Source organism: Protomyctophum bolini, assembly GCF_963924005.1.
Source record: "Protomyctophum bolini genome assembly, chromosome: 12".
Classification (NCBI taxonomy): Eukaryota; Metazoa; Chordata; class Actinopteri; order Myctophiformes; family Myctophidae; genus Protomyctophum; species Protomyctophum bolini.
The window spans coordinates 37,103,830-37,229,595 of record NC_137873.1 but is presented as its reverse complement, the minus strand read 5'-3'; the positions used below and the strand labels follow the sequence as shown (position 1 = coordinate 37,229,595).

Sequence of the window (125,766 nt, the reverse complement as noted above, 5' to 3'; positions counted from 1 at the left end):
CCATGGGACATGATCAAAATAAGAACATTATAATAGTGTGTAAAAACAAAATCTATAATACGCCACGGACCAGGCCAAGTCTTGCCACAGACACATTTGTCCCTGTATGGATATATTTATGACCCCTGCCCATAACTGAGGGGGGATGAAATTTATAATAAATGAATAAAAAGTGGTTTCAACTGCAATTCATGTAGGGCTACAAGGCATTTTATGACATCTGTTTTATATGCTATTTTACAGACATGCAGCATACAAGGTCAGTAAAGCCAGGCCCAGCACAAGCAGCCCATCACAGCCTCCAATCGCCCAGTTCATGGACACCTACATCAGTACAGCTCCACTCATCCCCAGCAGAAAGCCATCACCAATGCTATACTGTCTGATCTAGTAATTGACTGTAACTTGCCCTTTTCAATTGTGGAACACCCCCGTTTTCGGCACTTCATGAAAATACTTGACAGCAAATACAACCCAGTGTGTCGCAGAACACTTACATCCAAAACAGAGGCCATTGCTGCAGAGAGACGTTCAAGATTGAAAACTAACTTAAGTAACACTGTCACTGTGGACATTTGGTCCGACCGGAGGATGAGGGGGTTCCTTGGTGTGACTGTGCACTACATTGAAAAGGATGAAGAGAGCCTAGAGCTGAAGTCCAACCTCTTGGCCTGCGACCGATTCAAAGGCTCACACACAGCCGAGAGAATCTGTGATCAGTTTGAGGCTATATGTGATGAGAACGACATAAAAGATAAAGTAGACTACATTATTAGTGATAATGCTGCTAACATGCGGAAAGCATTCACGGTGTGCTTCCCCACTGAACACGAAGATGAAGTATATGAAGATGATCATATTGATGACCCAGAGCTCTGGAATGAACTCTCCCTGGAAGATCAACAGACAGTAGATGCTGCTATGGCAAAAAAAACAGCGCTTGCAGTGTTTTGCGCACACTCTTCAGCTGGTGGTGGGAGACGGTTTAAAAGAAACTAAAGTGTCATCTCCTGCTCTCTCAAAGTTATCCAAACTGAGCTCAATGCTGCACACAAGCTCAACGTTCAGAGATGTGTTTAATGCTCAATTTGGAGAACAGAGAGGCATCCCTGCTGCTGTCAACACAAGATGGAACTCAACACTGAGGCAAGTGAAGGCGGTTCTCCATTATGAACATGCAAAGCTCTCTGATGTGGTAAACGATGCTGGGCACAAGGAGTTGTCGTTCACAACACGAGAGTGGAACCTGTTGAAAGAGTTAGTGGAAATCTTGAACCCATTTGGAGAAGCAACAGATTTGACACAGGGGGAGAAGGTAGTCACAATAAGTTCTGTCGTTCCTTCTGTCCTGTCCCTGAATCACCACCTTGAGAAGCTGAAGCCTAATGTCCGTTTCCAGAGCGGTCTGGTCAGAAGTCTCCAGGCATCCCTGAACAAAAGATTTCTTGGAATCTTCATCAATGTTAAAATGGCCAGAGCACAGGATGGAATCACTGCCCCCTTTGAAGATCCAATCTACCTTCAAGCAGCTGTCTTGGATCCAGCCTTTAGTCTGATGTGGGTGGAGCACCATGTGCTGGTCAGTCCTGAAGACAAGGCACTGGTTGAACAACAAGTGAAAGGTAATAATATTATTAATATTGTAACTAATTTCTTATAATTTGATGTAATTGACTGCAACAATACTATATTGTATAGTCATATATATCACTATTCACACTAACTCTATTCATACCAGTAAGACGCCTTAAAGGCGAGTAGAGACCGCAGGGCTGAGACCTTAAATCAAAGGCTACTTAATATCCAAATTCAACAGATAGTGCCTATATGAAGTGTCTTCAGTGTCTATATGAATACTCAAATGTGCTTTACATGGGGGGCATGAGAAAACAAATCAAACTACTTTATTAGGGGGGAAAACACTAAGAAAAAGTAAAACTAAGTAAAAAAAATATATAATCAAAAACTGTGGAATGAACTAGCTGGGGAGTGCATTTCATATGGGATTGGGAATTTGGGCAGACCATTGTCTGACCACGGACTTCTACGCTTGCTACAACCCCTACATGGGGTTGGGGCAGACCATTGTCTGACCAATCTACTGAAATCTAGAAACTGGTATTCTCTGAGTCTACAGCCTTCCTGGTGACATAGCATAGCTGCATGCCCTACTGTGTCTTAGAGGGAAATATTTCCATACTTATTTAGCATAATATGACATTATTATGGTTCTGAAAAGGAACAATATCATTCAGGGTGACCTGAGTCAAACCAGCTGGAGAACTGAAAACTATTCAACGTTTTTGTCTGTCTGTCTGTCTGTCTGTCTGTCTGTCTGTCTGGAACACAGTCAACAAATGGTTAAAATGCACTGACATGTTTTACATACCTGAGACAACACACACACACACACACACACGGCCACACGCCCTTGTTTCTGCCCCTCCCAGTCTCTTCAGCAGCTAGCTGTGAGACATCATGTATGACATCATTCTCACTATAATTAACCTTTTACCCTAATACATATTGCCTATACGAAATGAGCAGATCTACAAGATCACAACATTGTGAGCTCAGCAGATCTGCTGTAATAAATAGGTCTACTGACTGACTGACTATCTATAGCTCAGTTATGTTTAGAAAGCCACAATAATCATTTCTGGGAAAATATAATTAATAGGTTCTCCAGTCCACCATGTTGGTACCCACAGCTGTCGACGTCGTATGGACGTCTTTTTGCAACGGACTGAGTCTGCAGGTCGTATCACGTCGTATCGAAGACGTCGTATGGACGTCGTATGGACGTCTGGCTGGGACGGCCGGCGACCTGGACGTTCTGGGTTGGTTGGTGGTTACAGAGAGGTCTGTTTGACGTCGTATGGACGTCCCGTTGGTTATGCGCTCAGTGAGGCAGAGAGATGGAGTTTTCCATCTGAGAAATTACAATCCTTCTAAGTAAACAAATTAGGCAATTACATCTGAATAGCAAACCCCCTGAATAACACCCCCCCCCCCCCCCCCAACAACGATGATGATGATGACTACTGCTAATGACATATTAGCATGTGAGAAATTACAATCCTTCTAAGTAAACAAATTAGGCAATCAATATTAACATATCTATGACCAAGTTGCCAAACAAAGCAAGTTTGTACATTTAACAGCACGTACAACATTCCTGAGGCACAGGAAATAAACAGATGTTAATTCGGATCATCTGATGTGTCTGACTGACAAAGCAAGTTTGTACATTTTTACATCACTGTTATATCACTAAAAAGAGAATATAGCCTACATACTGAACTAAACCTGACTTAATGAACTGTTTTTACACTTAAAAGAAAATAGCTAATAGTAACTGACGAAGACAATTGACAAACCATACAGTAGCAAAGCTGAATACTGTACTATATTTTCAAAGTAGTCTATATCAATTCATCATTTCATTTGTATTCTTGTTTATTGCACATATTTTTATTTTTGACTTCTAACCATTTATACAATGTTTTTGTTATTACTCATTAAATGTTTCAATGAAATGAGTACAAAAGAATCTAAGATGGAAAACGACTTTATTTTTATTTTTCAAACTGCTGATGAAGTATTCAATCAGTCAAACTGTTTTTATATCAAATTGCCAATCCTTTGAGTGCAAAACCTTTTGAACCAATAATGGGATGTTTGTTATTGTATCTGTACTGTATCATTGTAACAATAACAAGCAAGGCTAATATTATTTGTATAACACATTTTCCTTTGGCAAACATGAAATGTACCTTTTAATCTATCAACTGTAAATATGAATCACCTATCTAAACCAAAGTATTTACATTGAATGAGAGGGAAACAAGCAACTTAGCAGAGCAGAGCGACTTACATTAAGCAAGAACAAAAAAGCATGGGAATACATCACATAAAAACTATATTATTCTGGGCAATAACTGCTTCTGTGTTGGTCTGTTTGTGGCTCAATGAGCAAGACTACTGTAGCAAATATAACTGCAGTGTACAGGACAACACATATACACTCACATATTGCATTTACAAAGTGCTATCAGGTTAATAAACCTACATTTCGTCCAGAATCTTAGCTCCCTGACTCCTGGTTGACCATTTGTACACATAGGTTATACCTTGATGGTAGATATTTAAAGTTCCACATTCCAGACATGATTGTCTGCCATTGGGAAATACAAGATCTACATTTCTTTACATTTGTTATGCAGTCACATTAAAGTGGGGAGGGGCTATGCTATGGGGTCGCATACAGAATGGCATTACCTGAATGACAGTCGTTCGCATACATGAGTATGTATAACGATAGTCGTTCAGTCAAAAGGGGTGGAGCTTACATTTTCTTTAAAAAGGTACATTACAGAGGCTTAAAATTACAAAAAGACTACAATTACAAAAGAATCTAAGATGGAAAACGACTTTATTTTTATTTTTCAAACTGCTGATGAAGTATTCAATCAGCCAAACTGTTTTTATATCAAATTGCCAATCCTTCGAGTGCAAAACCTTTTGAACCAATAATGGGATGTTTGTTATTGTATCTGTACTGTATCATTGTCACTCGGCTATTGGCACCCTAGACTTTGACAACCTATTTCTAAACGGTTCATCCTTGCGTCTAAAGTAGACAATTGTGCCAAACGTCATGAAATTCCTTCAAGGCGTTCCGTAGATATTTCTTTCACAATGTTGGAACAGACGGACGGACAGACAGACAACCGGAAACATAATGGCTCTGGTCTAGGCTACTGTCGGCAAAGGCATAAAACTATAACAAGTTTGCCTGTGATTAAGTAGCAAGTAAATTAATTACTCAGCGAGCACATTTTGCAGCCGATCTGGTACCCACAGCTGTCGACGTCGTATGGACGTCGTATGGACGTCTTTTTGCAACGGACTGAGTCTGCAGGCGTATATCCTGAGTTTGACTGTCACGTCGTATCGAAGACGTCGTATGGACGTCGTATGGACGTCTGGCTGGGACGGCCGGCGACCTGGACGTTCTGGGTTGGTTGGTGGTTACAGAGAGGTCTGTTTGACGTCGTATGGACGTCCCGTTGGTTATGCGCTCAGTGAGGCAGAGAGATGGAGATCTGTTGAAAAGATGTCACTGGCACTATTTTGGGAATTATTTCGGGCCTTTAGAGGGCAGCAACGGACCATCTTGGGGCTTCACTTTCGGGTCGAGTGGTCTTCCCCTTTTGCCGAGAAGGCTTCACTTTCTGGGGCGATTGGTCTTGGCGACTCGCCTCGGAAAGTGAAGACTTCTCTGCAAAAGGGGAAGTCCACTCGCCAAACGTGAAGTCCACTCGCCGAGGCGAGAAGTCCGGTATTCATTTCAATGAGGTGCACCTGCCCAAAAAGATAGTGCTTGAGCCTACCAAGCCGGAGCCTTTCAAGCTGCACATCGACGAACGAGGAGCGGTTAAGAACGATCGTTGGGAGCATATGGTAAAGGAGGAGCAGAAACGACAGGCAGAAGCGACAGTTTTCAAAGCACAGCCCAGCAAAGTTGTCCACAAAGAGCCCTTCCTGCCCAAGAAGGAAAGCCACTCTGTTCTTGGCATGAACACTTCCACAGTTCCAGAGGCCTTTGAGCTCGCCACAGAGCGCCGCGCCCGGGAACGGCAGGAGTTTGAGAAGGAGCTGAGCGAGAAAGAGACCCTCAGGGCCTGCATGGAAGAGAGGCAGCACCAAGAGCAAGAACAGCGAGAGAAGGACGAAGTTGCAAAAATGCGTCAGGACCAGGTTCATAAAGCTCGTCCAGTAAGACATTACAAACCTGTGGTGCTGAAGAAGTCGGATCTGCCTGTGACTGTGCCTGAGTCCCCACGTTTTTCCGTTTCCCGTGTCCGTTTATAAGCCAATTGGTAAATGTGATTCAGATGCATTCCTTTTTTTCCCCCCGCCTAGACATGTTTTGGTTTGTTGCAGTCTAATCTTTGCTTTTGGATGCATTGTATGCATGTTTAATACTTATTTGATACATTTTTGTCTCCACCAGGCTGAAGTCATGGGGGGAGAGTATGTTTTGTTTTTAATATATCATTTTGGGTTGTTGGTTTTCAACGTCTTAAACTTTTAAACTGTTTTGGTAATAAAATTTTACAAAAAAAAATAAAAAAAAAATGATGTTGTGGATTAATTTACTTTTAATGCGTGGCCCCAGTGCCCCCCCACAAAATGACCGGAACTTAATATTTCACAAAAACAGAGCAGAACTCCCACCACGGGACTCAATCGGGCAATCAATGAATACAGTTGCAACCACTATATTAATGGCAAGTATTTCATACAGCTAAAGTTTTAAAAAATCCCTTTAAAGTTCTTCTCTGTGAAACAACATTATAATGGTCAACAACACACTTGACTGTTTTTGACACTTTGACAGTCTTTCAGGATTTCTAAAACAAAATGTACACTCCAGAATTAGAAGAGGCCCAGTCCAGTGGCAAAGTCCTTGCTTTTTAGCGGACTCTCAAGTGGCCATCCATTCCAGACATAGAGAGAGAACACTGACTCCTACGTACATGCTACTCGTAGATGGAGTTGTACACTCTTTTTACTGTGACAGGAAGTTTGCCTGCATCCTTCAATTTCAGAACAACACACTCCAAAAAGGTCAGTGTCTTTTTCAGTCCTTTAGGGTACTGGATTCTGAGTCCCAGTGCCATTGAGATGTCCACACTCTCCTCTGTGATTACCTGGTCATCCATCGACAGCATAATGTGGTCATATTTCATGGGGTGACCCTCCCTGCAGCCTTTCAGCATCATCTTTGGTGTCTTTCAGTGCTGGTCTGAGCTAGGCCCTGGGGAGAGGGAATACCATTAACCATCAGACAAACACACACCCTCTGGCTAGTCTCCTGCAGAGCCACTGTGTCAAAAACAGAAACAACCATATGATAATATAAAAACTAATGCAATAATAAAATGTGGTTCAATTACATAGTGCTTCTCCCACTAGTGAACGGTTCATGGCTCACCTCAACTTCAAACGGAAACTCTGGTTTCTCCTTGAATAGTACAGGCAAGAGCAGAATTGCTGCTTCCGATTGGAGGCCTTAATAAAAAAATATACAATAAGTTATTATAATAATGTTATTTTCATAATCCTTTAAAATCACGAGAACAAATGTCAGTCAAGTAGTGAGTGAGTGATTCAGGGTGCTACTGCCATCAGTCAGTTTTTGTTACTTGATTCTGGCATTACCTTTTTTCTGCCATCGCAGCGAGCTTATTGAGGATTTGTTTGTCCACATCAATGTGATATCTCTCAGATCCCAAGCGAGCTTTAGAAGGCAAAGTAGAAGAAACATGTCTAAAATATAGTCATAACTCATGCAATTAAATAAGGAGACAATTGACACATTATTGTACTTACTATTTTGGATAGTCAGTCTGAGACATGGGAACTCAGAGAGCGTCTCTTATGTGCTGTGGTTGGACACAAAGTTTCTGCGGTACAATTTGATTCGTGTCAACCTTTCTTGAGGAGCTCTAGGTCTGGACGGACCTTCTCCGTTTCCTCTCTCATGACTCTCAAATGTTCTTTGAGAGTCATCTTCTCCTGTATCAATCTATAAATCAAACAAGTTCTACAGATTCAAGTAAATTGCATAACATTGTTGAAAAATACACACATTGGACCTTTAAATGTATCAGCATAAAGGTCCCAACGTTCATTCGGCACAGACTAGTTTTCAGCTAAAACAGATTTTTTACCATGGTGCTTGGATTAACCTCAGCTGTCGAGGTCGCTTCCTTCCAGTCCATTTTTCTGTTATTTGTGCCATTTCCTTGTTAGACACAAGTAGCTTCCTTTCTTTTTTTTTTTTATTGTGCAGTGAATCAAGCATGGCATCCTGTGAAACAAAGTTTTTCAAGTTGTTAAAGATGAATAGAAACACTAGAATGCATCCCTTACTAGAAAACCCTTACTAGAAAGTAGGGGAAAAGTGCCCCTATTCTGACACTCACTGAAAATAGCAGATCTACAAGCTCACAATGTGTTATGTAAACACATTTTCATACCAATACATCACTTTCATACCAATACAACAAGTTATACATAACATAAAATAAATAAATACATACTAGTAGATAAGTACTAGAGCAACTAACTTAACATTATATTACTCATGTTGGCTATTCAACATAATATCTGGTCTCAAGCCCAATTTTGCACCAGTGATTCCCATAGGAGATTTGTGGTATTAATTCAAAATTAATCAGGACATTTCACAAAGTTTCAAGGAAAATAGCTATAGCCTAGCCCAAATTTTTAGATTCTCGAATCTACAAACTCACAGCCTATTGCAATGCAATTGGCTTGCAATGCAATGTTATGAGCTTGAGGATTGGCCATTTTCGAATAGCCAAAGTATAACATAGTGGTCTAACAGATTCTTTGCTATTTTACCTGTACCCCGTCCCGGCCCAGGCCCCACTTTGAGAACCGCAATGCCCTACTATAGTCTACTTGGCAGCCCATGGAGCCCCATTGTGAACCCGGACATGTTGAGTACACCAAGGTTTTATGTTAGAAATGTTGAGTATGGGTCCCCAGCATGTAAATTAATAATGGGCCTGCCCTGATGTCGTTGGGCAACTGCACCCGAAGATAGTTAAAGCCTGTGTTTTTCCTAAATGGAAGGCTTATATTAAAAATCCATAAACAACCATTTCCACCGTCTTCAAAGCAACCACACCAAAACACGGTACAAAATAACCCCTCCTCCGCGGTTCCATGTGTTAAACTTATGGGACAAGTATAAGTATGCAAACAAATAGCAAATCACCTAAATAAAGTTTCCCCTGTGCTATTTAATAAACAGTTAAACACTCACCTCAAAAAACGCTGAATAAACTGCTGAAAGTGGGAGTCCATCAGGCATCAGTCCAAGACGTGACGCAGTTATATATTATTTCCTCTTCTGAAAAGTTCAAAGCTCGCGCTAAGGACAGTCGGTGTACGCTTGTCAAAAACGAACAGATCTACAAGCTCACTCCGCGTTGCGACGCGACGAGTTGTTAGCTTGTAGATCTTAACATGAAACCGTGACGTAGTGTCAACCAATAACAAACAAAGAGACCGTTTACGTCTTGCTTGAATCACGACAGTTTTCTGAGAAATTCTAGACCGAGGTGTATGTGTGCGCGCGCATGCGTGTGCGCGCGCGTATCACCCCATCTCCCATAAATTCCATCCATAGTAACACCAGCGCCTGTGTGTGTGTGTGTGTGTGTGTGTGTGTGTGTGTGTGTGTGTGTGTGTGTGTGTGTGTGTGTGTGTGTGTGTGTGTGTGTGTGTGTATCACTCCCATTGTAACAATAAGCAATATTTTATATATATATATATATATATATATATATATATATATATATATATATATATATATATATATATATATATATATATATAAATACACACACACACACACATAATATAGGCCTAATATAATTGAAGGTCGCAATTATATTATTATTATTATATGATTATCAAAGGTTAACTATAGAATCGTACATCACCCAAAATCCCATACATGGAAAACCCACATTGTGCCCAGGTCTCGTGACAGCATTATGACATCATCAGGGATGATAGTAAATCAGGGATTATATAGTAAATGCGACCTGCTATGGAGATCCTGATGTCATCAATATTAATATATGGATATATGTCAGAACCTGTTCTGACATTATGTTGATCGTTCCCCATCCGTCCTTCCTCTTCGATGTCTCCCTTTTATCTGATACCTGTCCATTTAAACTATAGACGGGCCTTCTCCAAAGTTATGAGTGCAGCCGGTGAAAACTAGAGTTCTAAACAGGCCTGAAAATGAAGTCCCGGCCCTACCTGTGCCCTCAATGCCTGTTCACTCAAGACACTGCCCCCGCTGCCACCCTCCAGATCTCCATATTTGGAGCTGACCTGTTCTAACATTCCATATGTTGATCTGACCTCATCAAACATGTACACTCAAGACACACTCCATATATGGCCAGTGCACACGACCTCGCCCTCAGGCGTCTTACTGGATTATATAGTTGCGACCGTAGGCCACAGAGCACCGTTGTATTTGTTCTACATTAAAAAAAAATGCTACATTTGTTTTAATGGGGATGATTTTTTTTATAAGCAAACACACTTATATTTCCAATAGGCTTGACTTGAATGATTTTGTTTAAAGGCTTTGGCTGTTGGAAAATAATCCTATAGGGTTCTGTTGAAACAGAACAGGTTCAAATGGAACTTCAGACAATCCTATTGGAGTTTCTGAAGTTCCAATATAATCCTATAGGGTGCTGTTGGAACTTTGGACATGGCTCCAGGTTCAATTGGAACTTCAGAAAATCCTACTGGAGTTTCTGCAGTTTCAATGGAATCCTATTGAAACTTTGAAAAATCCTGTTGGACTTTCCAAAGTTGGATATAACCCAATAAGATCCTATTGGCACTTTGGAAAATCCAATTGGATTTTATAAAGTGCTGACACAATCCTATAGGATAGTGTTGGATATGTGTAAAAATCCAATAGGATTCCTATAGGATTTCAAAATCCTGTAGGATCCTATTGGACATTTCGAAGATCCTATAGGACTTTTTGACTAGGGCAGAGGGAAGATTCTGGCGATGCTAGAACATCCAGTAAACTACCAAATAATCTCTCACCAACCTCCAGATATATCCAGAGGTGGGGACTTGGACTCGAGACTCGAGACTCGACTTGGACTCGAGTCCCGATTTTGATGACTTTAGACTTGCTTGATCAAATCAAAAATAGACTTGGACTTGCTTGGGACTTGAATGCCAAAGACTTGAGACTTGACTTGACTTGAAGTTTGAACACCAAGGACTTGAGACTTGACTTGACTTGAGCCCTCTTGACTTGAACATTTTCAAGTCACTTGGCTTACAGCAAGCCCAAATAATATTAAAATGTTTAAAAAGTGTAACGTTTCGGAGAAAAAAAAACGGCTTGTCAGCGTTGCCATGTATAGTGAGAGAAATAAGCAAACCGAACGAAAAAAAACAGGCCAAAAGCTTGTTATTTTTCTGGTCGGTTTGCTTATTTCTCTCACGATACATGGCAACGCTGACAACAAACTCACAGACCCATAAACGGCAACACAACAACAACAAAGAGACAGGAGGACAGCACATAAATCCCCGACATAGTATCAGTTCAATACAGGACACTTTTAATTTCTGTTAATAAAAGATAGTGCTTGAGCCTACCAAGCCGGAGCCTTTCAAGCTGCACATCGACGAACGAGGAGCGGTTAAGAACTTCCACGTGTTGCACTTGCACGGCACGTAAATAAACACATACCGGCTTCACTCCTGCCGTCGCTGCTGCTGGGTGGAAGAAAATGACGACTCCAGCAGTAATCTTTTGGTTTTAAAAATTACGTTGTTGAGGACAAGACACGAAAAGCAGTGTGCAAGACATGCGGTGCCAAAATCACCGATGGAATTGCAACCACCTCCAACTTCAATCGGCACTTGCTGAAGGTGCACAAAGAAATGTAAGTGGATCCAGATATAAGTAACCTAAGCTAATGTTCTACAAGTGGGAGGGAAAACATTATTGTAACTAGAGAGAGAGAGTCAGAGAGAAGACCTACTTCACATTAACATTACTGTGTGTGTGCTAAGTGCAAACTAATAACCAGTGGTGGAAACAAAGTAACTTTCCACGTGATACCAATACTTTTGTATTTTTACAAAAATAAAACGTTTTGAGAACCACTGTCCTAGTGGTCTCCTAACCATACATAGTGTCATACATATTCTGAGGAAAACCTGGAGACTGACATTTAGTAATTGCCATGGGACATGATCAAAATAAGAACATTATAATAGTGTGTAAAAACAAAATCTATAATACGCCACGGACCAGGCCAAGTCTTGCCACAGACACATTTGTCCCTGTATGGATATATTTATGACCCCTGCCCATAACTGAGGGGGGATGAAATTTATAATAAATGAATAAAAAGTGGTTTCAACTGCAATTCATGTAGGGCTACAAGGCATTTTATGACATCTGTTTTATATGCTATTTTACAGACATGCAGCATACAAGGTCAGTAAAGCCAGGCCCAGCACAAGCAGCCCATCACAGCCTCCAATCGCCCAGTTCATGGACACCTACATCAGTACAGCTCCACTCATCCCCAGCAGAAAGCCATCACCAATGCTATACTGTCTGATCTAGTAATTGACTGTAACTTGCCCTTTTCAATTGTGGAACACCCCCGTTTTCGGCACTTCATGAAAATACTTGACAGCAAATACAACCCAGTGTGTCGCAGAACACTTACATCCAAAACAGAGGCCATTGCTGCAGAGAGACGTTCAAGATTGAAAACTAACTTAAGTAACACTGTCACTGTGGACATTTGGTCCGACCGGAGGATGAGGGGGTTCCTTGGTGTGACTGTGCACTACATTGAAAAGGATGAAGAGAGCCTAGAGCTGAAGTCCAACCTCTTGGCCTGCGACCGATTCAAAGGCTCACACACAGCCGAGAGAATCTGTGATCAGTTTGAGGCTATATGTGATGAGAACGACATAAAAGATAAAGTAGACTACATTATTAGTGATAATGCTGCTAACATGCGGAAAGCATTCACGGTGTGCTTCCCCACTGAACACGAAGATGAAGTATATGAAGATGATCATATTGATGACCCAGAGCTCTGGAATGAACTCTCCCTGGAAGATCAACAGACAGTAGATGCTGCTATGGCAAAAAAAACAGCGCTTGCAGTGTTTTGCGCACACTCTTCAGCTGGTGGTGGGAGACGGTTTAAAAGAAACTAAAGTGTCATCTCCTGCTCTCTCAAAGTTATCCAAACTGAGCTCAATGCTGCACACAAGCTCAACGTTCAGAGATGTGTTTAATGCTCAATTTGGAGAACAGAGAGGCATCCCTGCTGCTGTCAACACAAGATGGAACTCAACACTGAGGCAAGTGAAGGCGGTTCTCCATTATGAACATGCAAAGCTCTCTGATGTGGTAAACGATGCTGGGCACAAGGAGTTGTCGTTCACAACACGAGAGTGGAACCTGTTGAAAGAGTTAGTGGAAATCTTGAACCCATTTGGAGAAGCAACAGATTTGACACAGGGGGAGAAGGTAGTCACAATAAGTTCTGTCGTTCCTTCTGTCCTGTCCCTGAATCACCACCTTGAGAAGCTGAAGCCTAATGTCCGTTTCCAGAGCGGTCTGGTCAGAAGTCTCCAGGCATCCCTGAACAAAAGATTTCTTGGAATCTTCATCAATGTTAAAATGGCCAGAGCACAGGATGGAATCACTGCCCCCTTTGAAGATCCAATCTACCTTCAAGCAGCTGTCTTGGATCCAGCCTTTAGTCTGATGTGGGTGGAGCACCATGTGCTGGTCAGTCCTGAAGACAAGGCACTGGTTGAACAACAAGTGAAAGGTAATAATATTATTAATATTGTAACTAATTTCTTATAATTTGATGTAATTGACTGCAACAATACTATATTGTATAGTCATATATATCACTATTCACACTAACTCTATTCATACCAGTAAGACGCCTTAAAGGCGAGTAGAGACCGCAGGGCTGAGACCTTAAATCAAAGGCTACTTAATATCCAAATTCAACAGATAGTGCCTATATGAAGTGTCTTCAGTGTCTATATGAATACTCAAATGTGCTTTACATGGGGGGCATGAGAAAACAAATCAAACTACTTTATTAGGGGGGAAAACACTAAGAAAAAGTAAAACTAAGTAAAAAAAATATATAATCAAAAACTGTGGAATGAACTAGCTGGGGAGTGCATTTCATATGGGATTGGGAATTTGGGCAGACCATTGTCTGACCACGGACTTCTACGCTTGCTACAACCCCTACATGGGGTTGGGGCAGACCATTGTCTGACCAATCTACTGAAATCTAGAAACTGGTATTCTCTGAGTCTACAGCCTTCCTGGTGACATAGCATAGCTGCATGCCCTACTGTGTCTTAGAGGGAAATATTTCCATACTTATTTAGCATAATATGACATTATTATGGTTCTGAAAAGGAACAATATCATTCAGGGTGACCTGAGTCAAACCAGCTGGAGAACTGAAAACTATTCAACGTTTTTGTCTGTCTGTCTGTCTGTCTGTCTGTCTGTCTGTCTGGAACACAGTCAACAAATGGTTAAAATGCACTGACATGTTTTACATACCTGAGACAACACACACACACACACACACACGGCCACACGCCCTTGTTTCTGCCCCTCCCAGTCTCTTCAGCAGCTAGCTGTGAGACATCATGTATGACATCATTCTCACTATAATTAACCTTTTACCCTAATACATATTGCCTATACGAAATGAGCAGATCTACAAGATCACAACATTGTGAGCTCAGCAGATCTGCTGTAATAAATAGGTCTACTGACTGACTGACTATCTATAGCTCAGTTATGTTTAGAAAGCCACAATAATCATTTCTGGGAAAATATAATTAATAGGTTCTCCAGTCCACCATGTTGGTACCCACAGCTGTCGACGTCGTATGGACGTCTTTTTGCAACGGACTGAGTCTGCAGGTCGTATCACGTCGTATCGAAGACGTCGTATGGACGTCGTATGGACGTCTGGCTGGGACGGCCGGCGACCTGGACGTTCTGGGTTGGTTGGTGGTTACAGAGAGGTCTGTTTGACGTCGTATGGACGTCCCGTTGGTTATGCGCTCAGTGAGGCAGAGAGATGGAGTTTTCCATCTGAGAAATTACAATCCTTCTAAGTAAACAAATTAGGCAATTACATCTGAATAGCAAACCCCCTGAATAACACCCCCCCCCCCCCCCAACAACGATGATGATGATGACTACTGCTAATGACATATTAGCATGTGAGAAATTACAATCCTTCTAAGTAAACAAATTAGGCAATCAATATTAACATATCTATGACCAAGTTGCCAAACAAAGCAAGTTTGTACATTTAACAGCACGTACAACATTCCTGAGGCACAGGAAATAAACAGATGTTAATTCGGATCATCTGATATGTGTCTGACTGACAAAGCAAGTTTGTACATTTTTACATCACTGTTATATCACTAAAAAGAGAATATAGCCTACATACTGAACTAAACCTGACTTAATGAACTGTTTTTACACTTAAAAGAAAATAGCTAATAGTAACTGACGAAGACAATTGACAAACCATACAGTAGCAAAGCTGAATACTGTACTATATTTTCAAAGTAGTCTATATCAATTCATCATTTCATTTGTATTCTTGTTTATTGCACATATTTTTATTTTTGACTTCTAACCATTTATACAATGTTTTTGTTATTACTCATTAAATGTTTCAATGAAATGAGTACAAAAGAATCTAAGATGGAAAACGACTTTATTTTTATTTTTCAAACTGCTGATGAAGTATTCAATCAGTCAAACTGTTTTTATATCAAATTGCCAATCCTTTGAGTGCAAAACCTTTTGAACCAATAATGGGATGTTTGTTATTGTATCTGTACTGTATCATTGTAACAATAACAAGCAAGGCTAATATTATTTGTATAACACATTTTCCTTTGGCAAACATGAAATGTACCTTTTAATCTATCAACTGTAAATATGAATCACCTATCTAAACCAAAGTATTTACATTGAATGAGAGGGAAACAAGCAACTTAGCAGAGCAGAGCGACTTACATTAAGCAAGAACAAAAAAGCATGGGAATACATCACATAAAAACTATATTATTCTGGGCAATAACTGCTTCTGTGTTGGTCTGTTTGTGGCTCAATGAGCAAGACTACTGTAGCAAATATAACTGCAGTGTACAGGACAACACATATACACTCACATATTGCATTTACAAAGTGCTATCAGGTTAATAAACCTACATTTCGTCCAGAATCTTAGCTCCCTGACTCCTGGTTGACCATTTGTACACATAGGTTATACCTTGATGGTAGATATTTAAAGTTCCACATTCCAGACATGATTGTCTGCCATTGGGAAATACAAGATCTACATTTCTTTACATTTGTTATGCAGTCACATTAAAGTGGGGAGGGGCTATGCTATGGGGTCGCATACAGAATGGCATTACCTGAATGACAGTCGTTCGCATACATGAGTATGTATAACGATAGTCGTTCAGTCAAAAGGGGTGGAGCTTACATTTTCTTTAAAAAGGTACATTACAGAGGCTTAAAATTACAAAAAGACTACAATTACAAAAGAATCTAAGATGGAAAACGACTTTATTTTTATTTTTCAAACTGCTGATGAAGTATTCAATCAGCCAAACTGTTTTTATATCAAATTGCCAATCCTTCGAGTGCAAAACCTTTTGAACCAATAATGGGATGTTTGTTATTGTATCTGTACTGTATCATTGTCACTCGGCTATTGGCACCCTAGACTTTGACAACCTATTTCTAAACGGTTCATCCTTGCGTCTAAAGTAGACAATTGTGCCAAACGTCATGAAATTCCTTCAAGGCGTTCCGTAGATATTTCTTTCACAATGTTGGAACAGACGGACGGACAGACAGACAACCGGAAACATAATGGCTCTGGTCTAGGCTACTGTCGGCAAAGGCATAAAACTATAACAAGTTTGCCTGTGATTAAGTAGCAAGTAAATTAATTACTCAGCGAGCACATTTTGCAGCCGATCTGGTACCCACAGCTGTCGACGTCGTATGGACGTCGTATGGACGTCTTTTTGCAACGGACTGAGTCTGCAGGCGTATATCCTGAGTTTGACTGTCACGTCGTATCGAAGACGTCGTATGGACGTCGTATGGACGTCTGGCTGGGACGGCCGGCGACCTGGACGTTCTGGGTTGGTTGGTGGTTACAGAGAGGTCTGTTTGACGTCGTATGGACGTCCCGTTGGTTATGCGCTCAGTGAGGCAGAGAGATGGAGATCTGTTGAAAAGATGTCACTGGCACTATTTTGGGAATTATTTCGGGCCTTTAGAGGGCAGCAACGGACCATCTTGGGGCTTCACTTTCGGGTCGAGTGGTCTTCCCCTTTTGCCGAGAAGGCTTCACTTTCTGGGGCGATTGGTCTTGGCGACTCGCCTCGGAAAGTGAAGACTTCTCTGCAAAAGGGGAAGTCCACTCGCCAAACGTGAAGTCCACTCGCCGAGGCGAGAAGTCCGGTATTCATTTCAATGAGGTGCACCTGCCCAAAAAGATAGTGCTTGAGCCTACCAAGCCGGAGCCTTTCAAGCTGCACATCGACGAACGAGGAGCGGTTAAGAACGATCGTTGGGAGCATATGGTAAAGGAGGAGCAGAAACGACAGGCAGAAGCGACAGTTTTCAAAGCACAGCCCAGCAAAGTTGTCCACAAAGAGCCCTTCCTGCCCAAGAAGGAAAGCCACTCTGTTCTTGGCATGAACACTTCCACAGTTCCAGAGGCCTTTGAGCTCGCCACAGAGCGCCGCGCCCGGGAACGGCAGGAGTTTGAGAAGGAGCTGAGCGAGAAAGAGACCCTCAGGGCCTGCATGGAAGAGAGGCAGCACCAAGAGCAAGAACAGCGAGAGAAGGACGAAGTTGCAAAAATGCGTCAGGACCAGGTTCATAAAGCTCGTCCAGTAAGACATTACAAACCTGTGGTGCTGAAGAAGTCGGATCTGCCTGTGACTGTGCCTGAGTCCCCACGTTTTTCCGTTTCCCGTGTCCGTTTATAAGCCAATTGGTAAATGTGATTCAGATGCATTCCTTTTTTTCCCCCCGCCTAGACATGTTTTGGTTTGTTGCAGTCTAATCTTTGCTTTTGGATGCATTGTATGCATGTTTAATACTTATTTGATACATTTTTGTCTCCACCAGGCTGAAGTCATGGGGGGAGAGTATGTTTTGTTTTTAATATATCATTTTGGGTTGTTGGTTTTCAACGTCTTAAACTTTTAAACTGTTTTGGTAATAAAATTTTACAAAAAAAAAAAAAAAAAAAAAATGATGTTGTGGATTAATTTACTTTTAATGCGTGGCCCCAGTGCCCCCCCACAAAATGACCGGAACTTAATATTTCACAAAAACAGAGCAGAACTCCCACCACGGGACTCAATCGGGCAATCAATGAATACAGTTGCAACCACTATATTAATGGCAAGTATTTCATACAGCTAAAGTTTTAAAAAATCCCTTTAAAGTTCTTCTCTGTGAAACAACATTATAATGGTCAACAACACACTTGACTGTTTTTGACACTTTGACAGTCTTTCAGGATTTCTAAAACAAAATGTACACTCCAGAATTAGAAGAGGCCCAGTCCAGTGGCAAAGTCCTTGCTTTTTAGCGGACTCTCAAGTGGCCATCCATTCCAGACATAGAGAGAGAACACTGACTCCTACGTACATGCTACTCGTAGATGGAGTTGTACACTCTTTTTACTGTGACAGGAAGTTTGCCTGCATCCTTCAATTTCAGAACAACACACTCCAAAAAGGTCAGTGTCTTTTTCAGTCCTTTAGGGTACTGGATTCTGAGTCCCAGTGCCATTGAGATGTCCACACTCTCCTCTGTGATTACCTGGTCATCCATCGACAGCATAATGTGGTCATATTTCATGGGGTGACCCTCCCTGCAGCCTTTCAGCATCATCTTTGGTGTCTTTCAGTGCTGGTCTGAGCTAGGCCCTGGGGAGAGGGAATACCATTAACCATCAGACAAACACACACCCTCTGGCTAGTCTCCTGCAGAGCCACTGTGTCAAAAACAGAAACAACCATATGATAATATAAAAACTAATGCAATAATAAAATGTGGTTCAATTACATAGTGCTTCTCCCACTAGTGAACGGTTCATGGCTCACCTCAACTTCAAACGGAAACTCTGGTTTCTCCTTGAATAGTACAGGCAAGAGCAGAATTGCTGCTTCCGATTGGAGGCCTTAATAAAAAAATATACAATAAGTTATTATAATAATGTTATTTTCATAATCCTTTAAAATCACGAGAACAAATGTCAGTCAAGTAGTGAGTGAGTGATTCAGGGTGCTACTGCCATCAGTCAGTTTTTGTTACTTGATTCTGGCATTACCTTTTTTCTGCCATCGCAGCGAGCTTATTGAGGATTTGTTTGTCCACATCAATGTGATATCTCTCAGATCCCAAGCGAGCTTTAGAAGGCAAAGTAGAAGAAACATGTCTAAAATATAGTCATAACTCATGCAATTAAATAAGGAGACAATTGACACATTATTGTACTTACTATTTTGGATAGTCAGTCTGAGACATGGGAACTCAGAGAGCGTCTCTTATGTGCTGTGGTTGGACACAAAGTTTCTGCGGTACAATTTGATTCGTGTCAACCTTTCTTGAGGAGCTCTAGGTCTGGACGGACCTTCTCCGTTTCCTCTCTCATGACTCTCAAATGTTCTTTGAGAGTCATCTTCTCCTGTATCAATCTATAAATCAAACAAGTTCTACAGATTCAAGTAAATTGCATAACATTGTTGAAAAATACACACATTGGACCTTTAAATGTATCAGCATAAAGGTCCCAACGTTCATTCGGCACAGACTAGTTTTCAGCTAAAACAGATTTTTTACCATGGTGCTTGGATTAACCTCAGCTGTCGAGGTCGCTTCCTTCCAGTCCATTTTTCTGTTATTTGTGCCATTTCCTTGTTAGACACAAGTAGCTTCCTTTCTTTTTTTTTTTTATTGTGCAGTGAATCAAGCATGGCATCCTGTGAAACAAAGTTTTTCAAGTTGTTAAAGATGAATAGAAACACTAGAATGCATCCCTTACTAGAAAACCCTTACTAGAAAGTAGGGGAAAAGTGCCCCTATTCTGACACTCACTGAAAATAGCAGATCTACAAGCTCACAATGTGTTATGTAAACACATTTTCATACCAATACATCACTTTCATACCAATACAACAAGTTATACATAACATAAAATAAATAAATACATACTAGTAGATAAGTACTAGAGCAACTAACTTAACATTATATTACTCATGTTGGCTATTCAACATAATATCTGGTCTCAAGCCCAATTTTGCACCAGTGATTCCCATAGGAGATTTGGTATTAATTCAAAATTAATCAGGACATTTCACAAAGTTTCAAGGAAAATAGCTATAGCCTAGCCCAAATTTTTAGATTCTCGAATCTACAAACTCACAGCCTATTGCAATGCAATTGGCTTGCAATGCAATGTTATGAGCTTGAGGATTGGCCATTTTCGAATAGCCAAAGTATAACATAGTGGTCTAACAGATTCTTTGCTATTTTACCTGTACCCCGTCCCGGCCCAGGCCCCACTTTGAGAACCGCAATGCCCTACTATAGTCTACTTGGCAGCCCATGGAGCCCCATTGTGAACCCGGACATGTTGAGTACACCAAGGTTTTATGTTAGAAATGTTGAGTATGGGTCCCCAGCATGTAAATTAATAATGGGCCTGCCCTGATATCGTTGGGCAACTGCACCCGAAGATAGTTAAAGCCTGTGTTTTTCCTAAATGGAAGGCTTATATTAAAAATCCATAAACAACCATTTCCACCGTCTTCAAAGCAACCACACCAAAACACGGTACAAAATAACCCCTCCTCCGCGGTTCCATGTGTTAAACTTATGGGACAAGTATAAGTATGCAAACAAATAGCAAATCACCTAAATAAAGTTTCCCCTGTGCTATTTAATAAACAGTTAAACACTCACCTCAAAAAACGCTGAATAAACTGCTGAAAGTGGGAGTCCATCAGGCATCAGTCCAAGACGTGACGCAGTTATATATTATTTCCTCTTCTGAAAAGTTCAAAGCTCGCGCTAAGGACAGTCGGTGTACGCTTGTCAAAAACGAACAGATCTACAAGCTCACTCCGCGTTGCGACGCGACGAGTTGTTAGCTTGTAGATCTTAACATGAAACCGTGACGTAGTGTCAACCAATAACAAACAAAGAGACCGTTTACGTCTTGCTTGAATCACGACAGTTTTCTGAGAAATTCTAGACCGAGGTGTATGTGTGCGCGCGCATGCGTGTGCGCGCGCGTATCACCCCATCTCCCATAAATTCCATCCATAGTAACACCAGCGCCTGTGTGTGTGTGTGTGTGTGTGTGTGTGTGTGTGTGTGTGTGTGTGTGTGTGTGTGTGTGTGTGTGTGTGTGTGTGTGTGTGTGTATCACTCCCATTGTAACAATAAGCAATATTTTATATATATATATATATATATATATATATATATATATATATATATATATATATATATATATATATATATATATATATATATATATATATATATATATAATACACACACACACACACATAATATAGGCCTAATATAATTGAAGGTCGCAATTATATTATTATTATTATATGATTATCAAAGGTTAACTATAGAATCGTACATCACCCAAAATCCCATACATGGAAAACCCACATTGTGCCCAGGTCTCGTGACAGCATTATGACATCATCAGGGATGATAGTAAATCAGGGATTATATAGTAAATGCGACCTGCTATGGAGATCCTGATGTCATCAATATTAATATATGGATATATGTCAGAACCTGTTCTGACATTATGTTGATCGTTCCCCATCCGTCCTTCCTCTTCGATGTCTCCCTTTTATCTGATACCTGTCCATTTAAACTATAGACGGGCCTTCTCCAAAGTTATGAGTGCAGCCGGTGAAAACTAGAGTTCTAAACAGGCCTGAAAATGAAGTCCCGGCCCTACCTGTGCCCTCAATGCCTGTTCACTCAAGACACTGCCCCCGCTGCCACCCTCCAGATCTCCATATTTGGAGCTGACCTGTTCTAACATTCCATATGTTGATCTGACCTCATCAAACATGTACACTCAAGACACACTCCATATATGGCCAGTGCACACGACCTCGCCCTCAGGCGTCTTACTGGATTATATAGTTGCGACCGTAGGCCACAGAGCACCGTTGTATTTGTTCTACATTAAAAAAAAATGCTACATTTGTTTTAATGGGGATGATTTTTTTTATAAGCAAACACACTTATATTTCCAATAGGCTTGACTTGAATGATTTTGTTTAAAGGCTTTGGCTGTTGGAAAATAATCCTATAGGGTTCTGTTGAAACAGAACAGGTTCAAATGGAACTTCAGACAATCCTATTGGAGTTTCTGAAGTTCCAATATAATCCTATAGGGTGCTGTTGGAACTTTGGACATGGCTCCAGGTTCAATTGGAACTTCAGAAAATCCTACTGGAGTTTCTGCAGTTTCAATGGAATCCTATTGAAACTTTGAAAAATCCTGTTGGACTTTCCAAAGTTGGATATAACCCAATAAGATCCTATTGGCACTTTGGAAAATCCAATTGGATTTTATAAAGTGCTGACACAATCCTATAGGATAGTGTTGGATATGTGTAAAAATCCAATAGGATTCCTATAGGATTTCAAAATCCTGTAGGATCCTATTGGACATTTCGAAGATCCTATAGGACTTTTTGACTAGGGCAGAGGGAAGATTCTGGCGATGCTAGAACATCCAGTAAACTACCAAATAATCTCTCACCAACCTCCAGATATATCCAGAGGTGGGGACTTGGACTCGAGACTCGAGACTCGACTTGGACTCGAGTCCCGATTTTGATGACTTTAGACTTGCTTGATCAAATCAAAAATAGACTTGGACTTGCTTGGGACTTGAATGCCAAAGACTTGAGACTTGACTTGACTTGAAGTTTGAACACCAAGGACTTGAGACTTGACTTGACTTGAGCCCTCTTGACTTGAACATTTTCAAGTCACTTGGCTTACAGCAAGCCCAAATAATATTAAAATGTTTAAAAAGTGTAACGTTTCGGAGAAAAAAAAACGGCTTGTCAGCGTTGCCATGTATAGTGAGAGAAATAAGCAAACCGAACAAAAAAAAACAGGCCAAAAGCTTGTTATTTTTCTGGTCGGTTTGCTTATTTCTCTCACGATACATGGCAACGCTGACAACAAACTCACAGACCCATAAACGGCAACACAACAACAACAAAGAGACAGGAGGACAGCACATAAATCCCCGACATAGTATCAGTTCAATACAGGACACTTTTAATTTCTGTTAATTTAAACTGCCGGTAACCGTAACCTTAATAATGTAGTAGCGCCGTGTACTAACGTGACGTCGCCTGTGTTCCAACTTCCACGTGTTGCACTTGCACGGCACGTAAATAAACACATACCGGCTTCACTCCTGCCGTCGCTGCTGCTGGGTGGAAGAAAATGACGACTCCAGCAGTAATCTTTTGGTTTTAAAAATTACGTTGTTGAGGACAAGACACGAAAAGCAGTGTGCAAGACATGCGGTGCCAAAATCACCGATGGAATTGCAACCACCTCCAACTTCAATCGGCACTTGCTGAAGGTGCACAAAGAAATGTAAGTGGATCCAGATATAAGTAACCTAAGCTAATGTTCTACAAGTGGGAGGGAAAACATTATTGTAACTAGAGAGAGAGAGTCAGAGAGAAGACCTACTTCACATTAACATTACTGTGTGTGTGCTAAGTGCAAACTAATAACCAGTGGTGGAAACAAAGTAACTTTCCACGTGATACCAATACTTTTGTATTTTTACAAAAATAAAACGTTTTGAGAACCACTGTCCTAGTGGTCTCCTAACCATACATAGTGTCATACATATTCTGAGGAAAACCTGGAGACTGACATTTAGTAATTGCCATGGGACATGATCAAAATAAGAACATTATAATAGTGTGTAAAAACAAAATCTATAATACGCCACGGACCAGGCCAAGTCTTGCCACAGACACATTTGTCCCTGTATGGATATATTTATGACCCCTGCCCATAACTGAGGGGGGATGAAATTTATAATAAATGAATAAAAAGTGGTTTCAACTGCAATTCATGTAGGGCTACAAGGCATTTTATGACATCTGTTTTATATGCTATTTTACAGACATGCAGCATACAAGGTCAGTAAAGCCAGGCCCAGCACAAGCAGCCCATCACAGCCTCCAATCGCCCAGTTCATGGACACCTACATCAGTACAGCTCCACTCATCCCCAGCAGAAAGCCATCACCAATGCTATACTGTCTGATCTAGTAATTGACTGTAACTTGCCCTTTTCAATTGTGGAACACCCCCGTTTTCGGCACTTCATGAAAATACTTGACAGCAAATACAACCCAGTGTGTCGCAGAACACTTACATCCAAAACAGAGGCCATTGCTGCAGAGAGACGTTCAAGATTGAAAACTAACTTAAGTAACACTGTCACTGTGGACATTTGGTCCGACCGGAGGATGAGGGGGTTCCTTGGTGTGACTGTGCACTACATTGAAAAGGATGAAGAGAGCCTAGAGCTGAAGTCCAACCTCTTGGCCTGCGACCGATTCAAAGGCTCACACACAGCCGAGAGAATCTGTGATCAGTTTGAGGCTATATGTGATGAGAACGACATAAAAGATAAAGTAGACTACATTATTAGTGATAATGCTGCTAACATGCGGAAAGCATTCACGGTGTGCTTCCCCACTGAACACGAAGATGAAGTATATGAAGATGATCATATTGATGACCCAGAGCTCTGGAATGAACTCTCCCTGGAAGATCAACAGACAGTAGATGCTGCTATGGCAAAAAAAACAGCGCTTGCAGTGTTTTGCGCACACTCTTCAGCTGGTGGTGGGAGACGGTTTAAAAGAAACTAAAGTGTCATCTCCTGCTCTCTCAAAGTTATCCAAACTGAGCTCAATGCTGCACACAAGCTCAACGTTCAGAGATGTGTTTAATGCTCAATTTGGAGAACAGAGAGGCATCCCTGCTGCTGTCAACACAAGATGGAACTCAACACTGAGGCAAGTGAAGGCGGTTCTCCATTATGAACATGCAAAGCTCTCTGATGTGGTAAACGATGCTGGGCACAAGGAGTTGTCGTTCACAACACGAGAGTGGAACCTGTTGAAAGAGTTAGTGGAAATCTTGAACCCATTTGGAGAAGCAACAGATTTGACACAGGGGGAGAAGGTAGTCACAATAAGTTCTGTCGTTCCTTCTGTCCTGTCCCTGAATCACCACCTTGAGAAGCTGAAGCCTAATGTCCGTTTCCAGAGCGGTCTGGTCAGAAGTCTCCAGGCATCCCTGAACAAAAGATTTCTTGGAATCTTCATCAATGTTAAAATGGCCAGAGCACAGGATGGAATCACTGCCCCCTTTGAAGATCCAATCTACCTTCAAGCAGCTGTCTTGGATCCAGCCTTTAGTCTGATGTGGGTGGAGCACCATGTGCTGGTCAGTCCTGAAGACAAGGCACTGGTTGAACAACAAGTGAAAGGTAATAATATTATTAATATTGTAACTAATTTCTTATAATTTGATGTAATTGACTGCAACAATACTATATTGTATAGTCATATATATCACTATTCACACTAACTCTATTCATACCAGTAAGACGCCTTAAAGGCGAGTAGAGACCGCAGGGCTGAGACCTTAAATCAAAGGCTACTTAATATCCAAATTCAACAGATAGTGCCTATATGAAGTGTCTTCAGTGTCTATATGAATACTCAAATGTGCTTTACATGGGGGGCATGAGAAAACAAATCAAACTACTTTATTAGGGGGGAAAACACTAAGAAAAAGTAAAACTAAGTAAAAAAAATATATAATCAAAAACTGTGGAATGAACTAGCTGGGGAGTGCATTTCATATGGGATTGGGAATTTGGGCAGACCATTGTCTGACCACGGACTTCTACGCTTGCTACAACCCCTACATGGGGTTGGGGCAGACCATTGTCTGACCAATCTACTGAAATCTAGAAACTGGTATTCTCTGAGTCTACAGCCTTCCTGGTGACATAGCATAGCTGCATGCCCTACTGTGTCTTAGAGGGAAATATTTCCATACTTATTTAGCATAATATGACATTATTATGGTTCTGAAAAGGAACAATATCATTCAGGGTGACCTGAGTCAAACCAGCTGGAGAACTGAAAACTATTCAACGTTTTTGTCTGTCTGTCTGTCTGTCTGTCTGTCTGTCTGTCTGTCTGGAACACAGTCAACAAATGGTTAAAATGCACTGACATGTTTTACATACCTGAGACAACACACACACACACACACACACGGCCACACGCCCTTGTTTCTGCCCCTCCCAGTCTCTTCAGCACCATCAGTTAAAGCAGGAAGACAGAGAAGAGTTGTAACTTTACCTGTACTTTAACAACAACACAGAACTACACACAACGAGCTCAACTCACCAGGTAAGTGGAGTGGAGTTTATACCTATATGGGGGCTCCATCTTGTGCCACCCTTATCCCTTATCCCTAAACTTATTTGCCATTTTTTTTTACTATTTTGAAAATCATTTTAAAATAGTCCAACTAGCCGATCTACATCTACATCATGTTGTGAGCTTGTAGATCAGGTATTTGAACTATTTTAAATGTTTGTTTTTTTTAATTAGTAAGAAATGGCAAATAAGTTTAGGGTTAAGGGGTGGCGCAAGATATAGCCCTATCTATAAAGTTGGCAGGCATGGCTGTCAACTTTCAGGAAATGGCAAGAGAGAGACTGATGTGTCATGATGCATTCGGCCATTTCTTTTTTTTGTTGCCATTTTTAATGTCGATTTGGCCTTTTTTTAATAGCCTATCGATTTACAGGAATACAGACATCCCACCCCAGAAAATTTATTTTTATATGCCACACATGATTAAGATAATACTGTATGTGGATATATATGAGCTATATATGACAAATATATTTCCTATGAATCCACATACATATGAACCTGAATATGGCATATATGCAACATATTCTGCATAGGCTATATTTGCCATATACAGTATAATATATTGGCATGTATACTGTTACTGTATATATTTCCTTTCCGTGTGGGTAGTGGGAAAACACCCCTATTTTAAGATCATTGGTTAAGGCCAAGTAGTAGTCTGACCAGTTTGCGCATGCATGCACGCGCACACACACACACACACACACACACACACACTGACACTCACACTCACACTCACACACGCCTCAGGGCGAGAACAGACACAGATAAAATGCATGTGCATACGCAGTTCATAATGTTATTATGATACATTGTAACGTGATAGGACCGTTCATAATGTGTTTTTATGAATATTGTAGCAACTGACAACTGCAGGTCTGCTGCCACTCTAGACCTTTGTTTGCTGCTGCCTTTGACTTACTTATCTTTATTCTTTCTCTTCTGCACTGTCGGTAACTGTAAATGCAGATGTGTACTTCTTATGTTTTATGCATCCTGGTTTTAATATTTGTATTGGTTTTTAAATTTTTTCACATACAGTTACTTACCTTTACAAAAGACATATTTCATCAAATAAAACTAAAACCCTTTTTCCTATCCTAGGTCTGTCCAATCAATGGGGCATTGGGCCTTTAGGAGGATCCGAGAGATTTCAGCAGGAAAATGATCTAATAATGGAGCCCACACCACCTGAAAGGAAGCGCCGTTGCCTCTATGCAGTCTCTCATGGGGTATAGCACACCGAATATCTCTCTATACCACATTTGTACAGTTGGAGGCTTATCCTTAATCCAGTTTATCAGACATGCATTTCCGGGCTGAATGTAGAAGTTTATCGAACACTTTGAATTGTATAAGGGTGTCAAATTAATTTATTTTGACGGGAGTCCCAGTAAGAAAGCTCCCTTTATTTTCACCTTGAAAATGTTGCTTAACTCACATGCCTCTTGGCCCCAGAACCTGGATATATACACTTACATTCCCAAAGGTTGTTTTATGCATCCTATATTATCGTTTTATTAATTGTGTTTTATGATGTTCTGTGTTCAGCACATTGAATTGAATGCCTTAATTGATGTTTGTGAAGTGTGCTCTACAGATAAAACGGACTTGCCTTACATACCTCAAATAGAAAAGAGCAGATCTACAAGCTGGCGTGAGCGTGTAGATCATGCTATAATATTTTTTTTTAACTAAATCTGATAATTTGATCAATCAACAACACAAATCTTGTATGGGGGGGTCCCTGGAACAACAGGGTTTCAGATGGGGGTCCCTGGAACAACAGGTGAGGCGATGGGGTTCCACATGCCAAATACACATTCATTTGGCGGTCCTTGACACAAATAAAATCTACACGGCATCGTCTGCTTGTGCTTATAACCATACCCCGCTTCTGTGGCCTACGCGGAAGTGCCTCTGTGGGCAGTTTTTTTTTGGGTCGATAAAGTCAAAACTTTCCCCGCGACGGAGGCCCGCCGTCTCAAGCGAACAAGAACGTGCCGAACGTTGCGACGTTTGATTGAGCCGACTCAGCGCCGTTTGAGTTGCGGCCCAATAGTGAATCATGTTCTGGCGAGAGCGGTTGCCCCGACTGCCACTCAAAGTGGCAACTGGACAATAACAGTGCGTCCTTGCTCAAGTGCACTGGCCAATCACGGCACGTCCTTGCACAAGTGCACTGGCCAGTCACGGCACGTCCTTTGCACAAGTGCACAGGCCAATTAGGGCACGTCCTTGCACAAGTGCACTGGCCAATCACGGCACGTCCTTTGCACAAGTGCACAGGCCAATCACGGCACGTCCTTGCACAAGTGCACAGGCCAATCAGGGCACGTCCTTGCACAAGTGGTATAGGGTTTGGGATGATGACGCGTCCTTGACATGAAAATGTTTGAGAACCACTGATCGATTATATAGACAGCTGTCTGTCTTGTAGAGCACATTTCAACAACAAGACAATTCAAATCGATAAGGCTTTATTTACAAAGAACATCAAGATAATTCCATTTCAACAAGGATTTCCACTGAACATCAAGCAAAGGAAATGGATTCATAACTATATAAAATGACATTAGATGCATAAAATAAAGTAAGTAAAAGTACTGTTACGGTAAAGAAGAGAAAAAACAAAATAACTCAATCCAACAGTGGCAAACAGAAAGGTGTTTAGTTGTGTTTTAAGAGAAATATAAGAGTGGTAAATGAATCTCCACTATTATTATGATATTTATTATCTATGAAGTAAATACTATTAACGACATAACCATGAGTTCATTTTCATGTCCTATACGTACTTGTTTCCTTTCCTTAAACCCTTTGTACTTTGTTGCCCGCGGGGTACAAATCTGTGGTTCTCAAACATCTTCATGTCAGGACCCCCAGATTGACATGGGGCTGCAGACCCCCATCTGAACATATGTTCTGCCAGGGACCCCATAAGAGAAGATTTGTGTTATTAAATAATAAAATTAAAAATCACACCCGTGTGGAGTAATAAGGGGCGCTTTTATCATCGTACATCATCATATATTTGCTCAGACACTATGACGTTAAAAATGTCCATTCATTGTCAATGGGAATTTAATGTTTGTACAGGACAAAGTTTATGCACACACACCAAATTAACATAGTTACTCAGTTTAATGTAATTATTATTCAACTTTAACTGTTGAACTGGAAGGTAAGCATTGTTACTCTGTTTAATTTAATTAATTCAGGTATACTCGAGAGGTTACACACTGCACTTATGTGGGTGTATACAGTGTTATGCAAGACTCATATACGCTGCATATATGCTGACGTGGCAATCAGCTGACCAAAATGGGCGGGGTATTTAAGCTCACCTAAGTTTGCGTTCATTCTGCGTCCCCTCTGGATATGCGTCCCTGGTTGTTGTTATGGGCTGTTCGTTCCCACCGCCACCCCAGCACCCCCGGTGGGCTCTGCTATTAGTTCTGTTGCCCATGGGGGGGTTGTTAACTTATTCTATATCTATCTCCCTACTCTTATTAATGTTTAATGATGGCTGCCTAATAGAGAGTATGCGTGGGACATCATGGCAAAAACTACTTTCTGGCCTTGACCTGGCATGGGCCTTGACCTGGCCCATGCATCCAAACAGAAAAGGCCTATCTGATTGTATTAAATGACGTTAAACGACGGTAAAATCACTTTGCCACTCACTTCATCCATGCTCATACTGTCTATATCGTGCTGAGCAAGGAGAAAAATGTAGCAGAGCCGAACGCCAAGATGAAACATTATATCCACACTTGTTCAATCTATTCCTGAGTTATCTGATTGAATGTATATATAAAGTGTAACCGAAACCAATATATTATTTCTCCTCCAGACGCCGGCCCCAGCCAGCCAAACGTAGCGACAGCGATGTCGACGCGACAGGAAGCCAAGACGCTGCTGTCCGTGAGGAAAGAGTTCATCAAACGAGTGTCGGTGGTCGTGATCAATGGTCTGCTGGACACACTGCTGGAGGAGAACGTCCTCAACGACAAAGAGATGGACATGATCAGAGCAGAGGAATGCAGAGAAGAGCAAGCACGACAATTCATCGACATGGTGCGAAAGAAAGGGAACGAGGCATCGTCGAAGATGATCGCTGCGTTTCATGAAGAGGATCCAACCCTTTTTGACTACCTGGATTTGAACAGACCTTGATTTGTCTTGGTTTAAACGTTTGATTGATTGACTGTCTTATTGACGAATCACGATAGAGGAACGAATGTACAAAGCAAAAGATTGCACAATCGTAGCCAAATGTTTTCAAAAACATTCTTGAGAGCAACGTTTAGCTGTAAATGACAGCTGTGTTTGCTTACATGGCTGTCATGTTGGAAACAGCATAAAATCCAAGCAGCGCAGCCAGGATGTTTTTTGAGGGGTGCTACCCCTCCAATGTCTGGCTTTCAGATATGATGCCATGTGGCAGCCAAGTCTATGGAGTCTGAGTGTCAAAAAACTACTTTCTGGCCTTGACAGCCCATTTATCCTAACAGAAAAGTTATATTCGATTGCATTAAATGACGATAAACTCACTTTGTCACAAATCTTGCCACTCGATTTGCCATTCACTTTATGCATGTGCATACCCTCTATTGTCTATGGCGAATCAGCTTGCCAACACTCAGTGTTGGGTATGGCTACATTCATTCAATGCAATCTCCAAGGTTACACTGACAACAGCAACAAGTGGGTTATAGCCATAGTGCGTTTGAGATTCAGCACCAAGGTGAGTGCCATGGCCTGCTTGTGTGTTTGTTTGTGTTTAATTAGTTGAATATAGTTAGCAGGCTAGTTTAGGGTCAGCCAGGAAATGATTAGGCTCATTGTGCGATCGATGTGTCTAATCAAATCAGTGGAATTATTACTTTGCTTTGGTTTCTCTTTGGATTTGAATTCTCTGTCTGTGTGTCAGTGTCCAGCTGTCCTTTCTCCCTTTCTTTTGTTTCTCAACCTGTGACTCTCACACTGCACATTTACAACTCTCTCTGCTTTATAGACATGAGTAGCAATTTCTTTTACTCAATCATGTCTATTTTAGTCTTAACAGAAAACGTACAGAAAGATTGTAACAACATATGGCGTCGTCACGCTTGTTTGTGAACATTACAAAAAATATATATTGGTAAAAGAAAAGAAAAAGGATGTGTCTAGAGAACTTGATGTAAGAGGAAATATTTACAGAATACAGGTGTACCTACTCATCATCATACCGGGATGGCAGGAGTTCTGAGATACAACCGAGAGTCTGACAACCAGCTGGTTCTAGATACCATTAATCCTGTGGTAACAACATTCTGTTTTAATTCCTAAATAGTTAAAAACATGATTTTTACTTTCATTCTTGTGAGTTCAGTTTCAGTCAATATGCTGAGCATGCTGTGTTTTCCAGCCACAGACTATGACAGCCTCTGTGTCTTCCGTGATAATATGCGAGTTCTGTGGAGAGAAGGCAAGGCCTTCATTGGACCTAATGTGGGGAGAGGAGCCTGAGGTAAAGTGAATACAGGTGTGCCTTGTGATTTTGACCATGTGGTGAGATGTTTGAAAACCTGTTGTTTGTCTATTTGTGTCTATATTTGCACGTCTCATTTTCTATAACTCTTTGTATTAGTTCTGCTGTCCCCAACACCAGCAGCTGTGTGAGCTGCTTGTTCATCAGATGCATCTGGCCCAGGAGAAATCTGACCTGAGAAATGATATTCCAACTCAACACACACCCACAGAACAGCAGGAACTGCTCTGCCAAAAACGGGAGATTATGCAATGCAGGTATATAGACATAAAGGATGGATTTATTAGATTATTAATCCAACCTCAAATGTAACATAATTTAAAGAGTTTGTAGGACGTTTCTAAATATATAGCCTACAGGTATTTACAATTTTGTTTCCTCAATATGTCCTTTGATGAATATTGTACACAGCTGTATAGTTTCATAATTGCATCCTATCCATTGCATTGAAATTAATATACATGTATTATATTTAAAATGGTAAATGAGTTTTGTTTGACTAAATAACTAGCGGCAGTGGCTAGATAGGACTATAGGAGGTATAGGCATGCAAATAAATATGAAAATTAAAGTTCAGAGAACAAAACAAATTGCAGCATCGATATACATGATTCTACGTCCTCTATACACTCTCAAGCCAGAGTGTGTCTGTCATGTGTCTGTCTCTAGATTTAATTAATAAGAAATAATTATTTGGAATGTCTTCTCATGACTGTAACTCAAGCAGGCTCAGGTTGAGATTGAAACCCTCTTCTCTCTTCACTTCACTTCACTACACATCTGTATGCCGGCAGTGGCAGTTCATGAGTTGTACAACAGAAATCTCTAATTTTTGCTTAGAAAACAGGAGCAAGACAGACTCTACATGGATAATACAGCCCACCCACCTTTTGTAGAAACGTGTGAGTATATACAGTAGTTATTTTACACTTAACCCACATTTGCATTTATGTCACACCTGAAATGCATTTAATGGCACACAAACTTCATCTGGGTGGCATTACAGCTACAGTTTATTCTGTGTCTGACTCTGTAAACATGGATATTGTTTGTGCCGAATATAAATATATATAATATACGACTCTGATTATAAAATGACCCCCCATTATTCAAGACTCATTTGTGGGAAAAGAACATTGAATGTCAAATAGTCTAGTCCCCGATTATAATACGACCCCGTTTTTTAGGATATTTCCATTGGGAGCACAATTCATTCAGCACAATAGATCTATACCCATACAATTGTAAAAGCTTAAACGTCGTTGTGTGACCTTGTCTTCTTTAAAAGTCAAAACACAGATAATTATACTGTATCTTGATGCGTTGACACTGTTGAGATAAGACCATATATTTTGTGTTTGCCACGTAGACATCACAGGGTCAAAGACTCTCAGCTACCAGCTCTCCACCTGCACTCCAGGAGACGGACGCTGGACTGTGACTCCGTCTAAGATCGACAAGAGCCAGGAAATAAAAACACAAGAGGCAGAGGTGATGATATGTTGTTGTGACCACAAGCACTTTGGCATCTCTTACCATAACCATAAGGTACAGTACACGTGATTACATCCATAACACATGACACCATTATTATACAATTAACCAGTCCTTATGGCCGTTATGTCTGATATTACTGTTGCTGGTATAGCTTCAATAGACAATAACTGTCCAAACCATTTGATCCATTCAGACGTGGCCTAAAATGTCTAATGAATCCCAACAGTTTTCTAAAAAAAAACAAAAAACATTGCAGCTATATGTTGCTTTATCAGTGATTCTTAAACTTTTTCATATCAAGGACCGCCAGAATCATATGTATTTATAGCCACCGAACATCATCTCAGACTGTTTCGTTCCAGGGACCCACAGAAGCAAAGATTTTAGTTCAAAATGTTCACTTTAAAAAATATGTATATTCATAGATTTGCACACATTTTCATGATTATCAAAAGCTCATAGTTAAATTCCCGGTAGTTAAAGTGGTTAAAACAATGCTAAAGTGAAATGCTCCCTGTCTCAATGGGTCGTTAAAAGACGTACTGTAAGTCCTCTAAATATTGTGCAATTCTGTGGCTCACAATCTTACTGTAACATCCATTGATTATGTCCCACATATTAAAACAACAAATGTAAATACAGCATCTGGTGGCTTAATCTGTTGCCTTTGCATTTACAGGGTGGAGCGGAATGTCTTCAGAAGTATTATTATAATGGATTGAAGTTTCGTACAGTGTTCCCCGATGGCTCTGCTCAGGTCTTGTATCCTTTTCAGTGGATGAACGAACATAATTGTGTGTGTGTGTGTGTGTGTGTGTGTGTGTGTGTGTGTGTGTGTGTGTGTGTGTGTGTGTGTGTTGTTCCCATCCTTATCTTCTTCTCATGGTAACAGCTACCCTTCTGGCCTACTGGCGGTGGTCATCGTGGTGACTGAAGGAACAGGGAGGGTCTGCATTGTGTACGATGACAGCCCTGAGCAACAGATAAGGGCTCTGTTCCTGTCTGACGGCAGAGCGACGTGTTACTACAGCCATGGTTCCATCTGGTAATAGTGGAGAATAATGTACTTTATAAGAAATTTAAAGCAAATCATACGTAATTAATCAAACGTGCCCCGATGTTATATACCCAGTATACAGTGTAATTTGAGTGTGGGACAAGGTTATTATAGTTTAGCATTTTCATAATTTTCATTTCTAATTTTACTTAGGCTTAGTTTAGTTTACTTTAATTGTAGGGGCGATTTTCAAAAAAGGTCAGGGAAAGAAAACGGTTACCCAAAATGCTAGGTTTATTCATGACATATTGAGATTCATATCATGACTGGTCATTTATTGAGTGTTTTATTTACCGGTATGTTGCAGGCTGAGCTTGGATAGTTCAGGCGGTCAGTGTTTGGATGGGCTTGGTGCCAGAACTCAGCATTGGAGCTGGAACATCCTGAGTCCAACTCCTACCCCCCTGCGGCCCGTCATCCTGTCCCTGAACAAATGCATAGGGATCCGGGTCCTGGGACGAGAGCAAGTGTTCATCTCCTTTCTTGCATGCAGCCAGCAGGCCAGGTTCAGTGTTGGCGCCTGTTGTGTGCAGGTAAGGTACCATATCGGACATCCTCTCACCCACACAATAACACAAGTATCACGTTCAGTGCAGTTGTTCAGTTTAACATGTACATGCAGTAAGCTAAATTATGAGTTTTAGAGGAGCGCTCGTCTGGCCTTTGGAATTACGTCATATGGCAGCCAAGTCTATGGACTTTTAATGTTTGTTAAGACAAAACAATGTTTGTCTTAAGACAAACATACTTTTAACAAACAGAGTGGCAGCCAATTCTATGGACTTTTAATGTTTGTTTAGGGTACTAAACGTTACGTACGTCCATGTGGCAGCCATGTTTATGGTCGGTTTACAGCAGTTAAACAAACATTGCCGTCACGTGACGTCATGTGGCAGCCACAAAGGTAAAAGAAATTACCTTTGTATAAATGCAAGTTAATTCCAATACCAGCATCTGTAATATGAGACATAAATCTCATTCATCTCATCAAGGGGGAATATAAAGGAAGCATGCCTGCTCCAGGAACGTCCTTAACTAAAGAAGAGCTGTTTGTATTGGCTGGGAGGATTAGGGTTCATTTGACCATTAAGCACCTCCACCAGTGCCTTGAGACACCCTCCAACCTGCGACCGTTGAAAGCCAGCCTCAACCCTCACCTTATTGCTGTTGTCCAAAGACTGCGAGAGGTGAGCAACGTGGTTCAGATGAGCAAGCGAGAAAGAGACTTCATCCATAGTTGCCTTCAGGACTGTCTAACCTGATCATTATTTTAAGACATATTGAAATCACTGGGTCACAAAGCCAAAATCATTTTAAAAAATCACACCCGTGTGAACTGAGTGGTGCAACTCCCCCACACGGGCATTGCTGTTCCTTGGAGGGGTATGCGCCACTCAAAAATGCAGACATGGGATTAAAGAGTACAAATGAAACAGGGCTGCTGATGTCATCTGTACTTACTTCCTTTTTAATGTGCCATACTAAAGATTCACCAAGACCAAGACCCACGTAAAGAAAGCGGCATGCTGTTGAATCACAGCTATTTATAGTGGGTAACATTGCCACCACTTTTAGCAATTAACCAATCTGTGGCCATTCTACCAACATAACTTCTGAATTCTGATGTAGTTATGTTGTCAGAGTATGAGTCAGTCCTGGATTCATCTTAAACCACAAAACTAGTACACCTCTTTTGTTACATCTGGTTATGTTTTTGTTAAATGCTGCTGGTATTACTTGATTTATGGGGTCTATATTTAGGACTTTTGACATATTCATAATGTAAATAAGTAAAGCTTTAGCAAGGTTACAAAGTGCTTCTTCATGAGATATCACATAAACCATATTTATAAACTGTAATATCAGGTCCAGGGGTGTCGGAGCGCAATTAAGAGCTTGTAAATGTCATCTTCTGGAACACAACTGAAAAGTCTTTGGACAATTAATTGGCAATTCTGATCTCATACCTACTTCTCACCTTGGAAAAAATAAATACAAACAAATTCAAAAACACCTTCACGGTCATAAAAAAAACATTAAAAAAAACACAAAGGTCTCCACCTCTGCAGTCATTTTCCTCTCCCATTACCAGTTCTCCAGTACAAACATCCGTTTTCTTGAGTCTTCTTCCATAACTGTCAATCTCTTGCATGGACCCAAAGCATTTCTACATTAATTCATGATGGAGATCAACCGGGAAGAAGAAGTTCTCTTCTCTTTTGCAGCCATATCTGCCCCTGGAACAGTTCACTTGGTAGTAGAGTCTCTCTATTCTCCTACATAATGCTGCTCAGTTTCCGGTGGACATCACTGAGCACATTCCTGTGCTCTGCTTTCTTTGCCATCTGAATGAAGGGAGCCTTACTTATGGGTGGCAATCTTCTAGTTTTTCCCCGTTGTTCTGTTCCATTTGCCTTAGATCTTGTTCTCTGCCCGTTGTCATGCATTTCCTTTCCTGATGCTATTGGTAGTCATGGCTTTGAGCTCCCACCTGATGTCATGTGGGAGTCCCGACTGCTCCAACCCGTACTGAATAATTGACAGCTTGCATAATGTCTTCAGAGTAGGACTTAAGTCTAAGATGTACAGATCGGAGACACTGGCGTCATATTCATCTTGATCTTCACATTCCCCTTGAATGGGTTTGTATCTGTATCCTTCAAAGAGGATGATACGATCTCCCACCGTGCAACAGCACAGCCTGGACAGCACAGATGATGGAGACAGAGGGTAACCCTTGGGCTCAATCTTCGTCCAGGAGAAGGTCTCCAAGTTGAATTTCCACATGTCGTTGAAAGTAAAGTTCAGACGAAAGTTAAGGCCGCCAAATATGTACAGTTCTCCATTGTAGGCAAAGGCTGAATGACACGCCCGTCCATCTGGAAGTAGTTCTGCAGAAGGCATGTTCAGCCAAAGGCCGGTCTCTGTGTCAAACACTCTGATTCTGTTGTTGGTGTTGCACTGGCCTTCGTATTGGCCTTCGAACAGCTCCACTTGACCCCCGAACACAAACATCTTGGTCCCGATGATGATGGCAGAGTGACATGACGAAGCAGGTGCCGGCAAGCCCCTGGTGGTAATCAGAGACCACACCATTGTGGTGGTGTCCAATGTGTGGATGTTATTGGTGTATCCAGCCAGGAGCTTGAATCCTCCGAAGATATACATGATCTTCCCCAAGACGCAGGCAGAGTGGCCGCACCTCGCCTCCGGGACAGTCCCTGAAATCTTGGGCTTGAACCATCTGTGGGTGTTGACGTCGGTGGGCGTCGACAACGCATAAAGCACGTTGCTGTACGTCGGCTCGGCGACGCCAGCGACGCGTGTAAGTAACGCTCCCCCCCAGATATAGATGATGTCTTCTATCAGCACCGCTGTGTGGCCATAGTGCATGGAGGTAACATCACACGACGGTTGCTCTCCGCCGGTTGTGACCGGTGGCAACTTGATCCACCGTAAAGACACTGTGTTGAAGATGTGCACATCGATGTGACCCATGTCGTACATGTACGTCTGCCCATACCATCTAATGGAGTACAGCCTGTGCCCCACTGCCACAGCAGCATGATAGTTCCTCTTCTGTCCTCCTTTGAGATGCACTGTCCAGCGCAACATCTCATTCACCGAATAGCTTCATGGGGTGTTACATACAGAATTGTGCATGCTACTACTTATATAGGTAAAGTATAAGCACAAACATTAGGCGAAGCTTGGCCAATCCGCAAAGCCGATGGGTTGAGTTGGCTAATCTGGGATCTCAATGACTGTTGAATATGAATCCCCATCGCAACAACAGCCCAGGCGTCTGGAAATCCCATGCCACCCTGCTATTTACCCTGTGTGTCTGTCTGTCTGACTGTCTGTGTGTACCACATTTGTGATGATTTGATTGGCTGAGCACGGAATGTGATGATGTATGATGATAAGAACGCCCCTCACTTTACACAAGTGTTTACTCCAGAATAAGTCCAAGTGTTTAAATGATGTGTACTGTGTGTGATCTAGTTTAGTTAACGTAATTTGTGTAATAAATACATATTTATTTAAAATCACAACCGTGTGAAGTGAGGGGCGCTCTTATGGTACACCATGTCGTACACTATGACATCATCAGACGCTATGACGTAAAAATGTCCATTCATTGTCATTGGGAATTTAATGTTCGTGTAGGACAAAGTTTGTGCACATACCGTATACACCCAAAGCTGGACATAGGAGGGACTAGCGCCCCTTGCACAAAATAATTGTCCTATAGTCCTGATGTAGACGATGTGACAGTAAACAAGTTGAAATTGAAATTGAATAATTTATGTGATTTTTCCAGAATGTAAGAAACTGGTAGGCCTATTAGAAATCCAGCCATGGCAAACATTAACACATTTGTTATGTTGTACATGCTGTGTAAGTAGAGGGATATACAGTAACCAAAAGATCATGATGACCTACAGAGGGAATATATCTGTATGAAACACTTTCTCTTTTTGAGAGACGTCTCCAATTACACTCATGTGAAGTGATGGGCGCTCTTATCACCATAGATCATCATACATCACATTCCGTGCTCAGCCAATCAAATCATCACATTCCGTGCACATACACACAAAGCTATGCATAGGAGGGGCTGGCTGGCCCCTCAAAAACAGAGTGGCAGCCATGAAGTCTACGGACTTTTAATGTTTATTTAGAGCACTAAACGTGATGTAGCAGCCAAGTCTATGTATTATATGCACAAATAGAATAATATTTCATAAGAAAGAGAGGCTGTCAGCCATTCAGCCACCTACTACTTTAGAAATGACCTAGCCTGGTAAACCTCTCCCCCTTGCCAGACAATTCTTTCATTCTGCCAAATGATTTCAAGAGGGAGTGCATGGTGTACCAGGCTAGCAATGACCTATCCGCTGGAGCTTTCCATTGAAGGTCCAATGTAGCCGGCTGCTTCAACTCATCAGCCAAATAGTTTTATGATTTATTTTAGTTTTTATGATTTAACATAGCTAAAGTTACACCTTGTAACTTCCGGTGCACTAGTGGGTTATAATAATAAGAGTGAATACACTGATAGGCCAAAACCTCACAAATATGATGATATGATCACTTTTGAAATGAGTTATTGATGATTCCTAGTGTTGTCACTTTACACCACACTATGCAAACAAGATTAGACAATGTCTCCCTGGCCTTAAAAAAAAAGAAGGAAAATATATTTTTTAACTTAAAACCGCTATGCTGTTCCGCTCAAAAATGTGTTCTTCTCCTTTTTGTGCAACGGTGTTGTATATTAAATGTGCTCTAGCCTATAAATACAATTTACTTGACTATAACATTCTCAGCAACTAGCTCTCTACCATTGAACTGTGTGACCTTATGACTCCTAAAGTGAGATTTATACTTCTTCTATATATCTACAAGCTCAGAACCTGTTGTGTTTGTGACTTGTTGTGAGCTTAGTTGTAGATCAGCTATTTCTGTATGATGGTACATTATTTATTTAGGCATAGGGCTGACAGATGTCAACCAGGAAATAATTAAGAGGCAGATAGGACGAGCACTTGTAATAATAATTATATAACCCATAAATGTAAACCAGTTATTATATGTTGAGCCTGGTTACTAAAGTTGCTAAGTAGGTGGCTTCAATATCTGTCAACAAACATATAAGTAGGTACTATAGATGACGCTGTTTAAAAGACTCAAGTTCCTCTGAATATAAGAAATTGAACTTCACAGCTTTATTCTGACTTTCCTTAGTTATGCTGCCATCATGTGGTGAGATTTGAGAAGACGACCTATTCACAAACCAAAATATCTTGAACTGAGTCAATCTCACTTTAACATCCCAATCCCATGATAGCAGAATCATGTATTCATAATCTAAAGCATTACACTTACAGGGTCCTTGAGGGAGTTCCAGGGGGGCCCCAGCTAAATGATAATCAGTTGGATCCCAAGGCTACTTAGTCACCAGATGGTTTTAAATGATAGCCGTTAAGTCAGCAAAAGATTATTAATCTGGTAAACTAGATTTAACCACACGGTCTATAATACAAGGTTCAGTAGGTTCTACCTAGACTGTGGGGTGTTGACAAAGATGGTCTGGCCCTTCTGATACATCTTTAAAGAAATAACCTTAACAGTTTTTCCTTCCTCACTGTCGCTTACTTGAATTGATAGACATTAATGAGTAAAGCTCATTCTAGAACACATTGAGTAAACCTCATAAGAGAACACAATGGCTGGGAGAAAGAAATAACACTTCAGTTAAATACTTACTATATTTTTTTATTAATCCTCTTAGCTTTGTTCAAGCTATGCAAAGTAAATATAAAAATTAGAATTCAGAAATCAAACTGAGGCAATTTTCAAATAATTTGATGGCGATGAGGTGGCATTTTCTACACGGAGCTAAGTTAAATTAATAACAAGAAACAGTTAAAACTATACAGAATTGCTCAATGGTAGAAATGACATGATTTTTTTTTTCCTCGTGGATCAAGTCTATAGTATATGACAAGTTTCAGACTATTTGTGTAGACATGGAATCTCTCCAAACGGAACCATTTCATATCCACAAGGTCACATCCCTGTAAGCCTAAACCGATTGTTTATTGCACCATTAATGAATGCTGCACGAGTAGTAATAATATTACAACAAAATGACCAGCGCAGTGGCCAAAGATCCCACTCTGGTATCGGGGGTGAGGAGTCTTAAAGGGACACGGTGAGGAGTGATGGGACATCCAGCATGCGCTAGCAGACCTCCTGCCTTCAGCGCAGACCTTCATAAAGATCACTTCACAGCCCGATGAGAAACCCACCTCAAACCTAGAGAACGGAAGCAAGAATTAAGATATTAAGATATATGAAAGGTTGTCAAATTGTCAGCAACCTGGTTATTCTACCGCAGAACTGTATAAAGCCCAGCGTGCTTACTGCTTACATGGAGGGGTCTTGACTTTGGCTCCAGCCGGTAGGGTTAAGATAAGAGCAGAACTGTATAAAGCCCAGAGTACTTACATGGAGGGGTCTTTGGCTCCAGCCAGTAGGGTTAAGAGCGGTGGTGTGACATTGTGTCCATGGTGTCCATGTGAACGTTCATCTTCATCTCATTCTCGAGTATCTGCACCAGCTGCTGCATGGAGGGTAGGTGACCCGACTCCAATTTGGACCACACTGGCACGTCTACAAATGTAAAAGCATAATATATATATATATGTCACCAGCACAGCACACAACCATAATTGAATGTACGTAAATCTGGCCTATGCTGTGACCGAGAAAGTCTCACCATTTAAGGTGATTTCAAAAGCGCCTGTTGACATCAACTGGTTTTCAATCATGTTGCTGAAGAAGAACACCATCATGCAGGCATATATCTGAAAAGAAGCATTCAATTATTAACCACTTTCACCTGGCATCCATATTTTGGGCACTGCATTATAGGCACACACAAAAGAGTTACACACCACTAGAAAATGAGCCATTTAGCCCAGCTCCTTGTTTGCACACATACTTTGTTACAGTATGTGGCGGGTCTTTGACCCCAAGCATCCACAATATTAATTTGTCACCTTGGAGATAACAAGCGTCGGGGAAAACTGCTGTAGACAATATCAAGCAAAACACCATACCCAAAACCCTAGATGAACAGCTAATCCCACGGGTGAGATGTTTGTATGCAAGCCTGTATATTATTATTAGAGACTAAATAAATGATATCAGCTGGCTTTATTCCATTTCTGTGTAGCCTATTGTTTGACACCAGCAGTATGCTGCATTTATAAACACTAATATACTGAACACAGGCCAAACAAGTATTTAGCTCACTTCAGATAAAGATTCTTGAAATCCTAACACACCATATTTCATGCAAGTTCTACACCAGCGTCATTTACCGTTCGGCGTATGATCCGAGCAGCGGCCTCACCTTATTCTCCTGGGCCCAAACCCAGATGCCAGGGGGTTGCATACCAACGAAGATAAACGGGTCCTTGCCGATGATAATCAGCCCAATCACCAGCAGTTTGAACACGGACAGGAAGGAAGCAAAGTGTCTGAAAGAATAAAACAGGAAAAGGACTTAAAATGCCATTGGTATAACAAAAAAATAAACTACAAAAAAAAACATAGAATGGCCCGGGCGGCTGGCGTAGCTGTCTGGGCACCTTGGCTGGCATAATCAATGCATTTGTAGTATGCATGCATGTGTCAACTCCTAATTCATTATATATATCAATGTAAATGTATATGATGGAAATCTCTCTCTTTCTTACCGATAGAGGGGCAGAGGGAGGTAGTTCTCTCCCTCTATGCGGATGTCTGGGTACCGCTGGTACAAGCCCTGCGTGTACTCCTCAAACACCCGCTTGTACCCTCAGGAAATGCTGTGGGCGCAGGAACAATGGTTAAAGTCGGGGAACAAGCGCAATACAGGTTTTTTTGCTGTGTAAAACTCTGTGCTCGGCATAGCACAGAGGCACACATCAATGTTATCTTTCCATCGTTGTGCACTTTTCTTTAGACTACTGGAAGGTTGTAGTGGTGGTGTGACATTCCTCTCTGCAGCACATTGAGCAATAGCTTTCCACAAGGAAAGGATAGATCTCCTACCATATAATTGTGGCATTGACAACACTTGAAAACCGCCTTAAACATGAGCAAGCTTTCTTGGCCTAGTGTCATTACATTTATGACGTGTTTATGTGTTATTAGTTATTAGTTGCCAGTGCATGTCTATGATGGCATGTTTCTGAAACAGAAACATGCGACTCAACTTGACATGAACTTCAAAACAAAAACCTGTTGTACCACAGTCGATCTACAAAACCACCACAAGTCTGAAACAGATGTACATATGGGATCTGGAGAATGGGATTAGTGGCATGTTAATCCATGATCCAATAGCACAGTTCACAAGAGGTAAAGAGTTGGATTTGAGAGCGGAAACAGGCCGTTGGACCTGGCTGGTTGCATTGCATTAGAGTTCCCTTATTGCCATTGCATTGGGCAGATTCATTTCAACATCGAAGAAACAACTTTTAATTCAGACTGAAGTTCATATTTGGTGTTGGTTATATGTTTGATCTATTCTAGAGATACGATAATGGTATGTCATGTTGTGTAACGTCTTCTTCGACATCGCGGCTAGCTTGGACATTGACATTAGCTGGGGTTAGCTAGCTTAGAGCTACTACTGTACTATATTTACACAGTCATTCTTACCAAATCTGAAATTTAAGAAGGGGCCCCGTGGCGAACTGCATCTTCATCTTCTTTATTCCACCATTTTCCGCAGATGTGGCGCAGTATAGCGAGAAAACTCCCAGAAAAATGAGTGAGAACGGTAACCACTTATTCGCCATTACTGCTGCGTTTGGCTAAATTGGCTGTGTTTCCTTTCCTACTCTCTAGTATGTGTGTGTGTCGCTCATGAGATGAGATAAACCAACTGCTCCCTCCCAAAAGAGGCTCCGTCTAGGTATAGGGTCGGTTTTTTTGCCTCATACATTAACGGCTTTATTTTTTATATTGCTAAACTTCCTCACCTAAATCACATCTGGTGATCTGATCATCTTCAATCAATAACACAGGAAATTGGCATTGGGCTTTACATGAGCTCAATCAGAGTGTAATGTTTTATTTTATGATCATTTTATGATTCATTGAAAAAGGTAGACCCTCTTGTAAACAAGTGTAATGCTTTATTGGGTCGTCCACTCACAGTTGACAGTTTTTGTAATGAGTTGTGTTTGAAATGTACTGTAATTCTGCAAACTCTTAATAAATACTTAAATCAATTAATCAATCAATCAAATTAAAATAGCTTAGTCTGGGAACGAGACCAAGGCAAAAAAGTACCTTGTTTTCACACTTGTTGATCTTCTTTATCTTCTTCAATCGCAGTTGTTAAGCCGACATGACAGGAATTTACCGCCACCTACTGCATCGGGCTGTGTAATGGCATTTACTGTACAGTACACCATGACATGAAACACTGTTTATGTTACATAATAAAATATCAATTTTTCCTGCATTGTGGACGTTTAACAAATTAATTTGGGATCATTACCTATATTCTACTCTTGCGAACTTTAACTAGTTCATTCCTCCTTTTCAAAATGTAAAAAAAAGATCAAACCGATTAATTTAAAATATATATTTTGTTGCAGAGTTGCTGTTATATAACTACATCTACTGTCCACTAGATGACGCTGCAAACCTACAGTCTTGACATTTCCAGCCCATCCGTTGCCAACCATTTCTCTTTCAAAATAAAAGTAATGAGCAATGAAAAAGCCGCCCTTGAAAAAGCAATGGCAATATGCCAAAAATAACAATAACAAAGTGAGCATGGGTATTACTCACAGCAAGTAATCATCATTAATCATTAATCAATAATAATCATTAAACCATAAACTAACAATTTTCAGTCATCACTGAGTCAATCAATCAATCAATCCACATCACATACAGAATTTAAATTATAAATCTTTATGTTGACACGACATTGATACTAGCGAAAAGAGCTATGGTGTTAAAAAATATATAACAATAGTTTTCATTTTAAAGTCTACTCTATAGCTCTAGGTCCAGGACTAACCTAATTTTCCATTATTTTAGTGAGTAGCCTAGTATTATTATTATTTTACTGAATGTGTTCCCAGTTTGACTTTAGCCTAATATAAAGCATAATTTGGTTCAGACAAACCATTCGGAAGCCAGGCGTTGGATTTATTTTACAATCAAATTATGATCTGATTAGATTGCATTACTTTTATTTTCAGCTCGGTGTTGTTATCCTTATCCTACCGGAAGCGTGTTCATATGGCTTGGCTTTTACAGGAGGGGTCGGGAAAGCTGTGTGAAAGTCATTCAATAACAACATGGCACAAGCTGTACAGAAATTGATCGCCAAAGTGCCCACATTGGTCAATGGTAAGTATATTAATGTTGTTTGCATCTTTGAGATAGTGGACAGAAGCAAGTGCTGACAGAACTTGGCATGGCTTGACAGCACAGCAGAAGATGCGTCTATAGCCTAATCCACACACATCATAGCAGCGATAGCCCTAGAACGGCTCTTGTTGTTTCATACAGTATGTACAGAAAATGTACGAAGTTAATTAAATGATCACAGGCTTTCTAGGTCTATAGCAGCGATAACACATAATAGCAGGCAGCACTTTTATTCATAAATGCATGTAATAACCATATGTACATTTGTAAAGTGTAAACCTTAATTGATACATATTTACATTTTATATCGAATCATGTAACTTGTATAGATCATCATCGGCAAGTTAGATCACATAGGGGTCTCTTTTTTTGCGTTTCAGCCGCTGTTACGTACTCCAAACCCCAGCTAGCGACTTTTTGGCATTATGCACGTGTGGAGCTGGTCCCCCCTACCCCTATGGAGATCCCCAAAGCCATTATGGGCGTGGGGGGTGTCATCAAGGCCACAGCACGTCTTGGACAGCTGACAATGCGGGTGAGTCGTAGTATAAAGTAAGGGGTAGGCCTATGTCTCCAAAATAAGGTCATTCTCATGTTGTTGGAACTTTAAGTTGTGGAAACCAGTGACATTTTCTAAAAAAGATTATATTAATATTAATATATTTCTGAAAATATTGTTGTATTAATAACTGTGTTTCTTGTTTTGTATTGTATGTCATGACTGTTATAAAGATTTGTTAATATATTTGTATTTAAATTATACTGGTTATAGCAACGCAACCACATACTGTACACTGTGCATTGCCCTCTGAAGGTGCTGTCCCACGCTGCCCAGAGTTGCATAACACACTCACACGGACATTCTTTGATTATTACCTGACTTGTTGAGTGTAATGCAGTGCACACCACTTGCTGTTCTTTAGTAATCTACAGTAACTGCTGTGTCCAAAATTCCAAATATATATTTCATTATGTGTGCATTTTATGAGAACTACTGTCATATTTCAACCCTGAGAAACTCATTTTCTATTCTGAAAAAAACGTTGTGTCCACAGGACGTCGTGAGGAATGGACTGGTGGCCACTGAGGTGGCTATGTGGTTCTACATTGGCGAGTGCATCGGCAAAAGAGGCCTCATTGGATATAATGTTTAAATTATGGACAATTTAATCTTCTTTGCATTCTGAGCATGAATAATGGTCAAATTTGGGACCCAATAAACAGATGTCAATAGTTTGAGAGGACATTTTATTATTTTTTCCCCTACATACTATTTGTTTACAAAGCAAAGCTGTTTGGGCACAGAGGGTACACAAAAACATTTATACACAAACACTTGACCAAAGTAAAATGTATGAATCTGTACTTCATTACAAAACAATGTTTGGCAGACATGCCACATCGGGGTGCTAGAATGTGAAAGTTTCATAGTACACTGGTAGCCAATATCTACGGCAATTAACGAGTCACATATCCTATTGAACTCATTTATATACCGTCATACGTGTATATAAAGTGTATACAAGTATAAATTACAGTAGTCTTCAGATATGCTCTAGGCCAGTGGTTTTCAAACGTTTGGTGCCCAAGGCACACCAATATAGCTCTCAATGTGAGCTTGCAGATCTGCTATTTTTCTATGTTTGAACATTGTGGAGGAAAAGACGTTTCAATTGAACTTTTTTTTGCCTATAATGCCAGGGCTAAAATAGGGATGACCAGGGCAGGGTATAGACTTTGGTTATGTATTGGTAAATAAGTCCACACAAAGTACTGATGTAGTGAATTATTGTGTATTGTATTAAATATGTGGATGTCTCACGGCACACCAGTGTGTGTGTGACCTGTGTGTCCCTTGTCACACCATTTGGGAACCACTGCTGTGACTATGTAATGATGGACATCTCTTCCCGTTCTCTGCTCTCTGACAGCGCATTCACAATGTTTCTCAAGTATTTACGAAATGCTTGTCTCACATCCTCGGGCTCCTCTTCCAGGTTGGAATGAATGAGTGGAAGTCTGCTCAGATGAGAGGCTGCATTAAAAAAGGAATAACATACAGTACTTATGAGCATCGACATATTAAGCAGAATTCTAAAAGCATGCCTGTGTGGCATCGTGCAATAGTGTTACCTAAAGGCAGCTGCCCTTCATCCGCTCCACTGCCGGGCTTGTGGTGAGCAATAAATAGGCACTGGCTGTCTTGCAGTCCCAGAGAGGAAATAAACATTGAGTGCCAGGTCTCTATTTCTTTCAGGTGACTCGGAACATCGTTATTAAAAATAATTACAACACCATTGCAGTCCCTCATCAGTGCCGGCCAGCACGATTCAAATCTGTGTCAAGAGAGGAGCAATTATTACACACTGCAAGAGTATCTGGATAATGGAAACATGAATAACTATGATCCACACACCAACTTTCTTAAAGCACCACAAGACTATTAACTACAGTAGGTTTTAAAGGTGCTTGTGCAACCCTGTGTGCTTACTTAAAGTCACCTGCACAGTCCCAAAGCTCCACATCACACATTGAATATTTGTCGCCACTGCCATCATTCTGCAATTCAAATTCCAGTATCCTAAAACAAAAAAAAGGAAGAAACAATTTAGCTGCAATTGCTTATTTGTATCCACTAATCCAAACACTGTTTCACATTAAGTTACTTGACCAAGGAAGGACAATCAATAAAGACTTCAAATTTACAGTCAGTCAACCTATCTTATCTACCCATAAGTGATTGTTTGAAAATTGTATTAACAGTTTGTATAATGGGTACATTTCTACGAAAGTACAGGTCAATAGAAAATCTGCTAAGAGGATAAAACCAAAAACCACTTACATAAGGGTCCTCCATTTCTCAAAGTGCTCTTTGAGAGCGGTTTTGCACTGCTGTTGGACCGTTCCACATTTTGGTGGCATAGGAGCCAAATTGATTTTGAATTTATTTTAGTATAACACTGACTGTTACATAATGATAATATATGTATTACTGTTTTTATTAGATTAACTTTCTATATTGGACTTGTAACAGGTACAGCTACAGTGCTATAATAAAGGCCCATTGATATAAAGAAGTGCTTCCCAAACTCCCTACCTGACTCCTTGAGTAGGACTGTACTCTCCTCCTATTGTTTCTGTTGTATCAGATAGGAAATTTGCTAGCACTGTCTTCCCGCTCTGAAACATACAAAATTATCATTTTTAAACAAACAAAAAAGTTAAAGCCTGTATTGTGATAGTAATCATTGACATAGGCCTAGAGTGTTTGTTCAGTAACAGGTCTCCCCGTCTCTGTAGCTCTAACAGAAAGAACATTTTCAGGTAGGACCACAATCAGATCCAATCAGGACAGAGTGCCCAGTACCCATTTATCAGCTTCAATGTTATAGTTCTTCAGTTCCAATTTTGTCCTGTATGAGTTCTCTGGAGAGCCAAAGACCCCTGTTACTGATTACTGAATAACACATGACAGTACCACTTCCCTAAACATGTAGTGTTGTTAGTAGGAATAAACACATAAGCACCCAGGAGGAAGTGGACTGATAGCGGAGGGGCCCAAACCAAGTTCCTGTTTTCTACATAAAAAGGAGGTGATGCAAAAACAGAAAGAAAATATTTTCCCCATGTATTGTTTGTATTGAACTTTGTCTGCATACTACTACTATAGCAAGTAGCAACCAGTTGCGCTTCTAAAATCAGCAACACAACTTAAACGCAGATAAAGAGCTCTTACCTCGCTAGGTCCAATTAATAGTATCTTTGCTTTGAATTTTTCCATTTCACGTCCCTGTTAGCCACTCAGCTAGCTCAATAAAAACATAAGATATAGATAGCTTACTTAAACTAGAGCCAATCCACCTTCTATGTTATGTTTGCTCCATGCATGCAGTTATGAACAAAAATGATAAGGAAAACTAAATTCTATACGAATTATTGTTATTTGGGAGATGAAAAGAACCGCACACTAATGTACAAGTAAACTTCCTGTTCGTTTCTATGGTTTCCATGAGAGGCTGTGGTCTCTTCTGTTCATTGCTCATTTCTAACGTCAATCAACTGAGGACCGCCCGCTTCCCCTACCGGGAGCAAATCAACATACAGCAAAACATCACGCCTTTTCTCCTGGCTAACCAATAAGATACTCGATTTACGGGTGCCAGGCAACCAACCAGCTTAGCTCGAGGATAACAGTTGAAATGGTACCATTATGGTAATAAGAGGTAAGAAATACCGTTATATTCAACATCCTGTTAATATTATGAACCTGAGCAGCAAATGAAGAGTTCATTCTACTGTTGAACATACGTTTGTGAGACCTTTAGCTGCTCTTAGTCAGCTCTTTGTCACATAAACTAGAGTCTTCTTGCTTCCCTTTGCTAATTGGGAGGAGCTAACATTGACAATGTGTCAAATTTGTCATGGACTGTTTTCAATTCAAACTTAGTACTGTAGTAATGTTGTTTACAGTTTTTGTTTTGCGCTGCAACTATGTTAATTTCAGAGGTCATGTTTACTACGTGTAGATTGCATCCTCAATGCTTTCATGCTATGAACATGATGTACTTACTGCAGGGATTATATACAAATTATACACTTTTATGGTACATTTACTGAAATGTTATCAATGAACCAAGTCCCTGTCAAATAATAAAATATGCATGATTGGACATGCCGTTAACTTAGCAGCATATTTGTCTTACACTGAGCGGCACTATTTTGCAGTTAAGCGAACCATGTCTGCTGAGGATAGCTTTCAGGATTCACCTAGATTCAGCTCTACGAGACTAGATGATCCGGGCGACTCCATAGAGCCAAGGAGAAGGACCATGGCACACAGTAGTCTCAACACAAGAACCCATGGGATTGACATCAACTCGTAAGGCCCTGGGGATGAATAGTTTCAAAGTTAACTACTTTTATGAATTGAGAACCAGCATTGACACAGTTTTCTAACTCTTCTTTTTATTTACTTCAACGTAGCCCTCTGCTGATAATATTGCTGGAGGCTGAAGTTGCTGCCAGCTCTGCAGCCGTACAACTTGTGTCCTTTAGGGATGCCATGGAGGCAGAATTTGCTGTATGAATTTTATCTACTTGTCTAACAGATTGATTTAGTGTCTCAGCTTGATGTAGTATGAGTTATTGAATATATGTATCCATTTAACTTTCACATGTATTTTCCATTCTCCTAATGATTTTGATTTTACTTACTCTTGAAATTAAGGATTCAAGACAGTCTGCCTCTGACAATTACCGTTTTACAAGACAGAGATGCCTTCTGCTGGAGAAGTTGGAGGATTTTAAACGAATAAACAAATCTGTTCGGCAGCATTTGAAGGAGATTCAGAAAGCAGAGGTTTGTAATTTATAATTTCAATCTTCTAGATTTATTATAAAATAGAAATAGTAACTTTATTGCATTCCTGTAAGTGCTGGGAACTTGGGTTTCAGCTGCTTTGATAACTTGTCTGTCACTTAAACCAGGCTGATCGAATTAGAAGAGATGAACAGATTGAAGTCTTAGTAGAAAAGATCACAGAGGCTGAAAGTGAAAACATGGTGAGTGTCACCTTTTATTTCTACATTGAGTAGGGGGAAAACATGTAAGTTACACATATTACAAAGATTAAAGAATAATTCTTCAGCCACAGTTGAACGACTGGTTGAAATGTTTGGTACTGCAGATGGGTCAGTCAGTTATAAATAAGTGCTAATCTTTTTCACCCCCACCCCAGCATTTAAAAAGGTGTTTATGCAATACAGAAAACAGGATTGAAGAACTGATAGATCTGCGAATGCAAGAGCGGGTAAGCCGGAGTGCAGTGAAGTTTTGCTTTGGATGCATACATAGTACAGATAAATGTCTTCAGTCTATTCACCATTATAAATCATCGCTGACTTTCAAAGGCAAACATGGAGAGTGCAGTTAACATGACCAGATCTGTGGAGACGACTCGTGCACACCTACAAGGGCAGCTACGTAACAAGGAATCCGAAAACAGTCGTCTGGCAGTGCAGCTCCGGGTACAAATGGCTCCACGGATGTTATTTTTCACGTTGGTGCTCTAGATGATGAGATACACTGGGAAGAAAGTGATTCATTTATATAATCACATATCCATGCCATCTTCCAGAATCTAGAGGGGACACTGGTTGAAAGGAAGATGGAAATTGGTGACTTGAAGGGGGCTGTCGCCAGTCTATCTGAGAAAGTCTCAGAGGACAAAGAAACACTCAAGAGGGCAGCCAGAGCCCATAAACGGAGAGCTGAGAGATTTGAAGCTGCTGTTGAAAAATGCTACACTCAGTTGAGAGAGAAGGTAAGGTATGCAATCAGAATGGAAGTTATTGTTGTGATTAAATATATTCTCTCTTTCATGTTCATCCAATGGAACAGTTACCTTGATCTCCCGTTCTACTCGGTTCGCATGCAGGATGTTCAGCTGGCCAATAGTTGTGCCGAAAGGGATTCCAGGAGAAACCAGCAGAGGGAGATGACTGAGGAGAAAGAGCAATTTGTTATTCAGACAGCACTGCTAAAAACGTTAGTCATAAGTAAAAAAAGAAATCAACACTTTTGCGTTGGATAGTGTCATCAGTAACATGGAATCCAGACATTAACAATACCGTACATTCATAATAACACTGCTGTTATAAGTGTTTTCTATGATGTTTTCAATGCAGGCAAATGGCAGACATGACTGCAAGGCTACATGGGGAGAGGGAGGAATTCACTGAAGCTACCAAGACTTTGTTCCAGAGGGTTGAAAAACTCAGTGCTGACAATGCAACACTCAAGGTAAATCATTTTAAAACATATTTTGGTCTCAAGAAATGGTTGCATATTGATATATATATAAAAAACCTAATATGCTGTACTTAATTAATTGTTCATACAACCATTCAACGGGACAGTTCAGGCAGGTAGGCATTCAACAGGCAAGTATGATGGATCAGCTAACCCAAGTAATGGTCAAAGAGCTTAAGAGATAGCCATGTACGCTGTGCTTTATAGAAAACAATAGAATGGTTGCTAAGATTATTTTGGTGGCAGCCAGGGAGCTATTTTATACAGTATTTACACTTGTCTGCGTGTGGATGTTACAGTTATATGGGCTTATAACTATTGCTGAAAACACCCCATAGAATAGTGTTCTGAAAACACCCCAACAACATCCTGTACATCCATACAGTACAGGCATTACAATTTTATGTACAGTATACTAATGGTAACATAACATTGAACAAAGAGGGTTGAGGTATAACTCTGTTGACAGGCACATACTGCTCATTTGGAGCGGAAGTTAGCTGAATCTGAAGCTGCACTGATCGAGGAGAAGGCTGTCTCACAGGAGAAGAAACATCAAGCTGAAGCGTACCTAAGTCAGGTTAACACGCACTTTCCTTGTGTTCATTTTTCAACTCAGTATTAACGCGTTCACTCTACTAAACCAGCTGCTGTTCCTGTTATTAGGAACCAAAATACTAGTTATGTAATGTATGGTATATTTATTATGTTGGTTGTTTCTGTATTTGTATATATAAACAGTGTTGTAGCGTTACTTTTAGAAGTGGTGGGACTCCACATAAGACACGTGCGTGCACACATGCACATAAAACATGCAGACATTATAGCCTATAGGGGTTAGCAATGCTTAATAGTATCCACAAAAGTAAATTACAAGTCAGAAGACATATTTTTGTCCCCCCACTACACCCCTGATTATAAATACTAATAGAAGCAAGGACATGTATGTATGTGCTGTATTTCTTCCAGCTGACGAAGCTTAGAGATGAAATGGATGTTTTCAGAACAAAACATGAGAGCCTTTCAAGACGGACGGAGAACGAGAGGGTTAGAAAAGATGCAGATGTCGAGAAGGTAAAATAAAACATAATCTGTTTTTTCCGTGACACATTCATGCAAGGTTTGCTCCAAATAGTATTGTGCCCATTCGAAAATGAATGCAAATACATTTATTTACCAGCATACAATATTATGATATGTTTTACTGAACTTCCTTGAATGTTGTTTTGGTTCTTTCTAACAGCATTGTTGGTATCTTTTGGCTGTTCATCTCTGCATTGTTACTGCACCGTAACTGTAAATGTAACATCTGTGTTGCATAGGAGTCTGGATTTTACACCTATATGTTGAATCTCTCAAATCTGAGCTGTGTCAGTCACAACTCACAAATCACTTAAACAAACACACACGAATGCTCAAGGATGAATCTTTCCATATCCTGCATGCTTTATGCCAGTGGTTCCCAAAGTGGGGTCCTTGAGGGAGTTCCAGGGGGTCCCCAGATAAATGATAGTTAAGAACCAAATGGATCCTTATGGGTCTGTAACTCAAATGGAACCAAACGGACCCGAAATTCACATTGATTTTACGATATAAATTGGGGTCTCAGTGATAGAAATGCCATTAAATGGGGGTCCGTAGACTAATGCATGTCAAACTGGGGATCCTGTGAAATTAAATGGGTTGAGAATCACTGCTAGAGCCGTAAAACTCTTCTCTTATGGGGGTCCTTTGCATATATTTTCTAATGGGGGTCTGCGAGGCTAATTAGTGTCAATTTGGGCACTAGATTCAGGTGTGTAATAGTCGTTAACCTTTTGTGTGCCCCCCACCCCCCTCACACATGCCACCACATCCCCTGGAGCCCAGGTCAGGCAGGAGCTTCAGGGGCGCGTGGAGTTACTGAGGGCAACCGAGCACAGTCTCTGCGAATGCCAGGAGAAGCTGCGACACTCTGAGAGGAAGTGCTCAGAAAAGTCAGAAGCCATTAGGCAACTGCAGGTTCAGGTGTGCAAAAATGTCCTAAGTGGTAACTTGCGAGTAGGAGAGATAGTCCGGCAGCCGGGCTCCTTTTGTTTAAACAAGGCTCCTTTTGTTTCAAGTGGGAAATTTGGAATAGTCTTTTTTTTATTGTCCTAAAATATTGTCTATATACATACATTCATGAATCCACTTGCTGACCGGCTGTCGGCATTGAGCAATTCTTTTAATAGGGGTTTATATGTGACCATACAGTACCATTGACATTCTATATACAGTTTTCATGTTTCTGAATCCATTTCAAGCATTAGTTTTGCACAAAAAACACTCCTTGGGCTAAATACGGCCATAGCCAAATGTGCCCAAATTCCTCAAAATGTGCTGACCTCATCACATTTGTGATGATTGCAATGGCCGTTTTTAGCCCAAAGAGTGTTTTTTTGTGCAAAACTAATGCTTGGAATGGATTCAGAATCATGAAAACCCCCTAGTTTGACTTGCCTTACATAGGATGTCAATGGTATGGTCACATATACAGTAAATCCCTATAAAACAAATTACTCAATACCGACAGTCGGTCAGCAAATGGATTCATGAATGTATGTACCGTATATAGACAATATTTTAGGCCAATAAAAAAAACTATAATATAGTTTTTTTTTTATTGGCCTGAAATATTGTCTATATTTGTTATATTATAACAAATTTCCCACCCCACAACCACGGCTGCCGGACTAAGAACTGTGGTCAGAGAAAAGACAAAGGCATTTACCTTCTCTGACCACTAGGTAGCAGTGAAACCCTGTAGATCTCCCAACTCTGTTAGTGTGCATCCAAGTACTACACTGCTCATCTCCTGTTGTGGATTGGTTTTTGTGTGTGATTTGTGTGTTCTCTGATTGCAGTGAAGTTTCTTTAGGTGGCAACACTCTGTGCCAATGTAGCCTACCTGTTTGTTGAATGTATATTTAATGTGTGCTCAAGTTCCAGTAAGCCTTATACCGACCCGAGCCATGTGAGGCCTCTCTCGTGTTTCTGTAGCTGCAGTGTTGTTTTTGGCAGCAAATTTAGATTTTAGTTTTCAGTCATAGTCTCTTGAATAGTTTTCATTTAGTTTCAGTCACATTTTAGTCACCTGGAATGTTTTAGTGTTAGTCTAGTTTTAGTCGACTAAATCTACAGTTGATTTAGTTGACTAAAATGTATTTTGATGCCGTCGTAATGACGATCGGCTGAAAATACAAGTACAAGTACATCCCCCAGCCACGATATAGGAGTACACCCCCTGGACATGATGCTATATGTGTCGCAGGGACGTCGTACACCCCCTTGATGCTGAGTGCCAAGCAGGGAGGCATTGGGTGCCATTTCTATAGTCTTTGGTATATGACCCGGCTGTGGAACTGAACCCCGGCCTCCCGAGCTGGTGTGCTCAAGTGCATAAATTCTCAGCGGACTGGTGCCAACATTAAATCAAACTCAATACAAAGACTGTTAACTGTGAGTGGACGACCCATTTAAGCATTACACTTGTTTACAAGAGGGTCCACCATGTTCAATTCATCAAAACATTTAGAGACGTACAAATAGACACTTCTATATAGTCAAAGAACAGAACAGGAATTCATCATAAAGGAGGTAAAAAGGGAAATTAAACATATACAGTGAGGGGAAAAGGCGGTGGGGGGGGGATTCAGATTTTACGGGGGCCAGTTTCGAATTGCAGCCGTCTGTAGGTGCCCTTTGAGAGTGGTTTTGAAGGAGTCAAGGGATTCACATGTCTTAATGACTGTTGGTTCCACATTTTGGTGGCATAGGAGCGAAAATAATTTAGTCCCTTGTTTGTGCCGAATCTGGGTTGTACATGGTTCGTTGCACTCCCTCTGGTGTTGTGGGTGTGGACTTCGTTAACATTAAGGAAGTATCTAGACAGGTACATGGGTATCTTGGTGGTGTATCGAATCTTGTGGACCAGACCCAGTGCAAGTCGACCCTAAGCCATTCCAGCCTGTCAAAGTGGGCAGGAGTGAGGTGGGTTCGGGGGGTGAGGCCAAGTAGGAGTCTGACCAGTTTGTTTTGGGAAGTCTGGAGCCTAGAGGGTATGCGCATGCATAAAGTCAATGGCAAATTGAGTGTCAAAGTGAGTTTAATGTTGTTTAACCCATTCTGACATGAGATCAGATTCTAAAAATGTCTTCTACATCCTGACAGTTTTCATTCTGACCTGAGATCAGATTCTAAAAATGTCTTCTACGTCAGTCGCTCTTCGAATTGAATGCTAACACCAAAATGGGTGCCTGCCCAAAATGGGTTAATATTGTTTAATACAATCAGACAGGACTTTTCTGTGTGGATGTATGGGCTGTCAAGGCCAGAAAGTCGTTTTTTGCCACTCAGTAGGCGTTCCCTTACCTTCCGGGTATGATGATGATGTCACGCGCATACCCTCTATTGCCCTTTTTTCGTTTACAGTCAGTTTGTTTGCTTGCTGTGTTAAATTGTGCTAAAGTTCCATGTTAGGGCTGGTTACAATGATCAAATCAAATATTACATATTACTGTTGTACCAAATTATCAGTATATATAATATATATCAGTGCTATTAATAACTAAGGGGGTAAAGGCAAATAATAGAACAGCAGGTAAGTCCAGAAAATTACATCACTAAAAAGAAAAGGGAAAAACAGGAAAATACAATGAACACAAATTAGTCTCATATCAATGTAAAATGTATATATTGTCCAGCCCTACAGTAATTCCAGTTATGAATTCACATTTCCCATTAACCCTACTGTTTTACTTGACAGTGACAGATTATATCACAGCAGTGATTCTGAATATATATATATATATATACCAACAGGTGGACAGTGAAACTAAGAAGCTCAAATCCTCTCTGGAGATGAAAGAGTCAATTCATGAGGCCAACTCACAACTGCAAGAAAGAGTCTCTTCTATTCAAAAGTAAGACAACTGAACCATATATAAATCGTGTGTGTGTGTGTGTGTGTGTGTGTGTGTGTGTGTGTGTGTGTGTGTGTGTGTCTGTGTCTGTGTCTGTGTGTGTGAGTGTGTGCGACTGCGCGCACATGCCTGCGGTATATAAAAACAATTATACACACTTTACTGTGTCCTGATAATGGACAGTCTCAACAGCTTCCAAATTTGACAGTAATGTTAGTATAGTAATAATAGCATATTTGTGGTAAATTACTACATTGATTTGAAGGGGACAGTTTGTAGTAGTAATAGTAGTAGTAGTAATAATGATAATAATAATAATGTGTACTTGTAATAATGTGTAATTCCTAAAAAAAAAGAATACGTTTTAGAACTTTGCTTGATCCTCACTCGTAAGTGTGTGTTTGAAGGAGGACCGAGGAGCTCCTGCAGGAGAACCAGGAGCTGGTGCACAGGCTGACGGATCAGGAGGAGGCTCTGACCTACAGCCACAAGCAGGTGGACCAGCGCTCTGCAGACTGCCACACGCTCAAATGGCAGCTAGAGACAACTTTGTCTGATGTCAGACTGCAAGTATGAACAAAATGAGCTTAATAAGGGAGTAGGTCACCCCAAGAAATGAGTTATTTTCTATCAATTTCACACCCCTTAATTTCGTGGGATGTGTAATTGATTCTTTGGGGTGAACTACCTCTCGTATTTACTATACTACTATACTATACTCGTATTATTATATTTTTTACCTATACACAGGTTTAATGTTTGTCTTTAGTTCAATGTTTGTTTTGTAAACGCATTGACAATGAAGGGAACATTTACGTCATATTGTCTCTTGAGTCTTTATTGTTAATGGCGTTTAATGTTTGTGTTGGCACCATTTGTTTTACATCACCATTACATCACCTAATCAACAGTTAGACTTTAATATATCAGCGACACTCACTTCACACGGGTGTAATTTTTCTTCCTTTATTTACCCAGGGTAGTAGCTGAGCACAAGTGCTCATTTTCAGCAACGCCCTGCACATAGAGACACACAGACAGACAGACACACACATTATAACCTGGGAGCTGACCAGTACAACCACAGTCTTATACTGTTGGCCACTAAGCAGCTCCACTGGATCAGTTGGGGGTTTCAGTGCCTTGCTCAATGGCACTTCAGCGGTGTTGGGTGAGTGATGACCAATCACTTCCCGACTCAGATTTTTCCTGCCCGTCCGGGGAATTGAACCGGCAACCTTTCGGCTAACCCTTAGGCCACCAAATTCACAGAGAGTTTTTTTGCTTTTTGCATTCTTAAGTCAATATTTGATAACCGCGTCAGCAGTAGACGTCTTCAAATTATTGTTTCGTGGGCTGTGTAATTGATTCTTTGAGGTGAACTACCCCTCATATTTACTATACTACTATACTATACTCATATTTAAGTAATGTTTTTTTTCATGTAACTTTGGGGGTGGCTGTTAGCCATCATAATCATTTTGAAACGTGTCCTCCCCCACGGCCAGATCTCTAAAGTGAAAGATACGGCTGTTTCCAGAGAGGCAGCTCTTCAGACGAAGATCCTGGATTTGGAGGCAGGAAAGAGCAGGAAGGAAACCGAGCTGAAGCTTCTTAAACATAACAAGCAGTCTGTGAGTATTATGTTCCTCTGTCGCACACATGGCAAAATGTATCGTAAGATGTACAGGAATGAATCCTTGACTCCATTTGTGTCATATTCCTGAATCCTTGACGAGACGCTATCTTGCAGTATATTGATCTGGCTGTATGTCTTTCTTGATCAATAGGCAGAGAAACAGTTCGAAATGCGTCTCAAAGACCTGCAACTCAGCTTGGATCAATCCGAAAGCCACAAGAAAAGCATTCAGGGCTACATAGATTTCCTCAAAAACTCTTATGCAATAATGTTCGATGAGGGATTGCCACAATCAAGGTTTGGTTCGTCGTGTTTTTTAAAATGACTCTTAAAACTGTTTCAGCACTGAAGCAATATACAATTGCACTGTACTGGCTCTGAAGTGAACTTTCTACTTCAACAAACTCAATTATTGTTTTTACAAAATAGTAATATTCTGAATTGACCTTTTTATGTTTTGTCAGGTTTTCATATGGTAAATAATAAAAAACCCTTTTAAAGGACCATAACGGCACATTTAATTGACTATTCATCTCAACTTCTGGCATTTATCATTTATCATCATGAACATGTGAATGGCTTTATTTTTAGCTTTTGAATATGATTCCATGTTGGCTAAAAAGCGCATTTAATAAGTCACAGATATTTAAATTTAGTTAAATATCTCGTAAATAGTGCATTTATATAGCGACTTTATCCAAGGCGCTTTACATAGATTGTGCATTACATTCACCCATTCACACACCGATGGGGGTGGAAACCATGCAAGGCACCAACCAGCACATCAGGAGCAAATAGGGGTTCAGCGTCTTGCTCAATGACACTAACTCTTGTCCATAGCCATAGACATGTAACTCCATATATGGATACAAAAGGAACACAGACTGACGGGTTCAACAGGTATCGCATAACTGGATTGGGGCAAGCATTTCCAACTTGCATCATTCCCGAGTTGACCAGTATATCCAGTAGGAGCAGTGATGTAGAGTCTGTGGGGGCCAGGGGGCCAGTGCCCCCATGAGGATTTTCGGTGAATTCCTAAAATTTTAACACCTTGGATTATGAAAACTATTCGTCCCTGAGTAGGAGACTCATATTATCGAATTATTGGCTTAGGAATGCGACAAAAACGAATGAATTCAAGGCTTCATGTCATGTGTAATTGATAGGATTATTATTATTTTTGTGAACTGCTTTAGCCAGGGGTTCCCAAACTGTGGTGCGTGCACCCCTTGTGGTGCGCGAACGGGGGTGCGTGACATGAAAAGGGTAATGTTGGTTTTATGGTGTCATTTAGCACAAATGGCTAAATCCCGTAAACCACTGTTGTAAAATAATAGAGCAGCTGCGGGCGTATACAGCAGCTCCATCCATGTCTCTCAGTGCAGTGACATTCTGTGATTATTTGCCATAATCATATTTAAAAATGTATAATTTTCGGCCAACGAGACTTAGCGTTGGGGTGTGCGTCAGCTAGGTCAGGAGGTAACAGGGGGTGCACGGCCAAAAAGGTTTGGGGACCGCTGACTTTAAGCTAATACACTGGAAGCCAATGATAACAACTTGACTCTAGCGCTAAGTTCAAAGTTACATTCTCAGGAACATTATGTACTGTAATGTTGTCATTGCAAATAGGATTACTCTGCAGTCACTGGTGTTCTTGGTTATAAAGCCTGATGCTTTTCCAATTCTTTAAGAGGGATAGGCTACCTTAATTCGTTAGAATGAGCTCAGTGGGGAAGAAAATATATACTGATTGTTACAGGCTGCTGAATAATACAATTTATAATAACAATACAACATTAGTCCGTGGCATTAGTGCCTGCCTATATCTGTCTGTCTGTGGCATTAGTGCCTGGCTTGTTTCAATGTACAAGACCTCATTTGGTCAGTTTGTCTTTTCAGTAGAAAAACTCTTTGTCCACTGACTAGAGACTGATTTGACCAGATTTTACTCAAATTATGTTTGGTGAAGAAAATGGTGAGATGAATAGACGTTGGACTGATTAATTGTTATGATTATGGTGCCTCTGTCCATATAGTTTCTGTATGTTCAATTATTCTGAAGTAGTAGAAGTAGTAAACTAGGTTCAAAATAATCGGCTTGTTATTGGAACAGACCTCTTCCCCAGAGTGCTGTTCTCCTCTCGAGTTCTCAAAGACAAAGATCTATTGTGCTCTTAGAGAGAAGGATGGAACCATTTTCATTTCTGTATGCGTCAGTGCCCTCGCGTTCTTTCCTTTGGTTTTGTTTCTTGGTCTCCTGGTCTTTGCCTGTTTATGTAATACTGTTGATTGTGCTCTGGGAATTTGTGTCTCCACTGTTTACTGGAAAATATGCTTACATCTGACTTTTTGGCAATTTTTTTGGAATTGCAGTTCAACACATCACGACACACCCTGATCATTGTGTGCTCATCAAGCTTCCACAACCTTTAGTGACCCACTGGTCTGTTTTACACTATTATACTATTACAAGTAATTTCCACTGTATCCACAGCTGTAGATGATTGGTTATTTATGGGTGCTACCGTGCTCTTACAAATTGGGCACAGCTGGGCTACTCTTGCACAATGCACATAAACCATATGAGTGATGGACACATACTTATTGGTTGAGAAAACTTTAGTTTAGTACTTTCATTGATACAGTATATCTTGTATTCAATATGAGTAACATAAATTGTTCACTTAGTGGCTGTGCTTAGTCAATATTGTCAGTTTTGTCAATTCCATACTTGGCTGAATTCTGTGGTAAGTTTTGATTACTCATTGTAAGCTAAACATATCTTTCAAAACCAAATAGGCACGTACTGACACACACAGTACTAATAATAATAAACTATACCCCAGATGTGTTTAAACATAATTGCACTATTCCTTAAACCCTAAAAAAGAATGATTGCTTATATTCTAGGCAATATGTCAAATGATTAATAAATAATCATTAAGAAAACGAGCAATAAGAAACAAATTATATTAAAATATACATTCATAAATAATACTTTGTAAGTAGAGTATACATACAAAAACATGATTACACATCTTGTAATGATCCTTTATAAGCTGCCATAAAATGTTATTTCCTTTTAGTGTGCAGACATGTTATGCTATGATGTCAGTAGAGTTACAGACTTCAAAAGTATACAGAAAACATATACTGTATATATTTGGATGGTTTAAGTGTGCTCTAAGTGATCTTTTCTGGTTACTGTTATTGTTGTCTCTCCAGTTCTTTAATTATTAGAAAATATATTTTTTAAGGTGGGTCAACTCATTTCCATGCAATCATGGAGAGAGAACCCTTTATCAGTTTGTGTTCCAATTTCTTATTTCGTCTTTGAGTATTTTCTTTCTCCTGACTAGATGACATTTTTATTTTCTGTGTACAAAAGGACTGGGAGACCCTTGTTACTGAACAAACACTCTAGGCTAGGGTTATGATTGCGATGGGAATATAGAGCTATTTAACACTTATTGTAACAAGAAATATGACTTACACTGTGTCTTCAATAAACAAAAGTAATATATTTTGCTATACTATTTACAATATAACATCACCGCTTCTCAATGAAGCAAACCATGAGGCTCCAGTATTATGAAGCAATTTCATACAATTTGACTTTCCATTTATATTCCATTTACCTGTATATAATTACAGATGCCTGCAAGCTTAACAGCTCTCGCTCCTCTATTTCCCCACTGGCTCTCCACAACTCCACAACGTTTTTCCTCAAAATCTCACATTGTAGGTTATATAGTCTGTCTTCTTTACCCGTAGGATTTGTGAATATCATTTAAGAGTCTGTATAACACAGAGGGGTTATTGTCGTTGCTGTGGGAACAGTTGAAGTCACACTTGCAAGACCGGATCATCATCACATTCTTGCTGAAGGTCTCTCCGTCCTCACAGCGGAACCGGATGTGCAGTGTGTGGGTCTGGTGAGGGCTGCAGCACCGACCATCTGAACAGACGCCACAGTACCTCGGTCGGAAGGTTCTCAGACTGTGGCATCCTGCATGAAACAGTTTAGCCGGTTGCTTGGCCTTTTCGACGTTGTTGCATTTCTGACCCATCTGATAAAGAAGAGAGAACTGATATGATGAATCTAGATGACAGAATGCTTGGTAGATTCAATCAATCATATTCCATAAAAGGGGCTAGTAACTAACTATACCAACATGCACATTTTAGTGTCATTGTTTGTGTTTGTATAAAATGACATATAGCATACCTTCAAGCTGGTGAAAGCTGTTTGGGAGCATGGGCGAACCTCACATATGCGAGTCTCCTTCACTAATTTGCATTGGCCATTGTTTCTGATAATCCCAGAGGACCTAGAGGAAACTCCAGTGCCACAGGACTTGGAACAGGGAGTCCAGGCTGTGGGTTCAGTCACGCATTCCCTTCCTCTGGTTAACGTGTGACCCATAGGTTCACTGTTGAAATCTGAAAATGAACAAGAAGCCTTGAGAGATGTGAGTTATCAATCTCCAGCTGTGCACTTTAAATTCTATTACTGAGCCACATTAGCCCTGGCCTACCTAACTTGGCTTTTTTAATTGATATATAGTATATATATATAGATATAGTAGAGTAACAGTATGGCTTTCTGCTGTGCTTAATACTATGACCAGGATACCATTGATATGGTTGACTGTACGCCATTTTCTTTTCAGATGTTTTCCATGAGCTTTCTATCATCTTATTCTATAGTACTTTTTTTGTCTTGTATTTTTCTTTATTTTTTTGTTTTCTATAAAAAATTAAATCATATCATAATGTTTGTGACAATTTATAATCTGTTCAATAAAAACATTTTTTTTTTTGACAAAAAAACAACAATATGACCAGACAGAACTTGAAACTGCTCACCGGGTAAATACTTGCTGCGTCCTCTGCCAACAGGAGTCAGCTCATTCTCGTCGTCGGTGATGTCCTGCACAGATTGTCTGTCTCCCCTGTGCACTTCTTTGCTGTGCTTCTTGGTGGGAGCTGCAGGTCTCCCTGTCTTTTCTTCCTCGGGGCATGATATCATCAGTTGCTCACAACAGCGGCCATGCACCTTGACCAAGCTGGCCTTATTGGCACAGTCCAATTTGGGCCACGTGATTTCATGTGGGTGCAGAGAGACGCAGCCGACAGCACCATCCATACACGTGCACTGGTGCTTGCAGTCCAGGCAGAAGCTCTCCCCGTTTTGGTAAATGTGGTTATTGTACTCGCAAGGTCTTCCATCTGATTTGGCTGTTTAGGAAAGGGAAAGAAAGATAGATAGATAGATAGATAGCTTTATTGTCATTCAGCAGATACATAAAATGCATAAGAGAACGAAATGTCGTTTCACTGGCTTTTAGGTGTGAAGTAAAGAGACATCCCAGGTAAACAATAGTGTCTTCTCTGTACAGTATTTGAAAGAAAATGATCTATTTGTTGTCTGTGTGTGTGTGTGTGTGTGTGTGTGTGTGTGTGTGTGTGTGTGTGTGTGTTTGTGACTGCGTGCGTGCAGTATATACTGTATATTATTATACAATTCACTGTACCTCGACAGATGCCATTTATTGTACCATGGCCTCCCCCAAAGTTGCACTCCAGTCCCTTGATGTGGTCACACGGCTTGTTACTGGTACAGTCCTCATTGAGCTGCCGTGCGCAGACCTGACAGCAGCCGCATCCGTCCAGCACAAGACTGACCCCTGGTCCACAGCTGGGGATATCTCGAGGGCACTCACATTCCATGGGACAAGATGACGAAACCTGCATTGAGTCATGTTTAATCTGATGACTGTGCTGTATGTGAGTATGTCTTATCCTTAGGCTCAGAACAGTGGGTTAAAAAATGATGAACTTTGACAAATTATTACATTTATATTATAAACGAGAATGATAATTATTGACTTACCGTCTTCAAAGTTGCACAGAGGATAATGATGACAAAGGGTGTGCCCATCTTCAGGAGTCAAATGTGTTGTTATAATTTAGGTGGAGAAAATGTCTTTTCCTAAAACACAAAAAGTGTTTTGACTGCTGTGAGCTGGTCGATCTGCTCATGCTCCTTGGTGTCCCCTAGCATCTCCTTTTATACAACAGATGTGACGTATGCATGAACTGACGAGGTGTTCCAAAACTATGTGAGGAATGCTTCTCAACATGTCCTCCCATAAGCCAAATCCCCCCCCCCCCCCCCCTTAGTTAGAGCACCAACAATTCTTGTCTGTCTTCCATTCTTAGAATTAATTTTCATTTCAAACATGCAATTTCATTTTTATGTTCTTTATGCTATTTTAGTGGATCCCAAACATCTTATTTATTTAATTGACGAAATATATGTAGACCTACGGTATATATTTTGGAGCACTGATACCTGATACCCAACTCTTTTATTTAAAGCGACTTTGAGTACTAGTGATAAATCAAAATTATTATGATTTCATAGTCTCTGATGCCTATAACAGCGAGTCCCTGAGATAGAGAGATATTGCTACTTTAAGCATTTCATCAACCCTGTTGCTTGTGTAGGAACTCAGGCCCATCAGGGACTTAACATCAGGCTCTGATATAAATATTGAAAGTATAGCCACATATTTCTATGACCAACTGAAACTCTTTCTTGGATTGCAACCCAGGTGCAACCAAGTTTAGACTGTTGCACATTGTCTATGGTAAAAATGTTTGAACTTAAAGTTGATTGAAAGGTGAAACTACTATTTTGTTGCACTGTGGAGTAGAAGCGATATAACTCCATAGTTTAATTGGGGTACGAATAATGAGTGTGAATGAAAGCTTGCCTATCCCAAATGTCTCAAAACAAAGACTGTCTCTTGAAATATTTGAACCTTTGGAATCCTTTGTTCATTCTGAATGAGTGTGTCCGGAGTGAGAGAACACAAAAAAAGACATCTCAGAAAGCTTGAGTAATATGCGTGAAGCAACAGTCCCTTCAAGATGATTCAACATTGTAGGATTCTTTGGAAGAACCCTGTGGAAAAAGCATCCACTTCTACCCACTTCAAAGAACAAAGAGAATCACAAGGAAAATGCCACTGCACACATTATGACTTGTGGCTGAGGAAGCAAGGTTGGCACTGGCACAACAACATTCTCTTTATTTTTCGTTTATTGATGCCAACTCAGGCAGATGACAGCATACCTCAGGCTCAAAAGTTACCAACCTTTTGGACTGGATAGTCACCGTGCAGTGCCTGAAAATTGCTCACTTTTGCATTTTGGAGTGGAGAATTTTCCGGCAAAAGCAACACCAAAATGAATTTGTGGAAGTGGAACCAAGCTGGGTAGAGGAATATGACAAAGGTGTCTAGATAGATAAGTCATACACAGCAGGCCTACGGAATAATCACACATGTCAAAGCTTGTTGTTTAGATGAAGCTATAGGCTTGGAATCAACAATCAACAATGATGCACTACTAGAACAAATGTTCTCTCTGAGGCTACAGAGATTGGTTCCTATAACCAACTATCAGTCATTTAGCTAGGGACCCCGTCCCCTGGAACCCATGGGGATCCCCAGACCCCGTGAACCAATGATGCACTCTACCGGCCTTTTCCAGTCCTGAGCGAGTCATTACCAGATTCACCACTGAATAATACACAGAAAATCCTGTGTGAAATTTAAATAATTTAACACTGAGAGTGTAGTACACTCTGAAAGTGTTTTTTTTCTTCTTTTTTTATAGGATTTTATAGTGCAACTTTGGCAAAATACACATTACTCATGCAATTGTTTAGCGTATGTAATGTAATAATTACCCATTGTTCACTACGAATTTTAATTTATGATCAGTAAGACAGTGGACTGTATTGGATTGGATGGGGTTTTTGTAGGCATAAAATACCATATTAGTCTAGTAGCCAGCCCATAGAGCCCCATTGTGAACCCGGACATGTTGAGTACACCAAGGTTTTTAGAAATGTTGAGTATGGGTCCCCTTCATGTAGAAACTGCCGGATGCTAACTTGCATATGTTGAGCATAATATGTGACCATACCATTAACAACCTATAGAAGGCAAAATATTCAAAATTTCATCATGTTTTATGTAGCATGTGACATGTCAAACTAGGGGGTTTTCATGATGCTGAATCCATTCCAGGCATTAGTTTTGCCAAAAAAACACTCATTGGGCTGAAAACGGCCATGCCCAAATTGCTCAACATTATGCAAGTTAGCATCCGGAAGTTTCTACATGCTGGGGACCCATCCCATACTAAACATTTCTAACATAAAACGTTGGTGTACTCAACATGTCCGGGTTCACATTCTGGCTACTAGACTATATATAGGGCAAGCCAGAGGCCATACAATCTGGAATCCATGGATGGGGACCCCAATATGCAATGCATGCACTGTAAAATCCTGTGTTAATTTATCTCAGATAGTGTACACATGGAACACAATGGTATAGGCTTATCTCTGGACACATAGGCCTACATTAATTTATATCAATCAGATGCATCAGTCAGATATTCCACTCTAGCTTGGGTGGGAGTTATTCAATGTCACGGTTTACAGTATCTCAGGACATGACAAACAAGCCTATATCAACGATTACCTCAGATATATATTATAACTGCCTCAGGGTTTCAGTTCCTGTAAAGTTATAGGGGAAGTAAAAAAAGAAAGAAATAATAATAATATTATTTTACCACTTTCCTCCAAAGCACTTCTAAAATGTAACATAGACAAAAAATTATTGTGTGGCAACTGATGTTAGTCCTGACTCCTGGCTGGACTTGTACTGTGCTTAATGCTCTTAATCCATGACCAGTTTTCTATTAAATCATATCAAAACTCAACTGAACACATGGATCAGTTTAAGTGTAATACTGCCATCTATCGGGACTCTTTGGAATAACACGATTTATCATTGTGTCATACTTTGCCGGACACTTTGCGCTGCTGTGCTGTGCTCTGTCTCGGTCGGATAACAATATATTTCATCATATCCTGCGTGTATTGTAAATAGATGAAACGCTGATACATTTGATTTGCTACCATAGCTGTTGGTACTGAGACGTTTGACTAGTACAGTAGCCGACAGTAAGTACTACTCCATTGTGTCTACGTAAACGTGAGTACAATCAGGAAGTCAGCTATTTTTTACGGGCTTTCCCAACAAAGTCTCAAACTCGTGTGGTTCGGTCAGTAGGTTAGATTAGATTCAGCCGCTTTGATCGACAAAACAATGCAAAAAACAAATCGCTGAAGCTACAACTTCACTTGTGTCTGACGTCTAAAATTGGACGTTCCCTTCTAAACAATTCGAAGTAAGTTTTACTTTATTCGTCCCCCCCGGAACACCTGAGTTCTTTTCACCTAAATGGTGAGTAGAATGGATGTCCAGCTAACAGAAGATGAAATGGCAGATATAAAAAAAGAGGTGAGTAGTAGTAGGCTATTAGACCGATACCTAACAGTGATTTTTATACTATCCTAGAATATAATGTTTCAAATCAACGAAGTGAGAAATAATAGTGTTGTAAATTAAGACTTTAAATTAGTAGTAGTAGGATAGAGGATGTAATGTGTACCCGATGTGGCCTACTACAATAGGAAATGCCAACCACACCTCCAGTCTGTACCCATATACACTCTCTACAGTCTACAGTAGGCTACTACCTACCTATTACTTTGACAGCAACATTGAACATTGCATGGAGTTCCAACTCGCATCATTAATATGATGATTTCCTAACAACTACCCCAATCTTTTTTCAATGTTTTCTTAGCAATTGCACATTCAACCCCTTTTTGCAGCTTGGTAAATCAGGACATCACATACAGTACAGTATAGTACATCATGTATGTGGTAAACATTACTTAAATATATAGGCAGGGCAATATCATTTTAAATGCCGGAATATCTTCAAATAATTCCCCCAACATTCAATAATCATGAAGGTGAGCAGTTTGTAATGGGAAAAGTCCAAACCAATAGATTTAATATGAATACAATATACATGTAATGTAACCTTTTCCTGTAGAAAGGCTTGCAAAGTTGCAAAGCATTGCGAATAGAGCTAGTTTTGAATGCTAGACATTTTCAATGTTTATTCATTGCCTATAGGCCAGTGTTATTATTACACAGAAATACCAAAAGTACAATCAATACAATGACTTCCTCCACTGGTGATGGAAAAACTGTGCAATTCCATTCTGCTACCTGTACAGTCAGATTTCCTAAACTTCTCATTTTAATCATACCATCAAAGTATTTGAAAAAACATAAACTGATGTGGTTTAGAATCTTTAGATAATGGACATTATGCGAAGTTGTCCCACCTTTTATACTAAGAATTAGCCACTTAAACAGTAGCCCGCGGTGGCTTCATCATTCTCCCCTCCTCTTCGTGGCCATGCCACATTCAGGTGCTGACTAATTTGCGGCCGTACCTCTGCCAGAAGGTCATTGCTGACCGCCACATGGACTACCTGCGCTCGCAGAGGATTGTGACAAAGGACGACGAGGAGGAGATCCGCTGTTGGCGCACGCAGAAGAAGATGACCAGCCATCTGCTGGACATTCTGGCTGAGAACCCCCGTGGCCTAGACTGTCTGATCGAGTCCATCCAGCTGTCCCGCACCCAAAACTTCATCATCGATAAGATAACGGACGAGGTGCAAAAGGTCAAAAATAAGAAGATGGAGTCTCTCAGGGGTGAGGAGGGCCACATTGTTTGTTGAATTCGTTTGAAACATACAAAGCATTGTATGTTTGAGGCGCAAAATCATTTCTCAATCTTTACCTTTTATCCCATTATGTTATGCTTTAGCTATTGAAAAATAGCAGATCTACAAGCTCATAGTGCGGCACCAAGTGCCGCGCTACGAGCTTGTAGGTCTGCTATTTTAGAAAAATCAAAGAACGACTGACATAGAAACATAGCTTTTTCAGAAAACTGTCATTTTCAAACAGACATTTTATTTTAATCTGATCTCAGGTCAAAATGGGTTATTTCAAACAACGTGTATACCCCTGTCTTTACAGCAGAAGCTTCCAGTTCATCGGCTGACCAGAGCCATAGCACCTCTGGACCGACCGGCGACTACTCCAGGACATTTTCAAACGAGTCCACCATGCTGTACCATCCGGACGGGGAAGCGAGTCCTTCCACGTCGGACATAGGCAGCCTGCCCTCTCTTATGGGAGCGATGGAGGTGTCCGACTTGGGCCTTGGTAGCATGGCTGTGTCGTCGTCTTCTGGCATTTCCTCTATCCTTCCCAGGCCCGGTGACCCCGGGGCCCCTCCCCTGCCCGAGGAGCCGCTGGAAGTGCCCTCACCCGGCGCAGATTCTGGAGTACAAGGGCGCACACACAGCGGAGGGGACTCTAACTTCCAGCCCCTTCGATCGCGCTCTCTCACCCCAACGACGAACAGGGACGTGTATCCATTTGGGCCTCCAAAATCCCAATGAGACCCCACTTCATGCAGACAAGCAATCTCCCTCTTTTCCTCTCACTCTGGCTGTGTCCGACATCACTCCCTACTAACTATATAGTGCACTATATATTATACATCATCATTTTTCGACCGTGGTCGAGACTCGAGATCATGGATTATTATGGATGGATTATAGGCAAGCCATTTTGTAGGGGTGTAGTAGTGTCCGAGTGTACAGCAATATTAATTATTATACTTTATAGTGGACGAATACCAAACTACTCGCCCCTTTACCAACTCGCCCCAGGCGTACAGCCGGCGGAACTACAGTAAGTAACCTAAATACATTATGCTTAAACGGTTAAACCTAACCTCAGTAAAACTATGCCTAAACCTAAACCTATACCTAAACTTAACCCCAGTAAATATGCGTAACCCTAAACTTATTTCTAACCTTATTCTCAGTAAAACAAAATAAAGAATACAAGAACCGTCAGACCGAGTGGTCTGCGGAAAGATCGAGGGGCGAGATGGTTTAGGGGCGACCGTACCTGATACCTAGTGGACCCATCCCCCAATGCGTCCTGAAAAGCAGTTTACGACCAATGGTTGCTATGGTGAAACCTACATACCATCAATGCATTGTGCAGAAAGAAAAAGGTTGATCTGGCATGCGACAGCAATGCCATCAGTGACGCGGGTAGAGTCTGAAATGGGTACGGGGACCCCCAGGAGTCCTTGAGCGGATTCCAGAGGGTCCCCAACAAAATGAAGAAGAGTGTAAACACTTTACCCCATTTAGGCCTGACGTCGAAATTTAAAAAACTGTCTTCAAAATCCTGACAGTTTTATGAAAAACCTTATGTTTCTGTATCAGTGGTGCTCAATATTTCATGTCAAGGACCCCAATAATTGTAATATGTAATATGTCGCAGACCCCCATCTGAAAATATGTTGTTCCAGCGACCTCCAGTGATATAATAATATATATTCAAAGATTTGAGGCACATTGTTACAATTCTTCAAAAATAGCAGACCTACTACAAGTTCATAGCACGTAGATCTGCTATTTTTTCAATAGCTAAAGTATAACATAATGCTTTAAAACACCAAAAGGGGTTCAAAATGTGTTAAACACACACTTTATTTTTTGGCTATTCGAAAATGGCTGATCTACAAGCTCAGAACACAATGTGACACATCGCAATTATGATCTATCTTTGATTGATTGAATGCTTTATTATTAAAGAAAGGTCAAGGTCAGTAAAACATTTAGGCTAAAAGGATAACAAAAACAAGTCCTGGGTACTTGTTTCCATTGTGGTCCTATGTATGTATTCAATTCATCAACAGAGCAGAGAATATTACCACATTAATATATGTCATCAACAAATACAAATGGCTATATTTACAGAGGAGAAAGAGGAAAAGTGACGGCTGCTGTTTTTGAAACATTTGGACAAATCTTAACATATCTTCTCTTATGGAGCTATTTTTAGGTGGGGGTCCACGGCCAAATATATATAAATTTGGGGGTAAATATATTTTTTTAGAACCACTGATCTCCACAGAAATACATATATAGGTAGTGAATGAGCAAGTGATTTTGGACACAGCCTCTCTTTATCTCTGTGGGCCGAAGGCAGTGTGGAGATTGGAGAATCTTACATTTAGCTCTGTCTGTCTGTCTGCAGCAGGCTAAGGAACATGTCTTTAATTATGTTACCATGCATTTGGATAAACATTTACCTCTTCAATGCAGGACATTTAGAATGAAAGTCAAATGAAAGGATTTTTTATTTGACCAAATGTTGTTTGTTATATAATTTGATATGGTTTATCATTATCTTTATTATGGCCACTTATTTACTAAAATGCCAGACTCAAATGTTCTCGCAGCCTAGACCCATGCTCATGTTTTCTCAATGTTCAATAATGCATATCTTTCTGAAGAAATGATATAGAGTAGACTATGATATTTTATGCTACCCCCTATCAAGTTATGTTTTCTTGTGTAGGTGTAATTAGTAGGTGTCCTGACTCATTGTCTGTCACATTTGCTGCTCATGTCTTTGGAAAGTATGGGCTGTATTTTGCGTGTCTTAAGTACCAGGTCTTATTCCCTAACTTGAGTAAACTAAAGACCTGGAGGCGTGATCAATGCCATTTGGCTATTCTGAGTGGCCAAAGAGCATTGATCACGCCTCCAGGTCTTTAGTTTACTCAAGTTAGGGAATAAGACCTGGTACTTAAGACACGCAAAATACAGCCCTGTGAGTCTCTCTGATTAACATGGCAGATTGATACAGTTTGAGATATGTAGTGAACACTGGGATGATCTTTAATAACTTGTAATAATCTTGTACTTTCCAATAGTGTCTTCTGATACTGATAACTGATACCTATATGGTGCTTTGTCTGCTTTCCATTTTTAATGATTAACAGCATGTACAGTAGGCCCATGTCAATAATTTGTTTCCACTTCATCACTACAGACTTCTGGAATCACAATGTTGCTAGTTTTCTTTCTTAGTAAGATTGTTCCTATAGTAAATGATCATGAACTAAAAAGTGACATTTTTATTTTGTATTTTCTCAAACTGGTTTTATGGTATCCTCATGTCAAGTTGGCATAAACACAATTTGTATAAAAGGATGAGTTTCCTCTTTTCCTATTCAAAATACATGCTAATTGTATCTGAACTAGAGACAAAGAAAGACATTTTTTTGTAATACTCATTTGAGCACAATGCAAAATGGCATTGGAACCACAAAAAAAAAACATTCATAGATCTCATGTGTTTGCATGTAGAGAGCTACTGCAAGTGGGAATTCTATTTATGTTATGGAAAAACTGGAAAAGCTTAAAATGACGCACAGGAATGACAGACATTGTGGTGAAGTCTGCTGTTGCGACTGACTCGTGAAGTTCAGGAGCTACAGCGCAGTACCAAGGCTCAAGCATTACACTAGTTGCTCCCCAGCAAGAGCAAGGTATTCTTGGACAGGTAATTAATTTATTTTTTTCAATTACACTTTAATTAGTTCATGTGTTGTCTACTGCAGTGATTTGTAGCATTGTTTTTTGCCTTGTTGAAAAGTAATGTTGGACTTTTTGAGACAGTAGCCTAAATATTTTTACTTAATTTACCAAAACAAATCTTCTAAGATCATGTTGCATACTTGTATTATGTAACTTGTATATCTCTGCTGTCTGGAGGAAACTCCAAAATGTTCATTTTTCAGGAAATGAAAAATATACATTTTTCAGGAAATGAAAAATATAAAAATTTCAAGAAGTTAAGAAAACCTCATTTTTAAAACAAAGCAATACAGCCTCACCAAAGTTGGAGTTGTAACTTTATATATTGTCAATTATTTCCATGAGAGGGAGAGAGGTGGTGGAGTTAGTTGCTTTAGCAGACATTTTTAGGGTCCAATGGAGTTAGGAGGTTTTGTCCAAAGCACTTTTTACTACTTTCCAAAGTTTCCATTGGTTCAATATTTTCGAAACAACACGCAGACGTAAAGGGTGTTCAATATCACTGTTTTATGCCAAAATAAATCAAAAACCTAAAGAATTTAGTTACCGGTATCCTCCCGGTAGCAATGATATGTAACTGGATCACTTAAAATATTACATTATTGAAGACACTTCTGGCTACAATTAACCACAATTTAATTTCACAATGTGTTGCACACTAAGGACAGCATAGAGATGGGAGCAGGTAGGCTATAGCTGCTGTATATGCAGAAAAACCAGTTTGATAAACATCAGAATGTTTGGTATGGCTGAACTCTTCCCTTGTCTCCTGAAAAACCGAACGCATTTGATGTATATTGTACTAAAATGGTATGGTAAAAATGTTGAGGTAAACATGAATAAATATCCTCATGACAATATGCATTCTTTTAATAATGGCTTAGTTGACACAAGTAATATCTATCGTATCTTCATCAAGTATGCTGGTACTGTAAGTAGCGTATGTGCGAGGTTCTGAATAAATACAGCCAGCTTTGTGTGTTGCCATGAATATACCTTTAACTAAATACATAATGATAATGTGGGTAATGGCTTAGGTTCAAGGTGGTCATTGTCACATGCATCATGTACAATGCAGATTAGTGCAGCAGTATATATTCTGAATACTGTTTTCTCTCTAATCATTCTAATGTGTCTATTGCATTCTATTGACTGATGGACTTTGATGAAGTATTGAACCTCAATGTAACCCCTCCCATCATACTTTGAAGAGAAATGGAAGAGATTGAGTCCCTTGTGGCTTCGAGGTCAGAAGAGAGACCTTTGAATGGCCACTGCAGGTGGAATGGTGCTAAGCAGAGCCCTGAGTCTAAAGTAGTGGAAGATTTCAGGAGGAGACTCAAGTACTTCTTCATGAACCCCTGTGAGAAATACAAAGCCAGGGGTCGCAAGCCATGGAAGCTGATGTTACAAATTTTGAAAATAGCAATCATCACAATTCAGGTGAGATACAGTAGCCTAACGTCTTCCGATCTCAAGCAAATTTACAGAATGACACAATCTATGCATGCATTTTGTGCATTTTCTCTGTTTTATTTCTGTTTCCTTCAGTTAGTTTCATTTGGCCTTAGCAATGAGATGATGGTCACATTCAAAGAGGAAAACCTGATGACATTCAGGCATCTATTTCTCAAAGGGTACAAGGACCAAAGGGTCGGTCATTATGCAGTGTACACACAAACAGACGTCTATGATCACATCGACTACATCATTGATAAGGTGCGGCTTGGGTCATTTAGAATTATTATCAATATAATGTCTTTCCTGTTCAACAATCAAATATTGGCATTACCCTGACCCATTCCTATACTATAACTGGACAACAATGGTTTTATGTCAGTTCTTGTCATTTACTATTCTCTCCAAAACGTTTTAGTACATCAACCTCCAAAACCTGACAGTGGGGAATCATGCATATGAGAGCGTTGACGGAGTTTACACCCCTCTGTCTCTCTGCCAAGAATTCTACAGGAATGGCAGCATTGATCCTGGAAATGAGACATTTGACATTGATCCGAAAATTGAGAAAGGTAGCTACAGAAGCATATAAGACACAACACAACAAATTATTTTACATTAACAGGATTTTTACTTGAGTTCATTTACAGAGACACATATCTCCCGCTTATCTTACTTGGCACTAATGATACGTGTAACGTAGCTTGCAGAGTTAGCTCAGTCAGATATACTCGAGCGGGTTCATTCTATGCTCAAGGGACATAAATGTATTTGAGGGGTGAATATGCTGCATTACTATGTGGGTGTACTGTATACAATGTTTGTAAGACCCACACGTCATACGCTGATGTGGCAGTCAGCTGACCAATTGGGCGGTGTATTTAAGCTCACCTAGACTGCATGCTTCTTTTCCTGCCTTCATTCTGCATATGGTTTCTGGTTGTTATGTGATAGTTTGCTCCCACCGCCACCCCAGCACCACCGGTGGGCTGTTATTTCTGTTCCCCATGGGGGGTTGTTACTGTATATCTATCTCCCTGCTCTATGTTATGTTTAATGATGGTGTTTAATTGTGCCGAGCAGGGAGAAAACTGCAGCAGAGCCGAATGCCAAGATAATATATTATATGCACACGTATTCTGATTCTATAATAAATATTGGTTAAATCCAATATCCAAGTCAGATAAATTATCTGTTATCTGTCTGAACTACATTTACCATTCCAAATGCAAATGCAGCAAATTGTAGCCTATCCAAAAGAGATGCTGCTTTTCTATACATAAATAATTATATGGGCTGTTTACCTTAAATGGCCAGGTCCAACAGTTTTTTTATTATGTGTTTGATGATCTAGTGTTAGATCTGCAATGCTGAAGATTACTGATTCATAGTGCAAATGGAAAATAACCACACTGTGGATTTACTTGTGACTAGTACACAGAAAGAGGAAACTTCTGGCAAAGTAATACCTTCTACCCAGGCATAAATGTAAATTGATCACCCTAAACCGTTTTTGCTATTTTCCTCTTTTTCAGTCTGCAATTCCATATACCCTATGAAACCCTTTGACAGTGACAGTTTGGCACGTAACCTGAACTTCTCTCTGGATTTCAAAAGGTGATTACAAATACTGGTGGTTTCTTCCTCTGTTGAGAGAGCAATGCCTGCTAAATGTTTGTGTGTCTGTCTAGGCTGCTATCAGTGAGCATCAACGTCACACTGAAAGCTATCAATCTGCAGACGGTGCGCCACCATGAGTTACCTGACTGTTATGACTTCCATATCATGGTAGGTGACGTGATTTGAGTTAAAAATGTTTGCTTTGATATATATATATCCTATATAAGATTTGCAAATAGCTACAAGCTCATAGCGGTTGTAGTATAGTATGAGCTTTCATATCTTCTTTGAATTGCCAATAAAATATATGTCTTAAATCTCAAATTAAACAGATGCTTTCCCGGTTTTAATGGGTTAAAAAAAGCATTTTTTTTCTTTTCGTTTTGTTTGTTTGTTGTTGTTTTTGGGGGCGGGTGTATAATGATCATCTTCTTGCATGGCCTGTTTTACGTGTGGTTAATGTTTCCATGTATCCAGAACTGATTCATGGAATGTTTCCTTATTTTTGTACAGATCGTGTTTGACAATCACGCGCATAGTGGAAGGATCAAAATTCACCTGGAAAATGATGTTCAAATTTTTGAATGCAGAGACTGGAATGTGGCTGGAACATGTAGGTATCATTATTTATATTTGTATTTATCTATTTAAAAAAATCCAAAACAAAAGCGTTTAAACTGTCTTTTATTTATTTATACACTGAGGATTCCCAATTTTTCAAATTTAAAGAATTGCTCAAGCAATCTCAGATGTTTTGTGTTAAAAGTTTTTATTGCATCATGATCAGACCAATCCTACTATTAAACAGTGTTTTTCAGCTTCTTTTCTTCCCTTTTCTTTAAAAAAAAAGCAGCATTAATGCAACTTCCTTCCTTAAATGTGTGTTTATCCCCTCTAGCTGGGAAGAATGATTACCTTCTTTTACTGTTTGATTCTCTGGTCATCCTCGCATGCTTCACTTCTTTCATCCTGTGCACACGCTCTATCATCAATGGAATCCAACTACAGTTTGTAAGTAATGAAACAAATAATTGGATGATTATGAATGATTAACATTAGTGGTTAAATTCCAGATGCTGCTTAACCGAAGGGATGTGTCTTCTATCTTCGTTCTTTCTTCCACTGCCCCCTCCCCTGTAGCACAGAAAGAATTCTGGTTATTGACAGACGTTTGACTTAATGTATGATGGTAATCAGTATTTGGAGGGAAATACTTTTGATATTGGTGTGCTGTCATGCTCTTTATTTGTATTTCTCTCAGGAGTATAATGTATTCTTCCATGTGTACTACAACAAAATTGTATCGTGGTCCGATCGGATGGAGTTTGTGAACGGGTGGTACATGCTCATCATTGTGAGTGATACTCTGACCATCGCTGGGTCTGCGCTCAAGATAGGAATACAAACAAAGGTTTGATGTTCATCATTTTTATCATCAGCTTATCACTAAAGCTTTTGACGCATATTTATTATTTATCAAGCATCATTCACACTGTAAGGGGGATTAAATAGAATCAGTTTTGTTAACTGGCCGTGGTTAGTGTTCAGAGATTATTTAACATTATTCATAGGTTGTTGAGAGATAATAATAATATTGTAGTATAAATTATATTTTTTGATTTCACACGACTGACCTTTTCTCTCTTTTACAGTATCTGACAAACTATGATGTTTGCAGTATTTTGCTGGGGACAGCTACAATGCTCGTCTGGGTCGGGGTAATGCGTTATCTTGGTTTTTTCAAGAAATACAATGTAAGAAACTCTACTAAACTACCCTTTGCAAAATAATACATTGGGCTGTTAAAATTATTAAAATGCTTTTATAATCTCCCCCCCCCCCCCCCCCCCCCCTCACCACAAAAGTGGAGGGGGGAATATGAAACATTCTCTGTCAGTTCGTTGGTGCGCGTGTGCATGACAGTCCCAAAGGGACTACATTTACTATTTGCTTGTTCTGTTTCTTCATTAGATCTTAATCCTAACTCTAAGGGCAGCACTCCCAAATGTGTTCCGATTCTGTTGCTGTGCCGCCATGATCTATTTGGGATACTGTTTTTGTGGCTGGATTGTACTTGGGCCTTACCATGAAAAGGTATTATGCTGATCATGATTGTATTCTATGTGTTTATTTCTATTTTGGATGTAAAGGTAGGTAGACATTTTTGTTAAAATGTTTTAAAATGTGTTAAAATAGCTCTATATTCTGAATCATTGATATAGAATGTTTGTTCAGTAACAGGAGACTCCCTGTCTCTCCACCTCTTTAAAGCAGAAAATGTATTTTCAGATCAGGATACCTATTTTATCCAATCAGGAGAGAGAATTTGCACAGGATACAGATTAAACAAATTAAATTGGATGTGATTTATACACAAAGAAATAAGTCGACAAAAATGGGACAGGAATACTATGAAGCTGATAAATCTTTTTGTTTTAACCAAACTATATCACGTACCCTACCTTTAAGTCATAAAATCATCATCACCATTTCAGTTCCGAACATTGGATAAGGTGACAGAGTGCCTGTTCTCGCTCATCAACGGGGACGACATGTTCTCCACCTTCCAGAAGCTCAGGGAGAAGGGCTACATGGTGTGGCTGTTCAGCAGACTCTACCTGTACTCCTTCATCTCCCTCTTCATCTACATGGTGCTCAGCCTCTTCATCGCTGTCATAACAGACACCTATGAGACCATCAAGGTTAGCTTCCAGTTTACATAGCCAGCACAGCATGCATCGTAGTATTACGTTCAAAATGTTCAATGCTCTTTGACTTTTGCATGCAATAGAGTAGTGCTTTCTCTGTAATACACACATTTACAGAGGGATACCTGCAATAATGTTTTGCTGTTGGGCAGAAGTCTCTATCTCTATATTACAACTTTTTATGTTTCATCGTACATTAATGCCCTACTTTGTCGCACAACAGTGTCATGCAAAAGTAGCAAAAAAGGAAGACTTTTGCTATTTTTAAAAAAATTGCCTGTGGGTTTTCTAAATAGTTTTAAATTTAATTTCCGGAAAAGTAACGGTTTTGGAAATAATGAGTTTTCCACCCGACAATGCATATTTGTGTTTGTGCATTATGGATGCATTATATTGAGATTTACTGTATGCCGATAGCTGATCATTTTCATGGTCACGTTGGCAGATCCCTGTGTATCACAGTATCAACTGATACTGATATGATATCAATATCAAAATACAGCTGCAAGCAGCGATAAAATGGGGTTAAAAGAAAATAAGTTCCTCGTCAATACAGTTGTTCTCTTGTGGATGCTGTCTGTCTTCTAATGATAGTGCTTTCTAATCTCACAGTGTCTCACCTCTCGAATGAGCTATACGCAATATGAGCGCTTTAAATTGCTGGTTGGAGAGTGGAGATTATGTCACTTTTTTTGTTACGCTGATTGGCTGAAGGGGTTAAATGCTGTACTGTATGCATTAGCAGGGTCCAGACTCCATACAAATGTGATATCAAGGGGAGTGGTTAACCAGGCTACGAAAACCTTTGACGTCGCTTTTTTGACGTCAGGAGAAAGCCTTGGCAAGCCATGTAGCGTGAGGCAGCTTGATGTACAAGTACACCCCCTGGACATGACGCTAGTATGTCGCAGGGACTGAGTGCCAAGCAGGGAGGCACTGGGTAGGTCCCGGCTGGGGATCGAACCCAGTCCCCACAAGGCCTGCACTGAGCTTGTCAGGAGTGGATAGTAGATCATCTATAATTCATTAATTGGGAGATCTAAAGGACAAATCACTGTGAGCTTCCCATGACCCTCTACCATATTGCCGAATTTTGTGGAAAGCGACAACACAGAACTGCCAAAACTGTGAAAAATGGCAGAATAAAATGAATTGTTTCAAATACAATAAGGCGTCTACAAAACAAACACTGATTTATAACTAAACACTGACTACACTGTTTATTCACTGAATGATACTTACCGGTACTTCAACTTAAATGTAGAAAACATGTAACATTTTACATTGCTTTCATTTTGTCTTTCCATTCCATCAACACCTGTTGATTATTATTAATGCATCATCATATCGGTACAACATAGCAGACTTTGATATCGATGACAATCATTGTATTGCAATCATTGAGCTCCATTGTCTGATACAATATTCCTATTGTGTATTCAATGAAATATCACAGGTAATTACATCACATTACACTTTGTTTTCTAGCAACACCAGCAAGACAAGGTGCCAGTGTCCCAACTCCAGGCCTTTATAGCAGAGTGCAGGGACCAGCCTGAGTCTGGGAGATACCAGACTGATGAAGACCCTGCGTATTGCTGTTCCTCTCCATGCTGTTTGTTTGGATGAACAAGCAAATGAAAGTCAGGATTTCTGGTCTCACATCTATTCTGGGGGCTCAAACTCCAAGTTGACATAATAAGCTTGAATAAGTCAATCAAGTAATGTATTGTGTGTGATTCTATAATACAGGTATGTATGCCTATATCAATCATTTGGGAGAAAATGTATCCGTGAAGGTTTTTAATTGTATTATGTGTAAATAAGTATTCATAATAAATTATAATATTGAGGTCAGATAAGCTTCAATTTCTCAGCACTGTCTGGTTTGATGAATGAATGCATCAAAGTTGATGAGAGCCTGGAGCCAGATTGGCACGACCATGAATTTGTCAAATCTGTTCATGAAAATAAATAAAATATAAAGTATATGGATAATGGATGGATCCAGCCCTGGCAGCCCACATATACCCCGCCCACTATCTGAGTGGTACTCTGCACAGCTTCAGTCTAGTCACCTGGACGCTTCTCATTTACATAATCAATGATATCATACAGCTGAGCGCAGGTTCACGTCCAATGCACGGGCCAGATACTGGTTGCTTGACAACGCGGTCTCCAATGACGTTGAGGTTTGGTTTGAAGCCAGCCAGCACAAGATTATAATATCAACTGTCTCACTCTCACTTCAAAACACACACACATTCAGTCAGTGAGTGTCAGCAGTGCTACGTACGTTTGTCTGCCTGGGATACCGCAATTCTCCGTGGGCCGTCTTGGACTTGAAGGTGAACAAGCCAGGTAAATATTTTGCATGTGACATTTAAACCAAGTGGGAACTATACTATAGCACGACTAAACTTGTGCGAGACATACTCATAAAGCGTTGTGTATAACCTGCTGTTCGAGCTAAATGAGTGATCCCATTAAAATCGCCGTTTAGGTTTAGCAACGTCTGCTACATTGGACGGCCGTGTCACCGTGCACGTCATGTAGGATTAACTTGCTATCACGCTACGTAGCTGTATGAAGACGAAGACGACACACGCTGACCGAACACGAACAACGCCGACATTGACCTTTAAACTACAAATATGTGCATTCTTCTCGGAGCGTGTGTCACACCGACAGTCTCAATGTTTACAGCAGCAGCACGATAGCTGGGGAAGAACATGGGGAGGAGAAGGAGGAGGAGGGGGGGGGGGGGAGACGTTTTTCTGTCAGGCAAAAAGTCCACTCACACATGTTTGTAAAAGCCATTTTACATTACAATGGCGTGTTAATATAACGAATGTTGAACTGCACTTTGAATATCTTCCGAGACATGAAAGTACTTGGCAATGGCTAGTCTTGTGGGTGTGTAATCTGGTTCATCTAGTTTCCCCAGACTGTTTTAAAGACCATAACAATATATTCTAAAGCCTTTCCAAATGCTGTGCTTTGTGTAATCCTGTCTCCTGTTTTATTTTTTCCCCTTGCAATAGTGTATTAGTTTTGCTGTGCTGCTAACTCTCATCCAAACTCAATTTAATAACTCTTATACATACAGTACTATTGAATTTGGCACACAATTTGCATGTAATCCGGTCAGATGGTGACTGGTCTCTGTCATGGCTTGCTGCTCTATTTCAGGTCTCTTTTCTGACAGGATTCTGTGATGATCAGTGTGATCTGCTGCTTGAATGCTAATCTGCCCAACCATCTCACACAATTAATTACCTCACCAGTTTAACCCATTGAAATGGGAGACCCGCCTCCACAAATACAGCAGGCTTTCGGTAAGCACACATGCCAGTGATGTGTATGCATCTTGAGTAGTGCAAGAATAGAAGGACCTATGTGATATTTTTGTGGGACTTGCCATGGGACTTGGCCTATATTTGTGTTCTCGTTTCAGAGCTGCAGCCTAGTTCAAACCTGCAGAGGAATAATGAGGTTGTGAGGAACCTTGTCATCGATGAACTTGTACGTCTTTCTTTCTCTGTTTAGGAAACCATGAGATTTCCAGCATATCACAAGTGACAATGTCTCCCTCCAAACAGAACAATCTTGCATCAATGTACTCTTCACTGTCTCTGTCCAGAAGCTCCTACAATATTGTAAGTGCCTTCTGTACAGAGGAGAATGTACCTCAGTGCATCGCATACATCAATCGGGTAAGACATTTATAGCACGTGTCCACAATATAAGTAGGTTTCATATTGTACCAGTGTCTATGGTTTGTGTGGGTCTATTTCGATTTTCTTTATAAGCATTTTGCTCCATTTATTAAAGGGTATGCTTTGCTAACATCAAGGCACTGACCCCATTCCTGTCCTGTATTTCACAGGAGATGGTTGTGTTGGGTGTCTCCTCCACACTGAATGAGGCTAGCTCGGCAGAAGTAGCCAGCCTGAACACCGTGCCAGCTCTGAATGCCATTTACCAGCTGCTACAGGTACATAGACACAGCCAGCAACCACTGGAAACACTGGAAAATGAGAATCTTAAAATGGCCAGCGCACTAGAACAACTGCAGACAAGCAACTCCAGACTCAAAGTAAGTCAGGCTATTACTACTATTTCAAAACGTGTGCACTTGCATCTTTTTTTCTCCCCCCCCCCATGTGCTGTACTTCCCAATTCCCATAAACATTGTCTTTGAATGTCCTGTCAGTATTACTACTCGGTCAAAAGCCCTTGTTGCTTGTTTGATGTTAGGCTCATAATAGGGCTTTGTACATTCCCCTCCCAGGATCAGTTGGAACTGTCCAAAAGGGAGACGGCAGGTCTCTGTGAGTCAAAGAGGCAATTACAACTCAAATTGAAGACGTTGCAGAGCTGCCTTAAAACTGAGAAGGATGAGGTGAAGTTTATTTTTTGTATTGTATGTATCTTTATTCTGCCGACGGTCAACCTGACTGTTTGTTTGCGTTCTGCACAGGTCCAAAAACTCCAGAATATCATAGCTAGCCGTGCGTCGCAGTACGCTCATGATGCCAAGAGGAAAGAGAGGGAATGCACAAAACTTAAAGAAAGTCTAAGCCAGTTACTGATTGACAGAAAAGATAAGAAACTGGGTAAATGCATGTTTGTTTTTTAATTTGGGGATATACATTGTACCCACCTTTTTGTCTTCTCTTCAGAAATGTGTAGTGGAATTAATTTAGGCCTTCTTACTGTCCCTAACAGCTATGAGTTTGTTGAACTACTTGGGACGGTCGGATGGCAAAAGAAGCCAGTGGAAGACACCAAAAGCAGGACCAAGGTACTTGTGTCACAATGTTGGCTAACTACATGAACACCAGTGTTGCTGTGCTGAAATGAGCATGACGGCACACCTAGCCGTAAATGGAAGATTTGAGAATGGATTAATCACATAGAAATGTTATTAGTTGTGGTAGTTGGTGATTAGACTTTTTTGGCTTAGGAATGGAACAAAAACGGCAGGTATACGCTCCTGTATTTTAACAGGAGTGTTAATCAGTTATTATGGTGGTACTTTGAGAGCCAAATATTTTCTGAGGTGGTACTTCAGTATAACAAGGTTGCAATAGAGTACCACCCGTCGGCAAAGTATATAGGTTTAAGACGGTAAGTGGTTAAATAAGCCACAGTAGTTGTGCATCTGGCTTTGTCGACGGGCGTCGTCAATTGCCCATGTTCGGGAGGAGGGAAGGTTGCGGTCTCCTCACTGGCAGGTGAGTCGGTAGGATATGACTGTAGTGTGGGCAGGAATCAATTGGCATGAAAAAGGGGTAAATGATTGGCCACTCTAAATTATTATATTTTTAAACGGTAATGGCTATGGTTTCATGGTCGACATTCTTCAAAATGGAATTAAAACAAATGCCACTGAAGGCCTTGGAACAGTTCATTGGTGTACGTGTTTTGAAATGTAATGAATTTGATCAATGCATATTCCTTTTGAGAATTCAAGCTTTCATACCTTTGCTTTCTTTTGCATTATCAGTGGAGGTTGCATTACAGTATCAAGAGACATTTTCTGCCAGGAGTTTGTCTATTTTCTTCTTTTTAATGAATACATGGCATTGATCAGTTTGTTTTTGAATTCCTTTCTCCAGTCACGAGGCCCAGATGTTCAAAACCCTGCTGAGTGACCACGAGGCACGGCAGATGCCTCTAATGCTGGAGAATTCTGAGCTGAAGAAAGTCCTCCAGCAGATGAAAAGGGAGATGATGTCCATCTTAGGTCCACGGAGGCCCTGCTCCACTGGAGCTCATGCTGATGACAGTCTTGAACAGGTTTCTTAATGTCTTATTTTTGAAGCGATACAGGAATTGCTGTGCTGTCGGCACTAATCTGTTGTGTTTCAGTGAAATATGGGCACTAATATACTATAAAAGTGTCAACGTTTCAGTCTTTGAAAGTTCAAATGGATAGACTTACCACGTAAGCATTCCATATGCCTTTTGTCCTGCCCCTGGGTAGCACTGCACCTTAATTTTGATTGTAGGGAGGAAACTGTTAATTTATTATTTTTTTTACAATTGATGCATTTATTTGATTTGCACATTTGTAGTAATCAAATCCTCTTAGTGTAAAAATTTGAATGTCATACATTTGACGGGTGCAGGCTTTAGTTCCGACATACTATTGATCCGAAACCTCAATCCAAACCTAACCCTAACCGCAAGCACGGGAGCAGCGCATGTCGGACCATTGCTTTTTCGCATCGCATGTCCCCCCGCTTCGGATCTTCGGTCTGTCGGAAAAGCGTGCGCACCCCCATTTGACTGCGTTTTAAAACTTTCGAGGCAACTGTCGAGTTCAAATAACTTTGAGCCTCCTTACTGTGTACATAATAGGGCATTGAACATGACTCCCCTTGTCTGCTGGTGCTCTCAGGTGGGTTTAGACAGGGAGGAAGAGGCAGGTGACTCCAGCAGAGAGACCCTGGACCAATCCTGTGAACTTGCTAGGGAGCAGCTCACAAACAGCATCCGACAGCAGTGGAGAAGACTGAAGAACCACATGGAGAGATTGGACACCCAAGGTACTGCAGTGCTATCGCATCCTTTTTGACAGGTTCAATGGCTTTAAAGTCATATTGTCTAACTTAAAAATGTCACAATAAATGTGTTTTTTTTTTTTTTGACAACTGGGAGCTGAATTGGTAGAGGGCCTGCCTGCGAAGTAGAATGTCCTAGATTTCATTACCGACACCAGCAATGTGCTGAGGTGCCCCTGGGCAAGACGCTTAACCCAAACTGGACCCATCCCACCCCTGGGGCTGTTGGTTAACCTTTTGTATATTTTCCTTAGTATCTCTAGTTCAGACTCAGCAGCAGCCGGGTACAGAAGTGGTGCCCAGAGAGATCCATGAGCAGGAGATGGAGAGAATGAGGATGGAGGTGCAGCAGTGCAAAGACTTTATTCACACCCAGCAGCAGCTTCTCCAGGTTAGGCCCTGCAGGGTTTCGCTGACATTTTCATGTCAAATTCCCACATTTGAAATGCTTGGGTCCCAGGGACATTTGGCATGATTTCTAAGGGGGGGAGATGTACAAGCCCACAGCATGTTGTGAGACATTGCCAAAGCATTTCCGGGGGTCCCAGCCAAAAACTTTGAGAACCCCTGCTTTAACCTATAAAGTAGAATACTGCTACGATTGAGTTGGGAACATATACAGTACACAAAGTCTCTTTATGTGGCTATTTTGGAGACTTTCTTTTTTTTTTTTTTACATATTCCTTTAAAAAAAGTATGCTTGTGTATTTTGTCTGTCTGAGCAGCAGCAGCTCAACTCGTCAATCGATGATGAGACCGCAGCTATTCTCCATGGTGGCTATACACTGGAAGAGAAGGAGCGACTCAAGGAGGAGTGGCATCTCTTTGATGGGGAGAAGAGGAACTTTGAAAAGGAGAGGCAGAGCTTCACTGATGCTGCGATCCGCCTGTGTCGTGATGTATTTAAGTTTTGTATATCTCTGATTTATTACTATTGGTCCATGTGGAATCAAATGTCAAGAGATTATCTTAAATCTGGCAATGTAACTACATTTTAACATATTCAAACCGTGTCGTAAGCAGGGGGGCAGTCAGACAGATATTTTGTGAAGCCACTAAGGAAATGAAAGTTCATATAATGGCCTGTTGTGGCGCTGTCATTGGACCCAGAAAAACCCATATCCCCATAGAAGTCCATGTATTTGGGCCCAACTTCACCTAGACTGTATTACCTTAATAAACATGGTCATGAATACTTTCTTCTTCCAGTCACTAGTTTAAAGTCTCATTTCTAATGTCATAATATTCTTTTTGGGAAATTATGGTCCCATTAATTTAAAAAATGACCATAAAGTTGTGTATGTAATGAGGGGCGTGGCTACCGTTACAGTCTATGATAGGGATTCCCCTCCCACTCAAGTCAAAATAAAAACCAACGGAGAAGAAGGGGGGGGAAGTCCCGCCTCGTTGTCTGGGCCAGCCAATGGCCAGCTGGACCTAAACTACAAAATCTAGAAAGATGGCGACTTCCATTGCAAGGACTGACGGGCTTCATTTTACGTTCATGTTAGACCCGGGGAACGCTTTGTCAGTCTATGGTCGTAAGGGCAAAATGTGTATGAATTAAGGCCAAAATACCATGTGAATATGGGTGCGAACTTACCTGTACCTGCTGTACCAACATGACTTTACTTTCATCCTTGTGTTTCACAGAAAAAGACCTTCGAAGAGGACCGGGCCTCCTGGCTTAGGAACCAGTTTTTGACTTTGACTCCATTTGCGGACCGCAAGCATTCTTTCTCTTCTCAAAGTGCCTTATCGATCAGTAAGTAGTTTGTTTGACTATTAAAAGGGATCCCCATAAACTGACACCTGCAGTCCAAGGCAATGATATGCATTACAACACAAATGGGAACCACAAAAACATGTCGCATAAAATGGAACGTATCATTTACTGTGTATGTACTGTATAATCTGCACTCTAGTTTTTTTTGCTATAAAAATAAATTAATAGTGCATTTCAGTAAACTCGAGGTGACAAAAGTGGAGCTGCAGATTACATTCTAACTCCAACATGTATTCCGGAGCTAAACCATTTAGAGCCCATAAACGAGCAGTATTTGATTCTGTATACATTTTATGCCTGGGTTTCACTTTCATTACAGGAAGTGAACCGGAGATGAGGGGGTCTCCCACTTCAACATACATGCTCTGTACTCCCAGAAGTTGTGGTGGGCCTGGTAGCGTTCCTTCCACAAACGATCTTTACCGCACACTTAAACTCATACCAGACAGAAGGTACACTTTTTATTATTATTTTCCCCTCGTAATTCAAATTATAGGACTACTGTCATGGCTTAATCTTTCAGGCTATCACGGCTTAATCTTCATTCAGGCTATCTTATACTTATAGATCCGCCAAGAATTCCACACGACGAGAGAGCTGCCAGGAGCCCAGTGTTTTTGGCGATGCAGATACTTGCTGAAATCGAAGCACAGACTTTGTATTCGTCCAACAAAAGAACAGACAATCAAGTGCCTTTGCTATGGACCCTTATTTAGATGACAATCCCTGGTTGAATGTTTGATACTACCTCAGGATGCCACCAACTTTATTATAGCAGAATTATCGTGTTTGTTTTATCGACAGTCATGGGTAATTCTAGCCGCAAGGAACTCCGGATGTTTAATGTAGAGTTGCAACACCAACCATTGATGGCCCATACATTCAAACGGAAGAGTCCCATCTGATTGTATTAAACGGCGTTAAACTCAACATTATTTGCAGCCGTACACCTTTGCAGATGTTTTTTGTTTCGTAAAAATCCACCTAGACATGTTATGAGCTACTTTCTGTCAAATTCCGTGCAGGTGATAAGTGTCGGGCTGTTGGCGTTTGTAAGCGCTCATTGGAAGTCACTCAACGGGCCTCTGCCACCTTAGAATTTGCTCATGATGCGACAGGAAGTTGCGTTATTGAAAACGAAAACCCAACGTGTCTACGGTGGATATTTACGAAACAAATTTTGCAGATGAGAGTATAATTCAAGCTTTCCGTTGGTGGTTGGTGCTGCAACTAGATTCAACATATTAAAATGCAATCTAAAGTTTGCGGCTATTGTCATTTTGACATGATCCATTGAAAAATGTTTGATGTTTAGGTGTTTAATATATTTAGATAAAGCTTTTGTGGTAATTTTTAAACACTCCAGTGTTTGTTTAAAGTTTCTACTTTTTTATTGTATAAGCTTATGTTTTACCTACACTTGTGTCTCTGTGCAATAAATATCTTATTTTTAACTTTTGTCTATTTGTTGGCGGCAATGGTGCGTCATTCCTACTTTCAGGGCCATTTTGGCCTAGTAACTTTTTCAACTTATATTTTTTTCTCTGAGGGCATTATTTCAATATTTCCTTTTTTTTTTACACTAACCGGGGGACATTCTATCTATGCTAAAGATGGCCAATTTGGCCATTATACTCGTGTAATGAATATGGTAGCACATTGTGAACACAGTAAAAATCTATGAACCATATTTTCAATTCTGTAAATGTATACATTTCCTCTAGGCCTACAGTTATAGTAATGCTTTACCACATCAGTAGTCTTGCACAGCCAGAACTATTCCACAATCTCAACGCATTTGAAAATTTCAAGAGGCAACAGTTTTGGCAATGCGAGACTACCACATCAGTAATGCAACCTAAAACCTTGCTTAAAAAGCTAATTAAACGGTGGCTAGAAAGATTGTCTGCCAGTAAAGGACAAAATTGATTTAAGCTTTAAAAATACATTTACCATTTGGTGAGAAGCAATAGAACTATAATTCAAATAAATTGTGTTTTGATTTGATTAGTTGACTGATAAACATGATGGAAATGGCATTCTCCAATCAAAGGGATGCTTATTTTACACAAGATATACTGTATTATGTCATGGGGACACTGCACCGAATAGGAATGACCCTGGCCTGTTTTCATACTTTTGTTGCCCCCTAGTGGAGTAAAAGCGAGATTGCAGCGACAAAATATAAAGAATGAACCGGAATTAAGAACCGGAATCCGGACGTCGTCATCTTTGCTTTTGTCTCCGCATCCATCCCACTGTTCAGGTCACAGCACAGGAATACATTTTCTGACGATAGCGGTGAAAATGTCGAGCTCTTCAAATCTGGTTGCCATGAAGAAAATTGTGCAGCAGCTCCGCTTTGAGGCGAACATAAACAGAGTGAAGGTAAATTTTTTTTATCATTTTTTCTTAAAATATGTTTGGCGAAAACCCAAACCCGCTCCATCAAGCTGATGAGCTAACCGTGTTAGCTGACTAGGGCTAACGTGAAAATACAGAGCAGGGCGTGGAGCGCTTTACAAAACCACGTATTATGAAGCTCTAAAGTGTCTTTACAATTTAATGTATACAATTGTAATAGTTTTGAACTAATACGATTACGTATTAGTTCAAACAACACGGTGCAGTTCTTTGAATGAAAGCCAAAACCGTGCATTGTCCCACCCACCCTTTTATTATGGCCAAGAAAAAATTGGTACCTCTTTCTGGACCCTGGTCAAGAATAGATGCAAGATTTTTGTTACATTGCATCAAACGACGCCTACACCATTGAGTAAAATTACTTGGTTTTGATTGCTCAGCATTGTAGCGACAGAAAAAAAGAATTAAGCAAAAAAAAAGTATCTTGAAACGAATGCAGGAAGAGGCAGTAGGCACATAAACATTGTGGATACCTCGGAAGTAAAAATGTGGCTTGATTTCCAAATATTTAAATACGTTCTTTGAACATGCACGGTATATTATTAGACCTAGATTTACCCTTTAAATTGTTTATGCCCATAATGGCTGGCTAGTAACAGGTTTTGTAGCTTTGAATGTCTAAATGTTCAAGTATGTACATTACAGACCATTATTGACATAAATAAATAATATATAATTTAACATTGAGGTGCCTACAACATTTAGGTGGCCTCTCTTCCTAAGGTTCTGTCTGTTTGTGTTTGTACAGTCCCAATATTGATATCATTGTGGTAGAAAATGGCAAGTGTCTGTGATCTATGACGTTATAGATTTACTACAAATGATAATTTTTAATGTGAAACTTCCCTGGCCTGGACTTGAGTTTTTTTTTATGTGGTCTCGATTGTGTACCCAGGTCTCCCAGGCAGCTGCAGATCTTCAACAGTTCTGCATGCAGAATGCCCTCCAGGATCCCCTTCTCACGGGTGTTTCGTCCAGCACCAATCCTTTCAGGCCGCAGAAGGTCTGCTCCTTCTTATGAAACCCACTGACAGCATTCATTGGTGAGTAGTACTGATTAGTTTAACCTCTTCTAACCACATACAGTATAAGCAAATTGTACGTAACTCTACTCTTTTTGAAGGATTTGTAATAGACACAAAGCTGTTAAGAAGTAGAAGTATGTGGGTGAGATTGGCAGAATTGGGACAATACCAAGATACCAAGATTAGTCACTCATCGAAAGAACGAAGAGAGTGCTTACATTTTATAACCACCTAAAAGAAAGCAACCTATGTTATAACGTATGAGTGTGTCTACTCATACGTTATAACATAGCCCTCGACCATAGAGAGAACCTACAGCTGGTCCAGGGAATCTGTGCACAAACGCAAGCACAACCAGACCGCAAACCCATTGGACTTAACCAGATTATAAGAAAACAAAAAGAATGCACAACCAGGCGGAAAACCGTAACCAGATTAACCAGAAACAAAAAGAAAGCTACCTGGCAGCATACTGGAAAGACACAACCCAAAACCAAAGCAAAGTGGAATACAATAGTATCTAGCACTAAAAAGATAATATATGTATATTCACTTTTTAGTGCTAGAATGCTTGAGCACAGTAAACGACCCAAAATGTCCTTGAAAAAAGCCTTGACTAGGTAGAGACTCAGTGAACACAGCCTTACAATAGAGAGAGGCCGCAACAGACAGACCTCGCTTGTTCCAAGGGAAGACAAACTGTGCTCCCACTGTACACACAATGTGGTGGAAACAGAGCTACACTTTCTAGCCATCTGCTCACTATACCAAGATATCAAAGACGCATAACTTCCCACAGATTACACACACCCAAAGTGAGTTTGAAACTGTGACCGACAACTCCCATATTGGGAGAAATACAATAATGTGCGAACACAGCAGCAAGATTTGTGAACTGCTGAGATAAAAGATTAGCCAATGGAATACAACCACCCTAAGGACCTGTATCGAGTAGACCTACTGTACCTGTAAACAGAGCTGCTACTTTTACACACATTTTTAAATTTGAGGCTTTTTTTTGTATACAAGGATGAAAAATGCTGCTATTGCTATTTGTCCCAAAATGACTGCAAAAGATTGGCGCTATTTGTTTCAAAATGCTTTATACTCTGTATAACATGTTGCAATGTGACATAGCTCTGTTTACGCAATGCTGTACCCCCTCCAACTGTATATACTTTCCCCATTTTCAACTGTTTTATTAGGGGTCAACTTCAAGCCCAAAGGGCATAGACCCTGCATTGTTTCCGTTAAAATTCCACCATTTTAGCAGTTTTGGCAGTTCTGTGCTATCGTTCTTCACAAAATGTGGCAATATGGTAGTTAGAGGGCCGTGAGAAGACCTCTGACCTTTAGATCGCCCAATGAGTAAATTGTTATGATTTGCTGTTTTGCTCGATCCACTTTTCGTCCTCCTTTGTGAAAGAAATCGCATTTCCATACTTGCATGAATGAAATGTGATGATGTATGATGATAAGAGCACCCCTCACTTTTTATTGTCAAATAATGTCATCAATGTTTATATAGCTCATTGTTTATATTGCATATAGCTTTTCTTTTAGGGGCTTGTAAATGGCAACAATCAGTTAAAAGGTTAATTGAAATGGCAGTACACAAATCAATTACTAACACATTGTCACTGCCTTCACATGACTGATCATGTTTTTGAGGTGTGCTAGCCCATCCAACATCTGGCTTTTTCATACGGCAGCCAAGTCTATGGACTTTTAATGTTTGTTTAGAGCACTTTTAACAAACATAGCAGGCAGCCCAAAGTCTATGGACTTCAAATGTTTGCTTACACTACAGCAGTGATGCGATATAGGAGGTTTCTAGTTACAGCTATTGCTTTTTTATCTCATTTGAAACTACATCCATCTTATTTCTGATACAGTAAATGACATGTCTTTATTTACTTGTCCTGCAGGCCTTCATTTTGATGCTACAGGGAAAATTGACCTCAACACTGCTCCTCATGAGAAGCCATTATACTGCCACAGAATCTCTGGAGTGTAGAACATGTCAGAAGATGCCATCTATTTTCAGCCACATTAGCGGAAAGGAGACAAGTTTTATTTTTCATGGCACAGTGGTGATTTTCAAGTAAATTATTGTGCCTTTTCTATATGGTTCTATTTTAGTCATCACTGTTCTTGACTTTTTGTATTTAATGATTAAAATACATTCTTTACTACTCAAAAGTTTTGTTTGTTGTTTTATCACCAATGGGATCAAAAAAAAAACTCAGAGTTGAGCAATTGTATTTTGCACTCTGTATTTTATACTTTTTTAATAGTATTTTGCCATTTGTTAATCATGTGACAACATGACGTGACATTTTTTGTTTATAATTGTGTGATGTCAGTTTTAATATAGCAGTTGTGCAGTAAAGTAATTTAGTTACTATTAATTGAGACCATGTCAAAATGTGGACATTTAATTTATCATCACTTTGCGATGCAGCATACACCTTTTGATGGGAAGCAATGTACCAGGAAAATAGATAGCCTACCGGTATGTCCATATAGTTAAAAGTGCATTTATATTTTGATATAAAGGGTAAAAAGGTGATTTGAGTTATAGTCTAGTGTATGTAGTAAATCTAGTATGGAATTGTGTTTTTTATTTACCAGAGCTTAAAAGGACTTACATTTATTGTTTGTCTTAAATTCCACATGGATTTGTTTAATTAATGCACTGTATAACTATTTTGAAATCTACCATGTCACACACCTGTTATTCTCTCATTTTCAATTTGTTTCAATGTGTTTTTCCAGGGGTGGAAAATAAAATTGCATGTACTGTAGGAAAGTAGTTGAGTAGCTTTTTTCCAGGTACTTTGATTAGTTTTTATTTTGTTGTACTTTTGTAAATAATTATAAGACTAGACTAATACATTATGAGTAGTAGTCTACAAGTATGATGTTTATGAGTGTGAAAATCAGGAGGATATTTATTTTGCTTTGAACCTTTTTCCCACCCTCAAGCTATGCCCTCCAGACAAGATGGCCACCACATTTTGAAAGCATTTAACTGAATCGGTGCAGTGATGGTCTGATTTGTGCGTTTTCATATTGAAAATGGTTGGTTGTCGAAAAATACCATAGCCTTTCACAGTGATTTAATCACTTACTTAATCTTGACCTAGTAGCAGGCCTACATAGAACTTTTGTACTTTTGAAGTGAACACAAATCATCTACTAGAATAAAATTAAGTTAAGAAACTACATTAAGGATATTCTTGGCGAGGGACGTTTATTAGGGACTGAGCACATTTCATACACAAAGGCAATGTAAACAGTTTTAAATCTAGCGTAAAAGATATGAAAAGTAATATTGAGAGGGAAAAAAGTGAAATTATAATATTGTCTTGTCCTTTATTTACACTAGTATTATTCACTTCCACCCCTGGCAATTAGAGATTAACTCGATTGGCTGTAACTTGCAGTGTACACAAAAATGTCACATGAGTTAGAGGGGGGGGGGGGGGGTGTAGAGCTCTGATGAGTTGTGTGGTGGACATGTGATTGGATCTCGCGAGATTTAAGCAACCGGAAGAAAAACAATGCAAACCTCGAATGGGGATGAGTTCTGTTGCTGTGGAAACTGGTATTGTATCCTTTCGCGGAGAAAAAAATATAATTTGCTTTAGCTTAAAATGAATGAGCCAAGTTGCTGCAAAAAGTACCACGATTAACTGAATGTCTGTGCAGCAGCGTGGGTGGACAGAGAAGTTGTGCAATTTCCAACAGAAATTTACGGATGTAGCCAATGACATGTCTCATCTGTTGACGTCTGGTACGTAAGGAAAAGATGCTCGAAAACAACGCACTTAATAGTACCATTCAGCTAACGTAATTGGCTAGGTGTTAGTATCCCGCCACGTCCGAAGCAGATAATCTAACGTTAGCAACCGTTTCACGTCCACTCTCCACTGCCAGGCGGATAATGCTGCAAGATGGATCAGTGCAGCTTCTCTGTCTCACAGCCAACAGCGGGGTTCCACTTTTTACCCGAGGAGCCTCTAAACAGCTTCCCTTCTCTGTCATTGGTTCCCTGAATGGCGTTCATATGTTTGGAGGTGGGCAGGGCGTGCTATTGTCCAGCTGTGAGACTGACCATGGAGGTAAAGTTGTGTGGAGAGTGTTCCATGATAGTGTGATACTTATTGCTGTGAAGGGACAGCAACGTGGAGGAGGCAGGGGACGTGACAGTCAAGAGGAGGAGGATCTCCATTTGCGTCGGCTGTTGGAGAACGTGTGGAGCTGCATGGTGCTGGTTCTGGGCCAGGATGAGCTGGTGAACATCAGGAATGTGGAGCGGCTGAAGAGGGACCTCCGTTCCTGCTTTGGCCTCATCGATCAGCTATTGGAAGGGAGGCAGGAGGGCATCATGGGGAGTCTGACGCACTGTGCCGACTGCCTGCTGCCCCCTAACCCCGCCCTGCTGCAGGAGGCTCTGGAGAGCTTCACGCAGGCCGCAGACAGTGAGTTTGGATGCCTCATGGTCCACGGGCGCATTGCCACTGCCACAGAGAAGTGGTGGCTCCTGGCACCACAGGAAGTGGTGCTACTATCTGCCCTGCTGCGGTCGCTCTCCATGTCTGGGTCTGCCTCTTGTGACTACCCTGTGTTCCTTCCCCATGGCAGCCCCACCGTGGCCCACCGCCTGCTCCGCTTCCAGCTGCTTCTGGGTGTCGATGTGTGCGTGCTGTGCGGCCCCACTCCCTCACTGCACAGGGCAGAGAGGGAGCTGGTTGGCCATTTCTGGTCTCCTCTGGTGGAGACACTGAGAAGTTGCCTGGCTGTCGGGGAGCGCTGCTTGCCAGGCTCTGTATCCCTCCGCCCCGACGTCCTGGCACTCATTGTCATCAACCGTGAAACGCGCCGCTCTGTCTCCTGTGTACAGGCCTCTGCTAACCCTCCTCCATCCAGTGAATCGCCTTTGCCCTCCAAAGCCCGCTGCTGGGAACTTCTGAGGCTGTTCTTTGCCTTCGCCACTGCACGCTACTTTGGCCAGGATGAGACCCTGTGTGTTTCCCCTGAAGAGAAGGCTCAGAAAGGCAATGCTCTACACGAAGAGTTTGCCAATGGCTTCTCCCACCAGCCGCTGCAGTGCTACCTAGTCACAGAGGAGTGTAAATGCTACAGTTTGCAGACACTACAGCACCAGCTGTTCCTGCTCACACCCCTCTCAGTACCCACATTTGGCCTGCGCTCTGTGGCCACACAGACCCTTGCAGCCATCGCTGGTGGCTCTGGGTTTTAAATCAACATAGTCTTTGTACATTTTGATCTCAAACTCAGATATGACTAACATTAGTGTTAATTCACCAGCACAGAATGCAAAGCTTTTCCTTTTCCTTGAATGACTTGAAATAATTGAACAGGCAGGATTGTCTCCCTTTCTCAGTTCTACCTTATAGATTTAGAAGAACTATTGTTGTCATTACTGATGATCTATTTTGGAGCTTCACCACATGAACCCTAGTGTCTGTGTTCTGGGGCCAACATGAGGTAACCTTGGTGTAGTGGGAAAACCAAGTATCGACCCCTGGGAAATCTGGGAACCCCCCTTTTGTTGGATCGGTTTGATCCCACCCTTTCTTTGTCCACTTCCTCCTGGGTGCTTTAATATGTGGTTATTCCTAGGCACTACTAACAACAACACTGTTTAGGGCAGTGGTTCTGTTAATAAGGGTATGCGTGTGACATCATACCCAGAAGTTGATATGATGTGATATATGATATAGTACTTTATTGTCATTTCGCCTTGTATGCAACACATACCGGTATACACATTTGACATAACACAGGACAAAAAATAGAAATAAAATACAGTTACATACATAGAAAACATAAGGGCAGAGGGCAATGTCCACAGCTCAGTCTAGTTCTGGCCAAATTCCTGATTAAGCCTCAGAGTTGATTGATGGACAAAAGACCTCTTCAGTCTGACCTTATTGTACGCTGGAACACCATATCTCCTTCCTGAAGGCAGCAACCTATACTCTCCATACAAGACATGGCTAGTATTAGAAGTTATGCAGGAAGGCCTACTCGGTGGCAAAAAACAACTTTCTGGCCTTGACAGTCCATACATCCAAACAGAAAAGCCCTATCTGATTGCATTAAACAACGTTAAATGGACGGACATTAAACTCACTTTGCCACTCACTTTATGCATGCGCATACCCTCTATGTCACCTAAAGGGTCATATATGGACTTTTTACTGTAGTAGTTGTCGTCATGGCAACCGGTCTTCTCTCTACCAATACTATGAATGACTTCAAACCAAAACCCTGAATCTGAAAATCTGCATTGCAGTGCATGTGAAATGAGAGTATTAAAACTACTGCTGGAGAACCATGGGGAAAAGTTACACTCGTATCTAGATATTTTGCTATTTCATATCTTCTGTTTGTTCACTAAAGCTGCTATTCACCGTTCTAGCCTCATAGTTGGACTCCAGTGTCGGGTATTTGTTAGCGTGATGACATGCCTCTTTTTTGCATGAGATTTATACATTTCTAGTCTATAAATGAATGTGGTTATTTATTACTATATTGGGACATTCACATGAAATTTTATGTTTATGTTTGCCCTCTGCTGGTGAAATATTTTATAGCAATTTAAATATATCCTAAAGTAGCACTGTGTGGTCTTTCTTTCGTTAAAGGCCTGAAACTGATGTTTAATACAGCATTCAATATGAGACTGAGTTCTTTTGTAAATGAGACTCCAAGAGGAACAAATGTGTCTGATTTAACATTGCCCTCCAGACATCAGTAGTGTCTGGTTAATGATCAGTGTGACCCAATATTCAGAAATAATCTCAGGTCAACTGTCAATATAGATTATAAATGATTGAAAGATGTGGCCTACTTTGGCGCTGCACGATTAATAAAAAACACCTGCGACCTCATTTCTAAATTTGAGCAAGAATCGTGCAGCACTAGAACTTCGGCTGTCAAATTAATTTTAGTTGCTCTTATGGTTTTGCTACAAGAAAGAGAGGTTTAAGTCGAGCACTTTGTCTGTTTAAAGCCACAGTAGTTAGTTCCAGGTGACGCATGGGTTCAGCAATACAGACTAAAGACAAATATTTTCATGGTCGCAGATAGAAAAGAACCCCAGTGACCGACAACTCTGGAGATCCCTTGTCGACGGCCTATAACCTGGTCAGGCATAAGTAAGTAAAGTTATTTGATTCATTCAAAATGTACATTGTGCCGCTTTAACTCTACATCCAATCACTGTGGGAAATATCACCCTATTTATAGTGGCAATATGGAGTGCACTGCACAGAATTCATTCATTCTGTGCAGAAATCTCTCATTCTGAGAAGAAATATGTTCCACTGAAATACAGCATAACGTGATGTTATGGTTTGATCTGTCTGGTGACCTAATATGCCATTTGATACTGCATGTAAAATAGGCCACAGATCACAGGCTGATACATGAATTGTAATGACTTTATCAAGGCACATGGATAATACTAAAAGTCACTTTGAGAAACAATGGCACTAATGTGTACAGAGAATTTTATCTCACAGCTTATCAGCTTTAATATGATTAATAGCTTTGCTTTGTATGCCATTGCTGATATACATAGGCCTATGTCTTGTGTGTATGCTCTGGGTGTAAACAGCACTTTGTAGAGTTGTAGACTATCCCCCTAGGCTTCAGTTTTAACGGAGGACTAATGACAGGGAGGTGACCCTATTTCTACTCAGGTTCGCTCTGCAGCAGCATTCCTAGCTGTGTGTGTATGCGTGCGCCGCCTATTGGGGGGGTGGGGGTTAACAAGTTCCTTACCCTGTTATTTCCTTTGAAAGGGATGAATTACAAAAACAAAAAGATTTGAATTATGTTTTTTTTAATAAAGGGAAATGTATTACAAATGTAAGTGCATTAAAGAGTAGACCTGCAGGCTACTTGTCTGCATTGCTTGTGGAACTTTACTACATTGGCTCATGGCCAAATGAGGAGGAGTAGGCTCTTTTATGCAGAGCAGCATGTCTCCTCCCAAAATCAAAAGCATGCACGCTGGCGCTCCACGAGTCCACGACAAAAGAAAAGGGAGACCACAGACCAGTGATAGAGAGAGAGAGAAAGTTTGACGCTGCCCTCATCAGTGCCCTGATCTTCACATATCTGACCCTGCCTCTCGGTAACCGGAGAAGTGAACCGGCCCTGATTGACAACCTAACGGTGCGTAGCAAAATACAACCAGAGGGGGTGGGGAAGGGAATGTAGTAGTAGTAGCCCACACAAAGGGGGTTCTCTTCTCTGTCCAACTCCCCCTTATATAGTAGCCATGCGTGCAGAAGAAGAAGACACAAGTTCAGTGTCATTCTAGGTGCAAACACTGTTTTGGGCCGGGGTCATATCAGTTTGCCAAACGCGTATGATCATCTGATCTCCTGAACGAAGCCGCGTCCACTAACTTTTGGAAGGTTCAAAGGTCTGCGCGGCTACGTTAGAAGTTAGTTTTTTTGCACAACGGGCACAGTCCTGAGTGGAACTACAGCGCGACGGTGGTCGCCAGGCTGCGCACAACAACAACTAAACTACCCCTTTTTTCTACATTTTTACAAAGACTTTTGTGACAGTAATTCACGATCATGTCAGCTTCGCGGATACAACTGTTACCGTCTCGAGGCGTTCGTATCTTGTCCAGGGCTCGGAATGATTTGATGCTCGGCGGCGCCGGCACCAGCGGCGCGCAGTACCCCGCCGCCGCTCACCCAGGCCCGGGTGTCCGTTCAATGATTCCTCCCTCCTTCTCTCCTGCCAGAGCCCTGTCGGCGCTCCGCGGAATCGCCAAGGAGAGGATGGCCGAGAATGGCGTGGCGCCCCGGGGCAAGGTGTTGACTCTCGACACCATGAACCCCACCGTGAAGAAGGTTGAATATGCTGTGCGCGGACCCATTGTGCAGCGCGCCGTGCAGATCGAGAAGGAGCTTAAAGAGGTAGATATATTAAAGTATGCACCGTCTTATTAGATCTCTTCCTACTCTGCTTGTTATACACATTAGAATCATAGCTACTTTAAACTTTAAGGGCTTTTCAAGCTGTGCTGCTGGTAAGGCGCGTCTACCCGGCATTTCAGCCAGTGTGCCACGCTGGTCTGTTACATTGCATAATACCACCAGCAGCACATACTGTCCACAGTGAGTTAAGTGAGTGAACACATTTTTCGGTGATGTTGGGTAATGCAGTGTCTCAACATTAGTTTTCTGTTAATATCTATGGCTGCTGTGTCATTCCTACTATTCGGTGCCATTTCAGCCTCAGAAAAACATATTTGTCCAGCTAATGGAATTGGAATGCATTATTCCAATTTTTCCATGTAAATATCCATTGACACTGTATCATGTATTGTACAGTGTCATCTTTGTTCTTGCTTAATGTAAATCGCTCTGGATTAAGAGCGTCTGCTAAATGTTGTAAATTGTATCAGGGGGACATTTTATGCTAAAGATGGCCATTACTCCTCATGTAAGAAAGAATATGGTATCACATTGTAAACACAGAAAGATTTTAATATTTTTATCAACCATATTTTCCAAATTATGAAAATGTATCAATTTCCTCTTTATTTAGCGTAACGGGGGACATTTATGCTTTACCACATCAGTAATTCAATCTAAAATATTGAAAAAAGGCTTATTTAACAGTGATAATTATACTTATTCTTGTGTAGGGTTTCCTCTAAAAAATATATGCTACTTTCTGAAGTCATTTGGCTAGATAACAGGTGGATTTGCACCAGCGTAACAGGGGGGACAGTAAACTGAGGGACCTTTAAAAAAAATCACAATTTATACAGTTTATCGCAATAACATTTGGTAAGTAGCATTGGAACTATACTATATAATATGATTTCAAAATTTAGATTTTGTTTGAATTTGATTAGATATATTTGTAACTGAAGGAGACATGGCATTTACTCAATCTACTCAAATCAAAGTGATTACGGTATATTATTTCACTCTGAGATACAAATATGTTTTCTACGATGGGAAAACCTTTAATAGTATAAGATAAGCTTTTTGGATTTAGTGATTTTGCTTATTTTTTGCCTCTTATGTCCTCATTGTATTAGCATCCTTTTAAATTGTTCTTTGTTTGTCATGCTTTTTTGTCTTTCATGTGTATTTATTCTGTGCAGCACTTTGTGACTTCTGTTTACAATTGTGCTGTATAAATACAGTTATTAATATATTGCCTTTGTAGCTACAGCAGCAGTGGACTGCAATAACAGTTTAGCCTACTGTATGTGACTCTGCAACATGAATGTATTTAGGATGAAGGCATTGTATATGTGTAGCCTAGTAATAAGCTATATAGGTTTTCAACTCATGACAACGATTGCAAAGAGCTTGAGAGTCTACATATCATTGTCCTCCAAACTGGAGGTGGGGAAAAATATGTACAATGCATAAACCTAACCTAATGTACAACATTCATTTGCTCATCAGCTATCAAGGAAAGTTTGTGTTTCTGACACGTGAAACAAATTAGGTAAAGGCTAATTGTGGACGTGCTGATGTCTGGTCCACTTCCTTGTCATGTCATGTGTTTACAATTGACAACGCACCAAAGAGAACACTAAATTATGTATCAGCAATTTGTCACTCTTAAAGATAATTATTCTCATCTTTTCCTTATCTCGCTTCCGTTGCTTTTGTTCCCTTATATGTGATCTTATCCGTGATCACAGCTGTTATTCAGAGAACCCAAGTAAGAGGTGAAAGTCCAAACTGATCTGCTTGTCTGTCTTGTTAATATCAACCGTCACCATCTGACCTGGCAATGCTGTTCAAACAGTAACCAGTAACCACAATCTCTTACTTCCTTTGGGTCACAGGCCCATTTTTATGGGTCTCAACTAAGTAAATAACATCCATTGTCATATCCTAACTAAATATGTAATTTCAAAAGATTTTCTAAAAATCAAATAAATTCCATACATTTTATATACGATACTTAACAAGTCGTGAAAATAGCAGGTCTACAAGCTCATGTAAGCTATTTCAGTAGGTTGGGTGGTCCCTGGGAGACACATTTCTCTCTTGGGTCTGGAGCTAAACATTTTGGGAACCACTGGAGTTGGTGGTGTTTTTATTTGATCATCAAGAAGTCCCAGTCGAACCATAGCGACTTTTCAGAAAAAGTTGACAGATAAGAAATCTGAGTGAGGCTATTAAAATAGCCAGAAAGACCAGATACCTCAACCTTATAAATCTTCACTGGAAAAGTGAGAACCCAAAGTATCAAAAACCCAAAAGAGGAACTCTAGTGAAACTTAGAGTAGTGCAAAAGACCTGAAAGGATTTTGACACAAGACAAGTTCTTACAAATGGAAAGAATAGCGGAGAGAGAATGAAAGTCACATAATTTTGCACAAACATATACTGAAAAACATGTCATAGATTCAGAATTCAGCTGTCACATTTCAATAGGTTGAAAGGTCCCATCAGAGTAAGGTGTCATCAAGCTGTCATGGGCGTCCAATCGCCTGAATCCTGTTTTTTACTTTAATCACATTCCGTGATTAGGATTCTGTTGATGACTCTTTATCTCATGGGGTGAGAGTGTATTTTTATCCTCATCTTTAAGGGCAAAGTTATTTCCCTTTGGTGCAATGGTCAATCTGGAGTGGGTGACAGCTGATAGTGGAATTAATACACACGCAAATATTGATATGACATCACTGGGTGACAGGGCAGTCCTGTGCACCAGATACAAGAAGATTTACAAGGTATTTTTTAACATAGTAATAAGATGTGAACATAAAATATGAAACAATAAATCATAATTAAGAAAATACCCATCAATCCTCGGTATTAATTTAATTTGGAGAGTGTACAAATGTAATCAAATGGGGTATATTTGATTACATTCGTTTCACTCAAAATGAATTAATGAACAATGAGGACTGTGGTGGTACACTCAACCGTTAAGAGATGAGTCAGGCTGTTCACAATGTGTGCACTAGTGCTCACATTATCTTGCATCTATTTGCATATGCGGCATAAATATTACCCTACCTAGAAAGTGTGACGCAAGTAGATTTTACCTGTTTTATGACACCACCCATATGGTTGCGGTAATCCGCCAGACCAGTTCAGTCTAGTCGCACCACGAGACTGCACTGCACTGTATGCACTGCACTGAATGTCAGACATTTAACGAGGGAATAATAACCTGTAATAATTATGCATTTATTTTTGTGAAGAATTTAGTTTTCACTCTTGCTACACTTAAATATAAAAATAAGTGTGAACCCATAGTCATATTTTGTAGTATATCGCTATTGAGATATTTGACATATTTGACATGTGCACACTGTGCAAGCATGTGCACCCACCTCCAGTAGCACTAGTGGTGGATATTGCTTGCAATCTCACGATAGATATGCATCACAATATATCTTATATTAAAAAAGAATTACCATGTTGCACAAATGCAACAAAGAAAGCACTTTCCGGCTCACAGATCTTTAAATTAAAATGAATGTCTAAACATCCTAATAAGGGGTCTGGGAAGGGAGTGCATTGCAACTTGCATGGGGTGCTTTGATAACGTTAAACATAGGTACGTTTGGCAACACTGCCAGATAATTCATGGCCTTTATTGGTGTATCGATACAGCAGCCTCTCGATCGATATATATTGCCATATCGATTCATTGAATGCACCACTAAGTAGCACCGTCACCCTACACTAAGTTTTTTCCTGCAAAAACTCTGGTTGAATCACTTCATCCATGAACTTCTCAGCCTTTTTGTTTGATGAATTACAAAATGTGTTGCACCAGGCAGTTTCTAATATTTTCTGACCTCTTCCTCTCTCGTGTCACTTAAGTTGTCATAGAAACAAATGCTCAATGTACTGAGAGCGGTCTAGTGTGCAATGCATCTTCTCTTAAGTGCTTTATTTAAGAAATGGTGAGCATGTGAACAAGGTCTTTCCCAGCCAGGTGAAAGATTCACTGATGGCCGAGGGGGAGAAAGTAATGACAACATTGACCTTTATCCAGATGGTACGCTGGCCTGAGACTCAAGATTTTTCTATTGTCTTGAAGCCCTGCTCACCTACAGCCTGAGCCAAAGTCCCCTCTCATTTATTCTCTCTTTATGTAAGTTACCTAATACCTACCATGTGAAGGTTTAAGATGCTATTTAAAAACGCAGAAGAAATGTGTTTGTCCATTCAGTAACACGGTCGTGGACATTACATCTTTTTTAAAGCTGCAATTGACTTGATATTGTTTTGTTGAAAACTAAAATAGTTATCTGACCTTGAGCAAGTCATTGTTTTTCTGCTCATCTGTCTTTCAGCACAGGACCCAGTAAATAAGCCATTGCATCCAAACACCTACATATTGCCCATAAGTCAGACTGACTCCTGTTTCTGCAGCGTGAGGCAGCTTGATCATGTAGTCATGATGACTCGTGATGTACGTCCGTCCCCCCCAGTGTGTCCCCTAACATGGCGTTAGTATGTCGCAGGGACTTACTCCCAATCCAGCCTTTGATGCTGAGTGCCAAGCAGATAGGCATTAGTTTCCTTCCCCCCCCCCCCCCATTCATAATTGTTGGTTTATTTGATATAGTAGAGCAATTTGAGTATTTATCAATCAGCACTTCAACAGGTGGCTCATGTTACGCTATTTCTGTTGTGCTTCTTCTAGCTGGGCCACATTTCTGCAGCCTAGTTGTCTCTATTTTAGGAGTACCTGCCAGCTTTGTATGGTGTTGGGTTACTAACGGAACGCAGACTATAAAGCTTTCTTTCTCTTGCTGTCATTTGTCTCGGGCACAAATACGCTTGCAATCCTAACTGTAATCCTAACCGTAACCTCATTTTCACCCTCTTTAAATTTCCTCTCACAACTCTCTTGTTCCTCGGTTACAGAAGATTTAATCTTTTCTCGTATCTTGAATGTCATTCAATATGGAATCTCCACAGGAAATGTACATACGCCACTTTATACACAATATATTAGTCACCATAGTAGAATACGACGATAAAGAAAGTTATTCTATCAGACAGATACCAAAACAATTCCCAATATTTTGCACTGGTACTTCAGGATGAGACATACCAGTAATTTTATGTGCCAACCATGTTGAGGCGTTGGTGGAAACACTGCTACCTACACATGAGACAATTCTGTCTGCGGTATTAATCTCTGAAGGTGACATTTATTGATTGATCCTCAATTAACACTTTGCAAACAGTACAGCAAGTACACGACTCCACGAGCAATGCTAAAAAGAGAACACAACAAAGCATTGGTGGCTTGTACCATAGACATACAATACAAATCATCACCAATACCAGGAGCAGTAAAAGGTTCAACAAACGTAATCGATTAATAACCAAACTCAATAAGCCACCTGAATAATGCAACATTACGAAATGTGATTGCACAATTCTACAGCATACTTATTAGTACTTTGTTTTAAATCCAGCCCTTGGACTCTAGTCCTAATAAGTAGGCCTAATAAATCAGGTCATAACAAAGCAAAGCTGTACAGTGGCTGCCTTTGTTCTGTGCTAATGAGCAGCTAGTGATGAAGAGAAATGCTCCCAAGTTTAACCATGGGGGATGGAATGATTGGACAACTTCTGTCACTGTCACATAATGTTTACGGTTTGCAATGTTTTTTCAATTGTGTTAAAACAGAACATTGAAAGATCAAACTTCTAAAGATGAATGATGCTAGAATTACACATTTACACATTTCCATATAAAGCAATGAAATAATTCTGTTTGAAGGGATCAGTTATCATCACTTTTGGACTTTTCTTCTAATTTGCATGCAAAATTACACTGTAAAAGTGTGTAGAAAATAGGTTCCATTTGTACATTCTCAGAGTTTAATGTACACTCAGGATTTAGCTTTTAAACGTCTAGTCTCAATATGATGAGAAGCAGTGTTGGAAGGTCAAGGGCATAATAAGCCATGATATTGAGTGCTGCTGGCCCAAGCATCCCAGCCACTATTTAGGCTACAACAAGAGCATCCACTTTCACAGTGATTATTTGTTAGGTTTTTTCTTTTAGTCTTTATCAGCGTAAATGTACATTCTGTAAAAGGCACAAGCCTTCGAGAAAGTTCTCGGGGTCAGAGCCAGGCTGGTTTTGTTCTGTACAAAACAGCTCGTTATAATAGGGTCCCCTCAGCATGAACGGGAGGAGCCCTGCACAGAGGGACGTGATAGGGTTTGGTGGAGAGACACCTCTGCCGTGTGGCCAATGAGGGAGCAGGAGATTATTTTCCGAGGACCGGATTGGACTGGACAGGACCTCGCCCCTGTAGCTATAGAACAAACAGAGATGCTGCTGTGAATGTTGTATTACAGAGAGTCACTGTTTGTTACTCTTGTGGCCTGTCACTGTCACATTGTTTTGGAACATCTGGCGTGTGTGTGTTTGTGTGTGTGTGTGTGTGTGTGTGTGCGTGCTCTCATCCTGGTCGAAACATCTGTATTAGTTCTGTCTGCGTGTGACTGCATTGCTGTCTCCACAGTTGAATTGCGTAACATTTCTTTTGCCAGACTAGGAAGAAGTAACACAGCGTGACAGTGAATTCTCCGAATTCCTTTTTCTAAACCAGCACTTTTCCATCTGCCTTGACACATTCAGTTCCCCCCGTGCTCTGCTGTTGTAAATCATCATCATTTCCCCCCAGCTGTGTAATCTGAGGTCACTATGAGTGAGGTTAGAAGAAGAAGTCACTCCGTGAAGTATGGTAGTGTCTGACTGTCTGTATCTAGACCAGCGGTTCCCAAACCTTTCTGGCCATGCACCCCCTGTTATCTCCCGACCTAGCTGACACACCCCCCATATGGAAATATAAGTTGCATAAGCTATATAGAGACATATACTTCCTATTTATCCACATATATGCGCACATATATATGAACCTGAATATGGCATATATATGCTGGATAGGCTGTATTCTGCATATACTTGCCATATATTGGCATAATATGTTAATATATTTAAAATAAAACCATAGCACCACCATTAGCCTTTTCATGTCGCGCACCCCCTAGAAGGTGCTGGCGCACCAAAAGGGTATGCCACAGTTTGGGAACCACTGATCTAGGCGATTAGTGAGAACTGAGAAGGTAGATTATGGGCAAGCTCTTTGGACACTTTAGAGTGATTTGCTTTCTGTGCAATACTCAGGCATTTGCATCGCCTTATAAGTACTTTTATTTAGAGCGGATTTGTGTATGTCTTTTGAAAAGTAATTTCGCTCAGTAACAGAATGTGCAATACTTGTGGTTATGGCCCAGCTCTTGGCTCATCTAAAACATTATTACCTAAAATAATAAAAGGTATCGATAAACTAATATGGTGCAATAGTCAGTTAGGGTTGATTCATACTCCTATTTTAGAGCCGAATAAAAGTCGGTTCGGCGCTGTAGAGCCTACAATTTTACGTCATTTGAGGTTCGGGGGGGGCGGGTACCGTCCTAAAGTCGGCTCTTTGGTGCTACTGAAATTTTCTGACGAGCCGAAATCATTTCGGCACTACAGCGCCGAAACAGGAGTATGAATCGGCCCTTAGTCAGTGGTGTTGGTCAGAGAATGGATATGTGGAAGGTATGGTGGGAAGTCTGTATAATGTACAACAAAATCAACCACAAATGCAGCATTAAGTTACTCAAAATGGGTGAATGGAGGAGAAGAGCAACTCTATTCTGCTGGCTGAAGACCACTTATACTGTATTGGCCAGGGAGCCAAGGAGACCCATTAAGGCAAGGTTAATTTATGTCTCTCCCTCTGGGATGCTTTTATTCCTCTTAGGCCTGACGTCGAAATTAAAAAAATGTCTTCTAAATCATGACAATTTTCTGAAATACCTATGTTTCTATCAGTGGTTCTCAATATTTCATGTCGAGGACCCCAAAAAATATCAGCATTTGGCCACCGACGTTGGCTCTGAAAGAATATATATTCAAAGATTTGCGCTACATTTTCACGACTTTAAAAAAATAGCAGACTTCCAAGCTTGTAGATCTGCTATTTTTCAATAGCTAAAGTATAACATAATGCTTGAAACACCAAAAGGGGTTCCCGCCCCAAAATGCCTTAATAAAACTACAGTTTCCAAATTACGAAGCAGTTTCCAAATGACAAACAAGCTAGTCTGTTTATGAACTAAACAGCATGTCATTTCTTTTTAAATTAAATAAATCGATAACAGCCATTTTAATTAGTCCACCTTACAGAGTAATTTTAATCAAGGACCATCTTTATTCCAATCTAAAATATTCCTTATTGGACACTATCCAATAGCGGGATGTCTGTGGGATGCCAAACAATGATTGATTATTGGTCAGAGAGACTGTCACATGTCTGGAATACTGTGTCCAGACAGAGGTCATTCAACATGGAGTAAAAATAGATAATTCCAGAACGACTTCAGATCTCTAACCCTGTTCAGACATACAATGCATTCATCATGATATGATAAAGCTGTTTTTTTGTGTGAATAAAATGTTATTTTGTCCAATCTGTATGGTGGAGTATATTAATACAATATAATTTACCTTTTATACAATTGGGGTGGTTATATTTGGTCTCCCTACTCTTCTATTTAGATCTTTGACCTTTGAACCTTTGACACGACCCTGTTTATGGTTTGAGACCAATTTTGAACCTGTGTTCAAAACTCAATGTCTGCCTTCATCAAGCAGGCACTATTAGCTCAGTGGTAAGAACAGGAAAGTTACATAGTGTATCTTTGATTGACATATTTTATTAGAGTTGTCCTGATACAATTATTCTTTCTCCAGATCGAGTAAGGGTACAAATACTTAATCTTTAGTACTCGCCGATACCGAGTACCGATACGAGTACTTGTCATTTTTGTTGAGTAACCACCTATTTTACCCCCTTTATCTCCAATTTAATTTCAATGTCATCCCTACACTTGTCAGTTGTCATTTATGCTTATATATCGGCTGTTTTGGGCGATTTGCTGCAGTGTTGGGTCAGACTTCCTCCTGATGCCTTCTTTCAGCCTAGTGTCAATTGAATATTTGGTACTCTGGTCAGAGTATTGGGGCCGGTACCGAGTATGAGTACTTGAAGGTGGTATTGGCCCGAGTAACCGATACCAGTATCGGTACAACTCTGTATTTTATCATGCCACACAGTACTTTAACCACATGAATCCTATATACTTAGTTGAGTCCCCCAGGGGTCTATAACTAGACCCCCTCATTTTTCCTCCTATACACCAAATCTCTTCACCAAAAATAACCAACCTACAACCTCACAACACGTCGCCAAGCAATGCATTTCCGCTGCATGTACTGCAGGGTGCATGTGGTTTAAAATGCTGTTTTCCATCTCCATTTACTTTGTTTCTGCACCTTTCCCACGCTGATCTGTTCCGTTTCTGTCCTTCAGGGAGTGAAGAAACCTTTCGATGAAGTCATCAAGGCCAACATCGGCGATGCCCACGCCATGGGCCAGCAGCCAATCACTTTCTTCCGTCAGGTCTGTACTGCTAATCTTTTTCCAGAATCAAACGTTTGTCGCCAGCTCTTAGGTCTGTACCTACTGTAAGCCTCCTGTTCCCACAGTAGAATCCTCAGTGTTCATTTAACACAGGATTTCTACTGTGCATTATCTAAATATAGGGCCTTTTGTTCTGTTTTCGTTCTTCTGTGGAAGCTTTTCTTCTCTGCTGTATCCTGCAGATCCTATAGGTTCTTAAACGTGGCTCCTTCCGTCTCCTGTGTCTCTCTATCTCTTTTATTATCTTCACCTCCTCCAGGTCCTGGCTCTCTGCTCCTACCCGGAGCTCTTAAATGACAACACATTCCCAGAGGACGCCAAAAGTAGAGCAAGGCGCATCCTGCAGTCTTGTGGAGGAAGCAGTATGGGTGCGTAATGCGGGTGTCAGCGCGTTTTGGAGGGTCACACTCGGAGCCAAACCCAAGTCGTGCTGTGCATTTTGCACCTGTGCTTTGCAATTAGAGGGCTACAGGGAATGGGGATGAGTGTCGTCTTAGAGGCCTTGAGGTTTGGGATCGGTGTTGTTTTTGGCAGCAAATTTAGATTTTAGTTTTGGTCATAGTCTTGTTGAATAGTTTTCTTTTAGTTTTAGTGTTGGTCTAGTTTTAGTCGACTAAATATAATACGATTTTAGTCGACTAAATCTACAGTTGATTTAGTCTACTAAAATGTATTTTGGCGGGCCTTGATGCCGTCATAATGACACTTGTAGATCGGCTATTTTCAGCATGCAACCAGTTATTTAAAATGACTTATACTGGATCTCTTGTCCACTAGTCCCTTCCTAACATTTTAGTGTAGTTTTTATTTGTTGACGAAATTGTCAGTATATTTACTCATAGTTTTAGTCGTCATAGCTTAGCTTTTATTTAGTTTCCATTTCGTTTTCGTCAGTCGACGAACATTCTTTGTCTTAGTTTTAGTCGACGAAATGTTTGGGATAATGAAGAAAATAAGCTGCGTGCAAACAAAGGCTTTTGATATTGGCAAAATAATCTACTCAAATCAACACACTTTTTAGGCATTTTTGAACCACACAGGCAATTATTCCAAGTAAATAAAAACTGCTTAAAAATCCACAGTTGTTCTCTCCTCTGCGTCATCAGTGCCCATACCCTAGGTGGGGTTGGTAAAAGGGCCTTTCTGTGTGGAGTTAGCATGTTCTCCCTGTGTGCCCTAGTGTAGGTACCCTCACAAAAAACACCTGGCCTCCACCTGGCCAGTCCGGGGCGCCTGATGGAGGGGAAAGGCATTGGTTGGAATAACGCTACATGTTCCTTCCACACGCTACGGCCAACTAGAGAAACTCCCCCCTGTCAGGTGAAAAGAATGCTTGGACTCCTCGTTGAAGGAAACATGAGATCAGTCCGTTGCTATCCCCAGGTTGGCAGAATGAGCGTAGCGCCCAGGATTACACTTAGTCTTATGTGTACCACAGACCTTGAAAACTGTGATGTGACAATTAAGATGATTATTTTTCTCTGCATACTAGAAAATGCTAGTCCAGAAGAAAAGCATTGAGGGAACTCATTGTGAACTCACTTGCGGGGGTTCAGGAGGACTAGTACAAACTGTATATTGAATACTACTTACTGTATTATGAGTAAGTGACATGTCCTAATCTCTGCAAATATCTCCCTCTTGCCCCCCTTCAGGCGCCTACAGTGCCAGTCAGGGCATAGACTGTGTGCGCCAGGATGTGGCCGGCTACATTGCGCGTCGGGACGGCGGCATTCCCTGTGATCCGGACAACATCTACCTCACCACAGGGGCTAGCGATGGCATTGTGGTACAAAAAAAGAGCTCTTTTTTATTTTAAACTATATTTGAGTTTTACTATTTCGTTTGAGAGGCAGTTTGATGTGTGATCCATTTCGGGGTGCATACATACGTTGGTTAGACATACGAACAGTCAGACAGCCATTAGTCCCGACAACACTGTTGCTCCCGACACGCGTGGCCGGTTACAACTAACCTGGTTAGAACCAGGTTAAAACTGACCCGTGGCAGGTTAAAACTAACTGAATACGTAAACATATGCAAATCCAACAATAACCACATTATAAAAACACTTAACAACACTCCTCTGAAAGGGGTTGATGACTACAAGTATTTGGGTTCATATATATATCTTCTTCCCAAAAGGACTTGGCCTGGTCAGCCTGCAATGACATGCATAAGATCTGGTCATCCCAGCTTAGTAAGATGTTAAAAGTAAAAATATTTAGGACGACCGTTGAGCCGATTCTACACTTTCAAAGAAATAAGAGAATCGGTTAGATGGCACTTACACCCGCCTTCTTATTTTATAATTTTTATCCCACGATTTTGTAACCCATTTTTCACCCCCGTGTCAATTATCTAATGTGATCCTGGGCTCTACACACCCTCCACCAACCACACCCGCCTTCTAATGAGAGCGCAAAATCTGTCTTGGAAGAGCCACACATCGACTAACCTAATATACGCCAACCTTCCCCGTGTTTCTTCACTGGTCCGATCCAGAAGAGCGCAGTTTGCCGGCCACTGCTACAGAGCTGACAATGACTAGGTTATATCTTCCCTTCTCTGGAGACCTGCCTCAGGGCGGACCAGAGGTAGAAAGCTGTCGTTCCCTGATGTCATCACTAGGGACACATGCTTCAGTAGGCAGGAACTGGGGATGACAATGAAGGAATCCATGATCTCGACCGCGGTCGAAAAATGATGATGATGAAAACCGGTTAAACCTGTGTTAAAACTAACCAGTGGCAGGTTAAAACTAACCAGTGGCAGGTTGAAACTAACCAGTGGCAGGTTAAACCTAACTCGTGGCAGGTTAAACCTAACCAGTGGCAGGTTAAACCTAACTCGTGGCAGGTTAAACCTAACCAGTGGCAGGTTAAACCTAACCAGTGGCAGGTTAAAACTAACCAGTGGCAGGTTAAACCTAACCAGTGGCAGGTTAAAACCAACCCGTGGCAGGTTAAATCCAACCCGTGGCTTCCTGTGAGGTTAGGTTTATAGGGTTGGGTTTTGGGTAGGGTGTCGGCCGGGGACTCATGCCTGTCGGACTGCCAGTACGTCGGACCAAACGCATGCATGCACCCATGAATCTACGCTAGTATACCTTGTATACTTGTATTATTTACGGGGGTTTATTGACGTATATTTACTTAAAAGTATCGTGAAAAGGATTACCACTCATTTCCGGTTCCCCCCCGTCCGTCCGTCCGTCTCCAGACCATGCTGAAGCTACTGGTGTGCGGCGAGGGCGCCACGCGCACAGGTGTGATGATCTCCATCCCCCAGTACCCGCTGTACTCGGCCGCCCTGGCCGAGCTGGGCGCCGTGCAGATCAACTACTACCTGAACGAGGAGACGTGCTGGAGCATGGACATCGACGAGCTGCAGCGCTCCCTGGAGGAGGCCAGGCGCCACTGCAACCCGCGGGCTCTCTGCATCATCAACCCCGGGAACCCCACCGGTAAGCCTGGTTCGTCGTGTCACTGTGTCAGTGGTGGGAAAAATAACGTGGTACGTTTACTGTGCTTAACCCATTCTGGGCGGGAACCCCTTATGGTGTTAGCATTATGTTATGCTTTAGCTATTGAATAATTAAGCAATATTACACGAGAGGGTGTGGGTTAACGTGATTATTGCCACGACAGTGATGCGGTCAGGAACGAGACGGAGTCGAGTTCCGCAAGCATCACTGAAGTGTATCACTCGAGTGTAATATTGCAATTCTACCACAGTTACCCTTAAAACTATTAAAATCGCTGAAAGATTTTTTTTTTTAATGACAGATGTAGTCACTACGACCACAACCTTCACAAAAACTAGCTAGCCTAGCCACCAAGTTTGCTAGCGTTCTGGGAGAACAGAGCAGCTGAATCTTTGTTTTGATTAGGTGGTGAACAGTGCTGGTTTAACCCACGGCTAGAAGGCTGTTTCAACCAATAAGATTGCTTCCTCGAAACGACCTGTGGTAGAATAGCAGATCTACAAGCTCATAGCGCGCCACCGAGTGGCGCGCTATGAGCTTGTAGGTCTGCTATTTTTGAAAAATCGAATAACGACTGACATAGAAACATAGCTTTTTCAGAAAACTGTCATTTTCAAACAGACATTTTTAGAATCTGATCTCAGGTCAAAATGTACAATTTGTACAAGTGTTTGTACTTTACTTGAGTATTTCCAAATTCCAGTACTTTAACTTCGCTACATCTCGGAGGCAAATATTGTACTTTTACTCCACGACAATTCTTTGAAAACTGTAGTTACTTTGTAGATTTTAATATGATCAGACGCATTTACCACGCCAGCCCTATATACATTTCGGCCATTTGAAAATAGCCGATCTACAAGTTCACAATGCGTCGCATTGGGACGCATTGTGAACTTGTAGATCGGCTATTTTCAAAAGATATTTACACATTTCTAACTTGCAATATGATTACTTTTTCTTTTAGTACTTCAAGTACATTTTGATGCTGATACTTTTGTACTTTTACTTGAGTACATTTTGCATACGGGACTTATTGTCTCAAGTGTATCACTTCTATTTCTGTGTATTAAACTAATCCATCGCCACTAGGGGGCGCAAAAAGGTCATTTTCTTTGCCCAACGTTATACACGTTTTAAAAAGGCGTTAAAGGCGTTGTTGGCGCTGTGGGAGTTGATAAAAAAGCAGTTCATTAAGTCCTTGGCAGACATTGAGTTTTAAAGGGCCTTGCCAATGGTCTTGCATATTTAGACTACTGACTACGTCCTGACCATTTTTACAAAGCGTACTGCGGTTCGAGGGTGTTTTAGTTTTATTTAGTTTAGCTTTACTTATTTTGACAGTAATATGTTTGTACGTTTCCTTTCTACATGCCCTTATTAGCCTGAACGTGCGGGTAGGTTTCGCCTGAAAGATATGTTTTTCTGCAGACGGTGCATTATTTATGTTACCACCGAAAACCCTGTATACGTATATATATATATATATATATATCTATACCCTACGAGAGGAAAGGATGCATTAAATCATTTTTAACAGTAACAACAACGTCTAACAGTTTACTTTAGGCGTGGTCAGCTGTCCTCCGTAAATGTATTTCCCATCGGTAGTTTTGTTTTGATACTCATGTGGATCATTTCATAATGTCCTTTATAAAGATCTGTGCAGTTTTGTTTTGAGCCGCTTTAATTTTCTAACTCTCCTTAATGGGGCAAGAGCAGCTCCGGCGGTGTTGTACATGTCGTAATAATGTTGTAATGTACAGTATTACGGAATTCATTGTTATTCATCACCGCCCCTGCAGTGATTTGTTAGATTTCCTTGGATTCTATTTATTTTGGTAGGATATGAAAATAACTTACAGAGGCATGGAACTTACGTGACATAGAAAACAACACACACTAAATATTGGTAAATGTGGTAATAATTTCTCAAAGTTATGTTATTGTTATTATAGTATTAGTTTAATTCTTATAGCACACTGACTCATCTCAAATGTCTTGCCTAAAGTAGTCCCTGGCTGTGTGGGGTTGTTTTGCTCATTAGGAAAGGTTATGTTTATTTTCATTCACTTTGGCTTGTCCAAAGATATTGTTTTCTGTCTGGGGTTTAACTTTAATAACATCTGTGTTTCACTCAGCTGTCCTCTGTAAATATAATTTCCTTCCGTAGTTCATTTTGATACTCTAATAAAAAGGCCCTTTCATTTTCTGTCCTTGAGCCTGCAATTTGATAGTTTCATAATATCTACACCGCGGCCAAATACAGATTATTCTGGGGCTCCTTGACATGAAAAAGTTTGAGAACCACTGACATGGAAAGTTAACATAGGTTTTTCAGAAAACCTTTGGGATTTAGAAGACATTTCTTAGAATCGGCCTCAGGTCTAAATGTGTTACTGATGTCTACTCGCTCTGCGTCTCATCGATGGGATATGGGCAGTTCAAAAACATGGCTACCAGTCTCATCGTTGATGGTGATTTCCTTATGGAGCGCTGCAAAGGATTTATCATTCATCCTGATTTAATTCAGAGAACCAGTGTCATGGTATAATGGAAGTATCTTTCCTTTATAACACAGGCCAAGTTCAGACCAGGGAATGCATTGAGGAAGTGATCCGATTTGCTGCAAAGGAGCGCCTCTTCCTAATGGCTGATGAGGTACGTTAAGCACTTTAATGCTGGCATCCCTATTTTGTGCGTGTCATTATCTTGTCAAAAATGAAGAAAATAGCCAATCTACAAGCTCACTCGCAACATATTGGAATGCATTGTGTGAGCTTGTAGACGGTGTTAATTCTGTCGACGAAAAATGTTCGTCGACTACCTTTTTTCACTGACAAACTAAATGGAAACTAAATGAAAACTAAGCTATGGTGATTAGAACTAAGACTAAATATATTGACAATTTGGTCAACAAATTAATTTTTTTTTTTTTTTAATTAATTAAAAAAACTAAACTAAAATGTTAGGAAGGGGTCTAGTGGACAAGAGATCCAGTATAGGTCATTTTACACTTGGTTGCATGCTGAAAATAGCTGATCTACAAGCTCACAATGCGTCGTAGATCGGCTATTTTCAAGTGTAAAATCAGCCATTATGACGACGTCAAGGCCCGCCAAAATACATTTTAGTCTACTAAATCAACTGTAAATGTAGTCGACTAAAATCTTATGAAGTTTCATTCCAAAGACTGACTTCAACTAAAATTGAAATTTCCTGCCAAAAACAACACTGCTTGTAGATCAGCTATTTGTTGTCTGACAAAGTAGGGCTATATACTGTAGCCTATATGTGGTTTAACCATCAATAACTTAACACTATGAGTAACATTGGGTTTTATTTTCCACTACACTGCTTTACAGCATGTTACTACTGTGTTTGCAATTCAATTCATCTTCTCCTGTCACTCAGGTGTACCAGGATAATGTGTATGCTGACGGTTGCCAGTTCCACTCCTTTAAGAAGGTACTGTTTGAGATGGGACCCGAATACTCGGATACAGTGGAACTGGCATCCTTCCACTCCACCTCGAAATGTTACATGGGAGAGTAAGTCACCTTACTTTAAGGCGGGAACGCAATTTGGTGTTTTAAACAATGTGTTATACTTTTAGCTTTCGAAAAATAGCAGATCTACAAGCTCATAGCGCGGCACAGAGTTTGTTTGTAGGTCTGCTATTTTAGAAAAATCTTTGAATGTATATATTTATAGAATCATCCTCAGGTCTAAATGGGTTAAAGGTCATTACACACTGGCGAATTAGCGACGCGATGCGAATAAGCGATCTGAAAATGCGAAATATTTGCCCGGCGAATTTATTCGCGTTTGGCTATACACCGTACACATCTATGCGACGCGTATTGTGCGATTATAGCTCCTCTCCTCTCCCTCCTCCTCTCCTCTCCTCCCCCTCCCGCTTTGGTATCCTTTCTTTAATAACCCCGTATCCAGTACTTCACAGATGGAGGGGTCCAATTAATTCGTACCGGCCCACATAGGTATACAATTGGTACCGGCCGCGCCCGTGCATGTGGGCATATATTCCGGTTATAAAGTCTTTTTTTTCGGGTCAAAAACTGGTCTGCACAGTAGAAATAGCCTAGTGCAGATCTTAGCTTTTTGATGAGCCTGTTCACTGGTCATTTTAACTTTTTTATATATTTTTCTTTGGTGTTGGTGAATAAAAATCCACATGGATGTCTTCATGCTTATGTTCTTCATTAGTTTGCATCGTGTTTAGACGGAATTCACGTTCATTCTGGTCTGTAAGCAACGGCAAAGAAAACTTCGGAGGGAGGGTCAATTGTAACATGTGTTACAAATGGTCCGCTTCCATTCAATGCCATTATAAGTAATATTTACATATTTGACATATTGGCCAATATTATATGTTCTAAAATTGTATTGTATTGTGTAGTGTATTCTAAAATTAGTTTAGGGTTGTATAACATTGTACAACTCAATCAATCAAACGTTTGTTTAATCAATGTATTAAGTAAGCCCAAACTGGTACACCCGATACTATTTAATATGTCCCAATATGTTTGATACATTTTCTTATCACATCCATGGTATGAAAACAATGCTAAGGAGTTGCTTCAATGAAATATAATTGCTTTAAGCTGAAAACGATATGTTTAATGGTGTTTTTTTTAGCGTTGTTACATTTATACTCCATGCTGTTACAATTAGTCCGACAGGCGCAACAAATGTAACACTGGAACAGCGTCCACTTTCGGTTTAATAACTCCCGACCTGTTTGATCAATTGAAAAATAAAAAGTGGTTTATGGAAGCAGACAAGTGTAGGTCCGTTGCCTGAAAATATTACATATGTAGATAAACGGATCTCCGAGTAAAAAAATGAAACGTGCAAAATGTTACATCCGTGGCGGCTCTCCCCTACTGTTAGCACACCCATGTGCCATGTCCACGCTGCGCTATCCCGACCTGCGTAGCCGGACCGACGGCTGCTCTGTTGCACACCCATGTGCCATGTCCACGGCACGCACGCACGCTCGCGCAATGCGCATGCACACGCGAGCGCACACACACCCAACAGAGTTGTAGGAGGGGAGGTGTGCAACAGTGTGCTGCTGTGCTATCCCGACCTGCGTAACCGGACCGGCGGCTGCTCTGTTGACAGCTACTGACTGTACGGTACGCCGCTGTTTATACACAGCAACAAGTTTGGGCTGCATTCTGATTGGTCAGAGCCGTTGAATTTCGCCTGCGAATGTCTGCAAAATTCGACACCAGAGCGAACAAATAAAGAGCGAAAACTGTCGCATTTTCGCACATTCGCACATTCGCCACTGATGTGGAAGCTTCCATTGACTTCAATTGGTTTTAAAAAAATGCGAATTATTCGCGTCGCCAATTCGCCAGTGTGTAATGACCTTAACCGTCATCAAACTTCAAACCAAAACATTGGTTGATATAGCATCAAAATCATTAGCCAAGCTATCAAAATCAGTTTGACCACTTTAATTTACAAGCTCACAAAGGCAAGGCATCACGATTCACAATGCAATGTGTTGTGAGCTTGTAAATCTGCTTTTATTTTTTAAACCACTAGGCTGTGGTTAAGGCACAGGTTCGATTCCCAAGCCCGACAAACATTGCTGCGTGCCACTCTCTCTGTTTCATGTGATATCTAACTCAACTATACTATCTAAATAAAGGCACAGAAATGTTAATGTTTGACAAAATATTTGTTTTAACATTTTAACGACAGAAATGTTGTATTGGGGACCAGGGCACAAAATCAAAACACTGCCCTTATATAACCTCTCCTTGTACACAACCCTCCCCTGTGCTGCTGTGCAGGTCACAGTTGAATCACTGATAGGAAAAAGTGGTTTGGTACTATTAACCCCATTTAGGCCTGACACCAGATTTGACTAAATGTCTTCTAAATCCTGACAGTTTTATGAAAAGAAATCTGTGTTTCTATGTCAGTGGTTCTCAAACCATTTCATGTCAAGGACCCCCAGAATGATGTATTTGGCTGACCCCCCTCTCAAAATATTTTGTTCCAGGGACCCCAAGAAGCAAAGATTTGAGTTACAAAAATATAATATATTCATTCAAAGATTTGCTCAAATTTTCAAAGATGGCATATGTGCTAATAGCTAAAGTTTAAAATAATGGTTAAAGTGGTTATAAGCTAAGGTGACACATATACGTGCTCAGGTATAAAATGGGGTTAAGTATTTTGTTTGTTTGTGAGGAGTTCACTTCAGAGCATCGTTTCCTTAATAATATCCAGGTGTGGATTCCGAGGGGGCTACATGGAGATTATCAACATGGACACTGAGGTGAAGGAACAGTTGTCCAAGCTGGTGTCGGTCCGTCTCTGTCCCCCCGTTCCTGGACAGGCCCTCATGGATCTGGTGGTCAACTCCCCTCAGCCTGGGGAACCCTCCTATGACAACTTCATGAAGGTTCATTCGTTCACAATCCCCACAAATGCTTGTTATCTATCGTCGCTGACTGCACCTTGTGTCTCCATATTTCAATAATTTTATCATGTGTTTTTTTTTCTCCATAAATTAATGCTCTACTTTGCACAAATATAGTGACATTTTAAAGTGGTCTTGTCTGTGGCTTTTATAAATATTTAAAGCAGTTAAAAGTGTTAACAGGAGCACAGGTTATGTTTTCCAAGTTTTGGAGTTTCACCCAACAGCAACGATATGCTTGCAATTATTCTTCGCAGATGCTGCTTTACAGAAAGCAGTGAGAGGCTTAAGTAATCGAGTCTGTTAAATCTGTTCAGCGGTGTTTAAGGTTGTATCTTTATCACAGACTAGCACTAGTTCCTAACTCTTCTTTATTGCTTTCTCTTTCTCTGTGATGAACTTCCCTTTCTGTCCTCTCTCTGGTTCTATACGTCTTCTTTTGCTCCGTCTCTCTTGCCTTATCCAGGAGCGAACCGCCACCCTAAAGGTCTTGGCAGAGAAGGCCCAGCTGACGCAGGAGATTCTGAACACAGTGCCTGGGATCAGCTGTAGCCCTGTGCAGGGCGCCATGTACTCATTCCCCCGCATCACCATCCCCGAGAAGGCCATCAAGGAAGCCAAGGTCGGTCTAATACTCACCATATTCACCGTGACTGTGAAAAATCAAGACTAAAGCCCTTCATCCTGTTGAGAGCTGGAGCATGAATGTGGTCAACAAGTTTCACAGCAATCTGCCGTTTTTAGATTGTGAGAGATGTTGTGTGCAAGTGAAGATGTTGGCCTAAGTGTGTTGCTAGAGCCGTGGTTCTCAGACTCTTTATGTATTTGGCCACATGCCCCCATCTGACAATATTTGTGCACAAAGACCCGCACACCGTCTGCACTTGCAATACGAACTTTATTTCGGCAACGTTTCGGTCAAAGACATCTGATTCTTCACAAATAAAATGTAAAACCTTTTTTGAAAACGGCAGATATACAATCTCACTGATGAGCTACAGTATTTCTGAATAGCGAGAGTGCAAACCAGGGTTAAAGTGGTTAAACGTATTTCGATATATCTAAACATATTTTGCCGGGGGTCCCCTGGACCCCACTTTTTTTTTTTTTTTAATGTAATTTTTATCCCACGATTTTGTAACCCAGTTTTCTTTTCACCCAGTGCCAATTATCTAATGTAATCCTGGGCGCTACACTTCCTCTGCCAACCTGGGGGGACCCCACTTTGAGAATCACTGTGCTAAAGGAATGGCAGGGGGTTCACCAAAATCAATGAATAGGGTTCATTCTCCAGAGAGCATGAAGCTGCACAGCAAATCCCATGGTAGTCCAGCCAGTCGTTTTCGGCACGTCTTTTTTAGTTTGGGACTAAGTTGGTGGAGGGACTGACCGACATTGCCATGATTAAGTACCTTTAATATGAATGAAAGCTAATTAAATATCTGCAAATACTAGTGGAAGAATTACACTTTTAGGTCAGGGTTGTGAAACCTTTCAGTTTCCGGCATGATTATGAGATCTACTTTTTCCAAGGCTTCTGAGATCTACCTTCACAACGATCTCCGCCTGCTGCTAATTAGAATTGTTTTTTTCCGAGGGTCTGCGTCAGCTGGAAAAGTCTTGCAAAATCATTTGTGGTTTGTCCGAACGTGTGTTTCCAATTCCCTTTCACTGTACAATAATTGTTGCTGATGAAACGAATATATTTTCTATTCCACATGAAGACAAAAATGGTGTCTGTTCTCAAACTCATTCTGGTTGGTGGTAACACACCTGGACTATTCGTGTTAAATCTGCACTGGTCTGGACAAATATGAATTTTTGGGGTACACACACATTCACAGTAATAAACCTGAGCGTGTTTGGATGGTGTATCATCGGGGAGGATTTTATCTGGGTTTTTCAAAGGATCAACTGGTCAATCTTAACGACCAACCCAGCTGTAGCTAATAGAACCTCCAGTGCCATTGTGAGATCGTTCATGACATGTCTTTCCGTGTTGTGTTCATTGTGTGCAGGCGCTGGGCCAGGCTCCAGACATGCTCTACTGTATGAAGATGCTAGAGGAGACTGGTATCTGCCTTGTCCCCGGGAGCGGCTTCGGCCAGAAGGAAGGAACGTACCACTTCAGGTATTCATCATTTAGAGCAGTGGTTCCCAAACCTTTACACGTCAAGGTCAAGGACCCCCGGCTCAAATTGACACTAATTAGTGCGTGGATTTTGAAGAGATATCCCAGCGACCCGTTTAATTTCAAGGACCCCCAGTTTTACATGAATTAGGCTACGGACCCCCATTTAATGGCATTTCTATCTCTTGAGACCCCAATTTTTCTTTTGTAAAATCAATGTTAATTTAACTGTGTGCAAACGGGTCCATTTGGTTTCATTTGTACACTCTTTGAGTTACAGACCCATAAGGGTCCATTTGGTTCCTAACTATTTTAGCTGGGGACCCCCTGGAACTCCCTCAAGGACCCCTGGGGGTCCCCGTACCCCACTTTGGGAACCACTGATTTTATTCCCAACCTGTGGGCTGGGAGGATATTGCAAGTGGGCCCCCCAAATAAAATGATTGGTCAAAAGACTACGATTGTAATGATAATGTAACATTCATATTACAAAATGAATGTCAAAAAAACAACTGTCTTCATAATTATCTATTTAAAAACTTGTTACTGTTGATAAATGGTGCACTACTATCAGTGCCATTGATCCAAGCCAGAACACGATCAATTAAGTAATCATTAAAAGAAACATGCTCTGTTGAACAACATTGAGGTGAGTGAGGTTGAGCCAGTGAGGTCGTACAGTGTACTGTACTGTACACTATTGCAATCAAATCGGTGGGCCACGTGCACTTTCGAGCCATTTAATCAGAAATTTCAAAATTAAAAAAAGAAGTCTTCTAAATCATGACAATTTTCTGAAAAACCTCATGTTTCTATAGCAATGGTTCTCAAACAGTTTCACGTCAAGGACCCCCAAAAATATATGTATTTGGCCCCCCCCCCCCCAGAAGCTAATATTTGAGTTAAAAACTCTGAAAGAATATATTGTAAGCTTTGCACTACATTTTCACGTTTTTCCAAAAATAGCAGACCTACAAGCTCGTAGCGCGCCACTCAGTGGCGCGCTATGAGCTTGTAGATCTGCTATTTTTCAACAGCTAAATTCTAACATGATGCTTAAAACTCCAAAGAGCGTTACCACATGACGAGCATCAAAATCCCTCTCAGCGCTGGTGTCAGCTTGTCCCGTCGCATGGCTAACCCTCGGTGGTGCACAAGCGCTCAAAGTTCAACGAATATGAACTTGGATGTTTGTTCTGACCTTTTCAGCCAATGATTTCACAAGGCCATGTTTAATGATTATGATTTAAAAAAAAAAATCTTTACTTCAAACTCGGGGACGTGTACTGATCTATTGGTTCCTACAAAGGTGTTCTTTACTTCGAATCACTTCCCAACAACATCCTTGCTGTTGGGCAATTTCTCTGATGAAGGCTGGCTTTATGCGAGGCTACAGTTTCTCATTGTTCCTATGTGTCAATCATTGTGATTGGCCTATCCAGACAGTGGGCGTGTGTGTTTTTCTTTATACACGTGCGCGCGCGCACACACACACACACACACACACACACACACACACACACACACACGAAAACGTCTGTGAACTCTAGTTTTTCTAATTTTCTATCATGGATTGGCAATCTATGAAATGCATGCACATGCAGTTGTGCATTGTGCGTAAAACACACCACTTCACACCTACTAGGGCGGCTGTGGCTCAGGAGGTAAAGCAGGTCATCCAATGATCCCTGGGTCGGCGGTTCGAATCCCGGCTCCTCCTGTCCACATGTCGAAGTGTCCTTGGGCAAGACACTGAACCGAGAGCCCTTTCTGAAACCAGTCCCTTGACTTGAAGTGCTCTCCGGAGGTTCCCTCGTCAGGAAGTGCCCCTTGATTAGGGTGCTGGGTATAAAAAACTGTTTGGAAATACACTCGCCCTCCTTGTGCAGAAACAGGAAACAGACACCATTCGTTGCCATGGTTACCATCATGCAATTGTGTTACCTGTTATTTTGTTTGTACAGTTATATTGCATTGCATCGTGTATTGTGTGACATGGATTTCATTAATATGGAAAAAGGAAATACAGCGTAACTGTCAAAAATGACATGTCATAGGCCTATACATCCATGGTGTTCATAAATCATTGTTAAAAGTTGTTTTGTTTGTGTGGTTTCATTTATAGTTTTTTCACGGTGGGGTAAATAAAGAGCCCTTGTGAAGTTGGAGCATTGCCTATTCTGCATCAGATGAAGATTGTTTAGGAGGAGTTTATTTATCAATTATTTGTGGTGGTACTTACATTTGTAGGTCGCGGTTTCCATATGGACAGAGAGCAGGGCTGCACAAGGCAATCGAGTCTAGATCGGCACAGACTCGCTCTTGAGGGCTTTATAAGCCACTTCCACTCAAGGCTGCTTGGTTTCGGACGACACTTAATATGGCGCAGCCTCGCGTGAGCGTGCATATCGAGGGCAAGTGTGTAGGGCGAGTGGCGAGGAGCTGGTTTCAGAAAGGGGGCTACATTGCCTCCAATGAGTCGGTCGGTGTGATCTTGCCACCATTGGTGTGTGAATGTGGGAAGTGAGGACGCTGGCGTCGACTGTTCGCCACTTCACCTCCCAGTGTATGAATGAATGAACCATTTTAAAGCGCTTTGAGCACTTGGAAAAGCGCTATAAAAATGCAATTCATTATTACTACACAACTTTACAAAGCTGCCTAGTGTCGATAGCATAATGGGCCTTTGTTGTGTGACCATCTAAATAGTACCGAAACTATTGTTACACTAATTAACTCCCACAAGTTTTTATCAGCTTGGGTGGCATCTGGACTATGAGACGGTATGCAGGATCGAATCTGACCGCGGACAATTTATTTTCTCAGAAAAACGCTACTTCTACTGATGTTTAGGAATAAAGATTAGGGTTTTATGCATAATGTTGCTGTGGTATACTGTATGTCATGTTGGGGGACGGTGCTTCATTTTTGTTTAATCATTTGGGGAGGGGACTGGATTTGTATTTTCATTCAGAGGGAGGGTTATAGTATTTTATATCAGGGCACATATACTGTACATTTCCTCCAGGGGTACCCTTAGTTAAATCTCAACCTGTCCCTTATTATGTGCAAGGCCTTGCCATGACGCTAGTCATGTGAAATGGGCCCTTTCCTCCTTCAGTTGACTGCATTACCCTTTTTGTCGTCGTCATCAATGCAGTGCTTTGTCGTCAAAGCATGTGACGCGTAAATGATTAACAACGCAGCTGTATATGATTACCCTGATCTTTGTCGTCGTCCCCCCCCCCCCCCCCCCCCCAGAATGACCATCCTGCCACCAACAGAAAAGCTCAAGATCCTCCTGGACAAAGTGAAGGCGTTCCACCGGAGGTTCACAGAGGAGTATTCTTAAATCAATAACGCTCATTCCTTCCTCTGAGCCCCTGCAGAGGACCCCCCCGCCCCCCCAGACCAGTACAATCATGTCATACCCCATCGGTAAGAACACATCTTAGTGCCTTTGACACCACGGAACCCTGGGGGTCTCTAAAAAAAAATGATGATGCACTTTAGCCACTACAAGATTCACATATATACATGGACTGTACAAGACAAAAGAAAAACACTTGAGACTGGAAGAGACGGAGTTAAAAAGAAAAAAGAGCCCATGTGTAGTTCTTTGTAAAGGGACATAGAATTTTTGATACTGCATATGTGACTTGATAGACGTTTATCCGTGTCATTTCAGTTGTGAAGTATGTTTGCCTAAGAGAAGGTGCTTGTACTTGTTCCGTATGAGAGACGAGTGACCATGTCTGTGTTTCCACATAATTTACTCTTGGTTTTATGTCATTGCTGCCAACAAACTTTGACCAGGGCGACATGCAGGGAAGACCCTTGTACTGTATGTGATCATTAAGAGCTGATTTTATATTTTATGAATAAAAGTAAAGTTATATTATATATTGTGTCTTGTGTTGTCAATGAATCACCCAGGTATTCGTGTGTACAATCTGTTGTGGTAGCATGGTTCACCACCAGGAGGCAGACATGCTGCGCAAACTTGTTTCATTGCACTTGACTTCAACCCACCACTCAATATAAACATGCCCTTTTTGAGGAGCACTAGCCCCTCCTATATAAATGTTAAATAGTGCATTTATATAGCGCCTTTATCCAAGGAGATTTACATAGATTGTGCATTACATTCACCCATTCACGCACAGCTTACACACCGATGCCGCAGGAAACCATGCAACCTGCACATCGGGAGCAATTAGGGGTTCAGAGTCTTGCTCAAGGACACTTCGACACCAACTCTGGGGGAGCCCGGGTTTGAACAGGAACCTTGGGGTTTCCATCCGGTCACTCTACCCCTGAACCACTGCCGCAG

The 125,766-nt window shown here is 40.7% G+C and overlaps 13 protein-coding genes and 3 long non-coding RNA genes across 23 annotated transcripts; 9 read left to right on the top strand and 7 right to left on the bottom strand.

Moving 5' to 3' along the window:
- Positions 1-6,161: 6,161 nt before the first annotated feature.
- On the bottom strand, positions 6,162-7,849 carry LOC308325649. Its single transcript, XR_013965051.1, has 5 exons — positions 7,743-7,849; positions 7,402-7,597; positions 7,231-7,309; positions 7,004-7,080; positions 6,162-6,826 (listed from the first exon to the last, which is right to left on the bottom strand). It is a non-coding gene; the product is annotated as an uncharacterized lncRNA (long non-coding RNA).
- A 10,173-nt stretch (positions 7,850-18,022) lies between these two features.
- Positions 18,023-19,701, bottom strand: LOC308325648. Its single transcript, XR_013965050.1, has 5 exons — positions 19,595-19,701; positions 19,254-19,449; positions 19,083-19,161; positions 18,856-18,932; positions 18,023-18,678 (listed from the first exon to the last, which is right to left on the bottom strand). It is a non-coding gene; the product is annotated as an uncharacterized lncRNA (long non-coding RNA).
- Positions 19,702-30,930: 11,229 nt separating this feature from the next.
- LOC308325630 (glutamate-rich protein 6) lies at positions 30,931-35,689 on the top strand. Its single transcript, XM_080778190.1, has 10 exons — positions 30,931-31,059; positions 31,515-31,616; positions 31,723-31,824; positions 31,945-32,102; positions 32,686-32,747; positions 33,215-33,393; positions 34,022-34,104; positions 34,235-34,387; positions 34,707-34,932; positions 35,392-35,689. The coding sequence occupies exons 1-10, from the start codon at positions 30,967-30,969 to the stop codon at positions 35,659-35,661; spliced, it is 1,428 nt and encodes a 475-aa protein (XP_080634316.1). The 5' UTR covers positions 30,931-30,966; the 3' UTR covers positions 35,662-35,689.
- Positions 35,690-36,838: 1,149 nt separating this feature from the next.
- LOC308326260 (kelch domain-containing protein 3-like) lies at positions 36,839-38,014 on the bottom strand (the record flags this gene model as incomplete). Its single annotated transcript, XM_080779067.1, has 1 exon — positions 36,839-38,014. One exon carries the CDS (start codon positions 38,012-38,014, stop codon positions 36,839-36,841), a length of 1,176 nt encoding a protein of 391 aa, XP_080635193.1.
- Positions 38,015-40,665: 2,651 nt separating this feature from the next.
- selenot1a (selenoprotein T, 1a) lies at positions 40,666-43,855 on the bottom strand. Its single transcript, XM_080778206.1, has 6 exons — positions 43,622-43,855; positions 42,673-42,783; positions 42,327-42,453; positions 41,688-41,775; positions 41,417-41,581; positions 40,666-41,224 (listed from the first exon to the last, which is right to left on the bottom strand). Exons 1-5 carry the CDS (start codon positions 43,759-43,761, stop codon positions 41,448-41,450), a joined length of 600 nt encoding a protein of 199 aa, XP_080634332.1. The 5' UTR covers positions 43,762-43,855; the 3' UTR covers positions 40,666-41,224; positions 41,417-41,447.
- A 1,337-nt stretch (positions 43,856-45,192) lies between these two features.
- Positions 45,193-46,591, top strand: LOC308325646 (ATP synthase subunit g, mitochondrial-like). Its single transcript, XM_080778210.1, has 3 exons — positions 45,193-45,334; positions 45,736-45,890; positions 46,411-46,591. The coding sequence occupies exons 1-3, from the start codon at positions 45,283-45,285 to the stop codon at positions 46,507-46,509; spliced, it is 306 nt and encodes a 101-aa protein (XP_080634336.1). The 5' UTR covers positions 45,193-45,282; the 3' UTR covers positions 46,510-46,591.
- Positions 46,592-46,668: 77 nt separating this feature from the next.
- On the bottom strand, positions 46,669-49,333 carry ift22 (intraflagellar transport 22 homolog (Chlamydomonas)). The gene is made up of 5 exons (XM_080778208.1): positions 49,092-49,333; positions 48,453-48,535; positions 47,847-47,936; positions 47,489-47,691; positions 46,669-47,390 (listed from the first exon to the last, which is right to left on the bottom strand). Exons 1-5 carry the CDS (start codon positions 49,134-49,136, stop codon positions 47,242-47,244), a joined length of 570 nt encoding a protein of 189 aa, XP_080634334.1. The 5' UTR covers positions 49,137-49,333; the 3' UTR covers positions 46,669-47,241.
- A 758-nt stretch (positions 49,334-50,091) lies between these two features.
- LOC308326259 (outer dense fiber protein 2-like) lies at positions 50,092-59,144 on the top strand (the record flags this gene model as incomplete). The annotated part of the gene is made up of 16 exons (XM_080779066.1): positions 50,092-50,234; positions 50,339-50,435; positions 50,583-50,714; positions 50,843-50,917; positions 51,094-51,165; positions 51,266-51,382; positions 51,493-51,678; positions 51,793-51,902; positions 52,043-52,157; positions 52,636-52,746; positions 53,136-53,240; positions 54,036-54,173; positions 57,009-57,109; positions 57,517-57,679; positions 58,618-58,743; positions 58,900-59,144. 16 exons carry the CDS (start codon positions 50,092-50,094, stop codon positions 59,071-59,073), a joined length of 1,965 nt encoding a protein of 654 aa, XP_080635192.1. The 3' UTR covers positions 59,074-59,144.
- A 2,269-nt stretch (positions 59,145-61,413) lies between these two features.
- On the bottom strand, positions 61,414-64,786 carry LOC308325635 (CCN family member 1-like). Its single transcript, XM_080778196.1, has 5 exons — positions 64,651-64,786; positions 64,292-64,505; positions 63,624-63,995; positions 62,983-63,197; positions 61,414-62,824 (listed from the first exon to the last, which is right to left on the bottom strand). The coding sequence occupies exons 1-5, from the start codon at positions 64,696-64,698 to the stop codon at positions 62,519-62,521; spliced, it is 1,155 nt and encodes a 384-aa protein (XP_080634322.1). The 5' UTR covers positions 64,699-64,786; the 3' UTR covers positions 61,414-62,518.
- Positions 64,787-67,642: 2,856 nt separating this feature from the next.
- bcl10 (BCL10 immune signaling adaptor) lies at positions 67,643-70,183 on the top strand. Of its 3 annotated transcripts, none has more exons than XM_080778204.1 (3): positions 67,643-67,806; positions 69,136-69,424; positions 69,755-70,183. In XM_080778204.1, the coding sequence occupies exons 2-3, from the start codon at positions 69,190-69,192 to the stop codon at positions 70,180-70,182; spliced, it is 663 nt and encodes a 220-aa protein (XP_080634330.1). In that variant the 5' UTR covers positions 67,643-67,806; positions 69,136-69,189; the 3' UTR covers position 70,183. The 3 variants fall into 3 exon arrangements, with proteins under 3 accessions (XP_080634330.1, XP_080634329.1, XP_080634328.1); XM_080778203.1 differs by having other exon boundaries at positions 67,643-68,146; positions 69,169-69,424; XM_080778202.1 differs by having other exon boundaries at positions 67,643-68,146.
- Positions 70,184-72,168: 1,985 nt separating this feature from the next.
- LOC308325629 (mucolipin-3-like) lies at positions 72,169-81,008 on the top strand. Of its 3 annotated transcripts, XM_080778187.1 has the most exons (14): positions 72,169-72,216; positions 72,359-73,156; positions 74,403-74,634; positions 74,743-74,910; positions 75,068-75,221; positions 76,185-76,266; positions 76,341-76,437; positions 76,783-76,882; positions 77,168-77,280; positions 77,531-77,680; positions 77,922-78,023; positions 78,241-78,363; positions 78,765-78,971; positions 80,466-81,008. In XM_080778187.1, the coding sequence occupies exons 3-14, from the start codon at positions 74,407-74,409 to the stop codon at positions 80,604-80,606; spliced, it is 1,665 nt and encodes a 554-aa protein (XP_080634313.1). In that variant the 5' UTR covers positions 72,169-72,216; positions 72,359-73,156; positions 74,403-74,406; the 3' UTR covers positions 80,607-81,008. The 3 variants fall into 3 exon arrangements, with proteins under 3 accessions (XP_080634313.1, XP_080634314.1, XP_080634315.1); XM_080778188.1 differs by lacking the exon at positions 72,169-72,216 and having other exon boundaries at positions 72,335-73,156; positions 74,405-74,634; XM_080778189.1 differs by lacking the exons at positions 72,169-72,216; positions 72,359-73,156 and having other exon boundaries at positions 73,729-74,634.
- Positions 77,114-81,660, bottom strand: LOC308325651. Of its 2 annotated transcripts, none has more exons than XR_013965053.1 (3): positions 81,274-81,660; positions 78,732-78,955; positions 77,114-77,403 (listed from the first exon to the last, which is right to left on the bottom strand). It is a non-coding gene; the product is annotated as an uncharacterized lncRNA (long non-coding RNA). The 2 variants fall into 2 exon arrangements; XR_013965054.1 differs by having other exon boundaries at positions 78,757-78,955.
- On the top strand, positions 81,119-88,789 carry ssx2ipa (synovial sarcoma, X breakpoint 2 interacting protein a). 2 transcript variants are annotated; one of them, XM_080778184.1, is made up of 13 exons: positions 81,119-81,338; positions 82,527-82,693; positions 82,867-83,076; positions 83,272-83,382; positions 83,461-83,596; positions 83,709-83,784; positions 84,602-84,782; positions 85,387-85,534; positions 85,804-85,940; positions 86,275-86,448; positions 87,203-87,314; positions 87,655-87,787; positions 87,903-88,789. In XM_080778184.1, exons 2-13 carry the CDS (start codon positions 82,562-82,564, stop codon positions 87,973-87,975), a joined length of 1,623 nt encoding a protein of 540 aa, XP_080634310.1. In that variant the 5' UTR covers positions 81,119-81,338; positions 82,527-82,561; the 3' UTR covers positions 87,976-88,789. The 2 variants fall into 2 exon arrangements, with proteins under 2 accessions (XP_080634310.1, XP_080634309.1); XM_080778183.1 differs by lacking the exon at positions 81,119-81,338 and adding an exon at positions 81,916-82,315.
- A 792-nt stretch (positions 88,790-89,581) lies between these two features.
- gng5 (guanine nucleotide binding protein (G protein), gamma 5) lies at positions 89,582-92,986 on the top strand. Its single transcript, XM_080778211.1, has 3 exons — positions 89,582-89,723; positions 90,655-90,802; positions 92,713-92,986. Exons 1-2 carry the CDS (start codon positions 89,643-89,645, stop codon positions 90,778-90,780), a joined length of 207 nt encoding a protein of 68 aa, XP_080634337.1. The 5' UTR covers positions 89,582-89,642; the 3' UTR covers positions 90,781-90,802; positions 92,713-92,986.
- Positions 92,987-94,355: 1,369 nt separating this feature from the next.
- Positions 94,356-97,356, top strand: fuz (fuzzy planar cell polarity protein). The gene has a single exon (XM_080778191.1). The coding sequence runs from the start codon at positions 94,734-94,736 to the stop codon at positions 96,051-96,053; it is 1,320 nt and encodes a 439-aa protein (XP_080634317.1). The 5' UTR covers positions 94,356-94,733; the 3' UTR covers positions 96,054-97,356.
- Positions 97,357-98,862: 1,506 nt separating this feature from the next.
- gpt (glutamic--pyruvic transaminase) lies at positions 98,863-125,336 on the top strand. 2 transcript variants are annotated; one of them, XM_080778186.1, is made up of 12 exons: positions 98,863-99,001; positions 99,588-99,762; positions 109,239-109,328; positions 109,609-109,717; positions 111,005-111,138; positions 112,572-112,815; positions 115,418-115,497; positions 116,251-116,387; positions 119,110-119,284; positions 119,769-119,924; positions 121,321-121,433; positions 124,695-125,336. In XM_080778186.1, exons 2-12 carry the CDS (start codon positions 99,625-99,627, stop codon positions 124,783-124,785), a joined length of 1,467 nt encoding a protein of 488 aa, XP_080634312.1. In that variant the 5' UTR covers positions 98,863-99,001; positions 99,588-99,624; the 3' UTR covers positions 124,786-125,336. The 2 variants fall into 2 exon arrangements, with proteins under 2 accessions (XP_080634312.1, XP_080634311.1); XM_080778185.1 differs by lacking the exon at positions 98,863-99,001 and having other exon boundaries at positions 99,027-99,762.
- The last annotated feature ends 430 nt before the right edge of the window (positions 125,337-125,766 follow it).

Bases quoted from the DNA above. Each gene is read 5' to 3' on its own strand.
- LOC308325635 (XM_080778196.1), bottom strand. From the start codon at position 64,698: ATGGGCACACCCTTTGTCATCATTATCCTCTGTGCAACTTTGAAGACG. The intron at 63,996-64,291 runs GTACAGTGAATT...TTTCCTAAACAG, and splicing joins AATAAATGGCATCTGTCGAG to CCAAATCAGATGGAAGACCT. The intron at 62,825-62,982 runs GTATGCTATATG...CTTCTTTATCAG, and splicing joins CAGCTTTCACCAGCTTGAAG to ATGGGTCAGAAATGCAACAA.
- bcl10 (XM_080778202.1), top strand. From the start codon at position 68,087: ATGGTGAGTAGAATGGATGTCCAGCTAACAGAAGATGAAATGGCAGAT. The intron at 68,147-69,135 runs GTGAGTAGTAGT...TGCCACATTCAG, and splicing joins TGGCAGATATAAAAAAAGAG to GTGCTGACTAATTTGCGGCC. The intron at 69,425-69,754 runs GTGAGGAGGGCC...CTGTCTTTACAG, and splicing joins GAAGATGGAGTCTCTCAGGG to CAGAAGCTTCCAGTTCATCG.
- LOC308325629 (XM_080778187.1), top strand. From the start codon at position 74,407: ATGGAAGAGATTGAGTCCCTTGTGGCTTCGAGGTCAGAAGAGAGACCT. The intron at 74,911-75,067 runs GTGCGGCTTGGG...AAAACGTTTTAG, and splicing joins TCGACTACATCATTGATAAG to TACATCAACCTCCAAAACCT. The intron at 78,972-80,465 runs GTTAGCTTCCAG...TTTGTTTTCTAG, and splicing joins ACACCTATGAGACCATCAAG to CAACACCAGCAAGACAAGGT.
- gpt (XM_080778185.1), top strand. From the start codon at position 99,415: ATGTCAGCTTCGCGGATACAACTGTTACCGTCTCGAGGCGTTCGTATC. The intron at 99,763-109,238 runs GTAGATATATTA...TCTGTCCTTCAG, and splicing joins TCGAGAAGGAGCTTAAAGAG to GGAGTGAAGAAACCTTTCGA. The intron at 115,498-116,250 runs GTACGTTAAGCA...CCTGTCACTCAG, and splicing joins TCTTCCTAATGGCTGATGAG to GTGTACCAGGATAATGTGTA.
- ift22 (XM_080778208.1), bottom strand. From the start codon at position 49,136: ATGGAAAAATTCAAAGCAAAGATACTATTAATTGGACCTAGCGAG. The intron at 48,536-49,091 runs GTAAGAGCTCTT...TGTATGTTTCAG, and splicing joins TATTAATTGGACCTAGCGAG to AGCGGGAAGACAGTGCTAGC. The intron at 47,692-47,846 runs GTAAGCACACAG...CTCTTGACACAG, and splicing joins GACTGTGCAGGTGACTTTAA to ATTTGAATCGTGCTGGCCGG.
- ssx2ipa (XM_080778183.1), top strand. From the start codon at position 82,279: ATGGGAGACCCGCCTCCACAAATACAGCAGGCTTTCG. The intron at 83,785-84,601 runs GTACTTGTGTCA...TCCTTTCTCCAG, and splicing joins ACACCAAAAGCAGGACCAAG to TCACGAGGCCCAGATGTTCA. The intron at 87,788-87,902 runs GTACACTTTTTA...TTATACTTATAG, and splicing joins AAACTCATACCAGACAGAAG to ATCCGCCAAGAATTCCACAC.
- gng5 (XM_080778211.1), top strand. From the start codon at position 89,643: ATGTCGAGCTCTTCAAATCTGGTTGCCATGAAGAAAATTGTGCAGCAG. The intron at 89,724-90,654 runs GTAAATTTTTTT...TTGTGTACCCAG, and splicing joins CGAACATAAACAGAGTGAAG to GTCTCCCAGGCAGCTGCAGA.
- LOC308325646 (XM_080778210.1), top strand. From the start codon at position 45,283: ATGGCACAAGCTGTACAGAAATTGATCGCCAAAGTGCCCACATTGGTC. The intron at 45,335-45,735 runs GTAAGTATATTA...TTTGCGTTTCAG, and splicing joins AGTGCCCACATTGGTCAATG to CCGCTGTTACGTACTCCAAA. The intron at 45,891-46,410 runs GTGAGTCGTAGT...TTGTGTCCACAG, and splicing joins TTGGACAGCTGACAATGCGG to GACGTCGTGAGGAATGGACT.
- LOC308325630 (XM_080778190.1), top strand. From the start codon at position 30,967: ATGGCTACATTCATTCAATGCAATCTCCAAGGTTACACTGACAACAGC. The intron at 31,060-31,514 runs GTGAGTGCCATG...AAATATTTACAG, and splicing joins GTTTGAGATTCAGCACCAAG to AATACAGGTGTACCTACTCA. The intron at 34,105-34,234 runs GTATCCTTTTCA...TCATGGTAACAG, and splicing joins GATGGCTCTGCTCAGGTCTT to CTACCCTTCTGGCCTACTGG.
- fuz (XM_080778191.1), top strand. From the start codon at position 94,734: ATGCTGCAAGATGGATCAGTGCAGCTTCTCTGTCTCACAGCCAACAGC.